This window comes from Narcine bancroftii, chromosome 2 (assembly GCF_036971445.1).
Source record: "Narcine bancroftii isolate sNarBan1 chromosome 2, sNarBan1.hap1, whole genome shotgun sequence".
Lineage (NCBI taxonomy): Eukaryota > Metazoa > Chordata > Chondrichthyes > Torpediniformes > Narcinidae > Narcine > Narcine bancroftii.
The window spans coordinates 211,008,098-211,152,276 of NC_091470.1; the positions used below are offsets into that span (position 1 = coordinate 211,008,098).

At 45.1% G+C, this 144,179-nt stretch overlaps 2 protein-coding genes across 4 annotated transcripts in view; both read left to right on the forward strand.

Annotated features, from left to right (window-relative positions):
- Window positions 1-3,262: 3,262 nt before the first annotated feature.
- LOC138755055 (frizzled-6-like) lies at window positions 3,263-77,732 on the forward strand. 3 transcript variants are annotated; one of them, XM_069920246.1, is made up of 7 exons: window positions 3,263-3,332; window positions 12,940-13,299; window positions 60,315-60,511; window positions 62,481-63,498; window positions 66,524-66,672; window positions 67,099-67,500; window positions 70,706-77,732. In XM_069920246.1, the coding sequence occupies exons 2-7, from the start codon at window positions 13,048-13,050 to the stop codon at window positions 70,869-70,871; spliced, it is 2,184 nt and encodes a 727-aa protein (XP_069776347.1). In that variant the 5' UTR covers window positions 3,263-3,332; window positions 12,940-13,047; the 3' UTR covers window positions 70,872-77,732. The 3 variants fall into 3 exon arrangements, with proteins under 3 accessions (XP_069776347.1, XP_069776346.1, XP_069776348.1); XM_069920245.1 differs by lacking the exon at window positions 3,263-3,332 and adding an exon at window positions 11,454-11,636; XM_069920247.1 differs by lacking the exon at window positions 3,263-3,332 and adding an exon at window positions 11,682-11,776.
- A 28,012-nt stretch (window positions 77,733-105,744) lies between these two features.
- The window catches only part of LOC138755057 (collagen triple helix repeat-containing protein 1-like), a 42,836-nt gene continuing 4,401 nt past the window's right edge, over window positions 105,745-144,179 (forward strand). The window contains exons 1-4 of the mRNA XM_069920251.1: window positions 105,745-106,053; window positions 108,873-109,094; window positions 141,123-141,339; window positions 143,387-144,179. The exon at window positions 143,387-144,179 is cut by the window's right edge and continues 4,401 nt beyond it. Coding sequence (XP_069776352.1) covers window positions 105,940-106,053; window positions 108,873-109,094; window positions 141,123-141,339; window positions 143,387-143,532 — 699 coding nt within the window. The 5' untranslated portion in view covers window positions 105,745-105,939 and the 3' untranslated portion in view covers window positions 143,533-144,179. The remainder of the gene's footprint in view (window positions 106,054-108,872; window positions 109,095-141,122; window positions 141,340-143,386) is intronic.

Consider the following 144,179-nt stretch of genomic DNA (forward strand, 5'->3'; position numbering starts at 1 on the left):
CATCAGTGTGGGAATTGAAATGGGTGGCTTCTGCGAGGTCCCTATCTCTAATGCAGACAGAGCGAAGATGCTCAGTGAAACAATCTCCCGGTCTGTGCCCAGTCTCTCTGATCTAGCAGAGGCCACAATGGGAGCACCGGATACAGTAGATGACCCCCCCCCCCCCCCCACACTGATGCACGAGTGAAGGTTGCTTCACTGGGAAGGACTGAATGGTGGTGAGTTGCTAATTCATTGTTCTCATTTACAACATTTTACCATGTCTTCTGTTTGTTAATCTCATAACCACAGAAACATAGAACATTACAGGACAGAAACAGGCTCTTCAGCCCTTCTAGCCTGTGCTGAACATTGATATTTAGATCAAAAATGGTTGACAATTATCAAAATTAAAAGGCATCTTGTCTCCATCAGTCTTCTTCTTTGGCTTGGCTTCGCGGACGAAGATTTATGGAGGGGGTAAAAAGTCCACGTCAGCTGCAGGCTCGTTTGTGGCTGACCAGTCCGATGCGGGACAGGCAGACACGATTGCAGCGGTTGCAAGGGAAAATTGGTTGGTTGGGGTTGGGTGTTGGGTTTTTCCTCCTTTGCCTTTTGTCAGTGAGGTGGGCTCTGCGGTCTTCTTCAAAGGAGGCTGCTGCCCGCCAAACTGTGAGGCGCCAAGATGCACGGTTTGAGGCGTTATCAGCCCACTGGCGGTGGTCAATGTGGCAGGCACCAAGAGATTTCTTTAGGCAGTCCTTGTACCTTTTCTTTGGTGCACCTCTGTCACGGTGGCCAGTGGAGAGCTCGCCATATAATACGATCTTGGGAAGGCGATGGTCCTCCATTCTGGAGACGTGACCCATCTATCAGTAAATAATAGAAAAATATCTTGAATTGCCAATGACTGACTCACTCAAATTGGCAACAGATTTATTATCACTCAACCTGGAGCTAAGCTTCCAAACATATCTTAGAGCCTTTGCCAGCAGATGATAAGGCTGTCCTCAAGGAATCAGATGAAAACTATATCAGAATCTCTGATGAGTTCATGTAGAACATGAAATATTTCTCAGTTATGGTCATAGCGGTATTCATCAAGTCAATTACAAAGTGAAACAAGAAGGTGTTAAACCAATCCCAACAGATTCAAAGGCTTCCAACAACATGCATCAGAATTTTTACCTCTGTGAAATATTACTGTAAAAAGAGTGGAGCAGTGCATCTGGAAACCAGGGGAAGCAGTGGTAGCGACATTGAAATGCTTCACAGCATTCCTCTGCAATTCCAATTGTATCCCCATTTCCTTTTTTCACCAACTTCCTTTTTCCATATTTACTAACAAAGATGAATGATCAGATAAAATCCTTGTCTTATAATCTGCTTCAAGAATCCCAGCTTGTATTTGAGCCATTTCACCATTGCCCTGAAATAGAACCTGAATTGTTAGTGTTAGCAGTCCGTAATCTGCTGAGCCCTCTGTACATTTAAACCAAGTCTAAGGTTGATGGTTGTAAAACATATGATGCACCATCAATGATCACAGAAGATGGAAGTGGTGAAACTATCAGGCTTTTATTAAGTGCTAGAACAGCATCAACCTCATTGACTGATCGAGGCCCAGTGGGATGGGGAGCATGAAAAGGACTATGGGTAGGAATGGTCTCAGGAGGCATGTCCAGCCGGCAGCCACCAATCATAGTCTAACAGTGGTTTACCACAATGTAAATGCTACTTTACTGCATCATCTGGTAATGCTGTATGACTTACAACATTGTTCCTGGAAAATTCCTGGCCTGCACTTTCTAGAGGTCCATTGTAAATTACATGCATTCCAGTTTGCAATTTCTACAGCACTGTACAATATGATTAGAGAAGGAACCTAGATACCACCTTATTTCCACTGCTCCTGTGTGGTACCTGTTTAGTGGTCTCCGTCAGGAAACACTGCTGTGTTTCACCTGTTGACCCTTCAAGTGTTTGTTCTAGCTTCAGACTGTTGCCTGATCATCTGGCCTCGTTGGTCTCTTGGAACTGTGGTAGACATTGGCTAAGGTTGGTGAAAGAACGGATGTCCAAGCTGGACAACAGTGCCCTGTGAAGTGCCAGGAAATCATGCTTCCATTCACCTGCAGAAGATGAATGGTACCTGAAAAGCCCCTATCTGTTTGCTGCACAAGTCTTTCCAAGGCAGAATGCATGTTTGAGCTCAGATTTAAAAAAAATATATGCTGTATTTTATTCGGAATGTATACAAGAAATCAGCCTGTGCCTTCAAACCAATGCATTCTTCTGACAATGCATCAATACCACTCATGCTTCCTCTTTGTCCAATACAAGTGTTGGAGAGCTGAAGAACTAACCCCTCAAAGACTGGCCGTGCACCCTTCCCACAAAGCCCACAGGTGGCAGCATCAAGTTGTCAAGGCAGCTGTTTGATCTTCACCCAAAACTCTACGTTGATAATATCTATGCAGTTATAGGTATTAGCTGATATATAAAACACATACAATTACAAAAGAGATATTCAGGAAAGTTGTTTCCACTAGTTGGCGAGACAAAAACTAGGCGACGTAGCTTCAAGATTTGGGGGAGTAGATTGGCATAGATGGAGATGAGGAGGAACTGCTTTTCCCAGAGAGTGGTTAATCTGTGGAATTCTCTGCCCAAGGAGTCAAGTTCATTATCATCCTATTGCATTAGTACAACCCGACGGAACAGTGTTCCCCAGGCCTCAGTGGAAAGCACATAGACTCACAAGGCATACAGACAAACATTACATATGCAGAACAAGTATTCATAGATACAAATAAATAAATAAATATGGGGTTATACATGTGAGAGTCTCGGATGGTTAGTGTGAGCAGGTCCTTTGGTCGTTCAGCATTCTCACTGCCCGTGGGAAGAAGCTGTTCCTCAGCCTGGTGGTGCTGGCTTTGATACTCCTGTATCTCTTCCCCAACGGGAGTGGCTGGAAGATGCTGTGTGCAGGGTAGAAGGGATCCTCAATGATTTTGCACACCTCTACAGACGATCCCAGTAGATCACGTCGATGGGGGGTGGGGGAGGGTGGGGGGAGAGAAATTCCAGTGATTGGGAAATTGAGACCCAAGCAGTGGCAGCCAGATTTTTTTAAAATCAGACTCAGTATGAAGAAACTGATTGGGCAATCGAAGTCAGATGACCCAAGCATCACTGTAAAAGTGAAGGACTGTGTGGCGGAGTGGTCAACAATGGAAGGTCATAATGGTAAGGCCTTGAATCAAGGCTTCAGATAGGAGGGGCTTCAGTGGAGGAGAAGTTGAAGTAAGTAAAGGCCACCCGATTCCAGCAACAAAAAGATACAGCAGGTAGGTGCAGGTTTATAGTTATCCTACATATTTTTCCCCCAGTCTTAGGAGGGGGAATGCCAGCCAAGGCAAAGGAATGCTCCTCCTGCAGAATGTGGGTCATCAGCAGGATCCCTTACGACTTCATCTGCTTCTGACAAGTAATTGGATCTGGAGTGGGATGAACTCTGAATCATTTGGGAGGCAGAGGGGATGATGGACAGGAGATACAGGGACACTATCACTCCAAGGAGGCAGGAGAAGAGTAGATGGGTGACAGTCAGGAGAGGGAAAGGGAACAGACAGGCAGTACAGGGCACCCCTGTGGCCGTTCCCCTCCATAACAAGTGTACCATTTTGGAATTTGTTGGGGGATGACCTACCAAGGGCAAGTCACGGCGATCAGGTCTCTGTCACGGAGCCTGATCATATGGCTAAGAGGGAAGGGAGAAGAGGTGACCTGTAGAGCAGATTTTAGTTGAAATCCCACGACCGCAGGTCTGTGGCCAAGTTGGCGGTGCCTGTTAATCATCAGCAGGCCAAAAGGAGCTGGAAACTCTAGGGGAGGACTGGAGCAGGGCTCCAGAGGATAGGTAGATCACCCCCATCTGAGAGGGAGAAGCGGAGGAGACGACCCGCAGGGACGGTGACCATGACGGCGAACCAGTGAGGGGTCTCTGCAGCTGAAGGACCAGTGCATTCAGTGGGCTGCTGGAGACTTGAGGTGAGGAGCCCGTGGAAGTTGTGGGCTGCTGGAGACCACTGTCGGGAAACTTGCGCTGGGCTGTGAGCTGGTGGAGACCATTGTTGGGGGACTCGCACTGGGCTGCAGAATGCTGGAGACTGGCTCAAACTGGCTGGAGGGTCACTTGGTATCAGAACTAGGATGCGGGGTGGTGTCAAGGGCACTGAAGGGTCCCTGACTGTGTCGGAGGTTTGGATCTGGAGCTCAGGTTGTCAATGGTTTTGACTGGACTCTGTGTGGCCATGGGAGTGCTGGAGGTAAATCTATGGACACTCGCTGACTCGGGGGGTGGGGGGGGGGGAAACGGGACAGGTCTCTCTTCTGCTGCTCTCTCTCTGACTGCAAAGTTAATTGCTAAGACAATTCCTGCCAGTGACGAATCTGTCAGCCTTGCAGCAGGAAAAAGGAATTTCATGTAATACGATACTGTTTTATTACTATGATAATAAATTGAATCTTGAATCTTGATTCCATAGTTAGGGGGACAGATAAGAAGTTCTGTGGTAGAGATCGAATATCCCAGGTGGTACGTTGCTTTCCTGGTGCCAGGGTCCGAGATATCTCTGATCAAGTTCACACCATTCTCAGGAGAGAGAGTGAGCCGTCAGATATTGTGGTTCATGTAGGGACCAATGATGGATAGGAAAGGTGAGGAGGTTCTGCAAGGAGAGTTCAGGGAGTTACGCACTAGATTGAAGGACAGGACCCTCCGGGGTAGTGATGTCAGGATCGCTGCCCATGCCACGTACTAGTGGGGTTAGAAGTAGGAGGATAATCAGCTTAGCATGTGGCTACAGACATGGTTCAGAAGGGAGGGGTTCAGGTTTCGGGATCATTGGGCTCTCTCCCAGGGAGGGTCGGAGCTGTTCTGATGGGATGGTCTGATTCTGAACTGGAGAGGTGGGGGGGAATCTATGGATCAATATCCTTGTGGGAAGGTGTGGTGCACTGTTAGCCAGAATCAAAGATTCAGAAACACAAAGATAAAGACTGTACAACAGGCTTTAATCCACAAAGACTTCCACAGAGCCAGGCTGGCTGTGGCTGCAGCAACTCTGAGTGAGGCCTCGGGAGGCCAGCGCAGGCTTATATCCCAGAGGGTGATTGACACTCGACCGGGTGGGGCTTGATCCATTCAGGCTGACTGATTGACAGCTGGCCTGGTGTTGTCCTGTCCCTTTACACTCCTGCAGGTACAGAGGTTGTCCCCTGCAGTAGCCCGGTGGTGTACCACAGAAAGTTTGCTAGTGCTGCTCCAGTGGGTTTAAACTAGATTTGTAGGGGGAGGGGAACCCGAGTGCCAGAGCAGATAGAGGAGTGGAGGAGGGAAAAGATGATGTGAAAATGACATGTAACGTTAACGGGTTGTACGTGGTGGAAAGGTCCTTAGGTGTATCTATTTCAATGTAAGGAATATTGTAGGAAAGGCAGTCTAGCTGAGTGCATGGATTGTCATTTGGAATTATGACATTGTGGCCGTCAGTGAAATTTGGTTGCAGGAGGAACATGACTGGCAGCTCAATGTTCCAGGGTTCATGTTGCTTCAGGTGCCATTGATTGGGGGGGGGGGGTGAAAGGGGGAGGAGTGGCATTGGGAAAATATCACAGCTGTGCTCAGGCAGGGCAGACCAGAGGGCTCCTCTATGGAAGCTATACGGGTGGAGTTGAGGAATGGGAAAGGTTTGACCACACTCATGGGGTTGTATTCTAGACCACCCAATAGTCAGTGAGAATTGGAGGAGCAAATCTGCAGGGAGATGGCAGACACCTGCAGGTAATACAAGGTTGTGATTGTAGGAGATTTTAACTTTAGAAGGACTGGATGGCTTGGAGTTTGTCAAATGTGTTCAGGAAAGTTTTCTAAATCAATTTATAGAGAGAGTGCAGTATTATTAGGGAACAAGACAGGACAGACGACAGACGTATGTGCAGGGACACATTTTGGGTCTAGTAATCGTGTCATTAGATTCAAGTTATTATGGAGAAGGATCGGTCTGGGCCTTGGGTTGAGATTCTAAATTGGAGAAAGGCTAATTTTGAGGAAATGAGAAAGGATCTTGAATGCGTGGATTGGGGTAAGTTGTTTTTGGGCAAGGATGTGTGAGGTAAGTAGATGACTTTCAAAGGTGACATTTTGAGAGTACAGGATTTGTATTTTCCTGTTAGGATTTAAGGCAAATTTACTTGGCACAGGGAACATTGGTTTTCGAGGGATACTGGGGATCTGGTTCGGCAGAAGAGCGAGGTGTTTAACAGGAGTAGGCAACATGGAGAAAACGAGGTACTGGAGGAGTATAAAAATGGCAAAGAAGGTGAACAAAAATCTTAAGGGTTTCTACAGGTATATTAAGAGCAAAGGATAGTAAGGGACAAAATTGGTCCCCTTTGTATGGAGCCAGAAGAGATGGGGTAGATCTTAAATGTTTTTTTTTTCATCAGTATTCACTCAGGAAATGGGCACAGTCGTGGAAAGTAAGGAAAACCATCAGAGAGATCATGGACCTATACACAGTGGTGGATTAACCACAGTGGTGGCTGAGCTTCAGTGAGCCCTCTCCCCTCCCACCCCCCACCCCCACTGACCTTTCCCCCCTGCCCCCTCCTTCATTGAATAAAGTGAAATTGTTCCATTTATGAGCCTTTGGACGTGATGCTCCCACCTGCTGGGATTTGGTTGGAGAAGGGGAGGAAAAACTTCGTTAAAATAAACAAAACTTTACCTGACAGAAGCTGTTTGCGAGCCCCGAATAAGTTGAAAAGTCTGTTAGTTACAAAAGAATAAATAAAATCAGTTGTAAACAAATGGTCTCGATATAAAATGACACAGGGGAAGGGAGAATCTATTTTAAAAATAACCTTCCCGTGAGCGATGCTGCAAGAGCCGAGCTCTGGTGCAGGAGGCAGACGTCAGACTCGCACACCTGTGTATAAACATGAACATTGATTGACAGGTGGCATTGGAACCGGTGGAGCCCAAATTGATAGATGGGACCGTCCCCACTGCTGATTGATAGGTGAATGCAGTGCTTCCATGAGCCTTGATTGACGGGTGGACCCAGGACTAAAGCAAGCCCATATTGACAAGTGGTTACATTGGGGTACCAGTGGTTGTGACGGGCCCCCTCCCTTCTGGGCCCCTAGGCTTCAGCATATTCAGCTTGATGGTTAATCCGTCACTGGCTATACAGATTAAAGAGGAGGAGGAGGTGCTTGCAAATAAGGGTGGATAAATTCCCAGGGCCTGACAAGATATTCCTTTGGACCTTGAAGGAGGTTAGTGTAGAAATCGCAGGGGTTCTGGCAGAAATATTTTAAATGTCCTTAGCCATGGGTTTGGTGCTGGGGGATTGAAGGGTAGCTCATGTTATTCTGTGGTTTAAAAAAGGCTCCAAAAGTAACCTTGCAAATTATAGGCCAGTGAGCCCAATGTCAGTAGTTGGTAAATTAGTGGAAGGTATTCTAAGAGATCAGATATACCCTTATTTGGGTAGTCAGGGACTGATTTAGAATAGTCAACATGGCTTTGTGTGTGGTAGGTCATGTTTAACCAATCTGATAGTTTTTCATGGTTACCAGGAAAGTTGACAAAGGAAAGGCTGTGGATGCTGTCTACTTGGATTTTAGTAAGGCCTTTGACAAGGTCCTACATGGGAACTTAGTCAGAATTGATCAGGTGCTAGGTATTCATGGTGTGATAGTGAATTGGATTTGACAATGGCTGGATGGGAGAATCCAGAGAGTAGTGGTGGATGATGTTTCTCAGCCTGGAGGCCTGTGACTAGTGGTGTGCCTCAGGGATCGGTGCTGGGACCATTATTGTTTGTTATCTTTATCAATAATCTGGATGATAATGTGGCAAATTAGATGAGCAAGTTTGCATATGAGACTAAGATTGGAGACATTATATATAGAGAGGAAAGCTTTCAAAGGGATCTGGATCAGGTGGAAACATGGGCTGCAAAATGGCAGATGCAGACAAGTGTGAGGTGTTCCATTTTGGAAGGACAAACCAAGAAAGGATATACACAGTAATATCAATGATTGAAAAAGTACAGAGAAGATTTACTCAGAAGTTGCCTGGACCTCAGGAACTGTGTTACAGGGAAAGGTTAAACAGGTTAGGATTTTATTCCTTGAAGTGTTGAAGAATGAGGGGAGATTTGATAGAGGTGTTTAAAATTATGAGGGGTATGGACAGAGTAAATGTAGACTGGCTTTTTCCACTGAGGGTAGGTGAGATACAAACCAGAGGACATGGGTTAAGGGTGAAAGGGAAAATGTTTAGGGGAATATGAGGGGGAACCTTCACCCAGAGAGCAGTGAGAGTGTGGAACAAGCTGCCAGCTGAAGTGGTAAATGTGTGCTCAATTTGAGCATTTAAAAAGAATTTGGACAGGTGCTTGGATGGGAAAGGTATGGAGGGCAGGTCTGTGGAGTAAGGCAGAAATATAGTTCAGCACAGAATAGAAGGGCCAAAGGGCCAGTTTTAGTGCTGTTATCTTTAGTTCGATGATCCTCTTGCCACTCTTGTGAATTGACCTCTGATCCATTTCTCACTAGTGCACCTGACATGATGGTGGCTAGTGGCCTTGCCTGCTTCAGTCTTCTCAGGAAGTGCAGTCAGTGTTGTGCCTTCCTGACAAGAGAGGACATGTTAAGTGAACTCCAAGGAACTTGGTGTTCTCCACTCTCTCCATGACAGAGTTGTTGATATGTAGTGGACGATGGTCGTTCCTGGCCCACGATCATCTCCTTCATCTTGTTCACATTAATATTCAGGAAGCAGAACAGGATGCCTCATTAAATATATCCAAGAGAGTTAGATAATTTTTTCATAGTAGGGAAATTATGGGTTATGGGTTAAAGGTGGGTGTGTGAAAATGAGTCAGGCATGATCTTATTGAATGATGAATAAGCTTGATGGGCCGGATGGCCTACACTTCCTCCAATTTCTTCTACATTTGAGCTTGCTACAGAAACCTTTGAGGTGAATACCCTTTCCAGACAGCTGATTCTTCTCTATTAACTCCCTGTGAGAAATTCCAGAAGGACATTGGCCTATCTTTCAACAGACTGTGGTCTTTACAGGGCTGAATGCTGAATGAATGCTAGATATAACGTGTTAGCCTGCTGACAGGAGAACCCTTCTCACTGTACCCAGTACTTGGTCACAAATATGAAAGAACTGAGGTGTAATGGTCAGTTTTTTGTTAACTTTAGGCTGAGGAGTTTGCAGGGAGTGAAATATACATAATTTCCCCAATGCAACTCTGTAGGCTGAAGGCCACGTGCTGTGTAGTACGTAGGCTGGATGTTCAATCCCAGGTTGGATAGGTGTGGGAGTTGGGAGCACGCTGTGGTGGTGTTCTTCATGAGATGTGGGAAAGGGTGTAGGGAAGGGAATGGGGAGGGATGGGATTGGGTATTGGGAGCACGACTGCAGTTGTGTTCTCCACGGGAATGTAGGGAAGGGGTGGGAATGGGAATTGGAAGCACATCTGTAGTGTTCTCCATTGGATGTTGTGAAGGGTATGGGAAGGGATGGGAACTGGGAGCACACTTGTAGTGGTGTTCTCTACGGGATGAGGGGAAGGGTATGGGGAAGGGAGTTGGGAGGGATGGGAATGGGTATTGGGAGCACACCTGCAGTGGTGTCTCCACGGGAATGTAGGGGAGGGGTGGGAATGGGAATTGGAATGGAAATCTGCAGTGTTCTCTATGGGATCTGGGGAAGGGTGTGGGAAGGAATGGGAATTGGGAGCATACCTGTAGTGGAGTTCTCCACGGGATGTAGGGAAGGGTGTGAGGAGGAAGAGGAGGGGAAAGAGGAAAAGGAGGAGGGTAGGGAGAGAGCAGGGATGGACAGGTCATGGAGGGGGTTTGGGAGTGGGGAGAGGAAAAGGAGGAAGGGGGATGAAGGGGGTAGGGGAGAGGGAGAGAAGGGAAGGGAGGAGAGAGGGAATAGAGAGGGGAGGGGGAAGGGATCGGGTGGGGAGGGGATCGGATGGGGAGGGGATCGGGTGGGGAGAGGGGACAAGGGAGGGGAGGGAAAGGGGAAGAGGATGGATAGGGGAGATGGGAGGGGATCGGGTAGGGAGGAGATCGGGTGGGGAGAGGATTGGGTGGGGAGAGGGGAAGGGGATGGGGAGGGGAGAGGGGAAGGGGATGGGGAGGGAAGAGGGGAAGGGGTGGGTGGAGGGGAGAGGGGAAGGGGATAGGGAGAGGGGAAAGGAAAGAGGGGAAAGGGATGGGGAGGGGGGAAGGGGAGGGGGGAAGGGGAGGGGGGGAAGGGGAGGGGGGGAAGGGGAGGGGGGGAAGGGGAGGGGGGAGGAAGGGGAGGGGGGAGGAAGGGGAGGGGGGAGGAAGGGGAGGGGGGAGGAAGGGGAGGGGGAGGAAGGGGAGGGGGGAGGAAGGGGAGGGGGAGGAAGGGGAGGGGGGAGGAAGGGAAGGGGAGGGAGGGGGGGGAGGGGGAGGGGGAGGGGGGGGAGGGGGGAGGGGGGAGGGGAGGGGGAAGGGGTGGGGGGTAGGGATGGGGTGGGGAGAGGGGATGGGATGGGGAGAGGACAGGGGTAGGGACAGGGGAGGGGAGAGGAGACAAGGGAGGGGATGGGAGGGGACAAGGGAGGGGGTAGAAGGGACAAGGGAGGGGAGGAGCGGGGACAAGGGAGGGGAGGGGGTGGGGAGGGGGACAAGGGAGGGGAGGGGGTGGGGAGGGGGACAAGGGAGGGGAGGGGGTGGGGAGGGGGACAAGGGAGGGGAGGGGGTGGGGAGGGGGACAAGGGAGGGGAGGGGGTGGGGAGGGGGACAAGGGAGGGGAGGGGTGGGGAGGGGGACAAGGGAGGGGAGGGGGTAGGGAGGGGGACAAGGGAAGGGAGGGGGTGGGGAGGGGGGACAAGGGAGGGGAGGGGTGGGGAGGGGGGACAAGGGAGGGGAGGGGTGGGGAGGGGGGACAAGGGAGGGGAGGGGTGGGGAGGGGGGACAAGGGAGGGGAGGGGTGGGGAGGGGGGACAAGGGAGGGGAGGGGTGGGGAGGGGGGACAAGGGAGGGGGACAAGGGAGGGGGGACAAGGGAGGGGGACAAGGGAGGGGGACAAGGGAGGGGAGGGGGTGGAGAGTGGGGACAAGGGAGGGGAGGGGGTGAGGAGGAGGGAGGGGAGGGGAGACAGGGGAGGGGAGGGGAGACAGGGGAGACGAGGGAGGGGAGGGAAACGAGGGAGGGGAGGGAAACGAGGGAGGGGAGGGAAACGAGGGAGGGGAGGGAAACGAGGGAGGGGAGGGAAACGAGGGAGGGGAGGGAAACGAGGGAGGGGAGGGAAACGAGGGAGGGGAGGGAAACGAGGGAGGGGAGGGAAACGAGGGAGGGGAGGGAAACGAGGGAGGGGAGGGAAACGAGGGAGGGGAGGGAAACGAGGGAGGGGGAATCGGAAAAGAGGAGGAGTCGGAGAATCCCATCCCACCTCTTATCACCGAGGCCGCAGGGATCGAGCAGAGGCGGGGTCGGGCCGGTCCGGTTGCCACGAGCAGCCGGACGGACGGAGGGAGCCGTAGGCAGAGCCGCAGGCAGAGCCGCCCAGACACGCGGTGAGCGCAGCGCCGGGACCCGGGGGGGGGGAATTCCGTGCTACTCGCCCTGGGTGGAAGCGCCCAGCGCCGGCCCGCCAGCCCGGTCAGAGCCACTCGGTTCCACGGGGACGGGTCTCGGGCGCTGCAACAGCGGGAAGGTTCGCAGATCGGCCTATGGGAACCGATCGGCGTTGGGCCGGGCGGGGGGGGAGGAGGAACTGAGGGAGGACGGAGCAACGGGGAAGGAGGGAAATGGGAGAGATGGAGGGGGGACGAGGGGGAACGGGAGAAGGTGAGGGAGCGGAGGGAAAAGAGGGAGGGGGGGAACAGAGGTCGGAGCATGGATGGAGAGAATGCGAGGTGGAGATGTGGTGGGGCAGATATGGAGGAAGGAGGGGATGGAAGAAAGGAAGGGGAAGGCGGTGTGGGGAGGGATGGAAGGGGAGAGTAGGAGGGAAGGGGAGGTAGTTGGCGGAATTGGGGGATAGAGGATGGCGAAGGAATGGGAGATGGGGTAGGAAGGGAGGGAAGGAAAGAAGAGGGAGGGAAGGGGAAGGAGGAGGAAGAGGAGGGGAGGAAAGGGGAAGGGGAGGGAAGAAGGAGGGGAGAGGGGGCAGGAGGAGGAGGGGAGAAGGGGAAAGGTGAAGAGGGGAAGGGGAGGAGGGAGAGGGTGGAGGAAAAGGAAGTGGAGGGGAGGAGGAGGAGGGTGGAGGAAAAGGAAGGCGAGGAGGAAGAGGGAAGGGGAGGGGAAAGAGGGAAGGGAAGCTGGAGGGAAGTGGTGTCAGGGAAGGAAGCGTGTCTGTTCCACCTGTAGTGACACCAGTCTCTGGTAAAGGGGAAGAGATGCATGAAGTGCTCCCTGCGCATTTTTATGCTTTTGAATGTGAAAAGCCGATATGAACTGGTTTTAGTGTGAGAAGACCGGTAACCGGAGAGTGTTCCTCTTGCTGAAGGGCCCATTCAGTGCCTGTGCCCAGTGTTTTATTGACTAGGAATACTTTCCGTGCTGTGCTGCTCCCACGCAGCTGGGTTCAGTTTGAAGCCCTACTCCATACAGTCCACATGTGCTTGAGATCTGGGCCAAAAGTCTCTGGTTTCCTGGGTGAATTATTTCCTTCTTCGTGCAGTGATTGATAACGTTGGTTATGTATCTTTACCTTTGTTTGACCTGCTGAGTTTTTCATGCTTTGTGTTTTCATTTCAACCAAGGTGACTGCAGACTTTTGTGGTTTGCTATTGGCAAGCTCAGGCTGGGGGGGGGGGGGGGGTGTCCACTGATACAATCCTTTAAGTATTCTAACTCCAGATGTTCTGTTTCCAGGCTTTCCTTCTTTGAAAAGAAGATGAACATGAGGAATTCCAAGACTTCAGAAACATTATTTTGAGACAAAACATAGTTCATGATCAATAGTGCTTGGAAAGAACTGCTATGTCCTGTTATCAAGGAGTGCTTGATTCTGCAAGTGACACTCTTCCTTGCCTGTCCACAATGACAAGTTCATCGCAGATCCTTGTCTGCCTGTCCATCCTGCTGCCATTGGTGCATTGGAGCCAGGGTCACAGCCTCTTCACCTGTGAACCAATCACAATACACCAGTGTGAGGGGCTCTCGTATAACATGACGTTTTTTCCCAATAAACTGGAACACTATGACCAGCACGTGGCTGCAGTTGCAATGGAGGTACGTTTTATTGGCATGCATGCATTTCCGAATCTACATTTTAAAGGTGAATGACTAGGAAAATGCCAGGGCTTAGATCTCATTTCCTTAATTGCAACGTTCAGTTAGTTGTTTTAGCCATCTCCCAGGCATTGGTGTTTGCAGCCAATGTGTTTTGCTGTTGGCTGGTGTGGATGGAACTAGCAAGCAAGAACCATGTTGGACTTCCTAATGATTTGTTTTTCTGTTCACTTTTATCCTCATTCTTGCAAAATGGTTTTCTCTTTTACATTCCACACCTGTTCAATTGCATTGATTGCAAATTAGGAGTTTTTCTCCACTGTCATTGCAAAGGCCTGCACAATGAACTTCACTCCTTTTGATCTAAAATTGCAGGTTGAACAAAGGTGGGTGGAGGAGCAGGTAGTGTTGAGGAAATGGGGAGGCTGCAAAAGGACTTGGAGAATGGGCAGAGAAGTGGCGAATGAAATATAATGTCGGAAAGTGTAAGCTCATGTACCTTGTCAGAAAAATAAACGGGCGGACTATTTTTTAACTGAAAATCCCCAGATGCCAAGGGGCCTGGGAGTCCTTGTGCAGGATTGCCTGAAGGTAAACTCGCATGGGTGGTGAAAAAGGTAAATGCAATGCTGGAATTCATTTAAAGAGGAATAGAATATAAGAGCAGGAATGGGATGTTGAGGGTTTACAAGGCACTGGCGAGACCTCACTTGGAGTATTGTGAGCACTTATCAGAACCAGGATTTATTGTCACGAACAAGTCATGAAATTTGGTGCTTTGCGGCAGCATCAAAAAGCAAAGATTCAGATTATAACCACCTTACAACAATTACTAATAAAACAAAATTACAAAAATAGTACACAAAAAGTGAAGCAGTTCATTGATCATTCAAGAATCTGATGGCAGTGGGGAAGAAGCTGTCCTTGTGCCGTTGAGTGCTTGTCTTTAGGCTCCTGTACCTTTTCTTCCGATGGTAGCAGAGTGAAATGGGCATGGGCTCGTCTCCTCTGCTTCTCCCTCTCAGACGGTGCGCTGGTGCCCTGCTCCAGCCCTCCACTTCCCCGGAATCTGCAGCCCCTTGTGGCTGCTGACAATTAATAGGCGCCGCCATCTTAGGCCCAGACCCACGGTCGTGGGATTTCAACTAAAGCCACCGTCGGCTCCCTTAAAGCCGGTGCGGAGCTGACAGCAGTCGACTGGGTGGCTGGACCCCACGAGAGCGCTACATCTCCGCTCCCTGCGGGTCTGCACCAGTGGCAGCGCTGCCGTTGCAGTGGCTCCGCCAGTGCCGCCAATTTTCGTTTTTGGGTTAGTGTTCCTTTATTGGTTTTAATGCTCCAGTCTCTGCTCAAACACTGTTGGTGAACCAATGAACCATCAGCAAGGCTGTAAATTCTGACTACTGTCAAAAGTACAGTAAAACCTCAGTTATCCGGAATTCAACCAACCCACAGAAAGTTGAGCAAGGTAAATAGGTAAAAAATACTGAGTTTAAGATTGACGTGACTCACCATTAGTTCGCCAATCACACAGAGCACAATCTCAAGTAACCGGAAAATACAATTATCTGGCACCTACCAATCCCCATAGATACTGGATGCCAGGGATTATACTGTAGAAAGAAAACCTGTGTAATTAAACGCCAGTTTGAGCAGAGGGGTCTCGGGCCGTTACAGCTTCGTTCTCATTGACTTGGTCGACTTCATTTTGGACAATGTGGTAGGTTGGGGCTGACCTGATCTAATCCTTGTGATTTTGTGCACCGTTATAAGATTACCCCTTGTCCTCCGGCGCTCCAAGGAATAACGCCCCAGCCTGCTTGACCTCTCTCTGAAGCTCAGGCTCTCCAAGTCCCGGTACTATTCTCTCTGCAGCTTGACAACATCTTTCCTGCAGCACAGTAACCAAATCTGAACACAGTATCCAAATTGGGCCTCACCAACGTCTTACACCACTGCAACATGACCTCCCACCATCGATACTCAAGCACTGTGATCAAGGCCGCGGGTCAGTAAGTGCAGCCAATTTACCAAGGAACTGGTATTGATTCTAAATTTGTAGAGGCACTGGCTAGAGGTTTTGTGCATTTTCATAGGAAAGAAGGGAAGAGGTTCATGTTCTGCATGGGGGTTGGTGATCAGGGCATTCTGCGAGGATCTGTCATGGGACCCCTCCTCTTACCTGAATGAGGAAGGGTGGATTAGTGAGTTTGCAGGTGACATAAGGTAGATGGTGCTGTGGAGGGTTGCCAAAGGGACATTGCTAGCATGCAGAGCTGGGCTTGGAAGTGATCGGTGGAGTTCAACCCAGAGAAGTGTGAAGTGGTTCATTTCAGTAGGTTAACTTTGAAGGCAGAGTACGTTAACGGGAGGATTCTGAGTAGTTTGGACAAAATGAAAGATTTTGATGTCCATGGCTATAGGACACTCAAAGACTGAAAATGGCTGGTGCGGAGGGTGGAGTCACAGTGCTCCCACTGGGTCCATCCTCCCAGTCTGACTGCCATCAGCTGAGGGTTATTTTATTTAAAATCCCACGATCGTGGGGTCTGCGCCCCATATGGAGGTGCCTGTGATCGACAGCAGCTATGAGGGGTGGCATACTCCAGGGAAGCAGAGGATGGGTGCAGGGTACCCAAAAACGGGGAGAACACCCACCATTTTTGAAGGAGAAGCAGAGGAGACATCTCACGGGACGGTGATCATGGCAGTGGACCAGTGAAGGGCTCTGAGGCTGTGGGCTGTTGGTGAATTGAGGCGGGGAACTCATGCAGACTGTGGGCTGCTGGTGACTGTGGTCGAGGGATTCACATCGGGCTGCAGACAACTGGAGACTGGCTGGAGGGGTACCAGGTTTTGGAACTGGGATGCGAAAGGGTTCCGTGTCGCAGGTTTGGATCTGGAGCTCGGGCTGCCGATAGTTTGGACTGGACTCTGTGTGACTGCAGGGGCTGTAGGAGCTCTGGAGGAGAATCTACGGATGCTTGGTGACTCCGGGGGAGAGACTCTCTTTTGCTTCTCTCTCTCTTACCCCACTTGGAACATTGTGTTCAGTTCTTGTCTCCTCATTGCAGGAAAGATGTGGATATGGTAGAGGGTGCAGAGGAGATTTACCAGACGTTTCCTGGATTGGAGAGCAGGCCTCGTCAGGATAGGTTGAGTGAACTGGGTCTTTTCTAGGAGCGTTGGAGGATGAGGGGTAACCTGATAGAGGTGTACGAGATGATGAGAGGCATTGATTTTGTGGACGGCCAGAGGCTTTATCCCAGGGTTGAAATAGCAACACGAGGGGGCATAGTTTGGAGGTGCTTGGGAGTTAGTATGGGGGGGTGAATGCAAGAGGTTCTTCACACAGAGAGTGGTGGGCACAGGGAATGCACTGCCAGCAACGGTGGTGGAGCCAGAACAACAGGATCTTTTAAGAGACTATTGGACAGGCACCTGGAGCTGAGAACAATGGAGGGTGACACAGGGAAATTCTAGGCAGATGTTAGAGTGGATTATTTTGTCAGCACAGCACTGTGGGTCAGAGGGTCTGCGCTGTGCTGTCGATTTCTGTGCTCTACGACCTAATGTAAGTAAAACTTTAAAATGGGTTGAGGGTGTTCAAACACAAATCTTTGATGGCTGGCAGATTCTGAGAAGGCAGTTGGAAAAGCAGGTAGGATATTTGGTTTAAACAAGAATATCTGCAGATACTGGGGTTGTGTGCAATACACATATGGAAAATCAAACATTCCAGCCCAGCACAGGCCATTCAGCCCACAATGCTGTGCTGTCCTATTGGACCTGCTCTACAGCAATTTACTTTTTCTACACCTCTCACCTGTAACCTCTTTTACTTGCAGCCATTTACCATGTTTTGGATGTTCCTATTGTACCAGGCACCCACCGCCCTGGCAACGCGTCCCAGGCACCCACCGCCCTGGCAACGCGTCCCAGGCACCCACCGCCCTGGCAACGCGTCCCAGGCACCCACCGCCCTGGCAACGCGTCCCAGGCACCCACCGCCCTGGCAACGCGTCCCAGGCACCCACCGCCCTGGCAACGCGTCCCAGGCACCCACCGCCCTGGCAACGCGTCCCAGGCACCCACCGCCCTGGCAACGCGTCCCAGGCACCCACCGCCCTGGCAACGCGTCCCAGGCACCCACCGCCCTGGCAACGCGTCCCAGGCACCCACCGCCCTGGCAACGCGTCCCAGGCACCCACCGCCCTGGCAACGCGTCCCAGGCACCCACCGCCCTGGCAACGCGTCCCAGGCACCCACCGCCCTGGCAACGCGTCCCAGGCACCCACCGCCCTGGCAACGCGTCCCAGGCACCCACCGCCCTGGCAACGCGTCCCAGGCACCCACCGCCCTGGCAACGCGTCCCAGGCACCCACCGCCCTGGCAACGCGTCCCAGGCACCCACCGCCCTGGCAACGCGTCCCAGGCACCCACCGCCCTGGCAACGCGTCCCAGGCACCCACCGCCCTGGCAACGCGTCCCAGGCACCCACCGCCCTGGCAACGCGTCCCAGGCACCCACCGCCCTGGCAACGCGTCCCAGGCACCCACCGCCCTGGCAACGCGTCCCAGGCACCCACCGCCCTGGCAACGCGTCCCAGGCACCCACCGCCCTGGCAACGCGTCCCAGGCACCCACCGCCCTGGCAACGCGTCCCAGGCACCCACCGCCCTGGCAACGCGTCCCAGGCACCCACCGCCCTGGCAACGCGTCCCAGGCACCCACCGCCCTGGCAACGCGTCCCAGGCACCCACCGCCCTGGCAACGCGTCCCAGGCACCCACCGCCCTGGCAACGCGTCCCAGGCACCCACCGCCCTGGCAACGCGTCCCAGGCACCCACCGCCCTGGCAACGCGTCCCAGGCACCCACCGCCCTGGCAACGCGTCCCAGGCACCCACCGCCCTGGCAACGCGTCCCAGGCACCCACCGCCCTGGCAACGCGTCCCAGGCACCCACCGCCCTGGCAACGCGTCCCAGGCACCCACCGCCCTGGCAACGCGTCCCAGGCACCCACCGCCCTGGCAACGCGTCCCAGGCACCCACCGCCCTGGCAACGCGTCCCAGGCACCCACCGCCCTGGCAACGCGTCCCAGGCACCCACCGCCCTGGCAACGCGTCCCAGGCACCCACCGCCCTGGCAACGCGTCCCAGGCACCCACCGCCCTGGCAACGCGTCCCAGGCACCCACCGCCCTGGCAACGCGTCCCAGGCACCCACCGCCCTGGCAACGCGTCCCAGGCACCCACCGCCCTGGCAACGCGTCCCAGGCACCCACCGCCCTGGCAACGCGTCCCAGGCACCCACCGCCCTGGCAACGCGTCCCAGGCACCCACCGCCCTGGCAACGCGTCCCAGGCACCCACCGCCCTGGCAACGCGTCCCAGGCACCCACCGCCCTGGCAACGCGTCCCAGGCACCCACCGCCCTGGCAACGCGTCCCAGGCACCCACCGCCCTGGCAACGCGTCCCAGGCACCCACCGCCCTGGCAACGCGTCCCAGGCACCCACCGCCCTGGCAACGCGTCCCAGGCACCCACCGCCCTGGCAACGCGTCCCAGGCACCCACCGCCCTGGCAACGCGTCCCAGGCACCCACCGCCCTGGCAACGCGTCCCAGGCACCCACCGCCCTGGCAACGCGTCCCAGGCACCCACCGCCCTGGCAACGCGTCCCAGGCACCCACCGCCCTGGCAACGCGTCCCAGGCACCCACCGCCCTGGCAACGCGTCCCAGGCACCCACCGCCCTGGCAACGCGTCCCAGGCACCCACCGCCCTGGCAACGCGTCCCAGGCACCCACCGCCCTGGCAACGCGTCCCAGGCACCCACCGCCCTGGCAACGCGTCCCAGGCACCCACCGCCCTGGCAACGCGTCCCAGGCACCCACCGCCCTGGCAACGCGTCCCAGGCACCCACCGCCCTGGCAACGCGTCCCAGGCACCCACCGCCCTGGCAACGCGTCCCAGGCACCCACCGCCCTGGCAACGCGTCCCAGGCACCCACCGCCCTGGCAACGCGTCCCAGGCACCCACCGCCCTGGCAACGCGTCCCAGGCACCCACCGCCCTGGCAACGCGTCCCAGGCACCCACCGCCCTGGCAACGCGTCCCAGGCACCCACCGCCCTGGCAACGCGTCCCAGGCACCCACCGCCCTGGCAACGCGTCCCAGGCACCCACCGCCCTGGCAACGCGTCCCAGGCACCCACCGCCCTGGCAACGCGTCCCAGGCACCCACCGCCCTGGCAACGCGTCCCAGGCACCCACCGCCCTGGCAACGCGTCCCAGGCACCCACCGCCCTGGCAACGCGTCCCAGGCACCCACCGCCCTGGCAACGCGTCCCAGGCACCCACCGCCCTGGCAACGCGTCCCAGGCACCCACCGCCCTGGCAACGCGTCCCAGGCACCCACCGCCCTGGCAACGCGTCCCAGGCACCCACCGCCCTGGCAACGCGTCCCAGGCACCCACCGCCCTGGCAACGCGTCCCAGGCACCCACCGCCCTGGCAACGCGTCCCAGGCACCCACCGCCCTGGCAACGCGTCCCAGGCACCCACCGCCCTGGCAACGCGTCCCAGGCACCCACCGCCCTGGCAACGCGTCCCAGGCACCCACCGCCCTGGCAACGCGTCCCAGGCACCCACCGCCCTGGCAACGCGTCCCAGGCACCCACCGCCCTGGCAACGCGTCCCAGGCACCCACCGCCCTGGCAACGCGTCCCAGGCACCCACCGCCCTGGCAACGCGTCCCAGGCACCCACCGCCCTGGCAACGCGTCCCAGGCACCCACCGCCCTGGCAACGCGTCCCAGGCACCCACCGCCCTGGCAACGCGTCCCAGGCACCCACCGCCCTGGCAACGCGTCCCAGGCACCCACCGCCCTGGCAACGCGTCCCAGGCACCCACCGCCCTGGCAACGCGTCCCAGGCACCCACCGCCCTGGCAACGCGTCCCAGGCACCCACCGCCCTGGCAACGCGTCCCAGGCACCCACCGCCCTGGCAACGCGTCCCAGGCACCCACCGCCCTGGCAACGCGTCCCAGGCACCCACCGCCCTGGCAACGCGTCCCAGGCACCCACCGCCCTGGCAACGCGTCCCAGGCACCCACCGCCCTGGCAACGCGTCCCAGGCACCCACCGCCCTGGCAACGCGTCCCAGGCACCCACCGCCCTGGCAACGCGTCCCAGGCACCCACCGCCCTGGCAACGCGTCCCAGGCACCCACCGCCCTGGCAACGCGTCCCAGGCACCCACCGCCCTGGCAACGCGTCCCAGGCACCCACCGCCCTGGCAACGCGTCCCAGGCACCCACCGCCCTGGCAACGCGTCCCAGGCACCCACCGCCCTGGCAACGCGTCCCAGGCACCCACCGCCCTGGCAACGCGTCCCAGGCACCCACCGCCCTGGCAACGCGTCCCAGGCACCCACCGCCCTGGCAACGCGTCCCAGGCACCCACCGCCCTGGCAACGCGTCCCAGGCACCCACCGCCCTGGCAACGCGTCCCAGGCACCCACCGCCCTGGCAACGCGTCCCAGGCACCCACCGCCCTGGCAACGCGTCCCAGGCACCCACCGCCCTGGCAACGCGTCCCAGGCACCCACCGCCCTGGCAACGCGTCCCAGGCACCCACCGCCCTGGCAACGCGTCCCAGGCACCCACCGCCCTGGCAACGCGTCCCAGGCACCCACCGCCCTGGCAACGCGTCCCAGGCACCCACCGCCCTGGCAACGCGTCCCAGGCACCCACCGCCCTGGCAACGCGTCCCAGGCACCCACCGCCCTGGCAACGCGTCCCAGGCACCCACCGCCCTGGCAACGCGTCCCAGGCACCCACCGCCCTGGCAACGCGTCCCAGGCACCCACCGCCCTGGCAACGCGTCCCAGGCACCCACCGCCCTGGCAACGCGTCCCAGGCACCCACCGCCCTGGCAACGCGTCCCAGGCACCCACCGCCCTGGCAACGCGTCCCAGGCACCCACCGCCCTGGCAACGCGTCCCAGGCACCCACCGCCCTGGCAACGCGTCCCAGGCACCCACCGCCCTGGCAACGCGTCCCAGGCACCCACCGCCCTGGCAACGCGTCCCAGGCACCCACCGCCCTGGCAACGCGTCCCAGGCACCCACCGCCCTGGCAACGCGTCCCAGGCACCCACCGCCCTGGCAACGCGTCCCAGGCACCCACCGCCCTGGCAACGCGTCCCAGGCACCCACCGCCCTGGCAACGCGTCCCAGGCACCCACCGCCCTGGCAACGCGTCCCAGGCACCCACCGCCCTGGCAACGCGTCCCAGGCACCCACCGCCCTGGCAACGCGTCCCAGGCACCCACCGCCCTGGCAACGCGTCCCAGGCACCCACCGCCCTGGCAACGCGTCCCAGGCACCCACCGCCCTGGCAACGCGTCCCAGGCACCCACCGCCCTGGCAACGCGTCCCAGGCACCCACCGCCCTGGCAACGCGTCCCAGGCACCCACCGCCCTGGCAACGCGTCCCAGGCACCCACCGCCCTGGCAACGCGTCCCAGGCACCCACCGCCCTGGCAACGCGTCCCAGGCACCCACCGCCCTGGCAACGCGTCCCAGGCACCCACCGCCCTGGCAACGCGTCCCAGGCACCCACCGCCCTGGCAACGCGTCCCAGGCACCCACCGCCCTGGCAACGCGTCCCAGGCACCCACCGCCCTGGCAACGCGTCCCAGGCACCCACCGCCCTGGCAACGCGTCCCAGGCACCCACCGCCCTGGCAACGCGTCCCAGGCACCCACCGCCCTGGCAACGCGTCCCAGGCACCCACCGCCCTGGCAACGCGTCCCAGGCACCCACCGCCCTGGCAACGCGTCCCAGGCACCCACCGCCCTGGCAACGCGTCCCAGGCACCCACCGCCCTGGCAACGCGTCCCAGGCACCCACCGCCCTGGCAACGCGTCCCAGGCACCCACCGCCCTGGCAACGCGTCCCAGGCACCCACCGCCCTGGCAACGCGTCCCAGGCACCCACCGCCCTGGCAACGCGTCCCAGGCACCCACCGCCCTGGCAACGCGTCCCAGGCACCCACCGCCCTGGCAACGCGTCCCAGGCACCCACCGCCCTGGCAACGCGTCCCAGGCACCCACCGCCCTGGCAACGCGTCCCAGGCACCCACCGCCCTGGCAACGCGTCCCAGGCACCCACCGCCCTGGCAACGCGTCCCAGGCACCCACCGCCCTGGCAACGCGTCCCAGGCACCCACCGCCCTGGCAACGCGTCCCAGGCACCCACCGCCCTGGCAACGCGTCCCAGGCACCCACCGCCCTGGCAACGCGTCCCAGGCACCCACCGCCCTGGCAACGCGTCCCAGGCACCCACCGCCCTGGCAACGCGTCCCAGGCACCCACCGCCCTGGCAACGCGTCCCAGGCACCCACCGCCCTGGCAACGCGTCCCAGGCACCCACCGCCCTGGCAACGCGTCCCAGGCACCCACCGCCCTGGCAACGCGTCCCAGGCACCCACCGCCCTGGCAACGCGTCCCAGGCACCCACCGCCCTGGCAACGCGTCCCAGGCACCCACCGCCCTGGCAACGCGTCCCAGGCACCCACCGCCCTGGCAACGCGTCCCAGGCACCCACCGCCCTGGCAACGCGTCCCAGGCACCCACCGCCCTGGCAACGCGTCCCAGGCACCCACCGCCCTGGCAACGCGTCCCAGGCACCCACCGCCCTGGCAACGCGTCCCAGGCACCCACCGCCCTGGCAACGCGTCCCAGGCACCCACCGCCCTGGCAACGCGTCCCAGGCACCCACCGCCCTGGCAACGCGTCCCAGGCACCCACCGCCCTGGCAACGCGTCCCAGGCACCCACCGCCCTGGCAACGCGTCCCAGGCACCCACCGCCCTGGCAACGCGTCCCAGGCACCCACCGCCCTGGCAACGCGTCCCAGGCACCCACCGCCCTGGCAACGCGTCCCAGGCACCCACCGCCCTGGCAACGCGTCCCAGGCACCCACCGCCCTGGCAACGCGTCCCAGGCACCCACCGCCCTGGCAACGCGTCCCAGGCACCCACCGCCCTGGCAACGCGTCCCAGGCACCCACCGCCCTGGCAACGCGTCCCAGGCACCCACCGCCCTGGCAACGCGTCCCAGGCACCCACCGCCCTGGCAACGCGTCCCAGGCACCCACCGCCCTGGCAACGCGTCCCAGGCACCCACCGCCCTGGCAACGCGTCCCAGGCACCCACCGCCCTGGCAACGCGTCCCAGGCACCCACCGCCCTGGCAACGCGTCCCAGGCACCCACCGCCCTGGCAACGCGTCCCAGGCACCCACCGCCCTGGCAACGCGTCCCAGGCACCCACCGCCCTGGCAACGCGTCCCAGGCACCCACCGCCCTGGCAACGCGTCCCAGGCACCCACCGCCCTGGCAACGCGTCCCAGGCACCCACCGCCCTGGCAACGCGTCCCAGGCACCCACCGCCCTGGCAACGCGTCCCAGGCACCCACCGCCCTGGCAACGCGTCCCAGGCACCCACCGCCCTGGCAACGCGTCCCAGGCACCCACCGCCCTGGCAACGCGTCCCAGGCACCCACCGCCCTGGCAACGCGTCCCAGGCACCCACCGCCCTGGCAACGCGTCCCAGGCACCCACCGCCCTGGCAACGCGTCCCAGGCACCCACCGCCCTGGCAACGCGTCCCAGGCACCCACCGCCCTGGCAACGCGTCCCAGGCACCCACCGCCCTGGCAACGCGTCCCAGGCACCCACCGCCCTGGCAACGCGTCCCAGGCACCCACCGCCCTGGCAACGCGTCCCAGGCACCCACCGCCCTGGCAACGCGTCCCAGGCACCCACCGCCCTGGCAACGCGTCCCAGGCACCCACCGCCCTGGCAACGCGTCCCAGGCACCCACCGCCCTGGCAACGCGTCCCAGGCACCCACCGCCCTGGCAACGCGTCCCAGGCACCCACCGCCCTGGCAACGCGTCCCAGGCACCCACCGCCCTGGCAACGCGTCCCAGGCACCCACCGCCCTGGCAACGCGTCCCAGGCACCCACCGCCCTGGCAACGCGTCCCAGGCACCCACCGCCCTGGCAACGCGTCCCAGGCACCCACCGCCCTGGCAACGCGTCCCAGGCACCCACCGCCCTGGCAACGCGTCCCAGGCACCCACCGCCCTGGCAACGCGTCCCAGGCACCCACCGCCCTGGCAACGCGTCCCAGGCACCCACCGCCCTGGCAACGCGTCCCAGGCACCCACCGCCCTGGCAACGCGTCCCAGGCACCCACCGCCCTGGCAACGCGTCCCAGGCACCCACCGCCCTGGCAACGCGTCCCAGGCACCCACCGCCCTGGCAACGCGTCCCAGGCACCCACCGCCCTGGCAACGCGTCCCAGGCACCCACCGCCCTGGCAACGCGTCCCAGGCACCCACCGCCCTGGCAACGCGTCCCAGGCACCCACCGCCCTGGCAACGCGTCCCAGGCACCCACCGCCCTGGCAACGCGTCCCAGGCACCCACCGCCCTGGCAACGCGTCCCAGGCACCCACCGCCCTGGCAACGCGTCCCAGGCACCCACCGCCCTGGCAACGCGTCCCAGGCACCCACCGCCCTGGCAACGCGTCCCAGGCACCCACCGCCCTGGCAACGCGTCCCAGGCACCCACCGCCCTGGCAACGCGTCCCAGGCACCCACCGCCCTGGCAACGCGTCCCAGGCACCCACCGCCCTGGCAACGCGTCCCAGGCACCCACCGCCCTGGCAACGCGTCCCAGGCACCCACCGCCCTGGCAACGCGTCCCAGGCACCCACCGCCCTGGCAACGCGTCCCAGGCACCCACCGCCCTGGCAACGCGTCCCAGGCACCCACCGCCCTGGCAACGCGTCCCAGGCACCCACCGCCCTGGCAACGCGTCCCAGGCACCCACCGCCCTGGCAACGCGTCCCAGGCACCCACCGCCCTGGCAACGCGTCCCAGGCACCCACCGCCCTGGCAACGCGTCCCAGGCACCCACCGCCCTGGCAACGCGTCCCAGGCACCCACCGCCCTGGCAACGCGTCCCAGGCACCCACCGCCCTGGCAACGCGTCCCAGGCACCCACCGCCCTGGCAACGCGTCCCAGGCACCCACCGCCCTGGCAACGCGTCCCAGGCACCCACCGCCCTGGCAACGCGTCCCAGGCACCCACCGCCCTGGCAACGCGTCCCAGGCACCCACCGCCCTGGCAACGCGTCCCAGGCACCCACCGCCCTGGCAACGCGTCCCAGGCACCCACCGCCCTGGCAACGCGTCCCAGGCACCCACCGCCCTGGCAACGCGTCCCAGGCACCCACCGCCCTGGCAACGCGTCCCAGGCACCCACCGCCCTGGCAACGCGTCCCAGGCACCCACCGCCCTGGCAACGCGTCCCAGGCACCCACCGCCCTGGCAACGCGTCCCAGGCACCCACCGCCCTGGCAACGCGTCCCAGGCACCCACCGCCCTGGCAACGCGTCCCAGGCACCCACCGCCCTGGCAACGCGTCCCAGGCACCCACCGCCCTGGCAACGCGTCCCAGGCACCCACCGCCCTGGCAACGCGTCCCAGGCACCCACCTCTGTATGTATAAATTATAAAAGTCTCCCTTAAACTCTCCTCCACTCACCTTCATCAGATGCTACTGTTGCCCTGGGAAACTCAGCAATTCACATGGCATTCAGAGGAAGTGGAGGGGAACCAAAGTTCCCGGCTAAGCCCACCCATGTTGGTGCAGAGTGCAACAATTTTTGAATTCGACCACACCATAGTTTCCCTGATTGACACAACAGATTTCAAAATGGTGGCGGTTAGTGCAACATTTTACAGCGCCAGCGATTGTGACTGGGGTTTGAATCCTGTGCTTCTGTAAGGAGTTGGTATGTTCTCCCTGTGTCTGCGTGGGTTTTCTCCGGGGACTCCGGTTTCCTCCCACTGTTCAAAACCTACTTGGGGTGTAGGTTAATTGTGTGGCACGGACTCGTGGGCTGAAATGGCCTGTTACAGTGCTGAATGTCTTAATTTTATATTTAAATTCTTGCCCATGAGAGGTTTAATGAACGGTTCATAATCACAAGGCATTTAAAACATGACAACATAAATAGGATCAGTAGCCCGGCATCCGGCCCATCGAGCCTGCTCTGCCATTTAATGACCTCATGGCTGATCTGATGATCGGCTCATCTCCTCCTCCCAGCCTTTTCCCCATATCCCTTAATTCCCCTACTATCCAACCTTGTTTTAAATATATTTACTGAGGTTGCCTCCACTGCTTCCATAGGAAGTGAATTCCACAGATTCACATCCATCTGGGAAAAGCAGTTCCTCCTCATCTCTGTCCTAAATCTACTACCATAGTCCCTGAGGCCAAGTCCCCTAGTTCTGGTCTCTCCATCTGATGGAAACAACTTACTTACCTCTATCTTGTCTATGCATTTCATAATTTTGTATATTTATATAAGATCCCCCTCATTCTTCTAAATTCCAGTGAGTACAGCCCCAGATGACTCAATCTCTCCTCATAGGTGAACCCCCTCTTCTCTGGCTCTACTTGGTGAACCTCCTCTGCCCCACCTCCAAAGCTGGTCCACCCTCCCTCCAGTAAGGAGACCAGAACTGTACGCAGTTCTCCAGATGCAGCCCCTTCAGCACCTCGTACAGTTGCAGCAGAATCTTCCTGCCCTTAAACACAGAGAGTGGTGGGAGTGTGGAATGAGCTGCTAGCTGAGGTGGTGAATGCAGGCAAAATTTTAACATTTAAGAAGCATTTGGGCAGGTACATGGACAGGTAAGGAGGGTCATGGAGTGGGTGCAGGTCAGTGGGACTAGGTTTAAAATAAAATGGTTCAGCACAGACTAAAAGGCCGAAGGGGCCTGTTTCTGTGCTGTAGTGTTCTATGTCCTAAACACTCCTGCTAGATGGTTGGCACAGATTTTCAGTACCCTGCCAGGTACACCGTCAGTGCCTGATGCCTTGTGGCTGTTGTGACATTGGCCTCGGAGGCAGATATCACAGGGTCATCAGCTTCTGCTGGGATTCCCATTGGAATCATCGAGTTATCCTTCTCAAAGTGACCATTAAATCTGTTCACCTCATCGCGTAGCAATGCATCATAGCCATCAATGTGTTTTGCCTCGCCTTAGGCTGTAACTGCTTGCACTCCCTGCCATAGCTGGAGACAGTATCTGATTCTGATTCTGTATCTGATTCTGTCTCTAACTCCTCCGGTATTGCCTCTTTGCCTCTCTGATGGCCTTCCACAGGTTGTACCTGGACCCTGTAGAGATCTGGATCACCGGCCTTAAACACCATTGACCTTGTCCTCAGCAAGTTGCGAATCTTTTGATTCATCCACGACTTCTGGCTGGGATACTCACTCATCCACGCAGGTGCTGATGAAGACTGACATCTGTGGCACATTCATTGAAGATTGAGACTGAATCCCTGAATATAATCCAGTCCACCAATTCAAAGTATCTCCTCCAACCGTTGACCATACTTTAGCCATCTTCCCCCCTGGTGTTGTGGTCCTCAGTCTATGCTTGTTCACCAGGACTTGGTGAAGTGTGGGCGTGGGATGGCTCTGTTTGTGTTCTTCATGGTGGAGTAGCGGTGGTTGAACGAGTTGGTTCCCCTGGCTATGTTTTTTTTAAAAGCAATCAACTTTTGGTTATTTGCCGATCGCCTTCATTCTATATCCCTGTGCCAATAGGAACAGTTTCTATCCATCATCTGTATCCATTAGTATTTCCAGTCCCTGCATCTGATCTCGTCCCCATCTCTGTTCCAATGAGAACTACCCCAAATGCTCGCAGATTGATTTTAGCTTTCAAATCTTTCTTCAAGAGTGGAGACCAAACTGGATATAATACTCTGTCCACAGCTGTGCCAGTGCAGGATGCTAACAGGCCATTTTGGCCCATAAGCCCGTGCTGCCCAAATACACCAATTAACCGACAACCTTGTATATTTTGAAGGGTGAGAAGAAACCGGAGCACCAGCAGGAAACCCAAGCAAATACGAGATTCTAACCTGAGTCACTGGCGCTGTAGTAGCATTGCGCTAACCGCAGCGCTAACCATACCACCCTAAAGATTCATCATGACTGCCTTGCTCTTACTTTCCCAGCCTCCAGTTTAAAATATCGATTTGATTCATTTTTTTTTTAAATCACATTTTCAATCTGACATGCCACTTTTCGGATTTCAGATTTATTGTCAGAACATACATGACATCACATACAACCCTGGGATTCTTTTACCTGAGGCTAAGGCAGAATTACCACTTGATAGTACAAAAAAAACTGACTCAACGTACGCATGTAAACAAATAAATATAAACAAAATGTTCAATAGGGAGAAAAAATATCAATAAAGTGCAAAAGTATATACCTTTTTCCTGATGGCAGCAGTGAGAACAGAGCGTGTGCTGGGTGGTAGGGATCCTTGATGATTGCTGCTGCTCTCTGATGGCAGTGTTCCCTGTAGGTGTTGTCAATAGTGGGGAGGGTTTTGCCTGTGATGTCCTGGCCTGTATCCACTACCTTTCGCAGGGCTTTACGCTCAGGGGTATTGGTGTCCTCATACCAGACCGCGGTGTAGCCGGTCAGCACACTTTCCACCACAACACCTCTGTAGAAATTTGCTAGTGTTTCTGATATCTTCACAAACCTCTGCAAACTCCTGAGGAAGTAGAGGCACTGATTTGCTTTCTTCATGATGCCATTGGTGTGTTGGGTCCAGGAAAGATCCTCCACGATAGTGACTCCCAAGAACTTAAATTTATTCCACCTGTGATTTCCCCCAATTATCACTGGATCATACACCTCTGGTTTTCCCTTCCTGGCCAACAATCAGCTCCTTGGTTTTGGTGATATTGAGTGAGAGGTTGTTGCTGGTACACCATTCAGCCAAGTTTTTAATCTCCCTCCTGCATGCTGACTCATCCCCTTCCTTTATACAACCCACGACTGTAGTATCGTCAGCAAATTTGTAGATGGTGTTATTGTCATACTGAGCTACACAGTCATAGGTGTAAGGTGAGTAGAGCAGTGGGGCTAGAAATGTGGTGCTTATGGTACTGAGGGAAATTGTGGAGGAGATGTTCTTACCAATCTTCACTCATTGTGGACGGGAGGAGAGGAAATCCAGGATCCAATGAAACAGTGGGATGTTGAGTCCCAAGTCCCGAGTTTGCTGATCAGTTTTGAGGGGACTATAACCACTTCAATAAACAGTGCACATAAATTCCAAAATTCCCCTTTTAGAATTATGCCCTCTAGTTTATACAACCGCTTCAATATTTCTTTTGGTATAGTTATGGGTTCTATTATTATAGTTATGGATATCTTTAAAAAAGATAGATTGTGGGAGTTTAGTGTAGGCCACTTCACAGAGTAACACCACAAAAGACGTCTCATTTAAAATGCATGAGCTTTCATGAAGTGAGACATTGGGGCTCTGTGTGATTTTGCAAAAATGGAACTGCTTTGGAAAGAACTTCAAAATCAGATCCAGAAGCAGGTGGTTGTGAGCAAGTTGTTAGAACTGAGGCCTGATAAGTCCCCTGGGCCTGATGGGCTGCATCATAGGGTACTTAGAGAAGTTGCTCTGGAAATTGTGGAAGCACTAGTTGACATTTTCCAAAGTTCTTTAGATTCGGGGGGAAGTGCCTGCAGACAAGAGAGTTTCTGATGTTGTACCACTTTTTAAGAAGGGAGGGAGAGAGAATATGGGAAATCATAGACCAGTCAGCTTGTCGTCATTGGTGGGGAAGATATTGGAATCCATCATTAAAGGAGAAATAGCAGAACACTTAGGAAGGAATAATAGTATCGGTGCTGGTCAGCATGGGTTCCTTACAGGAAAATCTTGCTTGACTAATCTCCTGGAATTTTTCGAGGACATAACAAGGAGGGTGGACTCGGGAGAGCCAGTGGATGTGGTGTACTTGGACTTTCAGAAAGCCTTTGATAAAGTCCCACACAGGAGGCTAATTTGCAAACAAGGAGCATGGTATCGGTGGTAGCGTGCTGTCATGGAGATAATTGGTTGAGAAATAGGAAACAAAGGGTTGGGATAAACGGGTCATTTTCTGGATGGCAGGATGTGACGAGTGGGGTCCAGCTGGGGTCGGTGTTGGCCCTCAGTTTTTTTATCATTTATGTAAATGATTTGGATGAGGGGATTAATAACTACATATGCATATTTGCAGAAGACACTAAACTGGATGGTAGTGCAAAGAGCAAGGAGGATGTCGGGAAATTGCAAGGTGACTTGGAGAGTTTAGGGGAGTGGGCAGAAAGATGGCAGATGAAATTTAATGTGAGTAAATGCGAGGTTGACCATTTTGGAGGCAGAAACAAGAGAGCAGAATATTATTTAAATGAGGTTAAGCTAGGGAGTGGGGTAATGCAAAGGGATCTGGGCTTACTTGTTCACCAGTCATTGAAAACTAGTGTGCAGGTTCAGCAAGCGGTGAAGAAGGCAAACAGTATCTTGGCTTTCATAAAGAGGGGATTGGAGTATAGGAGTAGAGAAGCCCTCCTCCAGGTGTACAGGGCCCTGGTAAGACCTCATGTGGAGTATCGCGTCCAGTTCTGGTCCCCATATTTAAGATAGGACATATTTGCTATAGAGGGAGTGCAGGTTAGTTCCCAGGATGTCAGGATTGACATACGCGGATAGGTTAGAAAGACTTGGATTATATGCGATGGAGTTTAGAAGGATGAGGGGAGACATAATTGAGGTATTTAGGATTATCAAAGGGTTTGACAGGGTGAAATCAGAGTACATGTTCCCATTGATGGGTGAGACTGGGACTAGAGTGCATAGTTTAAGAATATAGGGAAGGCCATTTAGCACAAAAATGAGGAGAATCTTTTTTACCCAGAGAGCTGTGGGTCTGTGGAATACATTGTCACAGAGGGTAATGGGAGCAGATTTGTTGGATAGATATAAGAGAAAGTTGGATAAAGCTCTTGTGGGCAGGGGAGTTAAGGGTTATGGGGATAAGGCTGGGATTGGTTATTGAAAGGGAAAGATCAGCCATGATCCGATAAATGGCGGTGCTGGCTCGAAGGGCCAATTGGCCTACTTCAGCACCTATTGTCTAAAAGGAGGTGCAAATGGAAAAGTCCAGGCTCATGTGCTGATCCAATCTTACAAAGATTGGGTTTGGAGCCTTGTAAGAAGTCATTTGGTATACAAGCAGAGAAAGGAAAAAACAAACAGATAATTCTCTTTAGAGAGAGAAGTCAGTTCTACAGTAGCAGTTGAGGCTGTAACATGGCCAGCTGGCAACTTGTAGAAAACCCCATTTTGAAGATGGGTTGTGAGTTCTGAGTTCAGCCTGTTGAAAACCCTTGTAGCCCTTACAAGAAGAAATGGCTGGGTGGAGTGTCTCTCTTGAAATAAGGGAAACAAGAGGAATTCTGTGGTAACCTGGAAGAAGAGGTCATCATTTGGAAAACCCATGATTGGACAAGTTTCTTCAGGAAGACACTGAAGTGACTGGAGGAAATCAGTTTGTGTGTGTCCAACGAACAAAAAATTCTCTCTGAAACCAACAAGGACCTTCCTGCATTTATTTACCTTTAAGCAGCAGAGCCTGGTGCAAATTATAAATGTTAAATTCTGTGCACAGTATAAGAAATGTCTGATACCGATGAACTGGGAGAAGTGAATGATTGGACTCATAAGAAAAAGGAACAGAAGCAGGCCATTTGGCCCATCAAGTCTGCTCTGTGAAACCTCCCTCATGAGCTAATAAACTGCTCTCCCATCTAGTTCCAAGTTCCGGCCTTGTCCCCATATCCCTTGATACCTTGACTCATTAGATACCTAACAATTTCCCCTTTAAATACCCCCAATGATCTGGCCTCCACAGCTGAATGTGGCAACTAATTCCACAAATGTATGACCCTGGCTAAAGAAATTTCTCCTCATCTCTGTGATAAGTTGGTACTTTTTAATTCGAAGATGGTGCCCTCTTGTCCTTTGTCTATTAAAGCAAAGAACTTTCCTGAACTTATATATTACATACACATGCGCTTAGAATTAGAAGGGGATTGTTAATAGTAATAAGTTAAAGTTTGATCCTGTTTTTATGTTTATGAAAATTAAAAGCAACTTTTGTTTAAGCAACCATTGTCTTGGTGACTTTGTATTGCTGCTGGGTTTTGGGGTCCTCTGGGCTTGTAATGCTATCCCCTGCCCCTTCATGTGAATGAAAAACATAAAGTTGGAGAAACTTAGCAGGTCACATTTCAGATTTGATTCAGATTCCAGATTTATTGTCAGAATACATACATGGCATCATGTACAACCCTGAGATTCCTTTTTCCTGTGGGCCAGTCAGAATTTCACTAATTGGTAGTGTAAAAAAAAACTGTACACAAATAAAGAACTGTAAATAGGTAATGAATGTAAACAAACTGACCGTGAATACAGAAAGAACAAAATCAATTAAGTGCACAAGTAAGAATCCTTTAATGAGTCTCTGATTGGAGGAAGTCACGTGATGGAGTAGTGATCGTTAAGAAAATACCAGCCCTCTCCAGAAAAGTTTTTTAAAAAGCAAAGCCACAAAAACCATAACAAATTAAAAATAAAAGTTTAGAGAAAATGGCAGTAAAGAAAGAAAAACCAAAAACAATGGGAAGAAAAGAAGAAGGAAAGACATCAGAAGAGAAAGGTGAAGGCCTTACCCCTACGAGGAGGCCCGCCGTGGAGAGAGAAGCCCACTCCCTGAGGTCAGTGAAAACAACGAGCGCAGGACTACAAAGATGGCTCACGGAGCCAAACAGAAGTGCGCGATGCACACGACAAAATCAATGCCAACGGGAGGGGGGACCAGCTGAGGAATAGATCTCCACAGCTTGAACAGTCAAGAATAACCTGACAGCAAGGCTCCCAACAGGAAAATAACGGGAACAAGAAGGACGAGAGTAAAAAAAAAAGGAAATCAGAAACAACAGATGACCAACTCAGAGGAAGACGACCAACACCAAGACACCATTAATAAAAATAATAAAATCAAAAATACCCAACAAACTAAGATAAACAACCCAACAAGAAAATCAGAAGAGATAGAGGTAAAGGACACAGATCCTGGAGTGGACTCAGAAGAAGAGGAGGGAGAACATCAAACTCTACACAGAGAAATGGAAGATGAAGGGAAGGGACAGTACATAGATAAAACAAAATTTCAAGAATATATGGAAACATTAAAGAATGGCTGACACAAGAATTCAGTGAAATAAAAAGAAGAATAAAAGGTACAGAAGAAAAGAGTGAATAGATTAGAGATGGTCATGACAGAAATAGGAAAAAGAGTAGACAAGGTGGAAGAACGAGAAACAGCCATAGAAATGGAGGTAGATGACTTAAAAAAGAAATTGGAAGAATCTGATTTAAAAAGTTAAAGAAACACAGGAGCTGTTAGCTCAGAAGATAGATATAATGGAAAACTATAATAGAAGAAACAATATAAAGATAGTGGGCCTTAAGGAAGATGAAGAAGGCAAAAATATGAAAGAATTTATAAAAGAATGAATCCCCAGGGTCCGAGGAAGGCCAGAATTACAGGAAGGAATGGAAATAGAAAGGGCACACAGAACATTAGCCCCTAAACCACACCACAACAAAAACTAAGATCCATTCTAGTAAAATTCCTAAGATATACGACAAGAGAAAATATATTGGAGAAGGCAATGAAAAAAATAAGAGAAGACAAAAAACCACTGGAATACAAAGGTCAAAAAAATTTTTTCTATCCAGACATAAGTTTTGAACTCCTGAAGAAGAGGAAGGAGTTTAACGCAGCAAAAATGGCCCTATGGAAAAAAGGTTATAAATTTATGTTTAAAATATCCAGCGGTGCTTAAAATAGTTATCCTGGGTGCAGCAAAGCAAACTGTTCTCGGATACGGAAAAAGCACGAAAATTTGCAGAATACCAACAAAACGGACAGAGAGATGAAGAGATATAACAAGAACAAAAATGACAACAAGCTATATATAAAGAAGAATAAAGTATAAGTAAGAACTAAGAAGAGAAAGAAAGGGAAGAAAGGAAGTAAGGAGGGAATTAAGAGAGTGAGCTTTGTTATATATGAAGATTAAAATCTTCTGGTGGGGTTGGGTGGGGAAGAATAACAGTCACTGCGAAATCAGTTGACGCTTGCGAGTGGATTCGCAAATCCAAATGAAGAGGGGAGATGTGGTTGCCCAATAAGGGACAAAGGGCAACTCAGAGAGGGGAGGAACTATTGGGGTTAAAGGAATTTTAGATATGGGAATAGTGGAAATATTTTATGTTTTAGAAATGTTGTCTTACAATGTGTTCAAAAAAAGAAAACAGAAATGGATAAGAAGGGAAGGTGGTGATGAGGAAACGGAAAGGAAAGATAAACAAAGTATGAAATGGCCATGTTGAACAATATGACTTTAAATAATAACGGAATACATAACCAAATCAAAAGGAAGAAACTGTTAAATTTACTGAAGAAAGAAAAGATTGATATAGCATTCGTGCAAGAAACACATCTAACTGAAGTGGAACACAAGAAATTAAAGAGAGATTGGATAGAACATGTAACAGCAGCATCATATAATTCAAAAGCCAGAGGAGTAGCTATATTAATCAATAAAAATGTACCAATCAAAATAGAAGAGGAAATAATAGATCCAGCAGGGAGGTATGTAATGATAAAATGTCAGATATATTCAGAATTTTGGAATTTACTCAATGTATATGCACCTAATGAAGAAGATCAAAAGTTTAGGCAAGATATCTTTTTGAAGATCGCAGATACACAAGGGAATATACTAATAGGAGGGGATTTTAACCTTAATTTGGACTCAAACATGGATAAAACTGGAAAAAAGACTAACAGAAAGAACAAAGTAACCAAATTTATAATTAAATCGATGCAGAAAATGCAACTTTTGGATATATGGAGGAAACAATACCCAAAGGAAAAGGAATATTCATATTATTCGGGTAGACATAAAACATACTCAAGGATAGACCTATTCTTGTTATCAGCCCACATTTAAGGAAGAGTTAAGAAAACGGAATATAAAGCTAGATTGTTATCAGATCACTCACCCCTGTTATTGACAATAGAGCTAGAGGACATCCCACCAAGAATGTATAGATGGAGAGTAAACCCCATGCTAGTTAAAAGACAGCATTTTAGAGAATTCATTGAGCAACAAATTAAAATGTACTTTGAAATAAATATGGCATCAGTTAAAAATAAATTTATACTATGGGACACAATGAAAGCATTCATCAGAGGACAGATAATAAGTTATGTAACTAAGATGAAGAAGGGCTACAATCGGGAAATAGAACAGTTGGAAAGGGAAATAACAAATACAGAAAAAGTATTAGCAATAAAGGAAGATACAACTAAAAGAAGAGAATTGGCAGACAAGAAAATAAAATATGAAACACTACAAACATATAAGGTGGAGAAGAACATAATGAAGACAAAACAGAAATATTATGAGCTAGGAGAAAAAAATGCATAAAATACTAGCGTGGCAGCTTAAGACAGAACAAACTAAAAGAACGGTATTGGCATCAAGGAAAAAGGACAAACAAATTACATATAACCCAACGGAGATCAACGAAAACTTCAGGGAATTCTACGAACAACTATATCAAACTGAAAACGAAGGGAAAGAAGACAAAATAGATGAATTTCTAACTAAAATTGAACTACCAAAATACAAACAGAGGATCAAAATAAATTAATAAAACCATTTGAAATAGAAGAAATACAGGAGATATTAAAAAACCTACCGAACAATAAAACACCAGGAGAGGATGGACTCCCAATAGAATTCTATAAAACATTTAAAGACTTATTAATTCCTCCTCACCTGGAAATAATGAACCAGATTGAAAAAACACAAAACATGCCAGATTCATGCAAAACAGCAATAATTACAGTAATACCAAAGACGGGGAAAGATCCACTAACACCAGCATCGTATAGACCAATATCTCTACTTAACACAGATTATAAGAAAATAGCTAAACTATTAGCAAACAGATTGGCTGACTGTGTACCAAAAATAGTAAATCTAGACCAAACTGGATTTATTAAAAAAAGACGAACAACAGACAATACCTGTAAATTCATTAACTTAATCCAGGCAGTACAAGGAAACAAAACTCCAACAGTAGCGGTTGCTTCAGATGCAGAGAAAGCCTTTGACAGAGTAGAATGGAATTATTTATTCAAAGTACTACAAAAATTCAACCTACCAGAGAAATATATTAATTAGATTAAAGCATTATATAAGGGACCATTGGCGAAAGTGACAGTAAATGGATATATATCAAACCAATTTAAATTAAGCAGATCAACAAGGCAGGGATGTCCACTATCTCCCTCACTGTTCGGGTTAGCTAGCAGAACTGATAAGAACAGAAAATAAAATACGAGGGATAAAAATAAAAGAGAAGGAATATAAAATCAGTCTATTTGCAGATGACTTTATAATATACTTAACAGAACCAGAAATATCAATAAAAGAATTAAATAGGAAATTGAAGGAATATGGAGAAGTATCGGGGTACAAGATCAACACAAATAAAAATGAAGCAATGGCAATGAATAAGGCAGATTTCACAAAGTTTAAGAAAGAATTACCATTTAGATGGCAAACACAAGCAATTCGATACCTAGGTATACAACTAAATAATCTCAGCCATAACTAAATTATCAGCCATTAATGAAAAAATTACAAGACGACTTAGAGCACTGGAAAGACTTACCACTAACATTGATAGGAAGGATAAACTGTATTAAAATGAACATCTTCCCAAGGATACAACACCTATTTCAATCATTACCAATTCACCTAACAGAGAAATTCTTCAAGGAGCTAAAGAAAATAATAAGGAAATTCTTATGGAAAGGGGGGAAACCGAGGATAGCACTAGATAAATTAACAGAATGGTACAAACAAGGAGGCTTTCAACTACCAAACTTTAAGAATTATTATAGAGCAGCACATTTAAGATACCTATCAGATTTTTATCAAACAAGGGAAAAACCAGATTGGACCAGATTAGAGCTAGAGGAGAAGATACCTGAATGTATACTATACAAGTGGGATGAAAAATTGGTGCAACATAGGAATTCGCCAGTATTGCACCATCTGCTCAACATTTGGAATAAGATTCACGTAGAAAGGAATAAAATAAATTATCAACTACCAAAATTAATATTGACACAAAATCAACTAATCCATTTCACAATAAATAACCTTTCCTTCAGAGAATGGGAGAGAAAAGGGATCAAAAGAATAGAAAATTGTTTTTCGGGAAATAAATTATTATCTTTTGAACAAATTAAGGACAAATATAACTCACGATACAAGGTTTGCATACCACCAACTGAAAACCTACTTGAAGGACAAATTGGGAAACAGTCTGAGATTACCAGAAGGAAGCAATTTTGAATATGTGATTACAGACACAATGACAATTAAAAAATGTATAACAAACATGTCCATATAAATAAATAACATATAACAATTACAGCACGGAAACAGGCCATTAGGCCCTTCTAGTCCACACCGAACCAAACACCCCTTTCTAGTCCCACCTCCCTGCACAATGCCCATAACCCTCCATCTTCTTCTCATCCATATACCTGTCCAACCTTTTCTTAAATAATACAATTGACTCCGCCGCCACTATTTCTCCCGGAAGATCATTCCACACGGCTACCACTCTCTGAGTAAAGAAGTTCCCCCTCATGTTACCTCTAAACCTCTGCCCCTTAATTCTTAACTCATGTCCTCTTGTTTTAATCTTTCCTCCTCTTAACGGAAATAGTCTATCCACATCCACTCTGTCTATCCCTTTCATAATCTTAAATACTTCTATCAAATCCCCTCTCAACCTTCTACGCTCCAAAGAATAAAGACCTAATCTGTCCAATCTCTCCCTATACTCTAGATGCTTAAACCCAGGTAACATTCTGGTAAACCTCTGCACTCTCTCCACTCTGTTTATATCCTTCCTATAATTAGGCGACCAGAACTGCACACAGAACTCCAAATTAGGCCGCACCAACGTCTTATACAATCTCAACATCACCTCCCAACTCCTATATTCCATGCAATGATTGATAAAGGCCAGCATACTAAAAGCCTTCTTCACCACCCTATTCACGTGAGTTTCTACCTTCAGGGAACGATGTACCGTTATTCCTAAATCTTTCTGCTCTTCTGTATTCCTCAAGGCTTTCCCATTTGCCACGTATGTCCTATTCTGATTCTTCTTACCAAAATGAAGCACCTCACACTTATCAGCATTAAATTCCATCTGCCATTTTTCAGCCCACTTTTCTAAGCAGCCCAAATCCCTCTGCAATCCTTGAAAACCTTCTTCATTATCCACTATTCCACCTATCTTAGTATCGTCTGCATATTTACTAATCCAATTCACCACCCCATCATCTAGATCATTAATGTATATAACGAACAACAATGGGCCCAATACAGATCCTTGAGGCACACCACTGGTCACTGGCCTCCAACCTGACAGACAATTATCCACTACCACTCTCTGGCCTCTCCCTTTCAGCCAATGTTCAATCCATTTGACTATCTTAAAATTTATACCTAAAGACTGCACCTTCCTAACTAACCTTCCATGTGGTACCTTATCGAAGGCCTTACTGAAGTCCATATAGACAACATCCACTGTGCTACCCTCATCCACATTCCTAGTCACCTCTTCAAAAAATTCAATCAGATTGGTCAAACATGACCTTCCTCCCACAAATCCATGTTGAGTACTCCTGATCAGACCCTGTCTATCCAGATGTTTATAAGTACTATCTCTAAGAATTTTCTCCATTAATTTACCTACCACAGACGTCAAACTAACAGGCCGATAGTTGCCAGGCTTCCTCCTTGAACCCTTTTTAAATAACGGAACCACATGAGCAATGCGCCAATCCTCCAGCACTATCCCCATATCTAATGACATTTGGAAAATTACCGCCAGAGCCTCTGCTATTTCCTCCTTCACTTCTCTCAATGTCCTGGTGAAGATCCCGTCTGGTCCCGGAGACTTATCCACCTTTATATTCTTCAAAAGCCTTAAAACTACACCTTTTGTAATCTCTATATTCCCCATATTTACCCAATTTGCCTTTTTCATCTCACATCTCCCAATATCCTTCTCCTTAGTGAATACCGAAGAAAAAACTGCAAGAAAAGGAGAATGAGGAAACAAACTGTAAACCTAAACAAAAATGGGAACAAGATCTAAACATAAAGATAAAGAATGAAACATGGGAAAAGCTATGCTCCGGAACTATGAGAAATACAATAAACACGAGGTTACGCATGATACAATATAATTGGTTACACACCCCAAAAGTTAAATAAATGAGACCCAACAGTATCAGTCAGATGTTTTCGCTGTAAAAAGGAAACGGGAACAACAATACATGCAGTTTGGACATGTGAGAAAGTGAAAAGATTTTGGGAAGATCTAAACCAGATATTAAATAAAATCACAAAAAGCAATATACCAAAAAATCCAGAGATCTTCCTTCTAAGTAATGTAAGAAATAAAGAATTTGGACTCGATTTGGATGGAGCACAAAAAAGATTTATTATGATAGCCCTAGCTGTAGCAAAAAAATGTATTATGTCAACCTGGAAATTAGAAGACAACTTGAGAATACAACAGTGGTACATAGAAATGAATAAATGTATTCCATTAGAAAAAATAACATATAATTTAAGAAATAACATCACAATATTCGAACAAATATGGGAACCAGACATGAAATACAATAGAGAAATCCTACCATGGACTTCCACCACCTAAAATGACAGAAGGAGAAGACAACGAAATGAACTGACTCAGTATATAAAAGTAAAAGACACAAATTTCTTGTTTATTTTTATTAAGTGACGACATTGTTTAATGAGTTTAATGTATCTTATAGATTGAACTTTGAATAAATGGGAAGACGGGGAGAGGGAGGAAGGGAAGGGAGGGGGGAAAAAGGGGAGAAAATGACACTATATATTCAAGAGAAAAATGTCTATGTATTTTGGTCAGTATGGTTCATAGTGTGAAAAAAAAAGAGTCTCTGATTGAGTTTGTTGTCGAGGAGTCTGATGGTGGAGGAGTCGCAGCTGTTCTTCAACCTGGTAGTGTGAGTCTGTCATACTGATAGCTCTTTCCTGATGGCAGCAGTGAGAACAGAGCGTGAGCTGGGTGGTGTGGATCTTTGATGATTGCTGCTGCTCTCTGATGGCAGCGTTCCCTGTAGATATACTCAATAGTGGGGAGGGTTTTGTCTGTGATATCCTGGGCTGTGTCTACTACCTTTTATAGGCCTTTACATTCAGGGGTATTGGTGTCCCTGTACCAGACCGTGATGCAGTCAGTCAGCACACTTTCCACCACACATCTGTCAAAATTTGCCAGTGTTTCTGGTGTCAAACCAAACTTTCGCAAACTCCTGAGGAAGTAGAGGTGCTGACGTGCTTTCTTCACGTGCTGTTAGTGTGTTGGGTCCAGGAAAGATTCTTTGAGATAGTGGCTCCCAAGAACTTACCCAAGAATTTACTCCACCTGTGATCCATCAATGATCACTGGATGGTACATGACTGGTTTTCCTTTCCTGAAGTCAACAATCCTTGGCTTTTGTGACATTGAATGCAAGGTTGATGTTGGTGCACTATTCAGCCATGTTTTCAATCCTCCCTCCTGTATCCGAGCCCCACAGTCGTAGGTGTAAAGTGCGTAGAGCAGGGGGCTAAGAGTACAGCCCTGTAGTGCTCTGGTACTGATGGAGATTGTGGAGGAGATGTTCTTACCAATCCTCACTGATTGTGGTTTGATTTGAAGGTATGATACCATGATGAAGGGTTCAAGCCTGAAATGTTGGTTGTGCATATTTATTTTTGCTATAGAAAGTATGCTGTCTGACTTGCTGAGTTTCTCATCTTTGTGTATTTCCTTCAGTCACAGAGTCTGCAGACTTTTCCGTTTTGCCCCTTCACATCAATGATTCTTTGTGATGCTACTGTTTCTTTTCCTAGTTCATTATGCTTCCCACATCCCATGTGTGGTGCAACCGATAGTTGGAGCACTCTATTAATCAGTTTATTTTTTAAATTATATAAAATTACAGCACCGTAACAGGCCCTTTTGGCCCACGAGCCTGTGCCACCCAATTAACCTACAACCTCGGTATGTTTTGGAGGGTGGGAGGAAGCCCAGGTACCTTATGGACGGCGCAGGGTTCAAACCTGGGCTGCTGACGCTGCAACAGCCTTGTGCTAGCCGCCACGCTGACTGCTTAGTTCTATGATAAAGGAAATCTGATTATGTATTGCATGCAGGAAACCACTGAATGTGCTCCAGTGGTGAGGCAGAACCTTGACGTCGTGCCAAGACGTGGAACCCATGAACACGAGCTGAGGTCATGTTTGAACGGTATTGAGCATTAGTTAGCTCACAGCTGAAGAAATAAGAATGACTCTCGACCTGGTTGCAGGAAGGACAGAGGAGGAGGTTGGTCTGTTTGCTGCCAGGTTAGAAAATGACATGTGTGAGACTGTCTGTCCTTTTGAAACAAAGCAGAGTAAGGGAAGATTTAAGTTGGCGGCAGAACAGAGTAAGAGATCTGGCTTGGATAAACACAACAGAGCTCGTTCCCTTGGAAAGATATCAGTAACTTTTAAACAATCAAACACAGAATTGGTTGAGGAACTCGAGGGTAGTTGACCGATTTTTTTTTCATTGGATGAATGGAGCTTGCTGAATGAAAAGGTAATGCAGGCAGGAACCATCAACCAACTTTATAAACGACCTGATGAGGCAGAACCTGCGTGGCACTGGGCCAGGGGCAGGGAAGTGAAACTGATTGTCCATTGAGACTGTCACGAATGCAGCAGACTGAATATCCTCTTTCCTTTAATTCTCTGATCCCATGAGTCATTGAACATGCTATGTGACTTTGAAATTGCTAACATGTGGCATTTGTGTGTGGCTAAAATGTTTGATCAAATTTTGTTAGATATTTTAATATTTCTAGTGGAAAGTTGTGGGCATGTTTAAAATATTCTTGGACCTGACGTGGAATTTTCTGAGAGGATACTGTGATTTTTCACAAAGTTTTCTCCTGTTTTTCTGGGTCCAGCATTTATGAGGGTTGAATAATATTATGACATTTGCATTCCATACCTGAAAGCCTTGTTTGTGACCCATCAATCTTTATCCAGTGAACGTGGGCTAAGCAAAGCCTAATAGGCCACATGGTATTGATTGCAATGAAAGATCACATATTCTGTTTGATTAGCTCTAATCCGTGAAATGCCTTTTGTTGCATTTATGTAAGATGCACTGATACTCACCTTGGGGGAAGAAGGGGTTTGTATCTGAGAAGTCTAACATTGATGCAGGGAAGTTGTGAACTGATGATACTAGATTCTTGTTCATTTTCTGCACATTTTATTTTGAGTTGTGATTTGGTGCAGTGTGTAATTGGACTGTACAGTGTTTTGCCCTGTTCAGAAAGAGATGAAACACAAGTCGTAACAGAATGGAATTGTTTCTGCTGTAAAGGGAAAACCGATCAGCCAACTGAGAGGAACTAAGACTACATCATCTTTGATTTCCTTCACCCCCTGCTTTGCATACCTTTCGTTTCATATTTAATAACCAGTTTAGTTTTGTGACACAAGAGTCCTGATTATAATTTGGACACAGGGAACAACTAAATCTACCCATTGGTGAATCAGAAGCTCTGAGAAACAAAGAGTGTCGCTGGTTTATAGTTTTCCAACTCTACGTCTCTATGAATGTAAATATTATGAAACGGCGGAGCTGCTGGACCTGCCATATTGGCGGCACTGCTGCTGGTATTGACCTGGGAAGAGCGGGGAGTGGAGACACAGCACTCCCCTGCAGGGTCCAACTGCCCAGTCCCTCTGCTGATAGCTTGTGTAGGCTTTAAACAGCTTGTTTAAGGAGTCCTCGTGTTTTATTTAACATCCTGCAACTGCCCAAGATGGCGGCCCCTGTGTTCAGCATCAGCCATGAGGGGTTGCACATTCCAGGGAGCAGCAGGGTACTAGTAAAGGGAGAACCTTTGCTGCCCCCCCCTCCCATTGAGAAGGACAAGCAAAAAAGACAAGCCTACAGGATAGTGACCATGGTGTCGGAGCAGCGAGGGGCTCAGCGGCTGAACAACACACACAGGTGGCGACCTGCCGACGAGGAACCCATGCAGGCTGTTGGCGACTTGAAGCCAAAGGACGTACCAGGCTGCGGGCTGCTGGAGACAGCCTCATGAGAAGCAGGTGTCAGAACCAGGATTGGAGAAGATGCTGAAGGCAAGAAGGGCTCGTGAAGGGCCCTGGGCTCTGAAGGACCCTCATCGTGTTGGAGGTTTGGATTTGGGCTTTGTTGCCGATGGTTTGGACTGAACTTGGCTCTGTGGGACTGCAGAGGCTGCGGGAGCACTGAAGGAGAATCCACAGACTCTCGGTGACTCTCAGTGGCCCCTTTTGCTTGAGGGGTCTGGGCAATGATAATAGTGAATCTTTGTCTGCCTTATAGTAAACTAAAGGCAATTTTGTGTCATATTACAAACCTGTTTTATTACATGACAATCAATAGTATTTGATTGAAGCGCCAAAATACTTCTCCCCTGTTTCTACGTCAGTGGTATGTACAGTTGTGTTTATGGAATCAGTATGCAATGAGCATTCATTGACAGGTTTGCCTTTGGGGCAACTTTTCTCCAGGACCCTTTTGTTAAGTTGTCTGTGAAGCAGGAGCACGAGTTCTGGCCAATGTGTTTACCTATTCACTGTACAAAATGTAGGGAATGCACAAACACCAGTTCTTGAAGTCAACAAGTTTACATTCTTGGGTGCCCCCTGCTCTTGTGTCTGTCGAAAAAGACAAAAATGTTTGCAATAAACTTTTGTTTCAAATAGCTTTTATGAAGGCAGTCTCACCTCTCTGAAATTGTATCCTATTTCATTTTAAATCTACTTTTGATTGGAGTATATTATTCATACATCACCATGAAATTCTCGGGTGAAAGGAAACCTCGGCTGGCTTGCTTTAAATATTTTGGTACTGTGGAATACATGTATTCATGAAGACTCCATTTGAAGACATTTGTCATCAGGTTTACAAAAGATCAAATGCATCGTCCTGGTAACAAGATGTTAAAGCTCCTTGTGTAACAGGTTTCTGGATGCATGCATTTCACAGCATAATCCCTCACGCATGGAGACAAAGTTCGGGGTCAGTCACCCAACCACTTTGTGGCTGAAACATTCAGATTTATTGTCAGAGTACGTACATGACATCACATACAACCCTGAGATTCTTTCTCCTGTGTTGGCGAGGCAGAATTACCACTTTTGGGGAGTGCAAAAAATAAACTGTACACCACGTACACATGTAAACAAATAAAGAACTGAAACAAACTGTGCAATACAGAGAGGGGGAAAAACTATCTGTGAAGTGCACAAGTAAGAGTCCTTAAATGAGTCCCTAATTGAGTTTGTCATTGTGGAGTCTGATGGTGGAGGGGTAGCTGCTGTTCCTGAACCTGGTGGTGCGAGTCTTGTGGCACTGATACCTCTTTCCTGATGGCAACAGTGAGAATAGAGCATGTGCTGGGTGGGGTGGTGTGGATCCTTGATGATTGCTGCTGTCCACCGACGACAGCATTCCCTGTAGGTGTTCTCGATAGTGGGGAGGGTTTTGTCTGTGATGTCCTGGGCTGTGTCCATGACCTTTTGTAGGCTCATGGGTATTGGTGTCCCCATACCAGACCGTGATGCAGCCAGCCACCACACTTTCCACCACACATCTGTCAAAATTTGCCAGGGTTCCTGGTGTCATCCCAAATGTCAGCAAACTCCTGATGAAGAGGAGGTGCTGGATGTGCTTTCTTCACGATGCCATTTGAATGTTGGGTTCAGGAAAGATCCTGGATAGTGAGTGACTCCCAAGAATTTAAGCTTCCTCTGATTAAGTTCAGACTTAAATTTAGATCCCCAATGATCACTGGGTTGTATACCTCTGGGGCTTTCCCTTCCTGAAGTCAACTATCAGCTCCTTAGTTTTGGTGACATTGAGTGTGAGGTTGTTGTTGGTGCACCATTCAGCCAAGTTTTCAATCTCCATCCTGTTTGCTGACTCATCCCCTTCCTTTATACAACCCACTACCGAAGTATCGCCTGCAAATTTATAGCTGGTGTTATTGTCGTACCGAGCCCCACAGACGTAGATGTAAAGTGAGTAGAGTAGGGGGTGAAGAACACAGCCCTGTGGTGCTCCGGTACTGATGGAGATTGTGGAGGAGATGTTCTTACCAATCCTCAATGATTGTGGTCTGGAAGTGAGAAAATTCATGATCCAATTACACAGTGGGGAGTTGAGTCTCAGGATTTGGAGTTTGCTGATCAGTTTTGAGGGGATGATGGTATTAAATGCCAAATTGTAGTTGATAAAGAGCACCCTGATGCTTCTTTGCTGTTAAGGTGTTTCAGGGCTCTGAGTAGAGCCAGTGAGAGGGCATCTGCTGCAGACCTCTCTACGATAGGCAAACTGGAATGTATTCATGTCACCACTCAGACAGGAGTTGATCTGCTTCATCACCAACCTTTCAAAACACTTCCTCACAGTTCATGTAAGTGCTACTGGTGGACAGTCATTAAATCAGGTTACTGCTCTCCTATTAGGCACCAGTATGATTTGAGCCTGTTTGAAACAAGTGGGTACCACACCCTGGTGGAGTGAGATATTGAAGATATCCATGAATACATTGGTAACCTGGTCAGCACAGATTTTTAATAATTGGCTGGGTCCTCCGTCCAGGCCAGATGCTTTCCTCGGATTCACTCTCCTGAAGGCAGCCCACACGTCATCCTCAGATATGGACAGGATGGGATCATTTGGGGATGTGGGTATGCAGTGGTGGTTCCTTCTTGCTCTTGTGGTCAAATTGGGCATAGAAGGCATTGAATTCCTCTGGGAGTGAGGCTTTGCCATCTGCTGCTTTACCAGATTTTATTTTGTACCAGGTTATAGCATTTAGGCCCTGCCACAGCTGCTGCTGTTTCCATTTTCATCCAGAATCTCCACTTCAGACAGGAGATGGTTTTTCAGAGGTCATACCTGTTCCCTCCTGTACTGATCTGGATCTCCTGACTTAAATGCCTGTGATCTGGTTTTCAGGCAGATTCCAGATTTCATTGTTCACTCAGGGCTTCTGGTTGGGGAAAACCCTGAACGATTTGGTGGGGACGCACACATCCACATCTGTTTTGATAAAGTCTGTGACAGCCCTGGTATAATCGTTCAGAAGCTTAGCTGAGTTCTTGAACACCATCCAATCCACTGACTTGAGGTTCTGTAACCTCCTGCGACCACACTTTAGTTGTCCTGATCTCCGGAGCCTCTCTTTTTAGGCTCTGTCTGTATGAAGGCAGAAGGAGCACAGGCTCCTTCCCATGGTAAATAGTGTTCCTGACTGTCCTTTCGTCTGGCAACTGGCATTTGTTGCGTGCTAGTTCTCTTTGGCAATCACATTACCTGTCTTGATGACGATGTCAGGGGTACCTCATGCACCCACAATGAGCTCGTCAACTTCATCCACTTTGCTGCCAACTTCCACCCCGAGCTCAAACTCATCTGGTCCTGGATCTCTCTGTCTCCATCTTGGGAGTCCAGCTTTCCACCAACATATTCCAAACCCATCAACTCCAACAACTACCTGGACTACACGTCCTCACATCCTGTCTCCTGCAAGAATTCCATCCCCCTTTTCCCAATTTCTCTGTCTTTGCCACATCTAAGAAGAGGTCTTCCAGTCCAGAGTTTCTGAAATGTCTGCCTTCATCCACAAACGTGGCTTCCCCTTTACCACCATCAATTCAGCCCTCACCTGCATCTCCTATTTCCCGTTCATCTGCTCTGTCCTCCCTCTGCTCTCAGATATAACAAACAGAAACCCCCTCATCCTCACCTACTACGCCACTGGCCTCAGCATCCAACACATCATCCGCTGGATTTTCCGGCACTTACTACAGGATCCCACCACCACACATATCTTCCCCTCTCATCCTTCCATAGGGACTACTCACTCCGCGATTCCCTCGCGCACTCATTCCTTCCACCTCAGCATCTTCCCCTGTGTCTGCAAAAGGTGCCAACACTTGCACCCATACCTCCTCCCTCACCACAGTCCGGGGCCCCAAACAGGCTTTTCACGTGAAGCAACACTTCACTTGTTTTATCTGCAGGACTGATTTACTGCATCCAGTGCTCCTTGTGTGGCCTTCTCTACATCGGAGACTGGGAGATCACTTTGCTGAGCACCTCCGCTCCTGCTACAGTGACAGAGACCTCCCAGTAGCCAATCATTTCAGTTCTGAGTCACTGTCCCAGACTCACATCTGTCCATGACCCTCGTACTGTCCCACCAAGACCACCCGCAGATTAGAGGAGCAACAGCTGATTTTCCGTCTGGGTCCCCTCCAACCAGATGGCATTCTCTCCACTCTCAGTTGCCCCTTTCTACATGGTAGCGCCCTGAGCAGTGCAGGTTTGGTAACTCAAGATTTTATGTATGCAGCTGCGGTGACTATACTTTGTAAATTCAAATTCATAAATGGAGATGGCTTTAAATTTAGATATACAACACGATAACAGGCCTTTCGGCCCATGAGCCCACTTACACCCAATTAACCTACAAGCCCCATACGTTGTGAAGGGTGGGAGGAAACCGGAGTGCTCAGAGGAAACATACACAGACACTGGGAAAACTTACAAACTCATTACAGGCAACGTGGGATTCGAACCCCGATGTCGATTGCTGACACTGTTAAGATGTTGCAATAACCGCTATGCCAACCGTGTCATGGTGTGAGAACAATAACCCAAATCTCAACGTGGACAAGACAGTGGAGATGGTTGTAGACTTCAAAGGTCGACCACTCTCCACAAAGGTTCCATCGTGGAGACCACAAAGTTCCTTGGTGTGCAGGTAACAGACGATCTATCCTGGACCCATGGCACCTCCTCATGAGTCAGGAAGCCTCAGCAGTGCCTATACTTCCACAGGAGTTTGAGGAGGGCAAGACCTCCGGCCCCCTCCCCCTTGACAATCTTCTACACGGACACAGTTGAGGGCATCCTGTTGGACAGCATCATCGTGTGGGACGGTAGCTGCAGGGCATTGGACCAGAAGTCTATACAGAAGATCGTGAAGACAGCTGAGAAGATCACATGTGGCAGCAACCGTGCGATATTGAAGAACGGTGATGGATTGGCGTGTGCCGAACCTGAAGCAACAATCTGGAGCACTTGGAAACTGGACTGTGCAATTTAGCTTTAAATTCAGAGATCCAGCACGGTAACATGCCCTTCTAGCACACTTGCCCACACCACCACTCATGTCCAATCAAACTACCAACCCTGCATGTTTTCAGAACAGAAGAGGAAACTGGGGCACACAGGTCACAGAAAGAACATAGCAACTCCTTATAAAGTGCAACTGATTCGAACTTGAGTCGCTGCGATATCATTGCACTAACCGGTGCCCTGCTCTTGCTGATCTTCTGATCAACATTGAAGAATACAATCCCACTCTCCTTTTATCCACATTATCACACCATACAATGCTACTCCGTGTGCCAACATTGCGAAAGAGCAGCTTTTGTTCAGGATCGAAACAATCAGTTATTTTACAGGCTGCTGTCAAAGCTGGCAGTGAGAATATATCAGCCTCCTGGCACTGGAGTGAGCAGTGTGTGTCCTCATTGATTAATTAGTGCCATTAATGCAGGGAAAATGAAGGATTTGATTAACAGGCCTATCTTGGCCCATTTCTTGACTCGTGTATTTCATGACCACCTCTGCAACCACATCTCAGTCACATTTCACCACATAACTTGAGTTTTATAGTTTATTTGAATGTACCAAACCCGAGCTGTTTCTGAGGCCAGAGCACTGAGCTCATGGTCCCAACTGGTCCAAGTGCAGTTCTGTAGCCCATTCCTGAATCCCTGCTGGGTCAGGGACGTTAACCTACTGGCCACCTGTTCCAAACCTGATGCTGCCCATTAATGCAGGCCATGGATTTACAGTAAAATCCCCTTCATCCGGAATTCAAGACACTGGCAAAAAAAAATTGCAGAAAATAAATAGGCAAAAATTCTAGTTTGCCGTTGGCGACCCCATGTGGCCCCAAGTGGTCATCACAACACACAATCTCAAGCAACTGGAAAATTCAATGATGCGGCATCTACCCCATTGATGCCGGATACTTGGGATTTTACTGAATTACTTTTCAATTTGATTTTAATTCCTCAGTGGTGAAAATAAATTTGGCTTGCTGGTTTTTCTTGTCTTGTCTTTTATTGTAATTTTCTGATCCAAGCTTCCCCCTCCCCCTCGCCAAATCACTCTCCACCCCACCTCCAACCCCAAATCACTCTTCCCCCCCCACCTCCAACCCCAAATCACTCTCCCCCCAACTCCATCCCCAGATCACCCTTCCCTCCCTACCTCCACCCCCAAATACCTCTCCCCACCTCCACTCCAAATCACTCTCCCCCCCCACCTCCACAACCAAATCACTTCCCTCCCCACCTCCACCCCCAAATCACTCTTTCCCCCCACCTCAACCCTAAAATCACTCTTTCTCCCCACTTCCACCCCCAAATCACTCTCCCACCACCTCCACCCCCAAATCACTCTTCCCTCCCCATCTCTAACCCCAAATTATCCTTTCCTCCCCCACCTCCATCCCCAAATCACTCTTCCTACCCCCACCTCCACCACCAAATCACTCTTCCTACCCCCACCTCCACCCCCAAATCACTCTTCCTACCCCCACCTGCACCCTCATCACTGTTCCCCCCACCTCCAACCCCAAATCACTCTTTCCACCCACGTCAACCTCCAAATCAATCTTCCTCCCCCACCTCCACCCCAAATCACTCTTCCCTCCCCCACCTCCACCCCAAATCACTCTCTCACCACCTCCACCCCCAAATCACTCTTTCCCCGCCACTTCCACCCCCAAATCACTCTTTCCCCCACCTCAACCCCAAAATCACTCTTCCTCCACTTCCACCCCCAAATCACTCTCCCACCACCTCCACCCCCAAATCACTCTTCCCTCCCCATCTCCAACCCCAAATTACCCTTTCCTCCCCCACCTCCATCCCCAAATCAATCTCCCCCCACCTCCACCCCCAAATCACTCTTCCTACCCCCACCTCCACCCCCAAATCACTCTTTCCACCCACGTCAACCTCCAAATCACTCTTCCCTCCCCCACCTCCACCCCAAATCACTCTACCCTCCCCCACCTCCACCCCCAAATCACTCTCCCACCACCTCCACCCCCAAATCACTCTTCCCCCCAGCTCCAGCACCAAATAAATCACTCTTCCCTCCCCCACCTCCATCCCCAAATCACTCTTCACCCCCCCCCAGCTCCATCACCAAATCATTCTTCCCTCCCCCACCTCCATCACTAAATCACTCTTCCCATTTCACCAAACACCTACGCTCTGTGTGTGGGTCGAATTGAGCTTCCTGCAGCCAACCATTTCAACTCCTGACCATCCCCATGCCGACATATCTGCCCTCAGCCCCATCCACAGTCAACGTGAGGCCAAATTGAACTTTTAGGAACCACTCGTCATGTTCATGGACAACCTTAATCCTAACTCCATGAACCTTGATCTTTCTCATTTGAGGTAAGACCCCCCCGCCCCCCCACCGGTTGCCATCTGGTTCCACTGTTTACCTACCTCTAGACTGAATTTTATAAAACTTTTCTTTCCCCTCCACATCAGCCATGATCTCATTGAATGGCGGAGCAGGCTCGAAGGGTCGAATGACCTACTCCTGCTCCTATCTTCTATGTTTCTATGTTTACCAGTCTCTCCACCTCTTGTACCTTCTGTCCTGTCACCTCTGGGGTCCTCCCCGTCTTCTTTATATATGTAATTTCCACTTTTCATCTCAGGCACGATACAGGGTCGAGACCTGGAGCAGGGACTAGCCGTTTCTACCCACAGATGCTCTGTGACCAGCCTCTGCAGCTTTTGTGCTCCTTCCCATTTTAGTAATGTCTTTGTTTCAGACATAATCAGCTTGATGTGAAACCTGACTACTATAGTCTCTCTTCCTGTGAGGATTGTGTGATGCAGGATTACTAATGAACCCAATCGTATTTCTAAATAGTTAATTAAGGCGGTTAGTGCAACATCTTTACAGCGCCAGTGACCAGGACTTGGGTTCAAATCCCATGCTGTCTGTAAGGAGTTTGTACATTATCCCCGTGTCTGTGTGGGTTTTTCCAGGGGACCCCAGTTTCCTCCCACCCTTCGAAACGTACCAAGGATGTAGGTCAATGGGGCAGCACGGACTTGTGGGCCGAAATGGCCTGTTACCGTGCTGTATGTTTAGATGCTATTGAGAAAACAGCCTGTACCTGAGATAAATTTTTGATCATTTGTTCCATGATAAAAGACCTTTGTGATCTTTGTTTGGCAACTACTCTGTGTGATCTGATCCTTGCCAGATCTGAAAGAAATTCAAAAGTAAAAGGCTGAACGGTTGGCGTAGCGATCAGTGCAATGCTGTTACAGCGCCAGTGACCCAGGTTCGAATCTTGCACTGTCTATAAGGAGTTTGCACGTTCTCCTTGTGTCTACGTAGATTTCCTCCAGTTTCCTCCCACTGTTCAGAACGTGCCAGGGGTTGCAGGTTAATGGGGTGTAAATTGGGCAGCGCAGGTTTAAATGGCTGGAATTGGCTTCTACTGTGCTGTGATTAAAAAGAACCACTGGAAGCATGTCTAGGCAAACGCTTGTGTGGATGTGAGAAAAATTCTTCCTTGTCTCTGTGGTAAAGAATCAAAAGTTGTTTTAAGACCGGTGGTTTGTTACAACATGTAGATATTTTGCCCTGCAGCTTAAACCATGCGCGGAACTCAGGAAAAACACTTTTTGGCTATTGATGCAGTTTCAGTTTTCTGGAAACCTTTACTTTTCATCATCATCTTTTAAAAATTTTAACTGAGCGAGATGCGCACCATGTGGGGAGGAGTAAATGGAGAAGAAATGGCTTCTGACCGTAGCCATGGGTAGAATCGCAGCCTGTTGAACCACACATGTCAAATACCTAATCTTTACCTTTTGAGCCATAGTTGTGGACTCCTGATCCAGAAAATAAGATTTGAGATCCCATTAGTTTTAATGCAGAATTCAAATACCTGTAGAAATTTCCAGAAAGGAATTGTTTACTTTTGTTTTAAAATATATGCTTTTGAAACTCCCACCCTCTCTGGGGTGAAAGTACCATGACAAGAATACAATCCCAATCCCAGTAAATCATGCTGTGATTTCTAAGGGCGCGTATTTAGAATAAAGGCAGCATCACAAGTTGTACGATGACCGTGTAACTTGGAGAGAGGGGAGAAAGAGGTGGCAAATGCTGAGCTCCCGTACAGTAGACAGACATGCTGGAGAAACTCAGCAGGCCACACAGGATCCACAGAAAGTAAAAGGCAGTCGATGTTTCGGGCCTGGGCCTTCCTTCAGGAGAGCTGAAAATCAGGCAGACATCCAGATGAAAAGGAGGAGGGGTGTGGGAAACACATTAACAGGTGAGAGGTGGGACAGGTGGGATGGTGGAGCACAGAGTGATGGGGGCGACAGGGCAGAACAGTAAGGAGAAAAAAGGGGCCTGCTTAATCAAAAAGAACAGACAGTGTTTAGGCTGAAAAAAGTCAGTTGACTGATTTTGGAGTTGGAACATATTATTTTCTAAATGGCCCTGCACTGCAAGATTAACCAGTTGGGAGTGGCGGGTCGGTGGCTGTGAACAATGCTTCTTCTCCTCCCCGGCAGCTGAACAGGATGTCTGGAATGCCAGCTCTGCTAATGGAGGAGGAGCGATGGTTATCAAATCCCTGATTACATCATAGTTCACCTTTCCAGAATGGAGCACCATTCACGGAGCACGAGCTCCAGTGGAGGGATTTGACTGAATAACAGCAGTGTTATTTATATCCCTTGATTTTTTTTGTTTTGTGGTGGGGTGGCAAATTAAACTTCAACCGTGGACATCGAGGAGCATTACAAACATTCAAAGTTAGGGATTCATATTTTTTAAAGTGACTTGTGCCAACAATGGAAAGTGTGAATCCACCGAGTTTGCTCATGAGTTTTTCATTTTAATTTTTAGCTAAACTCGACAGATTAGGGAAACTCATGGTGGTCCTTATGTGAATTCGGACATTGAAAAACAACTAGAAAGAGAGGTATATCTTGCCAACCTATTTTTAATTTCCACAGATTAATAAGATCTTGAAATCACGAGGAATATCACATAGTTCTATATGAATGAAACTATCCCGTGGCTCTCAGCACAAATTAAAAACCCAGATTAAGCACAGCACAGATTAGGGCAGTATGGTTAGCAGAGCAGCTATTGCACCAGCGACCCGGGTTCGAATTCCAAGCAGTCTGTAAGGAGTTTGTACGTTCACCCTGTGTCTGCATGAGTTTCCTCCGGGGACTCCAGTTTCCTCCCACCATTTAAACAAAACATGCGGGGGTCGGCGTTTCATTGGGTGTAATTAGGCAGCACGGATTTATGGGCTGGAAAGGCCTGTCTTCATGCTACGTTAAATTTAAAAATATTTTTAAATGTGCACATTAGTTACCTGGGACCTCAATTACTGTTAAAGGTGCGTTTGTTCCTGTCATACTAACAATTTTACATGATCTTTTTTCCATTAGTAACTTTGATCAAGGTGCCTTTATAAATGTGCTGTTGCTAATCCCTTTTGCCAGGAATTACATTTTCTGGCTCATTGGTCTACACTGAACATTTCTGTGTTTTAACTCATACCGTACCTTTCTCTCCTCAAAATGCTTCACATTTCTTGTTAAATTTCGCAATTAAATTACAAAAAGGATTTAAAATTTAACAGAAACCTATCTGCGGAAAATAAAATTTGTGGTGCAAGATAGAAGGTTTGTCATCTTTTGGGACTGGGACGGATGCTGTGAGACCAGTTGAGTACCTCCAGCACATTTTTGTGCTGCAGGGTCTTGAGGGATTCGAGTTGAACACAGGCAAATCTCCCGAGCTCAGGAATGAATGAGTTGGGTGGAAGGGCCTGTTCCTGTGCTGTACAGCTCCATGACATGGTCAAACTGTTGAAGGATTGCAGACATGTGAGATGCAGAAAGAACTGTGTTTCTCAATGCATGGTTTGCAAAAGTCGCAGCAACTCATTGGGAACATTAAGATTAGGTTGTCCAGGAGATGCTGAAAGCTGAAGCAAAATCTGTTGTTGGCACTCTAGTTTGAGCAGCAGCTGTGAGAGGAAAGCAATTGGGAACATGTTGAAACATCAAGTGATTCTGGTTCAGTTTCAGTGAGGCTTTGGGCGAGGTCACATCCGGCCCTCCCTGCTTTGGGCAAGGTCACACTAGGCCCTCCCTGTTTTGGGCAATAGCACACAAGGCCCTCCCTGCTGTGGGCGAGGTCACACATGGCCCTCCTACTGTGGGTGAGATCACACCTGCCCTACCTGCTTTGGGCAAGGTCACTCATGGCCCTCCCTGGTGTGGGCGTGATCACACCTGGCCCTCCCTGCTTTGGGCTAGATCACACTAGGCCCTCCCTGCTTTGGGCAATATTACACGGCCCTCCCTGCTTTGGGGAAGGTCACCCTTGGCCCTCCCTGCTTTGGGCGAGATCACCCCTGGCCCTCCCTGCTTTGGGTGAGATCACACCTGGCCCTCCCTGCTTTGCGCAAGGTCACACCTGGCCCTCTCTGCTTTGGGCAAGGTCACACCTGGCCCTCCTTGCTTTCGGTGAGGTCACCGGTGGTCCTCCATGCTTTGGGCTAGATCACACTAGGCCCATCCTGCTTTGGGCAATATCACACATGGCCCTCCCTGCTGTGGGGGAGGTCACCCTTGGCCCTCCCTGCTTTGGGCGAGATCACCCCTGGCCCTCCCTGCTTTGGGTGAGATCACACCTGGCCCTCCCTGCTTTGCGCGAGGTCACACCTGGCCCTCCCTGCTTTGGGTGAGATCACACCTGGCCCTCCCTGGTTTGCGCGAGGTCACACCTGGCCCTCTCTGCTTTGGGCAAGGTCTCACCTGGCCCTCCTTGCTTTCGGCGAGGTCACCGGTGGCCCTCCATGCTTTGGGCTAGATCACACTAGGCCCTCCCTGCTTTGGGCAATATCACACATGGCCCTCCCTGCTGTGGGGGAGGTCACCCTTGGCCCTCCCTGCTTTGGGCGAGATCACCCCTGGCCCTCCCTGCTTTGGGTGAGATCACACCTGGCCCTCCCTGCTTTGCGCGAGGTCACACCTGGCCCTCCCTGCTTTGGGTGAGATCACACCTGGCCCTCCCTGCTTTGCGCGAGGTCACACCTGGCCCTCTCTGCTTTGGGCAAGGTCACACCTGGCCCTCCTTGCTTTCGGCAAGGTCACATCTGGCCCTCCATGCTTCAATCTCCTTCCTTGAGGAAGGACGTCACAGTAAAATTCCCGGTATCTGGAATTCAGGAACCGGCAACCCCAAATATTTGGAAAATAAAAATAGAGGAAATAAATAAAATTAAAATAAATAAAAATGTAAGTAAAAGTTTAAAATCGGGTGGCAAGGTATGCTTAGAGGTTAGAGCCACACCTTTGCAGCGCTTGCGATCAGGGCCGTATTGGCGTTCACATCCTGCACTGTCTAAGGAGTTTATACGTTCTCCCAGTGTCTGCATGGGTTTTCCCTGGGACTCCGGTTTCCTCCCACCGTTCAAAATGTACCGGGGTTGTAGGTTAATGGGGTGTCATTGGGCTGCACGGGCTTGTGGGCTGAAATGACCACCTGTAATTGTGATGTATGTCTAAATTTTTTAAAATAAAAAATTTAATTAAATGTTCTCCAAAGCAACACACAACCCCGTGGTGAAGATGGGAGCAAACATTCTGCAAGTGGAGTGCCCCAGTCTTATCCCACCTACAGCAGCTGTTTGAATAAAGTTGATGCCACTCGTCACTGGGGTGACTCTCCCAAAGTGTCGCCCTATTTCTGCCTAGTCAGAGTCTTTATTAGTATTAAGTATATTAGTCAGGCTTTATCTGTAAACTCAGGTGAAAGGGGTTTGATTGTTACGGTGGTGCATTTAGTGTAACACTGTTACAGCGTTAAATTCGGACTGGGGTTTGAATTTAAATTTTGTAATTCATGGGAATTACCAGATGAAAGTGAACTTTACATAAATGGGGACTACAACACTGATTTATTTCCATATTACATTTTGCACTGCCTTTTTCCTTTTCAACTATTGTTAAATCGGGCGTATTAGACGTTGTAAATGTGTGTCTCAGGCAACCGGGAAATATGCATATCTGGAATCTGCATTTCCCGTAGGTGCTGGATACTGGGGATTTGACTATAATGCATTTCAAGCAGCTGGGAGAAAGTTTAATGGTTAACAGCTGGAATGGACAGGTTATCTGATGCCATCACGAAGAAGGCTAGGAGTGAATTGAAACATTTAAGATCCTGAGGTATGTGAACAGGATGAACCCTGAGTCTATGTTTTCCTGCGCGAGACTCCAGAACCAGGGAACATGGTCTACAATGAAGGAGTAAAGCATCTGCAATGTGATCCAAGTTTCTCCTCTCCCAGCCATATATAAAGCAGCAGATGTTGGTAAATGGTGGCTCCTCCTGCAGACATTCCTTGACGTGAATTTACACTGTAATGCCAGAGACACTGATTTACAAAATGCCTTTCCAGATATCAAACCACGTATCCTCTCTGTATGGGAATACACTGGCCACAATGCCCGGAATATGCTTTTCCCCAGCCTTTTAGAGAGATCAGGTGTTTCTGTGTAATATCCCATGTATCAATGTACCCTGAGAAACTCACTTTCATGTGCTATCCAGTCACCTTCCAAAAGCACTCCACCTTCTGGCTCCATTTTGATGTTAACAATCCACAGAAAGTACAGGACTCAAACAACTGTTAAAACATCAGTTGTGCGAAAGTGGCAGTATTTTAACTTTGACACCTAAATCAAATGCATTCACATTGGAGTGTAATAGTGGTCTCCGTGACCATCGTAATGACCCTGTACCATCCACTGGTCTCTCCGTGACCATCATAACGACCCTGCACCATCCACTGGTCACTGTGACCACCATAACGGCCCTGTACACCCTCCCAGACTCTCCGTGACCACCATAACCATCCTGTACCCCTTCCCCAGGTCTTCGTGACCACTGTAACGGCCCTGTACCTTCCCAATGGTGTCTCGTGACCACTGTAATGTTCCTGTACCCTCAACCTGACCTCTCTGTGACCACCATAACAATCCTGTACCCTCCCCCCGGTCTCTCCATGACCACCATAATGATCTTGTACCCCTCCTCCTGGAGTTCATGACCACCATAACATTGCTGCACCCTCCCACCGGTCTGCGTGACCACCATAACGGACCTGTACCCTCCACCTCGTCTCTCTGTGACCACCGTAATGGTCCTGTATCCACCCCCAGTTTCTCCATGACCACCGTAACAGCCCTGTACCTTCCTTGTGGTGTCTTCGTGACCACTGTAACGATCCTGTACCTTCCCCCTGGTTTCTCCGTGACCATCGTAACGATCCTGTACCTTCCCAGTGGTCTCTCGTGACCACAATAACGTTCCTGTACCCTCACCCTGGTCTCTCTGTGACTACCGTAACGATCCTGTACCCTCACCCTGGTCTCTCCGTGAACACTGTAACGGACCTGTACCTTTCCTGTGCTCTCTCCGTGATTATCGTAACATTATTGTACCCTCCCACCGGTCTCCATGACCAAAGTAATGATCCTGTATCCCTTCCCTTGGTTTCCGTGACCACCGTAATGGACCTGTACCCTCCACCTTGTCTCTCTGTGACCACCATAATGGTCCTGTACTCATCCCCAGTCTCTCCGTGACCACCACCACGGCCCTGTACCTTCCCTGTGGTGTCTTTGTGACCACTGTAACGATCCTGTACCTTCCCAGTGGTCTCTCGTGACCACAATAATGTTCCTGTACCCTCACCCTGGTCTCTCCGTGACCACCGTGACGATCCTGTACCCCTCCCCCCGGTCTTTGTGACCACGGTAACATTACTGTACCCTCCCACTGGTCTCCATAACCACAGTATCGATCCTGAACCCCTTCCCCTGGTCTCCGTGACCACCGTAACGGACCTGTACCCTCCACCTGGTCTCTCCATGACCACTGTAATGGTCCTGTACACTTCCCCGTAGTCTCTCCATGACCACTGTAACAGCCCTGTACCTTCCCAGTCGTCTCTCATGACCACTGTAACGTTCATGTACCCATACACTGGTCTCTCCGTGACCACTGTGACGATCCTGTACCCCTCCCCTTGGTCTCCGTGACCACTGTAACATTGCTGCACCCTCCCACCATTCTCCGTGACCACCATAACGGTCTGTACCCTCCCCCCGGTCTCTCTGTGACCACCGTAATTGCCCTGTACCCTCGCCCGATCTCTCGGTGACCACCGTAACAGCCATGTACTTTCCCCATAGTCTCCGTGGCTACCGTAACGTTCCTGTACACTCCCCCTGGTCTCTCTGTGACCACCATAACAATCCTGTAGCCTCCCCCCCGGTCTCTCTGTGACCACCGTACTGATCCTATATCCCTCCCCCGGTCTCCATGACCACCGTAACGGTCCTGGATCCTCCTCCTTATCTCCGTGAGAACAATAACAGTCTGTACCCTCCCCCCCAATCTCTCGGTGACCACCGTAATGGACATGTACCTTCCCCGTAGTCTCCGTGACCACCGTAATGGTCTGTACCCTCTCCCTGGTCTCTCTGTGACACCGTAATTGCCTTGTACACTCCCCCGATCTCTCGGTGACCACCGTAACAGCCATGTACCTTCCCCGTAGTGTCCGTGACCACCGTAACGTTCTTGTACACTCCCCTTGGTCTCTCGGTGACCAGCATAATGATCCTCTAGCCTCACCCTCGGTCTCTCTGTGACCACCGTAATGATCCTGTACCTCTCCCCTTGGTCTCCGTGAGCACTGTAACATTGCTGCACCCTCCCACAGTTCTCCGTGACCACCATAACAGTCCTGTATCCTCCTCCTGGTCTCCGTGACCACAATAACGATCCTGTACCCCATCCCCTGGTCTCCGTGACCACTGTAACGGATCTGTACCCTCCCCCCGGTCTCTCTGTGTCCACCTGTACTCTCTCTCCATGACCACTGTAACAGCCCTGTACCTTCCCTGTGGTCTGTCGTGACCACCATAACGTTCCTGTACCCCACAATGGTCTCTCCGTGACCAACGTAACGATCCAATACCCCTCCCCCTGGTGTTCGTGACCACCGTAACATTGCTGGACCCTCCCACTGGTTTTCGTGACCACCATAATGGTCCTGTACCCTCTCCCTGCTCTCTTCGTGACCACCATAACGATCCTGTACCCTCACCCCTATCTCTCCGTGACCACCGTTACGATCCTGTATCCCTCCCCCTGGTCTCCCTGACCACCATAACGGACCTATATCCTGCCCATGGTCTCTCTGTGACCACAGTAATGGCCTTGTACCCACCCCGCGTCTATCCGTGACCACTGTAACGGCCCTGTACCTTCCCTGTGGTCTCTCAGTGACTACCATAACATTGCTGCACCCTCCCCCGGTCTCCGTGACCACCATAATGGTCCTGTACCCTCCTCCTAGTCTCCGTGACCACCGTAACGGTCTGTACCCTCTCCCTGGTCTCTCTGTGACCACCGTAATGGTCCTGTACCTGCCTCCTCCTGATCTCTCTGTGACCACCGCTTTGATGATGCCCCACACTGTCAGTGTGAAGGTTGTGATAATTCACTGGGAATGATGATACTTGCTTCTCTTGCAGCCTTTCCTGCCTCTCATCAATCTGCTTTGCTCACCGGATGTGAAGCAGTTTTTGTGCAGCGCCTTTGTGCCGGAATGCACCAATGGAGTTCAGGTCGTCCCTCCATGTCGCGAACTCTGTGAGAAGGTTTTCCAGGACTGCAAGAAGCTCATCGAGACGTTCGGGATGGCGTGGCTGGAGAAGCTGCAGTGCAATCGGTAAGGGGTGTTGTTCAACGAGGACTTGATGCAAGTTGTGTCCCCCTCACTTCTGCCGAGATGGGGGGGATGGGGGGCAGGGGAAATGACCAAAAGGTAAAGCTGACGCGGTGTAAAGAAATGCCGGTGGAAGGCATTGCTGAAGTGGTTCTCTGGAGTTAAAACGAGAACGTCTGCAGACGCCAGGCTCGAGTGAAACACACAAACGTACTGCAGAAGCACAGCAGGTCACACAGCATCCACAGGAAGAAAACATTTTGGTATAACTGACGAAGGGCTCTGTCCCAAAACATCAGTTAGTCTGGAAGCTGCCTGTCCTGCTGTGTTTTTTAGGCACAGTTTGGCATGAGATGCACTTGTTTTGGTCTTTAAATTTCCAAGTATGGTTTAATTTTTGTACACAGCTTGGTGCTCTACCTGATTCTCACCTGAGTTTCAAACCTTGTGTCCAGTTCATTTCCAAAATGCCCATTTCTGTGTCACACAAATGGAACATGTGGTTCCCTCATCTTCAGACTGGCTTCAATCTCAATCGGGGCTCCAGCCACACACTCTCCTCCTCTTGTCCATCATCTGGAGCTCTTTGACCATTCTTATCTGATGAATGCTGATTAAGAATGAGTTTATTGTCATTCACACTGTACAAGGTACACGTTCACTAAAATTCCTACTTGATGCAGGCGAACAGGTACTTTGTAAAAAGAGAAAACAACTAATATCACTTCTGCAGTGGGGTAGCTAATAGAATTGAAAAGAATAAGGTTGGGGGAGTTCTGAACTCAACTCTGTAATGCCCCAAATCCTTGTCCCCGTCACCTGTACCTCCATCCTTTCCCCATTGAACCCCAAGTGTGAGCCCACATTCTGAAATGTCTGTCTACACGCCTCAGACTTTCCTTCATGGGTTTTTTTTTGCCATCAACAAAACCTTTCTGAAACGCAGTCCCTGCAAATCCAACTGCTTCGTGCTGTTGCGCTCTTCAGTGATGTGGGATTGACAACTGGTTGTTTCCCTTCTACCAGAGTGGAGTGTGGTTGCAGCCATGAGGTTTCCGTGGAAGGGTGAGGGGAACTCGACAACCTGGGCATTTATCTGATCCCACTTCTTTTTGAATGCACCTCATGTTTTTAAGCAGTTTGTTTTGCTGGTGCACAAGTCAGAGCTCAGGAGACCAATCTGAAGGGTAGGTGTACCAATTGTAGGGTGGTTTCTCCAGCACTAGGAGACCAATCTGAAGGGTAGGTGTACCAATTGTAGGGTGGTTTCTCCAGCACTGGGAGACCAATCTGAAGGGTAGATGTACCAATTGTTGGGTGGTTTCTCCAGCACTGGGGAAGAATGACTCAGCTTCTACCATCGCCTGTCCATTGGGATGCATTTTTGCTGTGAAGGTTCCACGCATGTTTAATTTTGACAATAGTGTGATGGGATAGAACTCAGCTGTGTCTCAGGTGTTGCTGTGGCCATGATGAAAGAGCGTTTGTTCTATCAAGCAACAGGGAGACCTGGCTACACATTTTTGTTTTCAGCATTTTTGGTCAATTGAAGAAGAATTTATTGAACAACAGCAGATAAAATGCATTCATTTGGGCCACTGGGCCAAGTATGGGAACTAGAAGTAGTAAAAAGTCATTTCCTCTTCTAAGCAAGCATTTAATGAAGTAAATACCAAAATTAAGTTCTTGCGATTCATGCCAGTGTTTTATAAAAATGGGAATTCAGTAAAACCCCTGTTAACCAGAATCCAAGCAACCGGCCAAAAGAATTGTGGAAAATAAATAATGAAAAAGTACTGAGGTTTAAAGTTGGCGCACCTCGCCAATCATGCAACACGCATCTCAAGCAACCGGAAAATTCACTTATCCAGCATCTACTGATCCCCATAAGTGCGGGAGACCAGGGGTTTTACTGGAATTTCAATTTTACACAGATTTCTAAGAGAAGTTTGATGTGAATTTTTATTTCAAGGTTAGAAAATTGTCTTGATGGCCAACGATCTTCAGCAATAGCTTCAACCTCTAGATCGCTCACTGAGAAGAGTTCACAAGTGGCCGTGAAGGATTATGGATTTTGGTGTCCACGACCTCTGAGGAACCCTACTGGGCACAGTAGTTCATTTCTCGGTGTTGGAGACTGCCTGCCACCATGTCCTAACATGTACTTCAAGGAAGATGAACTGAACTTCGCCAAGTATTTCATTGGGGTTGTTTCTGTCTTGTGTCTGTGTTCGACTCTCTTTACGTTCCTGACCTTTCTCATCGATGTTCGAAGATTTCGCTATCCTGAGCGACCTATAATTTTCTACGCTGTATGCTACAGCATGGTGTCTCTCATGTACTGTCTTGGTTTCATTGCTGGTAACCACATCGTCTGCAACAAGGCTGATGAGAAATTGGGTACCATGGAAACAGTGGTCATGGGTTCACAAAACAAGGGGTGTACAATCATGTTTATGCTGTTGTACTTTTTTACCATGTCAGGAACGGTCTGGTGGGTGATCCTGACCATAACCTGGTTCCTGGCGGCAGGACTCAAGTGGAGTTGTGAAGCCATTGAGCAGAAGGCATTGTGGTACCATTCTGCTGCCTGGGGAGTTCCCGGCATATTTACAATAATGCTGCTTACCCTTAACAAAGTTGAAGGTGACAATATCAGCGGCGTGTGCTTTGTCGGACTGTATGACTTGAATGCCCTGCGCTATTTCATCCTGACACCATTGTGCCTATGTGTGGTTGTGGGATTGTCCCTTCTGTTGGCAGGAATTATTTCCCTGAATCACGTACGGCAGGTGATCCAACGCGACGGAAGAAACCAGGAGAAGCTGAAGAAATTTATGATTCGAATTGGAGTCTTCAGTGGGCTTTACCTGGTGCCCTTGGCTGCCCTTCTGGGCTGTTATATTTATGAACAAGCTCTTCGAACCACCTGGGAAACAGTGTGGATTCATGACTACTGTCAAGATTATCTCATTCCATGTCCCAGTCAGGTACTTCCAAAAGCCTAAATTTTAGGGTTCTTTTCCAATGTTTTAAATGTTCGTCATGTGTTGTCATGTGACCACATGCCCACCATGTTGAGATAGGTGGGGCCCATTTCTCAAGGAACTGTTTTGACGTGAACTGTAATCTGCAGTCATTTAAATGCATTCATGAACATTTTTTGAACTTTTAAAATTAACGTGAATGAGGAGATAAGGGAAAGTGAATTAGCAACAGAATATCTTGGTGTTCTTTGGACAGAACAGCTGGAAAATGAACTATGTGGAGATTTTGGATTATTTCTCAAATCCTTTGATCAGAAATTTCCTGTGAGCAACTTTTGTACACATGGCCTGACGTCAAATCATTTGCCGTGCCATATTTTGGTTAATGTACCGCAGGGACCTTTACCGTTTCATTGCATGTCCGCCAGCTGTGTTCTTCCATTAGGTCCTGATGGCCCAGTGCAATCTTGCCACAAATTTCGTAAACCTATAAGATGTGTGAGAAAACAAATATGTTTCTTTTACTTTTTCTTCAGTTTTTAAAAAAAGACGCCAAGAACATTAAATTTAGACATTCAGCACGGTATCAGACCATTTTGAATCCACGAGTCATGGACTCGTACTTCTGAGCAGTTTTTAAAAAAAGCAGCCTACCATGCTTTAAATATGTTGAAGTTGACCACAGATTGACAGATTGATCCTGCTTAATAACCTCGATTGCTGTGTTGTAGTATTCATAATTGGCAGTATTTTTTTATTTTAAGAGTGTAGCACAGTAGGCCCGTCCTGTCCATGAGGCCCGTGCCGGCCCAATTGCACCCAGCACCTTGCGTTTTTGGAACGTGGGAGAAAACCGGAGCACCCAGAGAATTCAGCGGCAGATTTAAACTCGGGTCACTGGCACTGCAGTAGTGCCGTGCTAACCACTACAACAACTGTATTGACCTTTTTGTCACCCATCATTTGGCTGATTTAAATGACAGAATTCTGTTTATTATCTCACCAGGCTTTTGAAGCAAGGGAAAGTCAATTGGCAGCTGCTGGTTTAAATTCAGAAATTATCTTCATTCATTTAGTCTTCTTTAAGCTTTATCAGTTTGAAGTGTGAAGATCTTCACCATCCCAACAAAATTTTAGACAGAGAAATCATGTGATATGCTTGATAATATGTCTTGTTTGATGTGTGAGAGTCAATAGATCAGGGCTGAGGTATAGGGAGCGATGCAAAAGGGGTCTCAAAGTTCGTGGGGAAGGACGCAGGGGCAGATTGAGAAGCGATCCGCTCCTGGTGAAGGGCAAGAGGTGGCGTCTGCAAGTGTGCATGATATTGGACAGGTTTTGTTGGGGTCAGTTCACCGCTCACACTGACCTGCGGAGACGTGGAAGACCAATCAAGCCTCAACTCGCTTGGCCTTCTAGATATATGATATTCAGAAGATCAAAAACAACAAAATCATGGTAAGCAATTTTTATAGTAACATCCCCATTACCCAGAATTCAGCCTCAAGCAAATGGGGAAAAAAATTCAGGGAAAAGAAATAGGTAAAAAAATGAAAGTTTAAAATTAGTGGTCCCCATAGCGGTCAGTTTGACAATCACACAACACAATCTCAAGCAACCGGAAAATTCACTAATCCGGCATCAACCAAACCCCAAAGGTACCAGATACCACGGGTTATACGGAAATTAGAATGCATTTAAGTTCGAAGAAATAGTTAAATGTAATAAAATAAGTTTTAAAAAAAACTTTCCTCCCAAATACCCCTGCTGAGAATTGAGTGTGTCTTACACCAGTCTGGCTGTTCGTGCAGGAATGCAGATATGGATCCTGAGAATAATGCTGTGGAATTTCTGGGGGACGGGAATCTACTGTTGAATACTATCTTTGACTGGCTTGAAATCTGTTGTATACAAGTATAATTGTGAAAAGGCCAGTAACTTTTGGACCACAAGGGAAAGGTGTCCATGGCCAAATGATACACACAAGAGGAATACAGTACGCACAAGACACAGTATGTTGTCTCACTCTCGTCACAGCTCTTGACGTGGAGGGTCACTCTCATCACAGCTCTCGATGTGGAGAGTCACTCTCGTCACAGTATTCGATGTGGAGGGTCACTCGTCACAGCACTCAACATGGAGGGTCACTCGTCACAACTCTCAACGTGTTTGTCGCAAATGTTGGAATGTTCCAGAAGATAAATTGTTTATTCATTAACCACATGCCATGGTCAGGCATGACAGCAATTGTAAATTATACAGATTTTTTAGCAAACGATTACCTTAGAGAAAAGGAGTCATCAACTGGTTATGTCATTTCTCTGAGACTTCTGTCAAGTTTAGGCATTGGGTTCATGGAATCATAGAAAATCTGCTCTGGACAAGGCCATTCAGCCCTTTGAAACTATACCACCATTCAATATGATCATAGTTGATCGTGTATCTTCAGCCCCTATTCCTGCTTTCTCTCCATATCCCTTGATCCCTTTACCTGTAAGGGTGACATCCAACACCCTTTGGAATATGTCTAACGACCTGGTCACATTAACTTACTGTGTGGGATGTTGCACAAGTTCACAACTCTCTGAATGAAGTTTCTCCTCCTCTCAGTCTTCAGTGGGCCTCCCCCTCACCCTCCTGAGACTGTGACCCTTTGTTCCGGACTTCCCCAACATCAGGAAGGCTCTTCTTGCATCCACCCTGCCCAGTCCTGTCAGAATGTAATGCTTTGCCATGAGATTCCCCCTCATTCCTCTAAATTTCAATGAGTATAATCCGTGTCTATTCAGTCTTTCTTCGTACCTCAGCCCTGCCCTCAGAAGAACCTTAGCAGGAGTTTTGGTTGTTATCTTCAGATGGTATATGAAGCTTACTTTTGTCTTTATAATATTGATCAATGGGATTCTTCTTACTAATGAATTGTTGTCTTTTGTCCTGGTTAAAGCATTATTGCTGTGTAGTTTTTCATTGAAAGTGATGATGTTCCCTCTTCCTGTGGTTCAGCAATTTTATGTGTGTTTTTATCCAGGTAGAAACTCTGACAAGACCTGACTTGTCTCTTTTTATGATGAAGTACCTGATGAGTGTGATTGTTGGTATACCAGCGGTGTTCTGGGTTGGCAGTCGGAAGACCTGTTCGGAATGGGCCAGTTTCTTTCAGAGCGCTCACAAGCGGGAGTAAGACCATCTTTTAATTTGATGGGGTTTATGAAGTTGGGATGTTTGTTGTGTCTTGGACATCTCGGGTTCCCATTGGACCCTGCAACAGAATAGTTCCACACGTGGAAGGACAGGGGCACTTCCATCCTCAAAACAATTTAAAATAGCCACTGCTTTTTAGAGGCTTTCCAATATTTTGGCTAAAAAACTCAATCTGGCAACATTAAAGAATGAAAGAACATTTCCACATTGTGCATCCTAGTTATTTCCTTTATCAAGTCACCCACAAATTTGCCGAATTCAGTTTCCACAGCATGTGAGGTTTGGATTGTGACTTGGGGAATACATAATCACCCCACTTCCATCAAGTTTAAAAGGATCAACTTTGTTGGAGGAGTGCTCGTTCCACATTTTCTGAATATTCTTATCTTTCTGCTTCTTCAGCCCGATAACAGAAAGCCGCAGGGTGCTGCAGGAGTCCTGTGAATTTTTCCTGAAGCACAATTCCAAAGTACAGCACAAAAAGAAACACAAGTCAAGTTCCCATAAACTCCGGGTCATCTCCAAATCAATGGGGATGTCCACCACAGGTGTGGCAAGTCATGGGGCAGCCTTGCCTGCAGCCAGTCCAGAGACAATTTCAGAAGGCAAACCCTTTCTTGAAATGAATGAGCAGGATGGTTCCCTGCTTGAAATGCCTTCTCCGATGAATGTTTCCACAGGAGAGCAAGCTTCAACCAGTTTATTGGGCCAGGCAATATCCACTGAAGTAAAAAGCAAAGGCGCCGACAGTTCCGGTGGAATAAGCATCCAGTGCGAAGGCTTGCAGAGTGTTTCCGATGGAAGGTGAGGAACAGGCGATTGCTGTATAATTTAAGTAAAGAAATGGAGTGAAGCCACTGTCGATATCGTTGTAAGCAGTTAGGCTTGGGGATCAAACCTCACCTTACATGGGTATGAAATAATTCTGAAATGATTGGTTTTCTGTTTGATGCAGAAATAAATTTCATGGTTTGTGGGCAACAAGGTTAGTGTAGCGATTGGGCACCGGGTTCAAATCCCGTACGTTTTCCCTGTGTCTGCGTGGGTTTTCTCTGTAGGCTCCGGTTTCGTCCCACCAGGCGCGAAGATTAGTAGGATGTAAGTTGGGTGGCAAGGGCTTGTGGGCGGAAATGGCCACATTACAGTTATCAAGCTGTATGTCTAAATTTAAAATTAATAAAAGGATTTCAAACTGGAGAAGTCTCTCAACTGTACTTTCTCTTGGCCACACTGGAGGGACCACTGCAGCAACAAATACCAGACACAGCCAAGAAATAATAATGGGAGACAAGGAGACGGCAGAGGAACTAAATGAGTATTTTGCATCAGCTTTCACTGGAAGACAGCAGAAGTGAACCCAGATGTTGAAGGGTATCAGGGGAGGGAAGTGAGTGAAGTTACTATTTCAAGGGAGAAGGTGCTCAGAAAGTTGAATGGCCTAAGGGTGGATACATCACCTGGTCCAGAGCATAGCACCCTTGGGACCCGAAAGAACCAGCGGTAGACATTGTGGAGGCATTGGTAATGATCTGTCAGGAATCCATAGATTCTGGTATGTTCCAGGAGGATGGGAAAATTGCAAATACCACTCCACTATTCAAGAAGGGATAGAGATATTCTTGATTAGCCTGACGGTTAGCCTGACGACAGTGGTTGGGAAGACGGAGTTAATTGTAAAGGATGAGGTTACGGAATACTTGGAGAGATATGAAAGGTTAAGCCAAAGACAGCATAGTTCTCTAAAGGGAAATATTTGCCTGACAAACCTATTGGAATTCTTTGAAGAAGTGACCAGCAGGCTGGACATGGGAGATGCAGAGGATGTTATGTATTTGTATTTTCAGAAGGTGGGAAGTGATAGCTATGAACTTTGAATCATCTTTGGCCGCAGGTGAGGTGCCGGAGGATTGGAGAATGACAAATGTGGTCTCCTTGTTTAAAAAAGAGAATGAGAATCCCAGGGATTATAGACCAGAAAGTGTGACCAGTGATGTGCAAACTAATGGAGAGGATTCTTAAGGAACACTTTTTTAAAAACTTTCTTTATTCGTTCAAAAAACAAATAACTTAAGGAACACTCTAATCAAGAATAGTCAGCAGGGCTTTGTGAAGGGAAGGTCGTGCCTCACAAGCCTAATTACATTTTTTGAGGAGATCACAAAATAAATTGATGAGGGTCGGGCAGTAGATATGGCCTACATGGATTTTAGCAAGGCATTTGACAAGTTCTCCCACAAGAGACTCCTTCAGAAAGTTATGAGGCATGAGATACATGGAAAAAAAATTGTCCTGTAGGAAGAAAGCAGAGAGTAGTAGTGGAAGGAAAATATTCTGCCTAGAGGTCAGTGACTAGTGGAGTACCACAAGGATCTGTTCTGGGATGCCCTGCTCTTTGAGATTTTTATAAATGACCTGAATGAAGAGGTGGAAGGATAGGTCAGTAAGTTAGTGGATGATATGAAGATTGGAGGAGTTGTGAATGGAGCTGAAGATTGTCGAAGGTTACAGGAGGATATAGACAGGATGCAGAGTTGGGCAGAAAAGTGGCAGTTGGAGTTCAATCTGGATAAGTGTGAGGTGATACATTTTGGAAGGACAAACCAGAAGGCTGAGTGCAGGGTGAATGGTCAGATACTTAGGAGAGTGGATGAACAGAAGGACCTTGGAGTCCAATTCCATACATCCTTCAAGGTCGCTGCACAGGTTGATAGGATAGTTAAGAAGGCCTATGGAATGCTGGGATTAAGTTCAGGAGTAGAGAGATTATGTTGTAAAGTCTACAAATCTTTGGAGAGACCACACTTAGAGGATTGTGTTCAGTTTTGGTCACCCCATATTAGGAAGGATATGGAAGCCATGGAGAGGGTGCAGAGGAGGTTACCAGGAAGTTACCTGGTTTGGAAAATAAGTCTTATGAGGCAAGGTTAGCAGAGCTGGGACTTTTCACTTTGGAGCGTAGAAGGATGAGAGGAGACTTAATAGAGGCATAGATAGGATGGACAGCCAGCACCTGTTTCCCAGGGCAAGATCGCCAACAAGGGGGAACAGATGGGGAACAGTGAGGATCCGTGTGGAACAGGTGGGAAAATGTTCGGTAACAGTTGGGATTGATGGTAAATTTGTGGAAACTGTTGCCACGGGTGATTGTGGAGGGCAAGTCGATGGGTGGATTGAAGACAGAGATTGTAAGGTTCTTGATTAGCCAGGGTATCAAAGATTATGGGGAGAAGGGTGGACAATGGGGCTGAGTGGGAAAATAGATCGGCTCATGATTAAATGGCGGGGCAGACTCGATGGGCTGAATGGCCCATTTCTGCTCCTATGTCTTATGATATTGGGAATGGGGATGGCCTTCATTGATTCCATACAATGCAGTAAATATCTTGTGACTGTCACGTATATTCTGTTTGTAGACATTACTGATGTTAAGTTTTTGTGGCACACTTTTTAAAATTTAGACATGCAGCTCAGTAAAAGTCCATTTTGGTCTATGGGCCTGTGCTGCCCGATTTACACCCCCTGGTTCATTTCGAATGGTGGAGGAAACCGGAGCCCCCGGGGAAATACCACGCACACGCGGGGAGAACATACAAACTCTTTACAAACAGTGCAGGATTCGAACCCCGGTCCCGATCGCAGGCGCTGTAAAGGCATTGCGCCAAGCACTGCACCAACTGTGCCATCCCCACTTTCAACCAGTTTGTTTACATTTATAATGAAGGCCATCATGGTGTCAGTTTACCATCATCCAGTGGCTGAGCTGTAACATCACGGCTTCTCATTTATCCTGTTCTGTGGAGAAACTCCTGCCTTCCAACCAACCCTACTTTTCCACTTCGAAATTGCTATTCTTTATGCTAAATGTAAGATGTTAGAATTTAAAAATAACAACCATCTCCTGTGCTCCACTGGTTGATTCTGCTCTCCCTAAAAACCACCAAATGGCATGCACAAAGCTCTAAGAAAATTGATGGCTTCATTTTCAATGGCTGCTTGTCCTTGTATGCAGATTAACAAGTGGGGCCTGCGCTGAGGAGTCGACGCCACCCAGCAGCTCTGGCGTGGCACCACACTATCCACGTCCCACAAGTAGCACGGGTTGTGTCCCCCTTGTGCATGCATTACCGGGATTCTGCAAAGTGGAAGACCCTGACCTTGATGGCTCCAATGCCTGAGTATGCCTGCTTTGAATTGTTCTGCTGTTTTTAAAAAATCTTTGTAATATCATTTGCCTGGAGCTTATTCTTTGTGGACCTTGTACTCTGCTTTATTTTGTAAGCTATACAGTCTTTTAAGAACCGTCATTTAAGTGCATTACAATAGTTCAAAAACAAATGATTCTAAAGTGGGCAATTCCAAAAGATTTTAAAGCTACTTTCAAATGGTATGAGTTGAGCCATTTTTACATTTCCAAGCCAAGTTTTTTGTAATGTTATGGTGATCTTCACTTTCTGTGTGGAGCTGAGTTTTGTGTTGGGGAAAATGAGTTTGGTGACTATTCGGTTCTCTCTTTGTGCAGTAAACAGTATTTCTCTGCTCAATCAACTGGTCATTCATGTGAAATTCAAATGTGATTTTGTCTTGTGCACTGGTTATTGTGGGAAGAGAGTTTCTGGTATTCCTTGAAATATTAGTAGTGAGGCATTACACACACTGCAGCCACTGCTATTGCAGCCATTACGTAGACTCTGTAAGACTTTAGCAAATATAGTTTCCAATAATTCAGCAGATCGTATTTATTTTGTACGTTGGTACAGGAAGTGCAAATTGAAGACAGGCAATTTTGTTTTAAGGATTCAGGGCAATAAAATGGAGCTTTATATGGTCATATTCACTGGAAAAAGATAACAAACAAACATTGAAAAACAAATCACTATATAGCCACAAAAAAAATTAGCTGGTAATTTGAATTTGTACATTTTCATCGAGACATGCACGCACAAAACCAGACTGATGATGTCCAGAGCATGTTCGGGGGAATTTAAAAACAGGAAGCAGACCTATACTCCAGGAGGGATGTTATGATTGGCGTGGACAGACTAGGTGTAGAAAGGTTGTTTCCCATGGAGGGAGAGTCTAGGACAAGAGGACACAACCAGGATTGAGAGGCATCTGCTCAGAACAGAGATCCGGAGGAATTTCTTCAGCCACAGGGTGGTAAATCTGTGGAATTTGTTGCCACGAGCAGTTGTGGAGGTCAGGTTATTGGGAGTATTTAAGACAGAGATTGAGAGGTTTTTGATTAGTCAGGGCATCAAAGGTTATGGGGAAAAGGTCAGGCAGTGGGACTGAGTGGGAGAATGGATTGGTTCATGAATGGTGGGGCAGACACAATGGGCTGAATGGCCTATTTATGGTCTATCGTAGAATCTGTAGTGATGCAGGCTTTAGCCTGCCTCCGAATTGACTGCTCTATGTTCATTATATTTGAGCTTCCCTGTTGGAACAGTCTGAGATGGTTTGATTAGAACATTAGTGCGTCGGTTATAAAAGTGCCCGGCTGGGCGATTAGTGCAACGCAAATCCTGCGCTGTCTGTAAGGAGTTTGTACGTTCTCCCCGTGTCTGCATAGGTTTTCCCTGGGGGCTCCAGTTTCCTCCCACCGTTCTACTGGGGGTGGAGGTTAATGGGGTGTAAATTGGGCAGCACGGACTTGTGTTCAAAATGGCCTGTTACCATGCTGTTTGTCTAAAGCAAATATAATAATAATTATTAATAATAATAATAATAATAAGGGAACAAGCGAGTCAAGACGTTGACCCACGTTTGCCAGTGGGAGATTTGGTAAGATATGGCATGTGCTAGAATCTCATGGACCTGTTAACAAACACTGTGAGAAGCAAAGAAATAGATGCAAAATCAATCTGGTTTGCAATCAAAGGTGTGTCCTCACTATGCAGTTGATTACATTTTGATCCAGAGTTCAGTCAAAGATTAAGCATGTGACAGGTGGACAGTGAGTTAACAAGCAGCCTGAATGATAGTCTAGTGGAGCATGAAAAAGGTGATAAGGAGAACCTGGTAAAAGTGGGCAAAGGAATGTCAGGGAGAATTTAATTCAGACGAGTGCGAGGAACGGTGAGAGGTATGGACCTGGAGAATGTTATAGAACAGGGAGACTGTTATCTGCATCACCGATGTTCCATCTTTTCCAATCTTTTTTATTAAGTTTAAGCACACAACACAAAAAATTAATATATAGAATGCAAGGCTACGGATTATAAATCAAACGGGTATCCATCATAAACAAACAGTCATTGATTCCCCTCAGCTCTATTGTTCAAGTAATAAAAAACAGTAGAAAAGATCTATATTCTAAACTAACCCTAAACTAAATAAAGTTATCTAACTCCCTAACCAAAGAGTTGATGCCTTAAAACAATAAAATTCAATAATAAACAAGAAAATGTTCCACTACGTAAATTAAAATAGTTGACATGAAAGGAAAAACGATGATAAACTATATCGTATTAAAGCCGATTTTAAAAATCATGAAAAAATTCATTAATGGGTGCCACATTCTATCAAACATAATGTCGGTATCAGTTAGAGCACATCTGATCTTCTCTAAGGTTAAACAAGCTAAAGGTTGACTCATCCACTGGATGTAGGGAGGAGAATCGAATCTTTCCACCTAAACTAAATAAGTGTCACAAATGTGACAACATGGTGATCGGACAGCAACCGGTGTATATCTTCCAGTACCAATCCAAATAATGCCATAATTGGATTCGGCTGTAAGTTAACAGCAAAAACTGTAGATGAAGTGTTGAAAATTTCAACTGTTAGATCTTATATCTGAAGAAAGGCAGTGAAGAAGGTGTTTTACCCAACTGCCTTCTCCAGTCTGGACTGAGTTCAGGAGCTGGAACTGTGCAAGGTGTAGGGAAGGTTGGACTCGAACCATTCGGTTCTGGAATGAAATAATTCAGCTGGGAAAGGAATAACAGACTAGAATCATGAGGAGAGCCTGGATCAGCCAAGACTTGTCTCCCTGGATCATAGGAGGCCTTGTGGAGGTTAAAATCACAAAGGGCATCAATAAAGTAAATGCCATTTCTTTGCCCAAGGTAGCAGAGTGTAAGGGTAGCAAACATAGAGTTATGGTGAGGATGGGGTGGTGGTGGTTGGGGGGAGAGATGGAATGAGCAACTTTTCCACACACAGGGTACTGGGTTTACTGAACAAGCAGTACAGGTGGGTGCAGTTGTAATGTTTAACAGAGATTTTCATATGGATGGATAAGAAAGGTTTAGAGGACCATCCAAATGACCAGAGATTGGACAGACAATTTGCTCAGCATGGACAAGTTGGGCAGAAAGGCCTGTTTCCCTGCTGTACACCTACATCCTTGGAGCATTAGAACCATAAAACGCTACAGCACAGAAAATGGGCCATTCAGCCCTTCTAGTCTGTCCCATCCATTATTTTGCTAGTCCCACTGACCTGTTCCCATTCCATTACCCTCCAGACCTCTCCCATCCATGTATCTATCCAATCTATTCTTAAAACTAAAGATCAAACCTTCATTCGCCACATCAGATGGCAGCTCATTCCACACTCCCACTACTCTGAGTGAAGAACTTTCCCCTAATGTTCCCCCTAAACCTTTCCCTTTTCAGCTCACAACTACGACCTCTTCTATTTATCTCCCCTAATCTAAGCAGAAAAAGCCTATTCACATCCACTCTGTCTAAACCTCCCCTAATTTTGTAAACCTCTATCCAATCTCCCCTCATACTTTTTCACTCCAAGGAATAAAGTCCCAACCTGTTTAACCTTTCCCTGTAACTCAAATCCTGAAGACCCGGCAACATCCTAGTAAATCTTCTCTGCACCCTTTCAATCTTATTGATATCCTTCTTGTAGTTAGGCAACCAGAACTGCACACAATACTTCAAATTTGGCCTCAGCAATGCCTTAAAAAACTACCACAACTTCCCAACTCCTCTACTCAATACTTTAATTTATAAAGGCTAAGACGTTAAAAGCTTTCTTTACAACCCTGCCAATCTGTGATGCCACCTTCAAGGAATAATGTATCTGTATCCCAGATCTCTCTGCTCTTCCACATTCCTCAGTACCCGTCCATTTACTGTGTATCTCCTACCTTGGTTTGCCCTTCCAAAATGCATCACCTCACACCTATCTGCATTAAACTCCATCTGCCATTTTCTGGCCCATTTTCCCATTTGGTCCAGATCCCTCTGCAGGTTTTGAAAATCTTCCTCACTGTCCACTGTGCCTCCTATCTTTGTGTCACCACCAAATTTGCTGATCCAATTTACCATATTATCATCCATATATAGACAACAAACAACAATGGTCCCAACACAGATCCCTGAGGCCCACCACTTGTCACAGGCCTCCATTCAGAGAAGCAACCATCCACTACCACTCTTTTCTGCCACACGGCCAAATACAAATACAGTTTACAAACTCTCCATGGATACCTAGTGTCTTCACCTCCTGAATTAACTTCCCATGTGGATCCTTGTCAAAGGCTTTACATTAAATATCACATATATATATTTGTTGGAGAGTTGTATGCTGTTTGGAACCAAATTGTTGTCAGAATCACAAACAGCAATGAGAAAGTGTATGGGAGGGAGATAGATCAGCTCGTTGAATGGTGTAACGACAGCAACCTTCCACTCAATGTTAGCAAAAACAAGGAGATAATTGTGGACTTCAGGAGGAAGTCAAGGGAACATGACCCATTCCTCATCAAGGCCTCAGTACTGGAGAGGGGCAAAAACTTCAAATTCCTGGGTGTCAACATTTCCGATGATCAATCCTGGAGCCTCCAGCTATAAAAGAAGGCTCGCCAGCAGCTATATTTTGTAAGATTCGGTATGTCACTGAAGGCTCGTAAACTTCTACAGGTGTACCGTGGATAGCATTCGGGCTGGTTGCATCGCTGCATGGTATGGAGGCGCCAACTCTCAGGACAAGAATAAACTCCAGAGGGTTGTTAACTAAGCTTGCAACATCACAGGCACCAGACTTCACTCCATTGATGACATCTACATGAGGCGGTGTATTAAAAAAGCAGCCTCTATCCTCAAAGACCCCACCACCCAGGCCATGCCCTCTTCACTCTGCTACCACTGGGGGAAAGGTACAGGAGCCTAAAGTCGAGCACTTAACGGCACAAGGTCAGCTTCTTCCCCACTGCCATCAGATTCCTGAATAATCAATTAACCAAAGACACTGCCTTACTTTTCGTGCACTATTATTTTAATTTTTTTTTATTAGTAATTGTTGTAAGATGGTTATAATATAAATGTTTGCACTGAGATGCTGCATCAAATTTCATGACTTGTTCATGACAATAAATCCTATTCGAATTAATCATAGTATTTCCTATTAGCTGATGTAGTAAAACTCCTGGTATCTAGAATTCAAGCAACCAGCAAAAAATTTGAGTAAAATTAATAAAAACAATGAAAATAAAAAAGAATAAAATAATAAGTAAAAATATTTACTTTTAAAATTGTAAAAGTAAATGTTCTCTGAAGTAACACATGAAGATACAAGTAAATATCCAGCCAGCAGAGGGCCTTGGTTGGACTTTGCCCATAGCAGCTGGTTGAATAAAGTTGTGTGAAACAATGAAGAGCTGGTTGATGCCGCTCGTTGTTGGGGCGACTCTCTTAAAGTGTATCCTTATCCCTGCTTAGTAAGAGTTGTCCTGGTCAGGGGCTTTATCTGTAAACTTGGGCGGAGGTGGGTTAATTATCTATAATGTTATTGTTTGTCTTTCATGCGGCTCCGTGGAGGGGGAGGAACCAGCAGATGCAGCGACGGTTAAATGTTTTCAAAGAATGTGACTGAAAATAAAGTAAAATGCTTTAAGGTTTATATATTCATGCAGGTGAAGTTTGTTCAGTGTCAGTACAGTGTCGCATTTTTGTCTTTTGTCTTTTAAACAGTTTATTCTTAATGCAGGTGTATTAGTTAGGCATTGGAAGAATGAGTCTCAAGCACCTGGAAAATACACATATCTGGCATCTACTAATCCCCATAGGTTCTGGATTCCGGGATTTTACTTTAAGGTGGAGGTAGATAAATGTTTGAAAGATCCAGGAATTGAGGTTTCTGGGGAATTGGCACAAAAGAGTAGTTGAGGCTGGGGTAGATCATATTGAAGGGTTCAGATGGTCTGCTCCCTCTTGAATTCTTGTGTCAGTGTGCTCCAAGATGGTCGTGTTTAATTTTAATTTTGATGTAGGCAACATGATAACAAGCCATTTCGACTCACAAGTCCGTGCCGCCGAATTTATACCCCCCCCCCCCACCGTACATTTCAAATAGTGGAGGAAACCGCAGCCCCCGGGGGAAACCTCATTCAATGCAGGCTCTCATAAATCGGAGCCCTTTACCTCCTGTGGACACTGCGAGACTGGCTGAGTTCCTCCAGCATTTCTGTGTGTTTTTGCTCACAATTAAGAACTGAGTGGCTCAAAGATATTTTTTCAATCTAATTGATGAGAGAAATGTATGATTATTAGAAATAGTACCTTTCAGTAATTTAATGTCTATTTTCATAGTCTTAGAGATGAGTTTAACTTTGATGTTTAGCAATGTGAGACAATTAAAACCTGTTTGCAACCAGATTTAGCATGACATCATTGCACATTATGTACTCAATTCATGAAAGTTGATGAAAAACGAAAGGATGTGTGATATAGTCTCTGAACTACAAATGGACTGAAGGTCCAAGGTCTTTCCTTTCAAATGAACTCTAGAAGATACAGCTGCACACTAAGTGAGTGGATTGCTTGATTGCTAATTTCTTATGTAGTTTCAGTATCTTGTATTTTGCTGCTATTTTTATATAAGCTATTTGAAATGTTTTCTTAATAGGAGTGGCCTGTGATTCAACTGCTTTTGCACAAATTTTGTACTTCTGTAACCTGATGACTTGTGACATTCCATTTGATTACCATAAGTGCTTAAATGGGTCCTTATTTTGTAAGTTACTGTAAATTCAAAATGCAGGATTTTACATTGAAATAAAAGCAGTAAGTGTGTGCGAGTGGGCTACTGTGTGACACTCTGTTCCTATATTTAATTGTGACATTGGGTTCACGTTGTTCAGCTTGCTCTTGGTGCGGAGATGGGTCAAATGGCAGAACATCAACTGCAATTAGCTAACGCTGAACAGGGGGGTCTCTGCAGTTCCGCAAATATGAGGCAGCATTGTTTTTCCAAAAGAGCTGAAGAAGGCAAAAAATGGTATTGCCTTTACTGTGTTAAATTGGACCTGCGATTGCTTGACAAACACAAATGCACCTGAAAAATGCTTTATTGTTGCTTTGCAAAGCGTGAAAACTCCCTTACAGCAAGAAGCACTGCCACTCGCAGCTCGTCTCACCACAAGGGAGTCTGCCACGTAGCTCACAAGTTACATATTTATACGGACGAACTTCCTGTTTTCCAGGACATTTGAAAAGGCTTTTCCATACAAGTCTTTTACTGTTTTGCCAAATATATTGTACTTCTTCTTCACAATCAGCTTTGGCCTTGCTGAACCATCAATATATGGAATGGAATAATTTTGTCACTACTTTCAGACTCACATTCTCAACTGACCTTCAAAATCAACTGACCATTTAAGCCCAAAAAATGCAGGTAATTTAAAATCTCTACAACAATTAATATTTTTGGTGTTACACTTCAACAGAGTTGGGGAGGGGAAGGTGTGAATAATTATAATTATAAAGAGGGAATTAACACAAAAATAATTTCAAAGTTGGCTTCATTTATTTCACTTTTCCAACGTAAGGAAACAATTGGAATAAACAAAGTGAGGAAGTGACCCGAATAATGAACCTTCTGACTGTTGTCCCAGCAGCACCCTCCCAATCAGCTCTCCTGCACCTAATCCCACCCCATCCCATCCCATCCCACAGCTGCACTCTTGCTGCAGAGAAATCCAAGCCTAGGGCTTAACATCATTCCGACCTATGGAGGTAATGTCTTTCAAATAAGTTCACCTCAAAACTTTGTTAAACAAAGGTCGTGAATGTGCTACATCAGCTGGCAAGGGTAGTATTTGTACTTAATACCAGTCCTCAAATTCTCCCCATGAAAACGAGTCGATACACTGTCAAATCCAAGGTGTGTTGGTCTCCTGGAAAATGGAGCTGATGCACTAACCAACAGGAAGATAGAAGATCCTCGTGAAATCTTGCTGCATTTACTCTACACACATAGGGTTGTAGACCTTAGACAATAGGCACACTATCATTCACTATGATCATGGTTGATCATCCAAAATCAGTACCCCATTCTCCCCATATCCCCTGACTCCACTATCTTTATCTAACTCTTTCTTGAAAGCGTCCAGAGATTTGGCCTCCTCTGGCTTCTGAGGTAGAGTATTTCACAGATCCACAACTCCGGGTGAAAAAGTTTTTCCACAAATCTATTCTAAATAGCCTTCCCCTCATTCTTAAACTGTGGCCTCTGGTTCTGTCCTCAACCTTGAGAGCATGTTTCCTGCGTCTAGCATTTCCAATCCCTTTATAACCTTATATGTTTCAATCAGATCCCCTCTCATCCTTCTAAATTCCAGTGCATAGAAGCCCAGTTGCTCCAGTCTTCCAATATGTGACATCCTGAGAATTAACTTCGTGAACCTACCTCAATGGCAAGAATGTCCCTCCTCAAACTTGGAGACCAAAACTGCACACAATCTTCCAGGTGTGGTCTCACCAGGGCCCTGTACAACTGTAGAAAGATCTGTCTGCTCCTATACTCCCCATGTTATGAAGGCCAATGTGCCATTTTTAAATAGCACAAATGTCTAGAAAATTTAATCTACCAGTATATGCTTGGTGTTGGCATGATGCCTAATCAGGGAATGCTCCAAAGATTTTCAGAAACTTTTCGGCATGGTTAGTGCAACACTGTTACAGCGCCAGCAATCGGGGCCGAGGTTGGAATCCTGCTCTGTCTGTAAGGAGACTGTACATTCTCCCCGTGACCTGAGTGGGATTCCTCCAGGTACTTTGGTTTCCTCCCACCCCTCAAAATGTACCAGGTTGCAGGTAAATTAGGGAATTTGGCGTGGGCTTGTGGGCTGGAAGGGCCTTCTACCGTGCTGTGTTCAGGAAAGTTTTCTGAATCAATTCGTAGAAGAACCGACTCGAGAGGGGGCAGTATTGGATCTCCTATTAGGGAATGAGGTGGGTCAGGTGACAGAGGTTTGTGTTGGGGAACACTTTGGGTCCAGTGATCACAATACGACTAGTTTTGGGCTAGTAATGGAAAAGAATAGAGGTGGGACAAAGGCTGAGATTCATGATTGGAAGAAAACAAATTTCAAGGGGATGAGAAAAGATTTGGAGGGTGTGGATAGGGATGAGATATTTTCAGGGAAGAATGTGGCAAATAGGTGGAGGATATTCAAAGGAGAAGTTCTGAGAGTGCAGAGTTGGTCTGTCCCCGAGATGATTAAAGGAAAGGTTAGAAACTGTAGGGAGCCTTAGTTTACAAAAGATATTGGGACCTTGGTTTGGAGGAAGAGGGATGTGTTCAACAGGTACAAACAGCAGGGAAGGGATGAACTGCTTCAGGAACATAAGGAGTGTAAAAAAATAAATTAGAAAGGCTGAAAGGAGACATGAAGCTGCTTTGTCTGGCAAAGTGAAAAATAAATCCAAAAGGTTTCTACAGGTACATTAAAAATAAAAATAGTGAGGGATAAAATTGGGCCCCTTGAAGATGAAGGGGGTAGGCTCCGTGAGAAGTCAGAGGAGATGGGAGAAATGTTAAATGATGTTTTTTCTTCAGTATTCACTAAGGAAAAGAATATTGAGCTAGATGGAGAGAAGAAATATGGTAGGGAGCTCATGGATAATATAAGAATTAATGAGGAGGTAGTGTTGGATAAATCTCCAGGAACTGGCAAAATATTCCCTAGGACCTTGAGGGAGGTTAGTGAACAAATAGTGGTGGCGTTGACAGAAATATTTAAAGTGTCACTGGCCAAGGGGGAGGTGCCGGAGGACTGGAAGGGGGGGCTCATGTTGTTCCACTGTTCAATAAAGGAGTCAAAAGTAAACCTGATAATTATAGGCCTGTAAGTCTGATGTCAGTGGTGGGTAAATTAAGGAAAGTGTTCGAAGAGATAGCATATATATAACTATTTGAAAATACAGGGATTGATTTGGAGTAGATCATGTCCAAGAAATCTTGTAGAGTTTTTTGAGGAGGTTACTAAAAAGATTGAAAGGAAGGCGATGATGAAGTAGTGAAATGGATTCAACAATGGTTGGATGGGAGATGCCAGAGAGTAGTGGTGGAAAATTGTTTGTTGAATTGGAGGCTGATGACGTGGATCTGCCTCAGGGATCAGTTCTGGGTCCACTGCTGTTTGTCGTATATATTAACGATCTAGATGATAGGGTGGCAAATTGGATTAGTAAATTTGCAGATGATATAAAGGTTGACGGTACTGTGGACAGTGAGGAAGATTATCAAAGCTTACAGGGTGATATAGGACAGTTAGAAAGGTGGGCTGGAAGATGGCAGATGGAGTTTAATACTGATAAATGTGAGGTGCTACATTTTGGTAGGACTAATCAAAACAGGACATATTAAATGGTGGACGATTGAGGAGTGCAGTGGAACAAAGGGATTTAGGAGTCATGGTACATAATTCCTTGAAATTTGAATCACATGTGGATAGGGTGGTGAAGAAGGCATTTAATATGTGGGCTTTCATAAATCAGAGTATAGAATACAGGAGTTGGGATGTTATGTTGAAATTGTATAAAGCATTTATGAAGCCAAATTTGGAATATTTTGTGCAGTTTTGGTGGCCAAATTACAGGAAGGATATAACAGAATAGAGAGAGTGCAGAGAAGGTTTAAGAGAATGTTGCCGGGGTTTCAGGGTTTGAGTTACAGGGAAAGGTTGAGCTGTCTGGAATTTTATTCCCTGGAGAGCAGAAGGTTGAGGGGTGATTTGATATTCAAAATTATAAGGGGGACAGATAAAGTCAATGTGGATTGGCTTTTTCCACTGAGAGTGGGGGAGTTTCAAACAAGAGGGCATGGATTGAGAGTAAAAGGGGAAAAATTTAAGGGAAACATGAGGGGGAATTTCTTCATGCGGAGGGTGGTGGGGGTATGGAATTAACTTCCGGCAGTGGTGGTAAAAGCAAGATCGATGTTAATATTCAAGGAAAGATTGGATAGGTATATGGACGGGAGAGGTGTGGAGGGTTATGGGCCAAATGTGGGTCAGTAGGACTAGGTGGAAGAAGATGTTCAGCATGGACTAGATAGGCCAAGCTGGCCTGTTTCTGTGCTGTAAATAGTTATATGATTTTATGCATAAAATTTTTAAATCGGTGACATTTGCTTTTTTGAAAAAGTGACAGTGGTTTTCACTCACTCTCATTTATTAAAACCTGTAAACCTCTGCCGGGATATTTCCCAACAGAAGACAAATGTAGAGCTTTGTATGAATGACACATTTGAGTGAAATGTACAGTAAACCCCCCCCCCCCCCCCCCGTATCTGGCGCCTTTACTGATGTTGAAACCGTTTAGACTTACTTCCTGCGGGGATTAGGTACAATCCATCAACATCTGCGCATCATGATGTTTGTCAATATTCTTCTTCACCAGATTGGGGACAAATGAGGCCACAAACAGCCCCCATCTGTAGAAAGGCTCATGTCAACTTCCAGGCTACACCTCCCCATTTCCATTTCAGATAACAGCCCCCCCAGTATTGCTTTCCCGCTCCCAACTTGGTTTTCACTCCCCCACCCCCCCATCCCCACCATCAAGGTTTGTCCATCTGCCAATCACCAATGCACATTCTTATCCATTGAGCTCCTGCCCTGGTCTCTCTCTTCCCCAACTCTCTGCCTTCTTTCCTCTAGCTCCCCACCCCCTCCCCTTCCTTTTCGGTCAGCCAACCTCTGCCCTCCCTCTATCACCTCAACATTTTTTCTTGTCTGACCTCCCACCCATATGACAGGAACTGAGTTAAACAAGTTAGGACTTTATTCCCTTGAGTGTAGAAGAATGAGAGGAGATTTGATAGGGGTATTTAAAATTATGAGGGGGTAGACAGTAAATGTAGCTCGGCTTTTTCCACTGAGGGTAGGTGAGATACAAACCAGAGGACATGGGTTAAGGGTGAAAGGAGAAAAGTTTAGGGGGAACATGAGGGAGAACTTATTCACACACAGATTTACATAAATATGTTAGAAGTTAAACACATTGAAATATTAAGACGTATACAGTAAAAGTCCACGATACCCTATCCCCAACTGTTCTGGGAGTTCAGGACTCTGGGGGAAAAAACTGTTGTCTAACCTGGACGTAAGGGCCCGAGTGCTACAGTACCTCCTACCAGATGGCCGAAGGGAGAACAGTTTATGTGAGGGATGTGTGGAGTCCTTCACAATGTTTATTGCCTTTTGCCTGCATCGAGTGTTGTAGACATCCTTATTAGTCGGAAGAGAGCCCCTAATGATTTTTTCTGCTGACTTCACTCTCCTCTGCAGGTTCTTGTAGTCCAAGGTAGTTCAGCTTCCAAACCAGGTGGTGATGCAGTTGCATAGGATGCTCTGTAGAATGTAGTGAGGATGGAGGGTAGGAGATCCTGCTGGGCTTTCTTGGCTATGGAGCTGGTGTAAAGGGACCAATTGATGTTCTCCATCAAGTGCACTCCAAGGAACTTGATACTCTTGACCTCAGCGGTGGAGCCGTCAATGGTCAGCGGAGAATGATCCTTTTCAATTTGATCCTCCCTCAGTCAGTTTGCAGGCTCCTGACCAGAAACGCTGACAATTCCTCCCTCCACCATCACGGATGGTGCTTGACCTGCTGCGTTCTCCAGCAGTTTATTCTTTATGTCCTCAGTCCTTTGTGTTTTGTTTCTAATTGGTCACAGTGTTTTCATAAAAACTCTCAGAGGCACATGTCAAAAGACACCCATGAATTGCAACTTTCCACTACACTTGTTAATGCTTAACATTGGGGTACTAAGCAGTGCTTTTCGGAGGTAAGGGAGCTGGTTGGGAATTTATCTTGGAGATATTTCACCTCAAGTATTTGAATGTGTGAACATTTCATCCTAACATTAGCATTTTGCTGTAAGCTGCTGTTCTTCTGAAGAACAGATCTGAGGACCAGAGTGTTTCCAATAGCCCTCTCATGAGGCAACTTAATGAACAGAACATCATAACATGTTCGAGGAGGTGAAAACTCAGGCAAAATTACTGCCAGCAACCGTTCCCATTTTCCAGTTTATTCACAGGAGGATCTCCCTATTAGAAACCATAGAAAACTACAGCACAGAAAACAGGCCATTTGGCCCTTCTAGTCCCACTAATCCTCCAGATCACTCTCATCCATCTTTCTATCCTGCTCATTCTCAAAACTTAAGAGTGTGTTACGTCAGATGGCAACTTATTCCACACTCCCACCCCTCTCTGAGTGAAGAAGTTCCCCCTAATGTTTCCCCTAAACTTTTCCCCTTTCACTCTAAAGTCATGTCCTCTTGTATTTGTCTCTCCTAATCTAAGTGGAAAGAGCTTACTCACATTTAGTCTGTCTATACCCCTCATAATTTTGTAAACCTCTATCAAATCTCCCCTCATTCTACACTCTAAGGAATAAAATCCCAACCTGTTTAATCTTTCCCTGAAACTTAACTCCTGGAGACCCAGCAATATCTAGTAAATCTTCTCTGCACTCTTTCGATCTTACTGATATCCTTCCTATAATTTGGTGACCAGAACTGTACACCAGACCAGATTTGGCCTCACCAATGTCATATGCAACCTCACCATAACATCCCTACTCCTGTACTCAATACTTTGATTTATGAAGGTCAAGATTCCAATACTTTCTCCCCAACCCTGTCTACCCCTATGATGCCACTTTCAGGGAATTATATATCTGTATTCCCAGATCCCTCTGTTCTACTACACTCCTCAGAGCCCGACCATTTACAGTGCATGTCCCATGTGTTTGGACATGTCCTTCCAAAATGCAACATCTCACACTAGTCTGCATTAAATTCCATCTGCCATTTTCTGGCCCATTTTTCAAGTTGCTCCAGCTCTGCAAGCTTTGAAAACCTTCTTCACTGTCCACAACACCTCCAATCTTAGTGTCATCTGCAAACTTACTGATTCAATTTCCCACAATATCATCCAGATCATTGATATGGACAACAAACAACAATGATCCAAACACAGATTCCAGAAGCACACCACTAGTCACAGGCCTCCAGTCAGAGAAGCAACCACTCTCTGCCTTCTCCTGTCTAGCCAATTTTGAATCCATTTTTCAACCTCTCCATGGATACGTAATGTCTGAACCTTCTGAACTAACCTCCCTTGTGGGACCTTGTCAAAGGCCTTACTAAAGTCCATGTAAACAACATCCATATCCTTTCCTTCATCTACTTTCTTGGTAATCTCCTCTAAAAACTCTACATTAAACATGACCTACCAAGCACAAAGCCACACTGACTGTCCTTAATAAGGCGATGACTGTCCAAGTACCTATATATCCTGTCTCTCAGAACTCCCTTCAGTAATTTACCCAATACTGACGTCAGGCTCACTGGCCTGAAATTTACTGGTTTACTTTGGGAGACTTTTTTAAACAACAGAACAACGTGAGCTAATGTTCAATTCTCTGGCACCTCCACCTGTAGCCAATGAAATTTTGAATATTTCTGTCAGGGCCCCTATAATTTCTACAGTAGTCTCCCTCAAGATTGGAGGGAATATCATATCCGGCCCGGGTGATATATCTACCTTTATTTGCTGTAAGGCAGCAAGCACCTCCTCCTGAATCTCCACTGCCACTGCTGCTGGTTTCCCTTCCTTCTACACTCTGCCCACCTCACTGACAAAAGACAGGAGGAAAAACCCAACACTCAAACCCAACCAACCAATTTTCCCTTGCAACCGCTGCAACTGTGCCTGCCTGTCCTGCATCGGACTTGTCAGTCACCAACGAGCCTGCAGCAGACATGGACATACCCCTCCATAAATCTTCATCCGCGAAGCCAAGCCAAAGAAAGAAGAAGACACTCTGCCAGTTTCCTGAGTAAATACTGAGGAGAAAAACCTGTTTAAGATTTCCCCCATCTCGTGAGGCTCCACACAGATGACTGCTCTGAACTTCTAGGGGACCAATTTGGTCCCTTACTATCCCTTTAACATACTTGTAGAACTCCTTCGGGTTTACCTTCACATTGTCTGCCAAAGCAACTTCGTGTCTCCTTGCCTCCCCAATTTCCTTCCCGAGTATTTTCTTACATTTTCTAGACTCACCTCATATGGACTCACCTCTGGATTCAAGCACCTCATTTGGTCCTTGTTGCCTTTACCTGCTACACACCTTAACCAGATCGCCAATATCCCCTGAAAACCAGGATCCCCTCTGCCTGGTAACTTTGCCTTTAATCCTGATAGTTACATGCAAACTCTATACTCCAAAATTTGCCCTTTGAAGTCCTTCCCCTTACTGGACACATCCTTGCCAGAAAACAACTTATCCCAATCCACTCTTCCCAGATCCTTTCTCATTTCCACAAAATTCTCCTTTCTCCAATTTGGAATCTCAACCCGAGGACCAGACCTATCCTTATCCATAATTAACTTGAAAATAACGACATTATGGTCACAGAACCCACAATGTTTCCCTGCACATACATCTGTCACCTGACCTGTCTCGTTCCCTAATAGGAGATCCAGTATTGCATCCTCTCTCATTGGTACCGCTATATATTGATTTAGAAAACTTTCCTGAACACATTTGACAAACTCCAAGCCATCCAGCCCTTTTCTTTTTTTTTATTTTTTTTATTTTTCACACTATAAACCATACTGACCAAATTACATACAGACATTTTTCTCTTGAATATATAGTGTCACTTTCTCCCCTTTTCCCCCTCCCTTCCCTCCCTCCTTCTCCTCCCCTTCCCATTTATTCAAAGTTCAATCTATAAGATACATTAAACCGTTAAATAATGTCATCACTTAATAAAAATAAACAAGAAATTTTTGTCTTTTACTTTTATATACTGAGTCAGTTCATTTCGTTGTCTTCTCCTTCTGTCATTTTAGGTGGTGGAGGTCCATGGTAGGATTTCTCTATTGTATTTCATGTCTGGTTCCCATATTTGTTTGAATATTGTGATGTTATTTCTTAAATTATATGTTATTTTTTCTAATGGAATACATTTATTTATTTCTATGTACCATTGTTGTATTCTCAAGTTGTCTTCTAATTTCCAGGTTGACATAATACATTTTTTTGCTACAGCTAGGGCTATCACAATAAATCTTTTTTGTGCTCCATCCAAATTGAGTCCAAATTCTTTATTTCTTATATTACTTAGAAGGAAGATCTCTGGGTTTTTTGGTATATTGCTTTTTGTGATTTTATTTAATATCTGGTTTAGATCTTTCCAAAATTTTTTCACTTTCTCACATGCCCAAATTACATGTATTGTTGTTCCCGTTTCCTTTTTACAGTGAAAACATCTATTTAACTTTTGGGGTGTGATGTATAGCCTGTGTAACCAATTATATTGTATCATGCGTAACCTCGTGTTTATTGTATTTCTCATAGTTCCGGAGCATAGCTTTTCCCATGTTTCATTCTTTATCTTTATGTTTAGATCTTGTTTCCATTTTTGTTTAGGTTTACAGTTTGTTTTGTCATTTTCCTTTTCTTGCAGTTTGATGTACGTTTCTCCCCCCCCACCCCCCTCCCTCACGACATGGCCAACCACCCTGCAACTACCCCCCTGGACTTGACTTCCTGTTCATCCGCAGGGGCGCACACAGAGTTCCCCTTCAACGTCCTTATGAGGACCTATACAGGAGGCTACACTTCAACCTTCACCCTTGGCATAGGGGGCAGGATGGAGGTATTCACGCTGGACCATTTAAAGCCAGCGCATGTGGACATCCCAGCCAAAACAGTCTCCCCCACCAGCGTGTAGAGGTCGGCTGCCAAAAGAGCATGCCTCTCCTGCGATGCATTCCAAGGCATCAGTGCTGGATCTGGGGGGAGGTGGGGGGGGAGGGTTATGTGGTGATGCAACCAGTGAACCAGCCCCACTTGTCACGTGTGGTCAGCGGGACAGCAGCGGCAAAGATGGTATCTCGGGACTGTTTTTCTGGTCCAGGCCGGAAGGTGGCATACACACTTGCATCGCCGGGATGCAAGTGTGAGGATGTCGGGGGCGGAACGAGACAAGGCTCAAAGGCTGCAGCACGAGATTCAAATTAATGCAGTTGTGATAGCAAAGCTCACAGCCTGTGGTCTCAGTCTCTTCGCTGTGCTCGCTCACAACACACCACACTTATTCCTGTTTTAACGGATGACCAACTCTTGAGGGTCTGGAGACGGAAGGGTATTTGAAGGATTGAAGATTGTTTTGAGGATGGGAGATTTATAACATTTGCAAGAATGAGGGAAAAATTTAATGTACCAATAATGCTGTTTTGTTATTTCTGTTAAAGCTTTTTTTACTGGCAAAATAGGTTTTATTTTGACATTACCTAATCAAAGTGAATTAGAATTACTGATTTGTAACACGACTGTAAATAAATTTATTGTTATAATTTATAATTTACTTCAAAATAAGGCCTCCAAAATTGGGGCACATAAATCAATTAAGATGGGAAATAGATTTAAATACTCAAATAAGTGAAAAAGATGGGATGGGTTTGTGTAAGAACAATATGACTAAACTTATAAATGGAAGATATAGAATAGTTCAATATAATTTTACATCACTTCTACTTGACTCCACAAAAATTAAATATATAACCATATATAACCATATATCAGTTTATGGCATGGAAACAGGTCATTTCGGCCCTTCAAGTCCACGCCGGTTCACTCAAACAACTCCACTAGATCCCCCCACCTATTCTCTGCCCATAACCCTCTAACCCCCTCCTATCCATGTATATATTCAGCCTCCTCTTAAATGAAAGAATTGACTCTGCTCAACTTTTTCCTCTGGAAGATTATTCCATTCAGCAACCACTCTCTGAGTGAGAAAAACATCCTCTAATGTTTCTCCTAAAATTTTGCCCTCTTACCCTCAACTTGTGTCCTCTTCTTTCAACCTCCCCTGCTCTCAGGGGGAAGAGTCTACTTGCATCTAGACTATCTATTCCCTTCATAACTTTAAACACCTCTATCAAATCCCCTCTCAACCAATTTTCCAGATAAACCAAATCCCTCTGTAATCCCTAAAAACCTTCCTCGCTATCCAACACTCCCCCAATTTTCGTATCGTCTGCGTATTTACTTACCCAGTTAACCACCACATCATCCAAATCATTAATATAAATTATGAACAACAGGGGACCTAGCACCAATCCTTGAGGCATGCCGCTTGTCACAGGCTTCCATCCTGTCAGACAGTTGTCCATCATAATCCTATGCTGTCTCTCCTCCAGCCACCTCTGAACCCATCTTACTATTTTTCTATTAATCCCTAGTGACTGAACCTTCCTTATAAACCTTTCAAGTGGAACCTTTTCAAAAGCTTTACTAAAATCCAGATAGACTACATCAACTGCCCTACCTTCATCCACCTTTCTTGTCCAAAAAACTCAACAAGGTTCGTCAAATATGACTTCCCCTTCACAAACCCATGCTGGGTGCTCCTGATCAATCCCTGCCTATCCAGATATTTGTACACATCATCTCTAAGAATACCCTCCATAACTTTCCCTACCACCAAAGTCAAACTTACAGGTCTATAATTACTTGGCCGACACCTCATGCCTTTTTTAAACAACAGAACTACATTAGCAACCCTCCAATCCCATGGCACCACACCCTACTCCAGTGATCATTGAAAAATCACTGACAGTGCCTCCGCTATTTGCTCCCTGACCTCCCTTAACATCCTGTGGAAAATCCCATCAGGACCAGGAGACTAATCCAGTTTTACTGACCCTAGCAGCTCCAAAACCCTCTCTTTACTAATCCTTATCTTTTCCATTACTAAGCCATTTGCCTCACTTATCTCACATAGTTCAATGTCCTTTTCCTTCGTGAACACAAATGAAAAAAAAAATCATTTAATATCTCTCCCATCTGATACGGTTCCTCACACAGTTCACTGCTCTCATTTTCCAACAGTCCTATCCTTCACCCTCCTTTTACAATTCACATATCTGTAAAAACCCTTTGGATTCACTTTTACCTTATCATCTATTGACATCTTTTTGCCTTTCTAATTTCCTTCTTATTTTTTATAATTTTTTATTTTTCACACTGTGAACCATATCAACCAAAATACATACAAACATTTCCCTCTTAAATATACACAGTGGCATTTTCTCCCCCTTTTTTCCCCCTACCCACCCCCACTCCAAAACCAATAAAATTCAACATATACAATACAATAAAACCATTAAACAATGTCATCACACAAAGAAAAATAAACAAAAAAATTATGTAATTTACTTTTACACACTGGATCAAGTCATTTTGTCTTCTTATCATTTTAGGGGGTGGAGGTCCGAGTCAAGCCCTCTCTGTTATGTTCCATGTACGGTTCCCAAATTTGTTCAAATAATGTGACTTTATTTTTTAAATTATATGTTATTTTTTCCAATGGAATACATTCATTCATTTCTATGTACTATTGCTGTACTCTCAGGCTCTCTTCTGATTTCCTAGTTGGCATTATACATTTTTTTTGCTACAGCTAAGGCTATCATAATAAATCTTTTTTTGCGCTTCATCCAGTTTGAGGCCTAATTCTTTACTTATATTACTTAGAAGAAAGATCTCTGGATCTTTTGGTATGTTTCTTTTTGTCATTTTATTTAATACCTGATTTAGATCTTACCAAAACTTTTTCACTTTCTCACATGCCCAAATTGCATGTACTGTTGTTCCCATTTCCTTCTTACAGTGAAAACATCTATCTGATTCTGTGGGTCCCATTTTTTTTAACTTTTGGGGCGTGATATATAGCCTGTGTAACCAATTATACTGTATCATGTGTAACCTTGTGTTAATTATATTCTTCATAGTTCCAGAGCATAACTTTTCCCATATTTCATTTTTTATCTTTATGTTTAAATCTTTTTCCCACCTTTGTTTGTGTTTATAGCTTATTTCATCATTTTCCTTATCTTGCAGCTTGATGTACTTATTCATTATAAATCATTGTGTCTGTAATCGCATATTCAAAGCTGCTTCCTTCTGGTAATCTCAGTCTCTTTCCCAATTTATCCTTTAAGTAGGCTTTCAGTTGATGGTATGCAAACATTGTACCATGAGTTATTCCATATTTGTACTTTAATTGTTCAAATGTTAATAAATTATTTCCTAAAAAACAATTTTCTATTCTTTTAATTCCTTTTCTCTCCCATTCTCTAAAGGAAAGGTTAAAGGTAAAAGGGATTAGCTGATTTTGCGTCAATAATAATTTTGGTATTTGGTAATTTGTTTTTTTTTCCTTTCTAAGTGAATCTTCTTCCATAAATTGAGTAAATGATGCAATACTGGTGAGCTTTTATATCTTACCAGCTTTTTATCCCACTTATAAAGTATATGTTCCGGTACCTTCTCCCCTATTTTATCTAGCTCTATCTTCGTCCAATCTGGTTTTTCCCTTGTCTGATAAAAATCTGATAAATACCTTAATTATGCTGCTCTATAATAACTTTTAAAGTTTGGTAACTGCAAACCACCTTGGTTGTACCTCTCTGTTAATTTATCTAACGCTATCCTCGGTTTCCCCCCTTTCCATAAAAATTTCCTTATTATTCTCTTTAGTTCATTAAAGAATTTCTCTGTTTTTTTAAAACTTTAATTAAACATAAACATGAACATATTTTAATACAAAAAAAGAAAAAAAATGAAAAGAAAAGAACCCCCCTTCAGACAACTCTCGTAAGGAGAGCCATAAAGAAAGAAAAAAGAAAGAATATTAAAGAAAAAAGTTAAATATACATATTAAAATCTAATCAATATAAATTGAAATGTAAATATTCTGAGTATAACAACCACTTATTAATAAAAATATTATAATTATCACGTGAAACATACATAATTTTTTCCATTATTAAACAATATTTCATCTCATTATGCCATCTATTAATATCAATCATATTTGTATCTTTCCACATACGAGCAATAAATTTTTTCGCTACGGATAAAGTTAAATATACAAAAGCAAGCTGAAACTTATCTAATCCCAAACCTTTCAGAGGTTGCAAACTACCCAATAAAAATACTGTTGGATCTAAAACTATTTTAATCTTATACAGGTATTCTAAAAAAAGATTGAATTTTCATCCAAAAAGATTGCATATGTACACATAACCAAACAGCATGAAAAAAATTTCCAACCGTATCACCACATCTAAAACACAAATCTGATTCATGAAAACCATATTTTTAAAATTTTTCAGGTGTCAAATATAATTGATGTAAACAATTGTAATTAATCATTGCATGACATGCATTTATCAATGTAGTTACACTATCATAACGATATCTAACCAGTCATCTTCAGAAAAAATAAAAACCAATATCCGCTTCCCATTTAATTTTAGATCTATCCCAACCCTTTTTGTCCATACCATCCTGTAATATTTTGATACCTAGATGAAATATAACCCTTCTTTGGTACCTTCATAAGAAAAGTCTCAAATTTAGTCATTTTAGGTAAAATCATATCTCTGCCAAACATACTATTTACAAAGATCGAATTTGATAATAAAGAAATAAAGAGTTCTTATCAATATCAAAACCTTCTCTTCCCTCATCTGATTAAAAGGTAAAAACTTACCCCCTTTAAAACAATCTCCCAAATTTTTCGCACCTTTAAATATCCAATGCAATAAACTTTGATTATGTATTGAAAAAGAAATAAGTTGATTATTATACAACGGAGTCAAAGCCAATAATTTACCTCTAGAGCCTGTCATTTTATTTTTCTTTATCCATAACTTCATTAAATGTTTTAGTATAGGCACATTATATTGTGTTACAAATTTATATTCCATCTAAACAAAAATTGATGTATTTCAAATTCAGAAATACTTGCTATTTCAATTTTAGCCCAACTAGGAGGCCGTACCAAATCCATCAATTAACTAATAAATTTAAGTTGGGCTGCTTCATAATAATTTTGAAAATGTGGTAAACGTAGTCCCCCTAACTCATATTTCCAAGTTAATTTATTCAAAGCTACTCTCGAAAATTTACCCCTCCATAAAAACTCCCTAACCATTTTATTCAAATCTCGAAAAAAAATGTTATCAAGTAAATACGGAATAAATTGAAACAAATATTGGAAAGATATTCATCTTAATTGTATTTATCCTTCCCATTAAATTAATAGGTAAATCTTTCCATTTGATCAAATCAGTTTTAATTTTTTCATTAATGGAGCATTATTTAATTTATATTAAGATTGATAATTAACATTAAAAATTATATCCAGATATTTAATTTGATCAGTCCACTTCAAATTAATAATATTCTTATAAACTGAATAATCTTCACTTTCCGGTAATATTTCACTTTTTTCCCAATTAACTTTATATCCAGAAAGACATTCATATTGTATTAAACATTCCTTCAAGTGCAAAAGTGACTGAGCTGGGTTTGTTAAATAAACCAATACATCATCAGCAAATAAATTAATTTTATACTCCTCATCTAAAACTTTCATACCTTGTATTTGTGTATTTTGTCTTATCAGCCTGTGCTAAAGGTTCAATCACTAACACAAACAAAGCTGGTGATAAAGGACAACCTTGACGAGTTGATCGAGTTAACTTAAAGGATTCCGAAATCAAACCATTCGTCAATACTCTAGCTACCGGTTTACTATATAGAGCCCTAATCCAACCAATAAAAACAGGACCAAACTTAAATTTCTCCAAAACTTTAAACAAAAAATTCCATTCAACTCTATCAAATGCTTTTTCTGCATCTAAAGATATCACCATCGGATAATCAAACTAATCACGCGCAAAATGTTATCTGAAGCATATCTATTCTTTATAAAACCTGTTTGATCAATATGAATCAACTTGGATAAAAAATTAGCCAATCTATTCGCTAATATTTTTGCTATTATTTTATAATCTACATTTAACAACGAAATTGGTCTATATGAAGATACTTTCAAAAGATCTCTATCTTTTTTTAGGAATTACTGTAATTAAAGCACTAGAATAAGACTCAGGTAATTCATAATGTTCTCCAACTTGATGTAATACATCCCCAAACCCTGTAGGTAAATCATCATAAATTATTTTATAAAATTCAACTGAAAATCCATCATCACCAGGCGATTTACTGTTCAGCATTTCCAGCTAGCCATTTTAATTTCCGAATCAGTAAATGGTTCTTCTAACTCCTATATATCTATATCCTCTAATATCACTAAATTCAACTGTGATAAAAAAAATCAATCAATCCAGTCTTGTTTTCCTTCAGATGTATATAACTTTTTATAAAATGAATAAAATTCATCATTAATCTCATGAGGTTTATAAGTAATAAGAGAATTCTGTCTAACAGCATTAATAGTCCTCAAAGTCTGTTCTTTCTTTAATTGCCACGCCAACACCTTATGTGCTTTCTCTCCCCATTCGTAATACCATTGTTTAGTCCTATTAATCACAGATTCAAATTGATAATATTGCAAAGTATTATATTCCAATTTCAACCTAGATAGTTCTATTTTCTGATCTTCTGTAGCATCTTTCTGAAATTCCTTTTCTAACATCAATCTGTTTCTCTAATTCAAGACTCTGATTTAATCGATCCTTTTTTATTTTAGAAGAATAACTAATTATTTGTCCTCTCAAATAGGCTTTCATAGGATCCCATAATACAAACTTACTTTGAACAGAATTAGAATTTTCTTTAAAAAAAATTTAAAAATCAATAAATTCCCTATTTTTTAACAAAGAATGATCTGAAATCACCCTACTTTTATATTCCACTTGTTGTAATTTCCCTTGTAAATGTGCAGATACTAAAAAGAAGTCAATCCTCAAAAACAATTCATGTCTAGATGAATAAAAAGAGAAATCTTTCTCTCTGGGATGAAGACGTCTCCAAATATCTACTAAATTAAGATCTTTCATCAACGCTTGGACCTGAATTGCCACCTTGGATTTCTTAACTCTCTTCAGAGATTTATCTAATAAAGGTTCTAAAACACAATTAAAATCACCACCAACTAAAATATTATCATTAGCCTGACCCAAACATAAAAATGCATCTGAAATAAATATTTCATCATCTGCATTTGGGGCATAAATATTAAGTAAAGTCCAAAATTCACTAAAAATCTTACAATTCAATTTAAGAATACATCCTGCCTTTTCCTCCATTCATTGTAATTCAAAAGATAATTTTTTATGTATCAAAATTGCTACACCTTTAGCTCTATGAAGAAGAATATACATCCCCAACCCAGGCCTTTTTTAATTTCACACTTTCCTTCACATTCAAATGTGTTTCTTGTAAAAAGGCAATATCAATTTTAATTTTCTTAATATACGCCAAGACTCACTTACGCTTAATCGGATTATTTAATCCTCGAACATTAAAAGTAGCAAACCTCAACTTTGACATATCTACTATTATTACTAAATACCAATAATATCTTTATATAAAAACTCAAATCAACATATATAGGCCCTCCAATGGAAAAAAATCACAAATTAAAAATTAACTAAAATGAAAATAAAAAAAAATAAAGAAAAAAAAAGAAAATCCCACCCCAAAAAAAACTACCAAAAGGTAGTAATCCCCTAAACAAAAATTGGGTGTGGGTCATCAGTGGCTGATGACTAGTAAAGAACTTAGTGCAAATCTCTCCCTCCCCAGCCAAACAATCAGTAACATCAAAATATCATAATAACAAAAAAAAATAGAATAAGAAAATTCTTCTTTTCATCCAAAAGATTCCAATCTTGGAGATCCAATTTCAGAAGGAGGTAGACTCTTTCCATTCCCGTTTTTCCCCTTTCTGCCTTTTCTTCCATTTCCAGAACAACCAGATTTTCCTTAGGAGATAATGGTGGACTACATCTTTGTCCTCTGAAATCTGGCAATGAATCAGCAAAAATCATTGGTTCACATTCATTTTCAAAAAAACCAAAATTGATAATCTCCATAAAACACCTTCAACACTGCAGGGTAGCGAAAAGTAGACGTATAACCTTTACGCCACAAAACTTCTTTAACTGGATTGAATTGAAGTCGATGTTGAATGACCTCTTGACTCAAATCAGGATAAAAAAAACTCTGCTATTCTGAATCAATAATGGAGTTTGTCATTGTCTCATATTTTGCACTGCTAGTCGAAGTATTGCTTCTCTGTCCAAATAACTCAAACATCGAATTATTACCGGTTTCGGTGATTGACCAGCTGAGGGTGTTCTTCTTAAAGTTCTATGGGCTCTTTCCAGTACCAGTCCCCCAGAGTAAAATTCTTGCCCTAATATTTGTGGGATCCAGTCTTTAAAGAAACGAAGAGGATCTTGTCCTTCTATACCTTCTGGCAAATCAACAATTTTCACATTATTCCTTCTGCTTTGATTCTCTGAGTAATCTATTTTTCTTTCTAGCTCCTTCTCACGTTCTCCTAGTTCTATGACTGATTTTTCCACCTTCAACACTTTTTCTGTGTTAGAAGTCACTTGTTGTTTACAGTCCAAAAAAGCAGTCCGAAATTTTTTAATTCTTCATAAGATGCATCCACACGTGCTTTAACCATATTTAATTCTGAACTTATACCAGCATTCATTTGAACCATCTCATTCATTAAAGATGTCAACATAGGTTGAATAACTGCATTTAATTGCATACATTGTGAATCCGTAAATCTAAACTCTGCTCTCTCTGACATGGTGGCAGAACAAGGTAACTGCAGCTCCTGCTGCAATTCAACAGAAGGCATTTTAAAAGATTTACTGCGGGTCTGGACTCCCAGTGACAGTACTCTGACTTCCTCAGGGAGTCACCGCTGGACTCCCCCCTTATCTCGTTGTTTTTCCATCAATTCACGAAGATAAGCAATTTCTTCAGATTGAAGTGCTACCTGATGCATTTCCAACAATGGAGTTGTCTTCCTGCGTGCTCCCTCTGTTGAAATCGAAAGGCTTTCCAAATCAGGGTCCACTTCTTGGGAACACGCACCTTCTTCCAGAGAATGGGTAATTCCAGCACCATCCTTCACTTGGTGAGTAAAAGACATTTTTTTTCAGCTCCCACAGGCAGTCTTTGAGGTTTAAACAATGAAGAGATTGAGCCTGGGGCTGTATCAAATCGTCTAGGTCCCAAATCTTCAGCACTTCGAAAATGTGACTTCTTCTGCACTTGAGGTTTAATCTTTTTACCATTCATTAGTTGCCATAATAATTCTTTAATACTTTAAACTAAAATTTAAAAAATTTAAACTTGAAAACAAAGAGTTAAAAAACAGGTACGCGGACTTGTCAGCCACAAACGAGCCTGCAGCTGACGTGGACTTTTACCCCCTCCATAAATCTTCGTCCGCGAAGCCAAGCCAAAGAAGAAGAAGAAAAGTCTGGCCAGAGAGGTTGAGATTCCACGTCTCGACTCTATGCCATCTTGCCACGCCCCAAAGAATTTCTCTGTTAAGGGAATTGGTAACGATTGAAATAAGTATTGTATCCTTGGGAAGACATTCATTTTAATGCAACTTACCCTCCCTATCAACGTTAGCAGTAATTCTTTCCATTGTTCTAAGTCTTCCTGCAATTTCTTTATTAGTGGCTGATAATTTAATTTGTACAAATGTCTTAAATTATTATCTAACCTAATACCTAGGTATTGGATTGCTTGTGTTTGTCATTTAAAAGGTGATTCTTTTTTAAATTCTGTATAATCCGCATTACTCATTGGCATCACTTCACTTTTATTCGCGTTGATCTTGTACCCCGATATTTCTCCATACTCCTTCAATTTCTTATGTAGTTCTATTATTGATATTTCTGGTTTTGTTAAGTATACTATGATGTCATCTGCAAATAAACTGATTTTATACTCCTCCTTTATTTTTATCCCTTTTATTTTATTTTATGTTCTTATCAGTTCTGCCAATGGTTCTATTGCTAAAGCGAACAGTGAGGGAGATAATGGACATCCCTGCCTAATTGACCTACTTAATTTAAATTGGTTCGATACATATCCATTTACTGTTACCTTCTCCATTATATAATGCTTTAATCGAATTAATATATTTTTCTGGTAGATTGTACCTCTGTAATACTTTGAATAAATAATTCCATTCTACCCTGTCAAAGGTTTTTTCTCCATCTAAAGCAACAGCCACTGTTGGCATCTTATTTCCTTGAACTGCATGAATTAAATTAATAAATTTACAGACATTATCCGTTGTTTGTCTTTTCTTTATAAATCCAGTTTGATCTTGTTCTACTATTTTTGGTACACAGTCAGCCAATCTGTTTGCTAATAATTTTGCTATTATCTTATAATCTGAATTAAGTAGAGATATTGGTCTATATGATGTTAGTGGAACCTTCCCCGTCTTTGGTATTACTATAATTATTGCTGTCTTACATGAATCTGGCAAGTTTTGTGTTTCTTCTATCTGGTTCATTACTTCCAGGAGAGGAGGAATTAATAACTCTTTAAATGTTTTATAGAATTCTATAGTTTATGGAATCCATCCTCTCCAGGCATTTTATTGTTTGGCAGCTTTTTTAATATATCCTGTACTTCCTTTATTTCAAATGGTTTTATCAGTTTGTTTTGTTCCTCTTCTTGCAATTTCGGCAGTTCAATTTAAGCTAAAAACTCTTCTACTTTATCATCTTTCCCCTCATTCTCAGTTTGATATAATTGTTCATAAAATTCCTTAAAGTTCTCATTAATCTCCATTGAATTATATGTAATTTGTTTGTCCTTTTTCCTTGATGCCAATACAGCTTGTTCTGTTTTAAGTTGCCAGGCTAATATTGTTTTTTTTTCTCCTAGTTCATAATACTTTTGCTTTAATTTCATTATGTTCTTCTCCACCTTATACATTTGTAATGTTTCATGTTTTATTTTTTTGTCCACCAATTCTCTTCTTTTTGTTATATCATCCCTTGTTGCTAGTTCCTTTTCTGTACTTACTATCTCCCTTTCCAACTGTTCTATTTCCTGATTGTAGTCCTTTTTCATCTTAGTTACATAACTTATTATTTGCCCTCTAATGAAAGGTTTAATTGCATCCCATAATATAAATTTGTCTTTCGCTGATTCCATATTTATTTCAAAGTATGTTTTAATTTGGCGTTCAATAAACTCTCTAAATTCCTGCCTTTTAAGTAGCATGGAATTTAACCTCCATCTATATATTCTTGGTGGGATGTCCTCCAGTTCTATTACATATAACAGGGGTGAATGATCAGATAGCAATCTAGCTTTATATTCAGTTTTTCTAACTCTCCCTTGAATATGGGCCAACAACAAAAACATATCAATCCTTAAGTATGTTTCATGCCTACTCAAATAGTATGAGTATTCTTTTTCTCTTGTGTGCTGGCCTCCTCTATATATCCATAAGTTTCATTTCCTGCATTGATTTAACCATAAAGTTGGCCACTTTATTTTTGCTAGTCTTTTGTCCAGTTTTATCCAACATTGGATCTAAATTAAGTTTAAAATCCCCTCCTATCAATTTGCGTATCTACAATCTTCAAAAAAATATCTTGCATAAACTTTTGATCCTCTTCATTAGGTGCATATATATTGACCAAATTCCAAAATTCTGAATATATCTGACACTTTATCATTACATACCTCCCTGCTGGATCTATTATTTCCTCCTCTATTTTGATTGGTACATTTTTATTAATTAATATAGCTACACCTCTAGCTTTTGTATTATATAATGCTGCCGCTACATGCCCTACCCAGTCTCTCTTTAATTTATTATGTTCCACTTCAGTTAGATGTGTTTCCTGCTATGTCTATTTTTTCTTTTATCCAGTAAATTTAATAGCCTCTTCTGTTTCATTTGGTTATGTATTCCATTAATATTTATAGTCATATAATTCAACATGGCCATCTCATATCCCTGTTAACACCTCATTTCCGCTTCCTCACCACCACCATCCCCCTTTTCCCCATTTTCATCTCTCAGTTTTCCCTTTTTAAACTCTTATGTATGACAACACATTTAAAACATAAAATATTTCAACAACTCCCACACCCAATATTCCCTTAGACCCACATATTCCCCCCCCCTCTCTGAGTTGCCCTTTATCCCTTGCTGGGCAACCACAACTCCCCTCTCCATTTGGATTGCGAATCCGCTTGCAAGCGTCAACTGATTTTGCAGTGACGGTTATTCTCTCCCATTCAATCCCTCCCCAGAAAATACTTTTTTTTACACATATAACAAAGTTCACCCTCTTTTTTCCCCCTTACTTCCTTTTTTCCCTTCTCTTTCCTTTCTTTAGTTCTTTCTTTACATCTTTATATATATTTTATCGCCATTCTTCATTCTTGTTACAACTCTTCATCTCTCCTTCTGTCCTCCAGGCATTCTGCAAATTCTCGTGCTTCTTCCTGATCCGAGAATCATCTGTTTTGCTCCCCAGGGATAAATATTTTAAGCACAGCTGGATGTCTTAACATAAATTTATAACCTTTTCTCCATAGGATCGATTTTGCTGTATTAAACTCCTTCCTCTTTAAGAGTTCAAAAATCTGACCTTCCCCCACTTGAAGACGTTCAACCTCGGTCCTGATCTATCCCTTTCCATATTTAAGTTGAAGCTAATGGACCCATGATCATCAACACACACTTCTGTCACCTGCCCTATTCTGTTCCCTAACAATAGACCTAACACTGCCTCTAGTAGGCACTTCAACATACCGCTGTAAAAAGCAATCCTGAACACATTGTACAAAGTCTAAGCCATGCTGCCGCCTCACTGATTGTGTTTCCCAATCAATATTAGAAAAATTGAAATCCCCAACTATCTCAACCCTATTTCTGCTACACATCTCAGCTATTGCCCTGCACATTTGATCTTCCAGTTTCCTATCCTCTTTTGGCATCCTATAATATACCCCAATATTTGTAGCCTCACCTTTCTTATTTTTTAGTTCAACCCACAGAGCCTCGCGCTATGAGTCCTCCAGTCTATCTTGCCTCAGTACCGCTGCAGGCAACATCACACCTCCCCCTTGTACCCCGCCAATTCTGTCACGTCTAAAGCAGCGAAATCCCGGAATATTTAGCTGCCAGTCACAACCTTCCTTCAGCCATGTCTCACTAATTGCTATCACATCATAAGGCCACGTGTCAATCCACACCATTAGTTCATCCACTTTATTTACCACACTCCTTGCACTGAAATAAAAGCATCTCAGTGATATTCCACATTTAACTTTCTGCCTCTCACCCTCTCTACAATTGTTACGATGGCCACTATTTATTACCTGCTGCAGTTCCACCTCCAGATTTGGTGAAAAAGCCTTTTTCTTTGCCTAAAGACTCTGTTCTTGCTCTCCTCCCTGACATGAACTCTTGTCCCCAACCTTACTACTTTAAAGCCCTAGCAAACTGGTACCTCTGGGATTTAGATGTAACCCATCCTTACAGAATAGGTCCCAACTCCCCCAGAAACGGCCCCAGAGATCCAAGAATTTAAAACCCTGTATTTTACTCCACCCCTTCAGCCACCCACACATTCATTCTCCACCTGACTCTATTTTTACCCTTCCTATCACGTGGCACAGGAAGTAATCCAGAGATTACACCCCAACTCCTTATATTCATTTTGCAGGACCACTTCTTCCTTCCTACAATGCCATTGGTACCGATGTGAACCACGACCTCAGGCTCTTTCCCTCCCCCTTTAGGATATTCTGGACTCGTGTTGCCACATCCCTGGCACCAGGGAGGCAAGTCACCATCCAGTTTTCTTTATCTCATCCACAAAATCCTCTCCCCATCCGCCTCACCAACGAGTTCCCTATAACTATCGCCCTATTCTTCCTATTACTTCCTTTCTGGGCTACAGAGGCTGACCCAGCACCTCTGCCTACCTTAGCCTGATTTAATAGATTAAATCCTGCCATATTAGATTTATGCTTTATCTCTAGATCTGAGGTTGGAACCTTTTTTCATTCAACTTGGCCATGGCCCTAACTTTAGATAATTTTGGTTGGGGGCAGGTAATTTTTTGGGGGGAAATTACGGGGGCAAATTCCCAGAGGACTTGATGTTATTTTTACTGAGTAATATCAAGGCTATGAGGCCAAAATTAAAAATAAATATTTATCAAATTGAATTTGTGTTAAATGCTTTAGCAGTTTCTAGGAAATGTTTAGCAATATCATAGAAGTCTGAAATAGATTGAGACGTGGAAGGCTGGCTCGCAGAACTTTGCAGATGTCGACAACTAGAGAAATTTACATGACCTGCGAGAAAAATATCAGGATTTTTGGAAAATATGGAGTCCACATTTACAAAATTTGGGATTGCATGTATGATGGACTCTCTGAAGACCTCACTTCTGGGCAATGGACCTTTCTGTATAAATGTTTTATTTTCTTGGCATTCTCTGGATTTTACTTCCTTTGAGGTGTAGGGTGGGTGGTTGGGGGGGGTGGTGGGTGGGGGGGGGTGGGATGATATATACCATATGTATAATTTTTTGAAATAATTTAGAACTGCATGTAATGTAGCATTTAAATAATAATAAATAAAGTATTTAAAAAAAATCTGAAAAGATGCAGCAGTGAAGAAGGAAAACAAAGAATGATTGAAAAGATCTTGCAGGAAAAATCACGGAAAATGCTACCATCTTGTATAAATTTATAAACCAGCAAAGTGGATGGGAACATGGGCGAGTTCTACGATGGTTCTATGACAGCACGATTGGCAAAGTGGTTAAGCCCTGGGTACCTGAGTCTAAATCCAGCGCTATCTGTAATTTCTCCCCATGGCCTCTGTGGGATTTCCCTGGAGGCACCAGTTTCTTGCCATGTTCCAAAAGCAGACAGGGTTGGCAGTTTAATTGGGTTCCAATGACTGGAATTAGATTCTACCATGTTGTAAATCAATTAAAAATAAATGTGGTGTCTTCAATAAAGGTGAAACACACACACAAGGGATACTTTTGTCTCACTTCCAGGAAAAGGGGATGATGTGATTCAGGAGGAAGGATATGGAGTCCAGGACATGATTGTGCAGTGGGAAAACATTTTAAAATATGGACAATCATCATCAGGCCCCAATAAAATGTATCCTGGTTCCTGGTTCTATTGTGCGGGCTGTAAAAACACAATGCTGGAGAAACTCAGCAGCTCAAACACTTTTAAACAGTTGTAGGCTGTGCCTTTTCTATTAGGTAGAGTGAGTCCTGGATACCCAAAATGTGAAGGTTGACAAAGTGGGAGAGAGATATAGGCTGATCACACGGTCCAGTCGGCCCATAGAATGATCGCCTGGTCCAGTCGGCCCATAGAATGATCGCCTGGTCCAGTCGGCCCATAGAATGATCGCCTGGTCCAGTCGGCTGGTGTTGGTGGTTGGGAAGGTGCTGGAGACATTTGGATGGATGGTATAAAGCAGCAATGGGATAGGCACATGTTGAGCAGACAGTCACCATATGAGGGACCTGTGTGACTCGAACATGGATTTTGAGGAGGGAAGAGGGACCGGTAATGCATGTGGAGCATTCTGAATGGCAGGATAATGGCAAAACCCATTAGCAGATTGATCAGGAAAGTAAACACAATGGGTCAATGGGGAAGTAACCAGAGGATGAAACAGTTGGTCTGTGGAAGACCACTGTCGGAAGACTTGCATCAGGCTGCGGTCTGCTGGAGACAGGTTTGAAACCGGCTGAAGGGGTTCCAGGTATCGGGGCCGGGATGCGAGGGGGTGCTGAAGTGTCTCTGACTGTCAGAGGGTTGGATCTGGAGCTCGGGTCGCCAATGGTTTGGACTGGACTCTGTGGGGGCTCCAGGAGCACTGGAGGTGAATCCACAGACACTCGGTGACTCGGGGTGGGTGGGGTGGGGGTGGGGGGCTGGCGGACTCTCCTTTGCTTCTCTCTCTCTGACTGTAAGAGGCGCTTCAGGCAATTCCAGCCAATGGCGAATTTGTTGGCCTTATAGCAGTCAAAAGCAATTCTGTGTAATATAATACTTTTATTACAGGACAATAAATTGAATCTTGAATGAAATATGTTGCTTTGTGGCAGCATCACAATGCAAATATTGCTCAAAATGACATTTAAAAATAAATAAATTAGTCTGAAAAAAAAGAAAGTGAGATTGTGTTTGTGGGTCATTGCCCATTCAGAAATCTGATGGTGGAGGGGACGAAACCGCTGGGTGTTCATCTTCAGGCTCCTGCACCTCCTTCCTGGTGGTGGTAGTGTGAAGAGAGTGGTGGGGGTCCTTGAGGATAGAGGCTGTTTTGTTAAGACACTGCCTCTTGTAGATTCCTTGATAGAGTGAAGTCTGGTGCCCATGATGTTGCAGGCCATGTTAACAACCCTCTGTAGCCTTTTCCTGTTCTGTGCATTGGTAGCTCCATTCCAGACAGTGATGCAATCAGACCGAATGCTCTCCACAGTACACCTGTAAAAGTTTGCAAGAATCTTTAGTGACAAACCAAATCCCCTTAAACTCCTCACCAAGTATAGCCGCTGGTGAGTGTGATAGTACAGATTCTATATATATATGTACATATGTACAGATGGTAGTGTAGGATGACTGTGATTGGCTGAGAGCATATCCACACCTACTGGCAGGTCTTAAAGGATTGCTCCTAGCCAGACCAGGTCATTCTGGACTGGTCGACCTACTTGTGATATGCCACAGTCTTTTAGTTAATAAAAGCCTTGGTTTGGATCAACAAGTCTTTGGTTCTTTCGACGCACATTACACACATGACCTCATCAACAGGGAGGCTCCAGGAAAGACCTCAGTACTTGACCTTCTCAAATGCTGACTCCTCTCTGAGAGATGTTTCCTGTTCTCCTGGTTTCTCCTTCCAGGTCCATATTCAGGTCCTTGGCTTTGCTAATGTTGAGTGCAAGGCTGTTGGGCACGAAACTACTTAAAGATCTGATCTATCTCCCTCCTGTACACTTCCTCGATGCCGTTTGTGATTTTGCCAACAAAGGCAAACTTGAAGAAAACATTGGCATGGTGCTTGGCCACACAGTCATGGGTGTAGAGAGAGTAGAGCAGGCTCACACATGGACACAAGGACAGACATGTGTGTGTGTGTCTCTCTCCCTCATACACCACACAGCCCCACACACTTCCACACCCCCACCCACACCCCACAAACACAGCCCCACACACATACACACACAACCACACACACTCACACCCACCCACCCTAGGCCCCATGGATTGCCAGGGTAAAAGTTGTGCTCCAACACGCCGTTCCTCCCAGACAGCCTCCTTTCCTATTCCCCCTTCCTGTGTCTGCCTCACCTCTGGCCCAGACCCCATCGCCACCTCCTTTCCCCTTCCCACCATCTCGCCCCACGTTCGCTGCCTGACGTGCTGGCTCCTGTTTGGAAAGGAGATGCCGGCAGCAGCAGGGAGCTGAGATGGATTCCCCTTCCGAAGGATGGCGGAGCAGGACACGGTTCCACCGTTGCTGCCAGATCAGTGCTGAGCGGCCACCAGGTCTCCTCTCCCTCTCCAGCCCACTCTCTGACACAGCTTTCAACCCCTTCCCTTCTGCAGACACCAGCCTGGCCCGACCAACCACACACTGACTCCCTGCAGCACCCTGGGGACCTGCCAGCATTCATGCCCGGGGGTCTGCAGCGATCGTGCAGGGGGTGGGGTTGCAGCGTTCGTGTCCTGGGGGGCTGTGCCGGGATTTGGCCTCTGCCACGTTTCCATTGCCCACCCCGTAAAGTGCGTGCATTTGGAGCAGGGATGGAGCACAAGGGCCGCCTTTGTTCTCCAGGCGGGCGCCGGCTCCGAGCCCGGGCTCTGGCCAGACGCTTCCAAACCACAAGCTGATCTCGACAACCGCCTCTATTCTCAATCCACCAACAAATACAAACTCGCCCAACAAAGATTTAATGTGTAACTGCGAGCATCTGGTCGGAAGCGCAGCTCCGTCCAGCAGGGAGCCGGACTGGTGGGGGAGCGACGTGCGCCAATTGCCAGCCCGACCTGCATTCACTGCCCCACAATGGGCTCCCCAGCTCGACTGCTGCTCTTCGCCTGCCTTGTCCTGCCTTTACTTGGCGCCGAATTAGGCAAGAGAAGAACTGCGCGCCAGCGGGATGAGGAGCTGCAGGAAAGGGTAACGCTTCTGTCTTGTGTTGGGAGGAGGGCGGTGAAGCTGCGCCTTGCACAGCCGGGGCTCTCCAGCTAAGAACGAGGGCTCCTCTCTCTCCTTGTTTCCCCGCAGCTGAGGGAAGGGAAGGGGAGGGGAGGGGGGGGGGGGGCGGTGACGCCAGTCAACAGCTTTATAACTTTATAAAGTTGCAGAAGTCTCATAGAAATTAAGATTTTTGAAGGATAGCCAACGGCCCCGGGGTAGTTGTATCTTTTTTGTGAATTCTTATTTGCTGACCTGTTTTCGTTGGGTAGAAACCCCATTCCCTGTGCTGTGAGAGAACTTGGGATGTCGGGCTCGATCTGCACATTTAGCTCGGCTGACAAGGACAAGATGAGAACCTTTCCTGCCATCAGGTTTTCTTTTTGGTTTTCCAGCAAACGGTTATAATCCGAATGACGTTTCCCAAAAGAAGCTGCAAGTATCATGGTGATTTGTTTAAAAGGCTGCAAATGCTGACAGACGAAAATAGGTTGTGGTTGGATAGAGACAGGATGCAGAGTTGGGCCGAGAAGGTGGCAGATGGAGTTCAATCCGGATCAGTGTGAGGTGATGCATTTTGGAAGGACAAACCAGAAGGCTGAGGACAGGGTTACTTAACAGTGTGGATGAACAGAGGGACTTTGGAGTCCAATTCCATGCATCCCTCAAGGTCACAGCGCAGGTTGATAGGACAGTTAAGAAGGCCTTTGGGATGCTGGGCTTCATTGATAGGGGATTGAATTCAGGAGTAGAGAGGTCATGTTGCAACTCTACAAATCTCTGGTGAGACCAGCCTTAGAGTATTGTGTTCATTTCTGGTCACCTCATTACAGGAAGGATGTGGAAGCGATTGAGAGGATGCAGAGGAGATTTACCAGGATGTTGCCTGGATTGGAAAATGAGTCTTATGAGGCAAGGTTAGCAGAGCTGGGACTTTCCTCTCTGGAGTAAATTAGGCTGAGTTAAATTAGTCCTTAATAGAGATCTACCAGATTCTCAGTGGCATAGGCAGGGTGGACAGCCAGCGTCTGTTTCCCAGGGCAGAAAAAGCAAATACCAGAGGGCATGAGTACAAAGTGAAGGGAGGGATGTTTAAGGGAGATGTCAGGGGTAAATCTTTTACACAGAGAGTTGTAGGAGCCTGGAATGCCTTGCCAGGGATGGTGGAGGAGGTTGAAACACTGGGGGCATTTAAGAGATTCATAGACAGCCACATGGATGGAAGAAAAATAGAGAGTTATAGGGTAGGGAGGGTTTTTATTTAGTGAGAATACAGTATATAGGTTGGCACCACATCGAGGGCTGAAGGGCCTGTACTGTGCTGTAATGTTCTTTGTTCTAATAACAGAAAATACTGTTTGGGAAGAGAGTCTGAGTGAGTGTTGTACACGACTCCCTGTGGATAATGAGCAGAGCAATAATTGGTTCAAGTAATAATACATTTCTTTGAAAAAAAGAATGGAGTTTCAACTTCTGCACCTTTTCCAAAAAGATGAAGTCCAATTGGTGACAAATCATTGCATTCAAGGACTCACCAAGCAAACCCAGACTATCCAGATGGAAACACCTGGTTGTGAGCCAGTCCTTTTTGCTTTGCATTAACTCTTTCCTTCTCAGTTAATCTGCCTTCCATGATATGGCCTCAGAAACAAATTTCACAGCCTTAACCTGTCTGAAACATGACCTAATTAAACATCGCAGGTTTCAGTCAGCCACCCATCATCATTCCTGGACCCCTGCACTGCTATTTGCTCATGGCAGCCTCTCCAGTACTCCATGGCCAAAAGGGTCCCCTTTCGCCATCTCTTGCCACGATCCCTATTCCTGACTGGAATAAGCCTGTGTAACTTTTACAGATGCAATTTTTAATCTGAATTCCTCCGGGTTGATTTTTACATGCACAAGAATTTATTACTTACCTTCTGTCTTGTTGCTACTCCAACCCTTGTTCACCATTTGTAACTCTATAAAGCAGCATTCAGTGATTTACAACTTCCAATCCTCCTTCCTCTCTGCTCCACTGGTCGCTAAATGCACCTCATCTCCCTGTCTGTTCAGCCATTGACTACGACCCTGTTTAGACTCTGCCTCAGTGTTATTACTCAACATCCCACTCAATGGGAGATTCCCAGAGAATTCATCGTCCATAACTTTGAACAGTACTCCAGGTATTTCAGATCGGACTGGAAGGTGTTCATGGATGGCAGCAGCCAGCCCCTTTACAAAGTTCTCCTATAATCTCCACCCCACCCGACCTTGTTGAAATACACTTCTTCTTATCCTTGCTCAAGCATTGAAGGGACTGACATGATGCTTACATACCCTCTGTGATTTTAGTATCGTTCTCAGCGCACCTTGCTCTTTCTCTTCTGGGCTTATTAACTTGATTGATCCTCTCCTTCCTTATAAAGTGCTCCGTTCACTTGCACACACAGCCTCTCAGCATTCTCCTCTCGTCCAGATCAATGATAAGGTCATGGACAAATAATACCTGTGATACTCACCACCCAGAGGGCATTGCACCTTTCCACGTCCACTGCTTTCTGCGTTGATCTGCAGAAGACATTTCTCATGCACTAATGGGTATGAAGCATTGACTCTTGTTTCCCTGACCAGATGCTGTCTGATCTGTTGAGTACCTCCAGCATTCTCTGGTTGTCTACAGGTTGTATTTTGCCCTGACCACGTATGGAGTGAATGCTTCCAAATCCAATGCACCATTATACTGGCTCATTCCTGATCCCTTTGGATGACAAAGTTTGATTGTAACTGATGAGTCTCTGTTCTCTCTTCGTATGTAGTACAATGGGCTGTGTGCCCGGGGATCACCGGGCTTTCCTGGACGGGAGGGTAATCCTGGAATGAATGGCATTCCGGGAACCCCAGGAATCCCGGGACGCAATGGAGCCAAGGGCGAGAAGGGTGAATGCCTGCAGGAGCGCATGGAGGAACCCTGGAGAATCAACTACAAGCAATGTGCCTGGAAGGCACTGAACTATGGCATTGACCTCGGCAAGGTGGCGGTAAGCAAGTTGGTATTACGTGCTAATAGCCCTGGAACACTGGATGTGAATCAGAAATTGCTGACAAATAATACAGATTGTGCTGGACAAATGGAAAGCCATGAATTCTGATCCTTCTCAAGTCCCTTGAGGCAAAAAAACAAAAGTTATCTAGCTCCTCATTGAAGTTCATTTACACCTGTAGTCAATCCCACCACAACACTTCACATCATAGTCTGGTGAAATGAGTCAAAAATGTTAATCTCAAAAAGGAACCAAGAGGTTCTGGCTTATCACTCCAGGAATCTGAAAATTTGTCCCACATTTTAAAACCTGACTAGAAAATAATTTTGAACTAGTTTCACCAGCCTCAGTGTTGCTTATTACAGAATGTCTGCCTTTCACTACAATCAGAAGGAAAAGATTGTTTGCTGTATTGTGTAAGAGTAATGGATGGTGTGGCAGAGTAAGTGTGCAGTACACAGACGAGCTGGAGAAACTCAGCAGGTCACACAGGGCACAGATGCCCAAATATAGAGGGGGAGGGAGAAGGGGGATGATCTCAAGCTCCACAACTATGTCATCAGGCTAACCTGTTAGCCTGATGGAGAGGGTAGAAATAGGAAGATGTGGCAGATGACTGTGTGGCTCAAGAGTAGGAGCAGGGGTTTGTGAATCATGGGGATCTCTTCTGGGGAAGGTCTGACCTGTACAAAAAGGACGGGCTGCACCTGAACTGGAGATATCCTGGTGGGCAGGTTTGCTAGAGATGTTGGGGAGGGTTTAAACTAGTTTGGTGGGGGGTGGGAATCTGAATCTTAGTGCTGAGATTAGGGTAGAAAGAAACCAGGGTGTAATGGTAGACAAAGTTAAAATTGGAAATGTCCAAATTGAGGTGCAGCAGAATAGATAAACAAAAGAAAAGACTAGATAATTTAGTGAACAATGGAACTACAGAGAAATCAGATCTAAGGGTATTGTACTTAAATGTGGAGTATTAGGAATAAGGTAGATGACCTAGTTGTGGAGATGCAAGTTGAAAGGTATGAGATTGTGGCCATTACCGAAACTTGGCTGAATGAGGGATGTGATTGGGAACTGAATCTACAGGTTACACCTTGTATAGGAAGGATAGGCAGGTAGATGGAGGGGTGGCCTGGCCCTGATGGGAAACAATGCTGAAAGAAGGGTATTGGGACATAAACTGTGGAATTTTTATGGGTTGAGCTAAGAAATGGAAAGGGTAAATGGAAAGGACCCTATTGGCTGTAATATACAGGCCCCCAAACACCAGTTATATACGGGCCCCCAAACACCAGTTATATACGGGCCCCCAAACACCAGTTATATACGGGCCCCCAAACACCAGTTATATACGGGCCCCCAAACACCAGTTATATACGGGCCCCCAAACACCAGTTATATACGGGCCCCCAAACACCAGTTATATACGGGCCCCCAAACACCAGTTATATACGGGCCCCCAAACACCAGTTATATACAGGCCCCCAAACACCAGTTATATACAGGCCCACAAACACCAACCAGGACGTGGACTATGAGGTGTAGCTGGAAATAGAAAAAGCAGGTCAGAAGGAGAAGGTCCAGATAATTATGGGGGATTTTAAGATCAAAGGGGCTTGGGAAAGTCAGGAAGTTTCTGGATCTCAGGAGAGATTTTGTAGAATGCCTACAGGATGGCTATTTGGAGCAGCTTGTCGATTAGCCCGCGGTTTTGGATTGGGTGATGTGTAATGAACCTGAGGTGATTAGGGATTTAACGGTTGTGAAGCCCTTAGGAAGTAATGATCACAACAGGATCGAGTTCAGCTTCCAATATGAAAGGGAAAAAGTGATTTCAGGTGTGTCAATATTTCAGTGGAACAAAGGGAATTACAGTGGGATGTGACATTGGAAAAGTAAACTGGATGGGGGACAGCAGAGCAGAATGGGTTGATAATTCTACAAGAAATAAAGAAACCCCAGGATAGATATATTCCAAGAGCAAAGGAAAATTCTGAATGGTAAAATGTCACAAATGTGGGTAACAAGAGAGGTTTAGGCTAAAATAAAAGCAAAAAGGAGGGCAGACAAGGAAGCAAAAATTCATGGGAAAACAAAGGACTGGGAAACTTTTAAACTGACAGAGAGAGAGCGAGACAAAGCAAGTCATTAGGAAAGAAAACATGAATTATCAAATTATTGGCAAATAACATACAAAAGAATACGAAGAGTTTCTTCAAATATATAAAGAGTTAAAGAGAGTTGTGGATAGATATAGGACTGATTGGAAATGACGCTGGAGAAATTATAATGGGTAACAGAGAGAAACTAAATGAGTATTTTGCGTCAGTCTCACTGAGGAAGACCATAGCCATATACCTGATAATTAGAGGTCTCTGGGAATAGAATGAAGTCAGTCGGGATTACTAGAGAGATGGTGCTTAGTAAACTAAATGGACTAAAGGTGGATAAGCCTCGCGGACCGGATGAGGTGACCCACGGGTTTTGAAGGAGGTGGCTTTAGAGATTGTGAAGCCATTGGAAATGATTTTACAGGAATCAACAGACTCAGGCACGGTTCTCGAGGATTAGAAGGTCGAAAATGAGGAAACTGAGTGAAAAAAGGAAATTACAGGCCTATTAGTCTGACATTGGTAGTTGGAAAGTTATTGGAGTTGATCCTCAAGGACGAGGTTATGAAATACTTTGAGGTGCATGACTCGATCGATCCAAGCCAGCATGGGTTCATGAAGGGAAGATCCTGCCTGACCAACCTATTGGAATTTTTGAGGAAATATCAAGTAGGATGGACAAGGCTGTGGATGTTGTGCATTTGGATTTTCTAAAGGCCTTCGATAAAGTGGTGCATAACAGGCTGTTTAATAAGATGAGAGCCAGGAGTCACGTGATGGAGTAGTGGCCGGTCGGGGAACTCCAGCCCTCTCCGGAAAAATTTTAAAAAAACAGAGAAAATGCAAAGGCACAAACACGAAAATTAAAATAAAGTGAAAGTAAAGGTGGAAAGAAAATGGCAACGAAGAGAGAAAAGTCGAAAGCAACGGGAAGAAGAGAAGAAGAAAAGACATCGGAAGAAGAAGGTGAAGGCCTTACCTGTCCGAGGAGGCCCGCTGTGGAGAGAGAAGCCTGCTCCCTCAGGTCAGTCGAACTCCCGAGCTCGGGACTACAAAAATGGCTCGCGGAGCCAAGCAAAAGTGCGCAACTGCGCAAGACAAAAAAAACACTGACGGGAGGGGGACCAGCTGAGGAGTCGATCTCCACAGCTGAGAATGACAGCCACAGCACAACAACAAGAGGAGAACATAGAAAATAACGAGAACAAGAAAGAAGAGAATAAAAAGAAATCAAAGAAACAACAGATGACCAACCCAGAGGAAGAAGAAGAGGAAGAACACAGAGAAATGGAAGAAGAAGTGAAGGGCAAGACAATGGATTTTTATTTAAAGAATATATGGAATCAGTAAAAGAATGGCAATCACAAGAATTTAGTGAAATAAAAAGAAGAATAAAAAGTACAGAAGAAAAAATGAATAGATTAGAGATGGTCATGGCAGATATAGGAAAAAGAGTGGACAAGGTGGAAGAGCGAGAAACAGCCGTAGAAATGGAAATAGAGGACTTAAAAAAGAAATTAGAAGAATCTAGTAAAAAAGTTAAAGAGACACAAGAGCTGTTAGCTCAGAAGATAGATATAATGGAAAATTATAATAGAAGAAATAATATAAAGATAGTGGGCCTTAAGGAAGATGAAGAAGGCAAGAATATGAGACAATTTATAAAAGATTGGATCCCCAGGGTCCTAGGAAGACCAGAATTACAGGAAGAAATGGAAATAGAAAGGGCACATAGAACATTAGCCCCTAAACCACAACCACAACAAAAACCAAGATCCATTTTAGTAAAATTCCTAAGATATACAACAAAAGAAAATATATTGGAGAAAGCAAAAAGCCACTGGAATACAAAGGTCAAAAAAAATTTTTCTATCCAGATATAAGTTGTGAACGTCTGAAGAAGAGGAAGGAGTTTAATACAGCAAAAGCGATCCTATGGAAAAAAGGATATAAATTTATGCTAAAGTACCCAGCGGTACTTAAAATAGTTATTCCAGGGCAGCAAAACAGAATATTCTCAGATCCGGAGGAAGCACGAAAATTTGCAGAACAACTACAAAACAGACAGAGAGATGAAAACATGTAACGAGAGCAAAAATGACCACGAACTATATGTATGGGTGTATATGGGTATATATATTTATATGTGTGTGTATGTATATGTGTGTACATGAGTGTATGTGTATTTAAAAGAAAATATGTAGAGTATAGATAAGAATTAATAAGGGAAAGAAAGGGAAGAGAGGAAGTAAGGAGGGAATTAAGAGAGTGACGTTTGTTGTATTTGAAAATTAAAATCTTTTCTGGGGGTGCTGGGTGGGGAGGAGTTACGGTCACTGCGAAATCAGTTGATGCTTGCGAGTGACTTCGCAAATCCAAATGGAGAGGGGAGATGTGGTTGGCGGACAAGGGATAAAGGGCAACTCAGGAAGGGGAGGGGTTAGTGGGGTTAAAGAAATTTCAGATAGGAGAATAAGGGAAATGTTTGATGTTTTAGAAATATTGTCTTATAAAGTGTTCAAAAAAAGAAAGCAGAAATGGATAAGAGGGAAAGGTGATGATGAGGAAACAGAAAGGAAAGATAAACAAAGTATGAAATGGCTATGTTGAACTATATAACTTTAAATATTAATGGAATACATAACCAAATCAAAAGGAAGAAACTGCTAAATTTACTGAAAAAAGAAAAAATCGATATAGCATTCGTGCAAGAAACACACTTAACTGAATTGGAGCACAAGAAATTAAAGAGAGATTGGGTAGGACATGTAACAGCAGCATCATATAATTCAAAAGCTAGAGGAGTAGCTATATTAATCAGTAAAAATGTACCAATTAAAATAGAAGAGGAAATAATAGATCCAGCAGGGAGATATGTAATGATAAAATGTCAGATATATTCGGAGTTTTGGAATCTACTCAATGTATATTGACCTAACGAAGAAGATCAAAAATTTATGCAAGATATTTTTTTGAAGATAGCAGACACGCAAGGGAACATACTAATAGGAGGGGATTTCAACCTTAATTTGGATTCAAACATGGATAAAACTGGGAAAAAAATTAACAGAAAGAACAAAGTAACCAAATTTATAATTAAATCGATGCAAGAAATGCAACTTTTGGATATATGGAGAAAACAACACCCAAAGGAAAAGGAATATTCATGTTATTCAGGTAGACATAAAACATACTCAAGAATAGACCTATTCCTGTTATCAGCTCACATGCAACAAAGAGTTAGGAAAACAGAATATAAAGCTAGAATATTATCGGACCACTCACCCCTGATATTGACAGTAGAGTTAGAGGACATCCCTCCAAGAATGTATAGATGGAGATTAAACTCCATGCTACTTAAAAGGCAGGATTTTAGAGAATTCATTGAAAGACAAATTAAAATGTACTTTGAAATAAATACGGAATCAGTGAAAGATAAGTTTATACTATGGGACACAATGAAAGCGTTCATCAGGGGGCAAATAATAAGTTATGTAACCAAGATGAAGAAGGACTACAATCAGGAAACAGAGCAGTTGGAAAGGGAAATAGCAAATATAGAAAAAGAATTAGCAATGAAGGAAGACACAACTAAAAGAAGAGAATTGGCAGATAAAAAAATAAACTATGAAACACTACAAACATATAAGGTGGAGAAGAACATAATGAAGACAAAACAGAAATATTATGAACTAGGAGAAAAAAACGCACAAAATTCTAGCGTGGGAGCTTAAGACAGAACAAACTAAGAGAATGGTATTGGCATCAAGGAAAAAAGACAAACAAATCACATATAATCCAACGGAGATTAATGAAAACTTCAGAGAATTCTACGAACAATTATACCAAACTGAAAACGAAGGGAAAGAAGACAAAAATAGATGAATTTTTAACTAAAATTGTACCGAAATTACAAACAGAGGAACAAAATAAATTAACAGAGCCATTTGAAATAGTAGAAATACAAGAGATAATAAAAAATCTACCGAATAATAAAACACCAGGAGAGGATGGATTCCCAATAGAATTCTATAAAACATTTAAAGATTTATTTATTCCTCCCCTCCTGGAAGTAATCAACCAGAATGATAAAACACAAAGCTTACCAGATTCATGCAAAACAGCAATAATTACAGTAATACCAAAGACAGGGAAAGATCTACTCGCACCAGCGCCATATAGACCAATATCTTTACTTAACACAGATTATAAGATAATAGCTAAACTATTAGCAAACAGATTAGCCGACTATGTACCAAAAATAGTAAATCTAGACCAAACTGGATTTATTAAAAACAGACGAACAACAGACAATATTTGTAAATTTATTAACTTAATTCATGTAGTAGAAGGAAATAGAGCTCCAACAGTAGCGGTTGCTTTAGACGCAGAGAAGGCCTTTGACAGAGTAGAATGGAATTATTTATTCAAAGTACTACAAAAATTCAGCTTACCAGAGAAATATATTAATTGGATTAAAGCATTCTATAAAGGGCCATTGGCGAAAGTGACAGTAAATGGATATATATCAAAGCAATTTAACTTAAGCAGATCAACAAGGCAGGGATGCCCACTATCGCCCTTATTGTTCGTGTTAGCCATAGAACCACTAGCAGAACTGAGAAGAACAGAAAATAAAATAAAAGGGATAAAAATAAAAGACAAGGAATATAAAATCAGTTTATTTGCAGATGATGTTATAGTATACTTAACAGAACCAGAAATATCAATAAAAGAATTGCATAAGAAATTGAAGGAATATGGAGAAGTGTCGGGATACAAGATTAACGCAAATAAAAGTGAAGCAATTCCAATGAATAATGCAGATTTCTCAAAATTTAAGAAAGAATCACCATTCAGATGGCAAATGCAAGCAATGCGATACCTAGGTATACAAATAAATAAAAACGTCAGCCATCTATATAAACTCAATTATTATCCACTAATGAAAAAAATTACAGGACGACTTAGAGCATTGGAAAGACTTACCACTAACACTAATAGGAAGGATAAACTGTGTTAAAATGAACATTTTCCCAAGGATATAATACCTATTTCAGGCATTGCCAATACACTTGACAGGGAAATTCTTCAAGGAGTTAAAGAAAATAATAAGGATATTTTTATGGAAAGGGGGGAAACCAAGGATAGTGCTAGATAAATTAACAGAATGGTATAAACAAGGAGGCTTACAACTGCCAAACTTTAAAAATTATTATAGAGCCGCACAATTAAGATACCTATCAGATTTTTATCAAACAAGGGAAAAGTCAGATTGGACTAGATTAGAATTAGATAAAATAGGGGAAAAGATACCTGAACACATATTATATAAATGGGATGAAAAATTGGTGCAACGTAGGAGTTCTCCAGTATTACATCATCTACTCAATATTTTGAAAAAGATTCATGTAGAAAGGAATAAAACAAATTACCAACTACCAAAACTAATATTGACGCAAAATAAGTTACTCCCTTATACAATAGATAACCTTTCCTTTAGAGAATGGGAGAAAAAAAGGGATTAAAAGAATAGAAAATTGTTTTTCAGGAAATAGATTATTATCCTTTGAACAAATGAAAGATAAAAACAATATAACTCAAGGCATACTACCAACTGAAATCTTACTTGAAGGACAAATTGGGAAGCAGTCTGAGGTTACCAGAGGGATGTAATTTTGAATATGTGATTACAGATACAATGATAATCAAAAAATGTATAACAAACATGTATATTAAACTGCAAGAAAAGGAGAATGAGGAAACAAATGGTAAAACTAAAGAAAAATGGGAACAAGATCTAAACATAAAGATAAAGAAGGAAACATGGGAGAAGTTATGCTCAGGAACTATGAGAAATACAATAAATACGAGGTTACGTATGATACAATATAACTGGATACACAGGCTATATATTACACTCAAAAGTTAAATAAATGGGACCCAACAGTATCTGACAGATGTTTTTGCTGTAAAAAGGAAATGGGAACAACAATTCATGCAATCTGGACATGAGAGAAAGTGAAAAAATTTTGGGAAGATCTAAACCAGATATTAAATAAAATCACAAAAAGCAATATACCAAAAAACCCAGATATCTTCCTCCGAAGTAACATAAAAAAACAAAGAATTTGGACTTGATTTGGATGGTGCACAAAAAAGATTTGTTATGATAGCCCTAGCTGTAGCAAAAAAATGTATTATGTCAGCCTGGAAATTAGAAGATAACTTGAGAATACAAGAATGGTATATAGAAATGAATAAATGTATTGCATTAGAAAAAATAACATATAATTTAAGAAATAATATCACAATATTTGAACAAATATGGGAGCCATACATGAAAAATAATAGAGAAAACCTTCCGGGGACATCTACCACCTAAAATGACAGCAGGAGAAGAGAATGAAAAGAACATGACTCAGTGGAATTTCTTGTTTATTTTTATTGAGTGATAACATTGTTTGACGGGTTTAATGTATCTTAGATTCTGAACTTTGAATGAATGGGAGGGGAGGTAGGGAGGGTGGGATGGGAAGAGGGGGGGGGGGGGGGAGAAAACGACACTGTATATATTTGAAAGGGAAAATGTATGTATCTTGATCAATGTGGTTTATAGTGTGAAAAATAAAAAAATAAAAAAATAAATAGGATGAGAGCCCATGGAATTACAGGAAAGATATTAGACTGGTTGGAGCATTGCTGATAGGCAGGAAGCAAAGGGTGGGAATAAAGAGATCCTGTTCTGGTTGGTTGCCTGTTACTAGTGGTGTCCATAGGGGTCAGTGTTGGGGCCACTTATTTTTACAATGTATATTGATGATTTAGGTTGTGGATTGAATAGTTTTGTGGCGAAGTTTGCAGATGACACCAAGATGGGTGGTGGAGTAGGAAGTGTTAAAGAAACCGAAAGGTTGCAGGGAGACTTGGACAGTTTAGGAAAAGGGGCAAAAAAATGGCAGATGACAGTCATGTATTTTGGACGAGGAAATAAATGGTCGGATTATTATTTAGATAGAGAGAAAATTCAAAACTAAGAAGTGCTGCAGGGGTCGGAGTGCTGCAGGGGTCGGAGTGCTGCGTGGGGTCGGAGTGCTGCGTGGGGTCGGAGTGCTGCGTGGGGTCGGAGTGCTGCGTGGGGTCGGAGTGCTGCGTGGGGTCGGAGTGCTGCGTGGGGTCGGAGTGCTGCGTGGGGTCGGAGTGCTGCGTGGGGTCGGAGTGCTGCGTGGGGTCGGAGTGCTGCGTGGGGTCGGAGTGCTGCGTGGGGTCGGAGTGCTGCGTGGGGTCGGAGTGCTGCGTGGGGTCGGAGTGCTGCGTGGGGTCGGAGTGCTGCGTGGGGTCGGAGTGCTGCGTGGGGTCGGAGTGCTGCGTGGGGTCGGAGTGCTGCGTGGGGTCGGAGTGCTGCGTGGGGTCGGAGTGCTGCGTGGGGTCGGAGTGCTGCGTGGGGTCGGAGTGCTGCGTGGGGTCGGAGTGCTGCGTGGGGTCGGAGTGCTGCGTGGGGTCGGAGTGCTGCGTGGGGTCGGAGTGCTGCGTGGGGTCGGAGTGCTGCGTGGGGTCGGAGTGCTGCGTGGGGTCGGAGTGCTGCGTGGGGTCGGAGTGCTGCGTGGGGTCGGAGTGCTGCGTGGGGTCGGAGTGCTGCGTGGGGTCGGAGTGCTGCGTGGATCGGAGTGCTCCGTGGGGTCAAAGTGCTGCGTGGGGTCAGAGTGCTCCAGGGGTTGGAGTTCTGTGTGGAGCAGAGTCCTGTGGGGTTGGTGCTCCCAGGGTCGGAGTGCTGTGTGGAGCAGAGTCCTGTGGGGTCAGAGTGCTCCCAGGGTCGGAGTGCTGCAGGGGGTGGAGTGCTATGTGGAGTGGAGTGCTCCAGGGATCAGAATGCTGTTGTGGCCGGAGTGCTCCAGGGGTCAGAGTGGAGCAGGAAGCGGAATGCTGTGTGGAACGGAGTGCTGCGTGGGTCGGAGTGCTCCAGGCGTCGGAGTGCTCACGATGTTCATTAGTGATTTAGAGGGGGATCCAAGTGCAGTGTAATCCTGCTCCTCCTTCTCATGCTCTTCTCTGGTTTGTTTTGAAGAACTTGATTGTTGGATAATTAAGTCTGGTGTTTTTACATTACATTCAACATACAGTATGGTAACAGGCTGTTTCAGCCTACAAGTCCGTGCCACCCAATTTATACCCCATTAACCTACAATGCCCGATACATTTTGAACAGTGAGAGTAAACTGCAGCCCTCGGAGAAAATGCACACAGACACGGGAAGAATGTTCAAACTCCTTACAGACAGCGTGGGACTCGAAACCCGATCCAGTCCCGATCGCTGGCGCTGTAAAGGCATTGCGCTAACCGCTATGCTAACTGTGCTGCCCTAATTTTAGACATACAGCACAGTAACAGGCCATTCTGGTCAACCAGCCCATGCTACCTGATTACGCTAAATTAACCCACAAACCCCGTATGATTTCGGAGGTTGGAAGAAAACCAGAGCACCCGAAGGAAACTCATGCAGGCACGGCGAGAATGTACAAAGTCCTTACAGACATGGCTGGGTTGGAACCTGGGTCATTGGCACTCTATCAGTGTTACACTAACTGCTACACAAACCATGCCTGCCAAGTCTGAAAAACAGCAATAAGAAGTTTAACATGACTCGAAATCGGAGAAAAGCAGATTGTGTCAAGGACAAAGAATGTGTGCAGAGAGACACATTGGTTAAGGTCTGGCTGATGGAGTAAATGTGGGATAATCACTTTGGAAAGAAAAGTAGTAGAAAATGGACTATTATTTAAATAGTGAAAAGTTACAGCATGGTGTTTTGTACAAAATGTAAAATGTTGTTTTGCAGTAGGGATTCGGGTGAGGTCACATCTGGAGGACTGCGTACAGTTCTGGCTTCCTTACCGGAAGAAGGGTGTACTGGCTTTGGAGGCGGTGGGAGGAGGTGCAGCAGGTTGATTGTTATATGAGGAGAGCTTGAGTAGCCTGGGACTATACCCATTGGAGTTTAGAAAGGGTCAGCGCCAAAGTGGGTGCATATGCAGACTGTGGTCTCCCTATACAGTCGTGGCCATCTCTGGCCATCAGACCCACCTCACTCCCTCCCGCGTCAGTACCGTCTAGGCTGACACACGCTAGTGACTCTCCACCCATGTCACTAGCGCGCGTCAAGTGTCAGTAGCATCTAGTGATGCTTTCGTGCCCCACATCAAAGGAGCAGATGGCTTTAACAACAGGTAGGTCCCTTGCCCAGCTGAATGAGCCCTCCCTCAAAATCGCCAATACCCTCTGTAACATACTTTCTGATGCCGACCCAGGCTTAGAAGGATGAGGAAGCAGCATGTACAGATATAAAATGAATAGATAAGGTGGGAGGTTGTTTCCACTGGCAGGTGAGACCGGATCTAAGGTACACAGCCTCGATATTCAGGGGAGTAGGTTTAAGATGGAGATGAGGAGGAGCTGCTTTTCCCAGAGTGTAGAGAATGTGTGGAATTCTCTGCCCAAGGACCAAGGAAAATGTCTCATTGATGTCGATTTTTGGAACAAGGGAATTAAGGGTTCTGGGGAAGTGGAGCTGAGTCCATGGCCAGTTCAGCCATGATCGTACTGAACGGAGGAGCAGGGTCGACGGGCCGGATGGCCAACTCCTGCAGCCCTGCTTCTACTTCTTGCGTTCTTATCTGATTTGTTTTGAAGAAGCAGATTATTGGATAAATATTGGCCAGGATTCTGGATTCTGGATTCTGGAGAGAGTTAAGGGTTATGGGGATAAGGCTGGAAAGGGGTACTGATAGTAGTGATCAGTCATGATCTGTAAAATGGCAGTGCTGGCTCGATGGGCTGAAGGGCCTACTCCAGCTCCTATTGTCTATTGTCTATTGTGTATTGCAACATGGTGCAAAGGAATTGTTTGATTTCAAACTGAGAGGGCAGACAAGACCATTGTTTATCCAAAAGATAGAACATTTGGTAATACTGCACTCAGTAGCACATTGACAAAATTGGCCTGGATTTCTGCGCTGAAATGGGAGCTTCTGGTGCTGAAGTGAGATTGGCAGTCCACAGCTTTAATGTTTTCAGTCCTGTATATTTCTCACGCAAAGTGTAAAGAGCTCCAATTTCTACTCTCCCATGAAGTTGTAATCCTTTTGTGCTGTGTGACAAGTCACTGATACATTCCCTAGTCCCTGAAGAGTGAGGATTGGGCAACACTGTTGAAGTAGTGGTTTTGACAAAGTGCGAAGATAGCTGGTCTAGTCATAAGTTAAGTCGATTCGTGCACTCACCAGCTGCCTGTCTCTTCAGCGGCTTGGTTGAGGCCGTGTCTCATGGAAATATGCAGTGTGTGGGGGGTGGGGGGGGTGGTGCAGCCCCTGCTCACGCACTTGAAGGGATTGCTCTTCCAGTTCTGGCTGCATTTCAGCCCCACACTCCTGATCTTTGGGCACCAGGTATGGAGGAGGAGGATTGGTTGAGGGTTGTCCTCACTGGTCTGGTTCTGGGATGGCCAAGATGGCCATCCATGCGTCCAGGCAGCCTGCAGTTGAGGCTTTAGCTCGGGCTGACTGCCTGCCCCTCTCCTGAAGGCACCTTTGTTCCCATGTATCCCTGGAGAAGGAGCACTCAGTGCCCACGGGCAGTTTGAAGGGTCTCTGAGAACTGTTGGATCCCCAAGGGTTTGACGGTATTGGCAGAGTTAATCATTTCAATTTGTAACATGCTTTGTGCGAATCCTAGACTTATAACTTCTTGATTAAGAATGATAAAGGGCTGGTATTGATTTAATTTAGACAGCCACGGTAACGGGCCATTTTGATAATTGTTCTGTCTTGTGGTAGAGCATTCAGGTAAAGGGGGTTTGTATGCAGATTGCATGCTTCAATCCCTACTGCATTTCCACGTGTCTTATAACCATAAAAACCATCTTACATGTTGCATCTGGAAAGGATTGTAACATGGCACTTGTCTCATGCACAACCATTGAGTTGCTCACACCTGAACCTTTTGGGGTCTCAAACTATCATTATTAACTCCTCCTATCCATCCAGGGGATGGATATAGCATTATTGGTGTCATCACCAGCAATATATATGTACATCATTCGACATCCTGCACACCCACAACTGTTATGGTTAACCATCATGCTGCATAACGGATATTCTCCATTTGTGGTTCGGTTCGGTTGAGAGGTGGTGAGTTAAATGGAACTGAATGAACTGTAATTCATTTCCATGTCAGGAAGATGTTTGAGGTGGAAAGGAACCTGTAGACAATGTTTCTAAGTGCCTGAGGGCCTTGTATTTCATGGAGATGGGGTGAGGGGGAGTCACAGGTTTGCAAGGGGCTATTTCAGCCAGTGAAGGATTAACCATTAGGCTGAATATGCTGAAGCCTAGAGGCCCTGAAAGGAGGGGGCCCGTCACAACCACTGGTACCCCAATGTAACCACTTGTCGATATGGGCTCACTTTAGTCCTGGGTCCACCTGTCAATAAATTTGGGCTCTGCCAGTTCCAATGCCACCTGTCAATCAATGTTCGTGTTTGTACACAGGTGTGCGAGTCTGACGTCTGCCTCCTGCATCAGAGCTCGGCTCCTGCAGCATCGCTCACGGGAGGGTTACTTTTTAAAAGAGATCCTCCCTTCCCCTGTGAAATTTTCTATCAAGACCGTTTGTTTACAACTGATGTTATTTATCCTTTTGTATCTAACAGACTTTTCAAATTATTCGGGGCTCGCAAAAGTTCTGTGAGGTGAAATTTTGTTTGATTTTAATGAAGTTTGTCCTCCCCTTCTCCAACCAAACACCAACTGGTGTCTTTCCAGCACATCCCCGACAGATAGATTAGAAAACGTGGGAGCATCACGTCTAAAGGTTCATAAATGGAACAATTTCACTTTATTCCATTCAACAAAGGGTGGGGGCTGTGGGACAGGGGGGAAAGGTCAGCGTCAGGGGGGGCTGACTGAATTTCAGCCCAGGGTCCATGTGGTAATTAATCCACCACTGATTGCAGCAGGTGATCATGGCCCAGCAGTAAAGGGAGTAAGCAGTGAGTGTGTGGGATGTTATCTACACAGGCTGCTTTCTTCTGAGAGATGCCGAGCTTTGCAGGTTAATTTAATATTTTTAAAATTTAGGCATACAGCATGGTAACAGGCCCTTTCAGCCCATGACCCCGGGCTGCCCAATTAACCTACAACCCCCGATACATTTTGAATAGTGGGAGGGAACCGGAGCCCCCGGGGAAAACCCATGCAGACATGGGGAGAATGGACAAACTCCTTACAGACAACGTGGGATTCGAACTGCTGTAAAGGTGTTGTACTAACTGGTATGCCAACCGTGCTGCCCAAAAGCAAGTGTATTTCATTACTCTTCTGACTTGTGCAGTGTTGCTGATGGAGAGACTGAAGATTCAGGACGTGATTCACTCACCACAGGATTTCCAGCTTCGGACTTGCCTTTGTAGCCACATTATGTACAGGGCTGGTCCTGGTTGGTGGTGGGTCGGAAGGTATTGGTGTTGTGGAGGTTAAACCTCCTTTATTGACAATGATCATATTTGTGAGTAACCTAGCTCGTTTTATGTGTGCTTGGAGTTCTTTTTTTAAAAATTTTTTTATTTTTCACACCATAAACCACATTGACCATACATTTTCCTTTTCAAATATATACAGTGTCATTTTCTCCCCCCTCCCTCCTCCCATCCCACCCTCCCTACCTCCCCCCCCATCCATTTAAAGTACAAAATCTAAGATACATTAAACCAGTCAAACAATGTTGTCATTCAATAAAAAAAACAAGAAATTCCACTGAGTCAATTCTTTTCATTTCCTTCTCCTTTCGTTAATTTAGGTAGTGAATGTCCCCGGTAGGTTTTCTCTATTGTGTTTCATGTAAGGCTCCCATATTTGTTCAAATATTTCAATATTATTTCTTAAACTATATGTTATTTTTTCTAATGGAATACATTTATTCATTTCTATATACCATTGTTGTATTTTCAAATTATCTTCCAATTTCCAGGTTGACGTAATACATTTTTTTGCTATGGCTAGAGCTATCTTAACAAATCTTTTTTGTGCACCATCCAAATCAATTCCAAATTCTTTGTTTTTTATGTTACTTAGGAGGAAGATCTCTGGATTTTTTGGTATATTGTTTTCTGTAATTTTATTTAATATTTGGTTTAGATCTTCCCAAAATTTTTCTACTTTCTCACATTAATTGCATGAATTGTTGTTCCCATTTCTTTTTTACATCGAAAACATCTATCAGATACTGTTGGGTCTCATTTATTTAACTTTTGAGGTGTAACGTATAGCCTGTGTATCCAGTTATATTGTATCATACGTAACCTCGTATTTATTGTATTTCTCATTGTTCCAGAACATAATTTCTCCCGTTTCCTTTTTTATCTTTATATTTAAATCTTGTTCCCATTTTTGTTTAGTTTTACCATTTGTTTCCTCATTCTCCTTTTCTTGCAGTTTAATATACATATTTGATATAAATCTTTTGATTATCATTGTATCTGTAATCACATATTCAAAGTTACTTCCCTCTGGTAACCTCAGACTGCTTCCTAATTTGTCCTTCAAGTAGGATCTCAATTGGTAATATGCCAGCACTGTATCTTGAGTTATATTGTATTTATCTTTCATTTGTTCAAAGGATAATAATCTATTTCCTGAAAAACAACTTTCTATTCTTTTAATCCCTTTTTTTCTCCCATTCTCTAAAGGAAAGGTTATCTATTGTATAAGGGAGTAACTTATTTTGCGTCAATATTAGTTTTGGTAGTTGGTAATTTGTTTTATTCCTTTCTACATGAATCTTCTTCCAAATATTGAGTCGATGATGTAATACTGGAGAACTCCTACGTTGCACCAATTTTTCATCCCATTTATATAATATGTGTTCAGGTATCTTTTCCCCTATTTTATCTAATTCTAATCTAGTCCAATCTGACTTTTCCCTTGTTTGATAAAAATCTGATAGGTATCTTAATTGTGCGGCTCTATAATAATTTTTAAAGTTTGGCAGTTGTAAGCCTCCTTGTTTATACCATTCTGTTAATTTATCTAGTGCTATCCTCAGTTTCCCCCCTTTCCATAAAAATTTCCTTATTATTTTCTTTAACTCCTTGAAGAATTTCTCTGTCAAGTGTATTGGCAATGCCTGAAATAGTTATAATATCCTTGAGAAAATGTTCATTTTAATACAGTTTATCCTTCCTATTAGTGTTAATGGTAAATCTTTCCAATGCTCTAAATCGTACTGTAATTTTTTCATTGGTGGATAATAATTGAGTTTATATAGATGGCTGAGATTTTTATTTATTTGTATACCTAGGTATCTTATTGCTTGCATTTGCCATCTTAATGGTGATTCCTTCTTAAATTTTGAGAAATCCACATTATTCATTGGCATTGCTTCACTTTTATTTACATTAATCTTGTAACCCGACACTTCTCCATATTCCTTCAATTTCTTATATAATTCTTTTATTGATAGTTCTGGTTCTGTTAAGTATACTATAACATCATCCGCAAATAAACTGATTTTATATTCCTTGTCTTTTATTTTTATCCCTTTTATATTATTTTCTGTTCTTATCAATTCTGCTAGTTGTTCTATAGCTAACGCGAACAATAAGGGTGATAGTGGGCATCCCTGCCGTGTTTACCTGCTTAAGTTAAATTGCTTTGATATATATCCATTTACTGTCACTTTCGCCAATGGCCCCTTATATAATGCTTTAATACTTCTCTGGTAAACTGAATTTTTGCAATACTTTGAATAAATAATTCCATTCTACTCTGTCAAAGGCCTTCTCTGCGTCTAAAGCAACTGCTACTGTTGGCACTTTACTCCCTTCTACTGCATGAATTAAGTTAATAAATTTACAAATATTGTCTGTTGTGCATCTTTTTTTAATAAATCCCGTTTGGTCTAGATTTACCATTTTAGGTACATACTCTGCCAATCTGTTTGCTAATAGTTTAACTATTATCTTATAATCTGTGTTAAGTAATGATATTGGTCTATATGACACTGGTGCGTGTGGATCTTTCCCTTGCTTTAGTATTACTGTAATTATTGCTGTTTTACATGAATCTGGTAAGCTTTGTGATTTATCATTCTGGTTGATTACTTCCAGGAGGGGAGGAATTAATAAATCTTTAAATGTTTTATAGAATTCTATTGGGAATCCATCCTCTCCTGGTGTTTTATTATTTGGTAATTTTTTTTTTATTATCTCTTGTATTTCTACTATTTCAAATGGCTCTGTTAATTTATTTTGTTCCTCTATTTGTAATTTTGGTAGTTCAATTTTAGTTAAAAATTCATCTATTTTCCCTTCTTTCCTTTCGTTTTCAGTTTGGTATAATTGTTCATAGAATTCTCTAACGTTTTCCTTGATCTCCGTTGGATTATATGTGATTTGTTTGTCTTTTTTCCTTGATGCCAATACCATTTTCTTAGCTTGTTCTGTCTTAAGCTGCCATGCTAGAATTTTGTGCGTTTTTTCCCCTAATTCATAATATTTCTTTTTTGTCTTCATTATGTTCTTCTCCACTTTATATGTTTGTAGTGTTTCATATTTTATTTTTTTATCTGCCAATTCTCTTCTTTTAGTTGTATCTTCCTTCATTGCTAATTCTTTTTCTATATTTACTATTTCCCTTTCCAACTGCTCTGTTTCCTGATTGTAGTCCTTCTTCATCTTGGTTACATAACTTATTATTTGCCCTCTAATGAACGCTTTCATTGCATCCCAAAGTATAAGCTTATCTTTCACTGATTCCGTATTTATTTCAAAGTACATTTTAATTTGTCTTTCAATGAATTCTCTAAAATCCTGCCTTTTAAGTAGCATGGAGTTTAATCTCCATCTATACATTCTTGGAGGGATGTCCTCTAACTCTATTGTCAATATCAAGGGTGAATGGTCCGATAATATTCTAGTTTTATATTCTGTTTTTCTTACTCTATCTTGCATACGAGCTGATAACAAAAATAGGTCTATTCTTGAGTATGTTTTATGTCTACCCGAGTAATATGAATATTCCTTTTCATTTGGGTGTTGCTTCCTCCATATATCCAAAAGTTGCATTTCTTCCATCGATTTAATTATAAATTTGGTTACTTTGTTCTTTCTGTTAATTTTTTTCCAAGTTTTGTCCATATTTGAATCCAAATTCAGGTTGAAATCCCCTCCTATTAATATGTTCCCTTGCGTATCTGCTATCTTCAAAAAAATATCTTGCATAAACTTTTGATCTTCTTCATTAGGTCAATATACATTGAGTAGATTCCAAAACTCCAAATATATCTTACATTTTATCATTACATATCTCCCTGCTGGATCTATTATTTCCTCTTCTATTTTAATTGGCACATTTTTACTAATTAATATAGCTACTCCTCTTGCTTTTGAATTATACGACGCTGCTGTTATGTGTCCTACCCAATCTCTCTTTAATTTCTTGTGCTCCAATTCAGTTAAATGTGTTTCTTGCACAAATGCTATATCAATTTTTTCTTTTTTCAGTAAATTTAGCAGTTTCTTCCTTTTAATTTGGTTATATATTCCATTAATATTTAAAGTCATATAGTTCAGCGTAGCCATTTCATACTTTGTTTATCATCCCTTTCCTTTTCTCCATCATCACCTTTCCTTCTTATCCATTTCTGCTTTCTTGTTTTGAACACTTTATAAGACATTTCTAAAACATCAAACATTTTCCTTATTCTCCTGTTTAAAACTTCTTTAACCCCATTCTCCCCTCCCCCTCCTTAGTTGCCCTTTATCCCTTGTCGGGCAACCACATCTCCCTTCTCCATTTGGATTTGCGAATTCACTCGCAAACGTCAACTGATTTTGTAGTGACCGTAACTCCTCCCCAACCAGCCCCCCTCAGAAAAGATTTCAATTTTCATATGTAACAAAGGTCACTCTTTTAATTCCCTCTTTATTCCCTCTATTCCCTTTCCCTCCCTTATTAATTCTTGTCTATGCTCTATATATTTTCCTTTAAATACGGATACATTCATTTATACACACTATATATATATATATATATATATATATATATACATATATACACACACACATATACCCCTTAACACACATACATATAGTTCGTGGTCATTTTTACTCTCATTACAAGCTCACACCAAGACACAAGAGAAACTTGTCCGTGAACTACTCTTTGCAGATGATGCCGCTTTAGTTGCCCATTCAGAGCCAGCTCTTCAGCGCTTGACGTCCTGCTTTGCGGAAACTGCCAAAATGTTTGGCCTGGAAGTCAGCCTGAAGAAAACTGAGGTCCTCCATCAGCCAGCTCCCCACCATGACTACCAGCCCCCCCACATCTCCATCGGGCACACAAAACTCAAAACGGTCAACCAGTTTACCTATCTCGGCTGCACCATTTCATCAGATGCAAGGATCGACAATGAGATAGACAACAGACTCGCCAAGGCAAATAGCGCCTTTGGAAGACTACACAAAAGAGTCTGGAAAAACAACCAACTGAAAAACCTCACAAAGATAAGCGTATACAGAGCCGTTGTCATACCCACACTCCTGTTCGGCTCCGAATCATGGGTCCTCTACCGGCACCACCTACGGCTCCTAGAACGCTTCCACCAGCGTTGTCTCCGCTCCATCCTCAACATCCATTGGAGCGCTCACACCCCTAACGTCGAGGTACTCGAGATGGCAGAGGTCGACAGCATCGAGTCCACGCTGCTGAAGATCCAGCTGCGCTGGATGGGTCACGTCTCCAGAATGGAGGACCATCGCCTTCCCAAGATCGTATTATATGGCGAGCTCTCCACTGGCCACCGTGACAGAGGTGCACCAAAGAAAAGGTACAAGGACTGCCTAAAGAAATCTCTTGGTGCCTGCCACATTGACCACCGCCAGTGGGCTGATAACGCCTCAAACCGTGCATCTTGGCGCCTCACAGTTTGGCGGGCAGCAGCCTCCTTTGAAGAAGACCGCAGAGCCCACCTCACTGACAAAAGGCAAAGGAGGAAAAACCCAACACCCAACCCCAACCAACCAATTTTCCCTTGCAACCGCTGCAATCGTGTCTGCCTGTCCCGCATCGGACTGGTCAGCCACAAACGAGCCTGCAGCTGACGTGGACTTTTTACCCCCTCCATAAATCTTCGTCCGCGAAGCCAAGCCAAAGAAGAAAAGAAGACATGTCTTCATCTCTCTGCTTGTTTTGTAGTTGTTCTGCAAATTTCCTTGCTTCCTCTGGATCCGAGAATAGTCTGTTTTGTTGCCCTGGATTAACTATTTTAAGTACTGCTGGGTACTTTAACATAAATTTATATCCTTTTTTCCATAAGATCATTTTTGCTGTATTGAACTCCTTCCTCTTCTTCAGGAGTTCAAACTTATGTCTGGATAGAAAAAAAAATTTTGACCTTTATATTCCAGTGGCTTTTTGTGTTCTCTTACTTTCTTCATTGCTTTCTCCAATATATTTTCTCTTGTTGTATATCTTAAGAATTTTACTAAAATGGATCTTGGTTTTTGCTGAGGTTGTGATTTCGGGGCTAAAGTTCTATGTGCCCTCTCTATTTCCATTTCTTCCTGTAATTCTGGTCTTCCTAGGACCCTGGGGATCCAATCTTTTATAAATTCTCTCATATTCTTGCCTTCTTCATCTTCCTTAAGGCCCACTATCTTTATATTATTTCTTCTATTATAATTTTCTATTATATCTATCTTCTGAGCTAACAGCTCATGTGCCTCTTTAACTTTTTTATTTGATTCTTCTAATTTCTCTTTTAATTCCTCTACTTCCATTTCTACAATTGTTTCTCGTTCTTCCATATTTTCCACTCTTTTTCCTACCTCTGACATGGCCATTTCCATTTTATTCATTTTTTCTTCTGCATTCTTTATTCTTCTTTTTATCTCATTAAATTCTTGTAATTGCCATTCTTTGATTCCATATATTCTTTAAAAAAAAGATACATCCATTGTCTTGCCTTTCTCTTCTTCTTCCACTTCTTTCTGTTCTTCTTCTTCTTCTTCTTCCTCTGGATTGACCATCTGTTGTTTCCTTGTTTTCTTTTTACCCTCTTCTTTCTTGTTGTCGTTATTGTCTGTGTTCTGCACCTGCTGCTGTGCTGCAGGTGTCTCTCTCAGCTGTGGATATCGACTCCGCAGCTGTTCCCCCCTCCCGTCAGTGTGTTTTTTTTCATGCGCATCACGCATGCGCGAGGAGTCGCGCATGCGCGGTTGCGCACTTTTACTCGGCTCTGCAAGCCATTTTTGTAGTCCCGAGCCTGGGACTTCCACTGACCTGCGGGAGCGGGCTTCTCTCTCCGTGGCGGGCCTCTTCGGACAGGTAAGGCCTTCACCTTCTTCTTCCGACATTCTTTCTTCCTCTTTTCTTCCCGTTGTTTTCGACTTTTCTCTCTTCGCTGCCATTTTCTTCTCACCTTTATTTTTACTTTATTATAAATTTTAATCTTGTACCTTTGTGCTTTGTGTGTTTTTTTAAAACTTTTCGGGAGAGGGCTGGAATTCCCTGACCGGCCACTACTCCATCACGTGACTCCCCCGTGTACTTGGAGATCTGATGAAAGAAGAGGAAACTAAATTCGAAGCTAACATGAAATTTACTGTACAACATCAAAATATTGTCTAAATCCATGTGGCATTGAATTAAATGAAAATAATGTGTTTTATTGAAAGCAAAATATTACTTTCACTTGAAACAAATCTGTTTTAGCTGATGATAACACTATTTGTTGTGCAGAATTATTTTATGGACAAACTCTGAAAAGAAAAATTAAACTACAAATGGCTTACACCTTGGGAAGAAAAAATACTTAATCCTGAAATAATTACAGCAGGGTGCAAGATTTTTAAAAACTCATTCAAGGCACGTGGGCTTTGCAGGCTAAACCAGCATTGAAGTGGTGGTCTCTCATTCCCTGCAGCACTGCTGCACTCCTTGAGGTGTGAGAGAGGGGGGCAAGGTTTTGACCCAGAGATGCCAAAGGAATGGTGATGTATTTCCAAGTCAGGGTTATGGTGGCAATTTCCAGGGGGCAGTGACCCCCCCCCAAGGATTTGCTACCCTTTGAGCTGGTAAGAGTGATGGGTCTTGGTGAGTCTCTGCAGTGTATCCTGTAGTCAGTACAAAACTGCTGCCACCATGGAGTGAGTGAATGGGCCTAGATGGGGTGTCTATCAAGATGATCGCTGTGTCCTGTGCGGTGTTGAGTTCTTGTGTGCTGTTGAAGCTGCTCTCACCCAAGCAGGTGGAGAATATTCCATCACACTCCTGACATGAGCCTTGCAGGTGATGGATAGGCTTTGGGGAGGTAAGAGGTGAGTTATTCGCCACAGGATTCCTAGCCTTTGACTGGTCTTGTGCCCATAATGAGCAGTCAAAGGCCAGGTATCTTTTTGAGTTTCTCGTTAATGGTAACCACAAGATTGAATTATGCTAATATCATTGGATGTCAGGGGATGACAGCTGAATTTTTTGTTGGACACCATCATTGCTTGGCACATGTCTAGTGCGGATGTTACCTGCCATCCGTTCATCAACCTAGGACTGCACATAGAACATAACAGCACAGTACAGGCCCTTTGGCCCTCAATGTTGTGCTGACCCATATATTCCTAAAAAACAGTACTAAACCCTCCTTGCCCCATAATCCTCCACTTTTCCTCCATTCATATGGCTAAGATTCTCTTTATTCTCTCAATGTACCAGCCTCCACCACCATCCCTGGCCAGGCATTCCAGGTCCCCCAACTCTTTGTGTAAAAATGTTACCCCTGATGTCTCCCCTAAATCTCCCTCCATTCACTTTGTACACATGCCCTCTGGTGCTTGTTGATCCTGCCAGGGGAAACAGCTGGCTGTCCACCATCTATCTATGCCTTTCATAATCTTGTAGACCTCTATCACGTCTTCTCTCATCCTACTGAACTCCAAAGAGAAAAGTCCCAGCTCTGTTAACCATGCCTCAAAAAACATGTTTCCCAATCCAGGCAACATCCTGGTAAATCTCCTCTGCATCCTCTCCATAGCTTCCACATCTTTCCTATAATAAAGTGTCCAGAACTGAACACAATACTCCCAGTGTGATCTCACCAGAGATTTGTAGAGCTGCAACATGACCTTTCTACTCCTGAATTCTATACCCCTGTTAATGAGTCTCTATTCCTACCATCTTTTCCTTGTTTTTGACTATTTTATTTATAATTTTTCAAACTCCGTGTCAACAATCCACAATAATACATGATAACAAAAACACACTATATTTTCCAATTCTACAGAAACTTCACCATTAAGTCCAAATTTCCCCCCATCACCCCCTCCCTTATCCAAACTAATATATCCAGAGACAAAATTAAATAGACAGCTACCCTAAAAAGAAAGTAAGTGACAATAAATTAGCCCTTGTCCCCTATTCCTGTAGCATTTTCCAGTGTCCTGTTACCTTCCAGACATATTAGGGACATAAGGACCAAAAAGTAAAATGAAACAATTACACTTAACAAATTCTTACAAAAAAGTTTAAAAAAAACCCCAACAAAAGAACAGAAATCGTAGGATTCGTCACCTTCCAGGTCTTTAAATTTATGTGACTCAACCTAATTAAGATGGATGGATGGATCCCCCCACAAGGAGAGGGTAGACAGGAACGGACAGAGCGACAAAGCACAAGGAACCGCACTATGTCTGTGCCCCTGTATAACGCAGGTCCGGTGGCCAAATTGTAAGGGAGGTGTTGTAAGGTCATTTTCACCAGGGGAACACAGCTCTGCATTTCCACATTCCAGCACGCAATGTCTATATGAGAGTCCAACTTCCAAGTAATTGCCCTGCACTTCCTGGCCACCACCAAAGCAGTCAACACAAATTTGATAAGAAATTTGGACAGCTTCATCGTAAGCCTTACGTCCATGATGTTTCCCAACAGGAGCAACTCAGAGTCCTGTGGAAATTCTTTACTTATGATTTTTTCTAGGGCTTGGCCAGGCTCTCCCCAAAAAAGTCTCTCACCTTGGAGCATGACCAGGTGGAGTGGACAAGGGTTCCTGTCTCTGTACCGCACCTAAAACATTGATCTGAAATTTCTGGCTTAGCCTTGTTCAATTTCTGTGGCATAAAGTAGAAAATTCTACTGCACCAGCCTGTATCGAGGGTGAATGATTGAGGTCACGCTGTCACGACACAGGTCCAACACACCCAAGCCTGACTCCCACCTTTACCTAGATTTATGAAGACCTGGCTTTGGGCTTTCCGCTTGGAGTAAGAAATACATTGCCATTATAAATTTGCGTGTGTTCACTTTTCGAATCAGGGCCTCCAAGCCACTGCACTCCAGTAGGACCATAGCTGGACCTAATTTGTCCCCTAAAAGAGACCTTAACTGAAGATTGCAAAAGTGTGTCCTGTTTGACAAATCATATTTATTTTTAAGTTGTACAAATGACATAAGCTGCACTTTCTCATAACAGTGCCTGATACACCAGGTGTCCAAGATCTTGTTATCTATTGTCCATAGTATTAAGCCATTCTGAGTCGGGGGATGTTTTTGATGACGGCCCCACTTTAAGCCCAAGGCATTTATTAATCTTGTTCCATACATAAAGAGTATGTTTTAATAAGGAGGTGTCTTTGTCACCAGTTAACAATTTAGAGTCTCATTTATTAATAAAGTCTTCTGTTATCTTCTCACCTATCGTGTGCAGACTAATTTGTGCCCAGGATGGTACATCTCCTCCCTCAAAGAGTGAGCCGATATCCCTCGACTGAGCTGGCCAATAGTATTTCTTAAAGTCTGGTAATCTCAGTCCACCCAGACTGTAATTCCAGGTTAATTTCTGATTAGACACCCTGGCCCCCACCTTCCTGTTCCAAATGAACCTACTTACCTGTGAATTAATATTCTGATAGAATCTCTGTGTTGTGGCCACTGGAATCACAGTGGACATGACAAAATAACCACACAAGGTGTATTTAGAGAGAATCAAACAGATTTACTCTTCATCACCCACACAACCTTTTAAAAGCCCGAATCACACGGCCAGCGTACACTGACATCTTCAGCCAGTTCGATGCCTTTTGGAATTGTAGTGCCGCCATAGCACCGCTACATGGCGTGGCCCCCCCCCCCCCCAGAATCGGCAGAAAGGTTTGTCTTTCTTTTAGGTTGTCAACCTCTTTGACAGTGGGGAAGACTTGTCCACATGAGCTGGTTTAAGTCTGTCAGTAGTGAAAGACTGTGGCTTCCCTCCAATGTCCAAAATACAGGTCAATCTAATTTGTCTGAGTATCCTATAAGGTCCTTCATAAAGCATCCGTGAAGGTTGACCAAGTGTTCTCCTTCGGTGAAGAACTATTCGCAGTTTTTGAGGTCTTCAGGTGTAAAGGAAGGTGTTCTCCATGTGACGATAGTGATGCTGGGGTCAATTTAGCCTGGCCAACAGTTCCTTTGGCTCTGCTGGAGATGGAATGGTAGGGGACGAAATCCCATGGAACCCCCAATGGTGCACTCTGCACGAACTCCACAGATGAAGCTTGGTGGTCCTCCTGTGTTGTTCTAATGCACAGCAATGCACAGGGCAGCTCATCAGCCCACTTCAGGCCCTCTAACCAAGACACCAAGGCTGACTTGAGATGTCGATGAAATCTTTCCAACATTCCATTAACATGGTGATGATAAACATTCGTATGACCATACGAGTAAGAGAGACAAGGCCATCCTCTATCCAATGTAACATGCACCAGTAAATCAAAATGAGACACCCAGCAAATGAGGAAGGTCCGAGCACAAGTGTCTGTAGTAGCATCGACCATAGGCACAGCCTCGGGCCTCCATGTAAACCTGCCTATTGCTGTAAAGGGTTAACGGTATCCTCCAGAAATAGGAAGCGGACCAATGACGCCCACGTGAACATGAGCAAAATGCAGAAGAACGGCTGGGAAGGACTGCAGTGGTGACTTAGTGCTGCTGAACTTTTGCTTTCTGGCAGCCAATGCAGGACCTCGCCATTTGGGTAATGTCTTCTTTAAGACCGTGCTGCATGAACCTGTTGGAAACCATATGAACAGTCGATCTAATCAATGGATGTGAGAGACCATGCACAGAGTTGAATACTTGCCAGTTCCATGATGCCAGAACGACTGGGTGTGGGTGTCCCACTGATACATCACAGAGGAGTAGTTTGCCATTAACTCCAAAATGGACGTCTTTCAATTGCAGGTTCGTGATTGCAGTCCGATAAGCATTCGTTTCATGGTCATATTCTTGGGCCACAGCCAAAGCTGTGCAGTCAATACCTTGATCTACAGACAAAACCCCAAGTAGAGCAGAGTGGGACAGTGCATCAGCTATTACATTGTCTTTTCCGGAAATATGTAGTATTTTTGTGGAGAATTCTGAAATGAATGGTAATTGCCATTGCTGTTGTGCTGACTAGGACTCTGCAACCTTGGAAAATGCAAATGTTAAAGGCTTGTGATCTCTGTGTTGTGGCTACTGGAATCACAGTGGACATGACAAAATAACCACAAAATAAAAATGTACATAGTACATGCTCTCCAAAAAATAACAGGAGTGTCAAATAGACAAGTAAATGGCCAAAAGCACCATATTTCTTCTCTGTTTCATGAAGATGGTGGCTGAAGAACACTAACCGTTTCCATTGCCTGTTGACACATTCTGGAAGTGTCCGTGGAAATTATGGGGGCTGCATTTAAAACTGGGGATCTGAGCAGAGTGGCCTGAGTCAGTAATTCTTTCATCTTTAACAAGGCATTGTTTCCTTCTTCTGTCCAATGGATGGTTCTGGCATTTCTGGACAATAAATCGAAAGAGGCTTCATGATATGAGCTGCTCATGAAAGACACTGATGGTAAAAATTTACTATTCCCAAGAATTTTTGCAGGCTTTTAACTGTAACAGGCCTTGAGTATTTGGAATTGGCCTCAACTTTGGATGGCAGCAGAGTCACACCTTCCAGAGTAATCCTATGTCCCACGAAATCAATAATTTCTTGTCCAAAAATGCATTAATCTGGATTGATCGTCAGTCCAAATTCTTGAAGACGAAAAAAAAAAGTGCACAACCTTGTTCCAAATGTCCTTCCTTGGTTCCACTGGCCACTAAAATGTCGTCAAGGTAAATGAACAATTGGCCATACCACGTCTTGAAGCATCCATCACCCATTGTAATGTATCATTCTTTAATCCGAATGGCTTTCATAAAAATTCGAACAAGCCAAACGGTAAATATTGCTGTTTTTGGAATGTCTTCTGACTCTACTGGTACTTGGTTATAGACACCGGGCTTTAAAGTGGAGGCAAAAAATCTATTTCCAATTTATTCTCACTAGTTCCTGCCTCATCCCTTCATAATTAGCCCTTCCTCAGTTAACTAACACTTTTGCATTTTGTCTGTTTATATCCTTACCCATAGCTATGCGTTTTGGTCACTCTCACTACTGAGAGGTCCACCACCTGACCAGGTTCCTTTCCCAGAACCAGCCCAGTATGGCCTCTTCTCTTGTCAGCTGATCCACATACTTTGTCAGGAATCCTTGTAGACACCTGACAAATTCAGCCCCATCTATCCCTCTTGCAGTCAGTAGGTGGCAGTCAATATTAGAGAAATTAAAATCAGTCATAACTACAAGACTGTTCCTGCACCACTCTAAAATCTGCCTGCTTATCTGCTCCTTGGTGTCCTGAGGGCTATTTGGGAGCCTAACGACTATTCCCAGCACAGTGATAGCTCCCTTCCTATTTCTGACTTCCCCCTACTCCCTCTGCAGTGCCCTCCCTTTCTATAGCCATGATACTATCGCTGGCCAGAAATGCCACTCCCCCCGCCCCTTTTTCTACATTCTTTTTAAAGCATCTAAACCCCGATAACTGCATCAGCCAATCCTGCCCTTCCTCCAGCCAAGTCTCAGTAACGGCCACCACATCGTAGTTCATCCCCTTTATTCCTAATACTCTTAGCATTGAAATAAACACATTTCAGCCCTCTAACTGGCTTTTGTCCTTCTACCTTAATCTCTGCCCTCACATTCTGATTCCCATCCACTGCCAAACTAGTTTAAACCCTTCCCAACAGCTCTAGCAAACCTGCACGCCAGGATATTGGTTCCCCTCTAGTTCAGGTGCAGTCTGTCCCTTTTTGTACAGGTCAGACATTCCCCAGAAGAGACCCCAATGATCCACAAAGCTGAACCCCTACCCCCTCCACCAACTCCTCAGCTTCACATTCATCTACCATATCCTCCTGTTCCTACCCTCTCTGGCGCGTGGCACAGGCAGCAAACCTGAGATCTCCACCCTTGAGATCCTGCTTTTTAACTTCTTTCCTAACTCCCTATAATCCCCCTTCAGGAACTCATCCCCACTCCTGTCTATGTCTTTGGTCCCCACATGGAGCATGATATCTGGCTGCTCCCCCTCCCCCTCTAGAATGCTGTGAACTTGATCAGAGACGACACCGACCCTTGCATCTGGGAGACCACATACCATCTGGGAGCCTCAATCTCGTCCACAGAACCTGCTCTACTAACCAACGTCCTCAATTACCACAGCTTTCCTTTTCTCCCGCCTTCCCTTCTGAGTCAAGGGACGAGCCTCTGTGCCAGAGACGTTACCTCCTCGACGTCCCTGGTTGATCGTCTCCCCTACAGTATGAAAAAATATATACTTGATGTTGAGAGGAACCCTGGCTGACCCAGAGTTCAGCTCTCCACATTGACAAGATCTTGTGCCATTTACTATCTATGGATTCATGTGGGTGGTGAACATTGTGCAATCACCACTGAATATCCCTAGTCCTGACCTGATGATTGAGTGAAGATCATTGACGAAGTATCTGAAGTGCCTGGGCCTTGGACCCTGCCCTGAGGAATTCCTGCAGTGATATCCTGTGGCTGAATGGCTGGCATCCTACCATCACAACCATCTTCCTTGTGCTAGGTATGCTGCTAACCAGTGGTGTATTCAACCCTTCATCCTATTGATTCTGGTTCAGCCAAGGTTCTTTCATCCATCAAATGTGGCACTCAATGTACAAACATGCTGGAGAAACTCAGCAGGTTATGCAGCGTCCATGAGAAATAAAGGGTAACCAATATTATCTCCTATAGATACTGCATTTCTCCAGAGCACTTGACCCTAGCATCTGCAGATTTTTTTGTTTCCCTGATATAAAAGACACTTTGTCTCTAGAAATCAGCATTTACTGGAATGCTTGGAATGAGATCTGGAGCTGGGTGGTTTTGTCAGCAGCCAAACTGAGCCGATCTGATCTAAAGGAGGCCACAACAGGAGCACCAGATGCAGTAGATGACCCATACTTGTGGGTAAGCAAGTGCCCCCTGTGATAAGTGGGGTGATAATTGGCCTGGTTGGATTTGTCCTGTTTCTTGTGGACAGGACTGACCTGGGTAATTTTCCACATCATTGAGCAGATGCCAATGTTGTTGGTGTACTGGAATAGTATAGCCAAGGGGGTAGCAACCTCTGGCACACCTTCAGTACCAAGGACAGGATTCCACATGTCCTCACCAACTAATACAGCAGCCTCCGCGTACAACATATTACCCTCCGCAATTCATTCCCACTGCCTACAATGTGATTGTACCACCAGACATTTTCAGCCCCTCTTCCTTCTTTGCCTTCTGCAGGGACCGCTCTCTCGTCCACTCATCCCTTCCCACCAATTGACCATTCGGTACCTAACCCTGTGGCCACAGGAAGTGCCACACTTGTGCCCACACCACCATTCAGGGCCCCAAACAGTCCTTCCAAGTGATACAACCCCATCCCTGTGAATCCGCAGGGATCATCTACTGCATCCGGACCTCCCACTGTGGCCTCAACAAGGAGACTGGGCCTTCACTCTGTCCGCTGCAACAATAGGGACTCCACTGGCCTCTCTATTCAATTCCACATCCACTCCCACGCCAACATATGTCCATGGCCTCCTGCACTGCCAAAATGAGGCCACCTGCAATTTAGAGGAACAACACCTAATAATATGTCTAGGATAAAAAGTTCTCAAACCTTTTCTTTCCACTTTAAGTAATCCCTATGCCATCAGTGCTCTGTGATTAGTAAGGTGGGATGTGAGTGGGAAGGTTGAGAACCACTGTGCTAGACCCAATTGTTACTGAAATATTTTGCTTGAGAAAAAATGTCATTGGCCCATCCCCTTTGGAGTTATGAAACCATGGACATAACAAATCAATGAGGCGCGATTAAAACAATGGTTTTCAAACTTTCTTTCCTCTCACATACCACCTTAAGCAATCCCTTTCTACACTGATGGCATAGTAATCCCTTAAAGTGGGATGTGAGGGGAAAGAAAAAAAGTTGAGAACCACTGTAATTTAACTCTAGGAAGCCACTCTGGCACACAAAAAGGCAAAGGTTGCAACTTGCAAAATTTGTTATAAATTAGAAGTGCATTTATGAGGAACAAATTTCTACATTTAAAGTGCATGCTGATACAGTGAAACCCTTGGTATCTGGAATGCCAGCTACCGTAAAAAAGAGGGACATACATTTTTCTAAAAAATAAATAATAAAATAATATGTTAAAAATACATGTTCAAAATTGTAAGTGTTTTCTGAAATAACACAAACCTTTGGTGAAGGCGGGAGCAAATATTCAGCCAGCAGAGGGCCTTGGACGTGTTTTGCTTGTAGCAGCTGTTTGAAAAAAGTTGTCTTGTCAGGAAGGCTCAACAGTGACTGCACTTCCTGAGAAGACGGAAATGGGCAAGGCCACCGGCCACCATTATGTCAACCTCCTATAGGACCTTTATCGAGTGTGTCCTGGCCAGCTGCATCACAGTGCGGGTATGGTTGCTGCAGAGAAATCCATAGGACCTTAAGAGTGCCAGAAAGGATCACTGGTGTCTTCCCTCCCCACTCCCCTGACATAATCTACTAGGATCCTTGTCTGAAGAGGGTGTGCAAAATCTTTGACAATCCCTTCCACCCCTCACACAGCATCTTCCAGCAGCTCCTATCAGGAAACAGATATGGGAGTATCAAAACAGCTTCTTCCCACAGGCAGTGAGAATGCTGAATGACCAAAGGAACCACATTGAGTTTCTCATATTCATGAAACAATATTTATTGATTTGTATATATGAATACTTGTCCTGCATTTGTATTGTTTGTCTATATGCATGCACGCGTATTTTGCATAGAGGACCGAAGGATGCCATTTTGTCAGATTGTGCTATCAGATGACAATAAACTTGATCTGACTTGAAGCACCAAAGCCATCTCTGAGGAGGAAGGGCTTAGTAAGAGTCACCTAGGCCTTGGGGAGGGGGAGTGGGGGTAATTATCTATAATGCTATTGTTTGTCTTTCGGGAGGAACCTGCAGATGCAGTGACGGATAAATATTTTCAAAGAATGTGACTGAAAATAAAGTAAAATGTATTAAAGTTTATATATTCATGCAGTTGAAGTTTTTTCAGTGTAAGTACAGTATAGTATTTTTATCTTTGAAACTTTATTCTTAATGTAGGTATATTAGTTACCCATTATAAGAGTAAGTCTCAAGCGCCCGGAAAATACACTTATCTGACATGTACCAATCCCCACAGGTTCCCGGATACCAGGGGTTTTACTGTATAACTGAAAGGCACCCATTTAGAGAAAAAAATAAGTTTGAAATAAGCAAAGCAACATTAATTTGTACTCATTAAAGGAAGTGCCACATTATTCAGAGGTGATTTTTTTTTGAGGCCGATTTATCACAAAATAGTGATGTAATTATTTGTACATAATTTTTTGTTAAAATTGGTGTACAAAGTCAAAGCTTACGACAATGCTTCGGCATCTTGCTGACTTGGTCTCTCTCTCTTCAGGAATGCACATTCACCAAGATACGCACTGACAGTACTCTGCGAGTACTGTTCATTGGATCCCTGCGTCTGAAATGCAAAACACCCTGCTGTCAGCGCTGGTACTTCACATTTAATGGAGCTGAGTGCAGTGGCCCATTGCCAATTGAAGCCATCATTTATCTTGACCAAGGAAGTCCTGAACTCAACTCCACCATCAATATCCACAGGACATCGACAGGTTTGTTTTCAAATTATTTAAATTTGTAATAATTAAAAACATTTGAAGTCATGCCCAATAGACACTGATAATTTTATTTCTGTAAACTTCCACACCAATCGTGTTAAGGTGAAATTGTTGCTATCCTTTCCTTTCAGCTGAGGCTCCACCTGAAGCATGAAGGAGGAGAAAACTCAATAGGTTTGAAATTGAATCATTACCTTTTGGCAGTAAATGGGGAGCATGGGCTCCCTGATGCCATGAGGTCCCTCATTTCCATAATAGTAAGAGAAATAACCTGTTGTGCTCAAAAAAGCCAGCTGGCAATGAGCATTAGGTCCACATTCTATGTAGATCAGAAGTGTTCAAGTGGTACCGAGAGAGGGAGAGAGAGAGAGAGAGAAAACCAGGATCATAGTTTCTGGCTGAATGTTAAGATCTGTTGGATCCAACTTTGCTAATTGCAGTTTTCTTAGATGCACAACACCACAGTAAGTGGTCTTCAAAGGAACTATTAAAAGTAATAACCAAGCAAACAAGTTAAATTTAAACAAACGTGGAAAGGAATGCTGCTTCTGGTTCCATGTGGGATACAGCTCACCATCTTCCTGATCATCCCTCTGTTCCACCAGTGCTGTCCTGCACTATGTTACATTCGAAGTGATAATAATGGAACCATATAACAATTACAGTACAGATACAGGCCATCTCAGCCCCTCTAGCCTGCACCAATTTAAGTGAACCCCACTAGCCCCACCTTCCTGCTCCCTGCCCATAACCCTCCAGTCCCCTCACATCCATGCACTCAACCAACCTTATCTTAAATGACAAAATTGACCCTGCTGCAACCACCTCTCTGAGTGAAGAAGCTTCCTCTTATGTTACCTCTAAAGTTTTGCCCCCTTACCCTCAACTTATGACCCTTCGTTCCAATCTCACCTACCCTCAAGGGAAGAGCCTATCCCCCTCATAATTTTAAATACCTCTATCAAATCCCCCCCTCAACCTTCTACACTCCAATGAATAAAAACCTAGTCTACTCAAACTTTCTCTGTATTCTAGATACAGGTACACGATCCTTTATCCGGAACCCTTGGGGGACAGTGTGTTCTGAATTTTTTTATTTTTCTGGATTTCAGAAAGCCCACCCGAATCGTGCTGCCTATCCACCCCCACCACCTTCCAGTCGCCCGGCAGTCTACCCCAATGGCTGTCTCCCCCAATCGCCCGTACCCCGACCGCCCGTCCCCCGACTGCCCATCTCCTGGCCACCTCCCCCGACCGCCCGTCCCTCGGCCGCCTCCCCCAACTGCCGGTCCCCGCTTGCTGGATTTTGGAGCTTTCCGGATTTTAGGTGTCTGGATAAAGGATCCAGCAACATTTCAGTAAATCTTCTCTGCACCTTTTCTATTTTATTGATATCTTTCCAAAAATTTGGGGATCAGAACTGCACACAATATCACACAACCTTGACTTTAAAAAAAACCTTTTAATGTCCATCTTCAAGTGTAGCACATTTTCTCTGGGTAAAGGACTGGAGTGGGGTGGGGGGGGGTGGGGTGCGGGCAGCTCTGATGAGTCAATTCCACAAATTCTACATTATCCTCTGCCTTTGAATGCCTTCATCTCATTTCTAACTGTTGAATTTATTGACCCACGTTACGAACTGCTGAATTGCCAGATCCATCTTACTAAAATGTCATTAATATCCAATGATATTGATAGAAAGTGTCCAATGAAGAAGTTACAGATCAGATTTGGTTGAAACACTTTTTCATCAATCAATTTTTCTTGGTTGTCTTTTGTCCAGTACATGAAGAATGGCAAGTTTCCAGTCATCTTCCATTGTGCTTCCACAGGACAGAATTTACTGCACTGAACAGGTTTCAAACCCCAGTCAATTAAGTAATTTCTAAAGAAAAGTTGTAACTTGAGTAAGAGTTGAGACCAAGGATCATGACAAAAAAATATTTTGAAAATGTAGTTAAGATTATTTTCTTTATAACTAAAAAAAGTTATGTGTTGCAGCATATTTCTCTTAATTTTCTCTATATTTTTCCTTCATCAGTGGAAGGGCTATGTGAAGGAATCACAGCTGGTCTTGTGGATGTTTCATTCTGGATTGGGTTGTGTTCAGAGGGGTACCCACAAGGTGATGCTTCAACTGGCTGGAACTCAGTATCACGGCTAATTATTGAGGAGCTGCCAAAATAGTTTTCAGTCTGTAGAAGCAAAGCTCCTGGAGAAACTACATGATGGAAAATGATCAACATCGAAAAAGAACTCGTACTTCTAATTTTAAAAATTGTGAATTTAAATTGCCCAATAAGCTTTAATATCAAGACATAAACATGCTGGAGAAACTCATCAGAGGTGACGGATTACCAACATTTCAGGCCTGGGCTCCTTATCAGAGCCATACCTGACCAAGGCCCCAAGCCCAAATCATTGGTAAGCCTTTAATTCTTCTTTTCAATCTTCAGGTTAATGAACTTTTACTACAATAAAAATGCAAAGAGATCAGGATTGCATTAATAACTGTTAACATATACAAACAGACACTGGGTACCAGTGTAAATGGATCCTCCCAACCTCTTAAAAGCCAAACATAAAAAGAATCAAATATTATTCCAAAAAAAAAACCCCTAACTTGAAAAAACAAAAAAGAGAAAACATAAGTTGGGTGGCTATATTTCACTGGTTAAACAATTATTTTTGTCATTAACTCTGCTCATCTACACTCAAATAAAAGTTAAGGCAATCAGAAAGGATCGACATCATATCAAAATGTTGAATAAATAGTCTCCATGTTTCTTCAAAGTGAAATGAAGGGTCAACAGTACCATTCCTGATTTTTTTTA

What these genes read in the sequence shown, in the direction of transcription:
- LOC138755055 (XM_069920246.1), top strand. Translation starts at nt 13,048, where the DNA reads ATGTCCTGTTATCAAGGAGTGCTTGATTCTGCAAGTGACACTCTTCCT. An exon ending in GAGAAGCTGCAGTGCAATCG is followed by an intron (nt 60,512 to 62,480) that starts GTAAGGGGTGTT and finishes TTTTATTTCAAG; the next exon opens with GTTAGAAAATTGTCTTGATG. An exon ending in CAGAGTGTTTCCGATGGAAG is followed by an intron (nt 67,501 to 70,705) that starts GTGAGGAACAGG and finishes CCTTGTATGCAG; the next exon opens with ATTAACAAGTGGGGCCTGCG.